This window comes from Cibotium barometz, chromosome 41, assembly GCF_041138505.1.
Source record: "Cibotium barometz isolate CiBa-2024 chromosome 41, ASM4113850v1, whole genome shotgun sequence".
In the NCBI taxonomy this organism is placed as follows: Eukaryota; Viridiplantae; Streptophyta; class Polypodiopsida; order Cyatheales; family Cibotiaceae; genus Cibotium; species Cibotium barometz.
In genome coordinates, this window is record NC_141086.1 from 32,274,330 (window position 1) to 32,418,508 (window position 144,179).

Here is a 144,179-nt window from a genome sequence, read left to right on the forward strand (position 1 = left end):
AGGAGAGTGTGTTGATGGATATGTTTGAAAGATGTGGAGGTGAGATGGTAAGCAAATGTGTGGAGTGTACACATTGCATGTCACCTGTGTGGTTTTGAGGATAGTAAATATTGGAGGCAGGGTGGGTTGGGGTAGTGAAGTGCTTTGGCACACTGCATAAGTATTGGTTAGGGAGAGGCTCCACCACCACCACCTGCACACATGAAAAAATCCTCATCTTGCCACATGGCTAAATGTGGCTAGCTTAGGGGGGAGTGTGCCCCACTTCTGTGGCCTTGGCAAACTCCCTTGTCCATAGATGTTGTATAAGGATAATAAAGTTTAGATGCATCCAATCATTTGAAGAACAAAATAAGGAGTTTAAAAAAGTATCCCCATGCCCACCCAAAAAAAAAAGCATTTTCAAAATGTTGAAATACCATTTTTCTATTTAATGGAGAAATATAAACTATGAGGAGGTACAAAATGATAAATAATGTTAGCAAATTGCAAGCAAAGCATAGTATTATTATCCACATCATCGATAAGGCTACAACAGCAACTCATCACCACCACCTTGATGCAGGCCTAGTCCTAGTCGAAGAGCAAGCACGTTACATAAGAAGCAGCTGCAGAAGGATGCACATCCTAGGCTATGGCGTGGAGCGCGCTTCTGTTGGCCAACATCCATCACTTTCCTGTCAAGCGCTCCATAGAAGCTTGCCTTTCCTTCCTGCAACGGCCAAGCAGACCAGCTTCACAGCTCACCCTCCAACAAGGTGCGCCCCATTTCTCAATTAAATGGCTTAAATGCATTCTTATTTAATTGAAAACATGCAATTGACTTGCTTGATTAATTTGAAGAAAAAACTGAAGAAATTTTTGAAAAAGATTCAGTAAGTAGAGCTTTCATGTTCAATTACACATAGACATGTACCCTACCCTTTGTAGGGTACCTTAAAACTATGTGTAGAGATGCTGTAGCATGAATGTAGGGGCTTTCATTCTCACCCTGTTCTTTCTAGGGCACCTGAAATGCAACTGAAAACTATGTGTAGACATGCTGTAGCATGAATGTGAGTAATTGAAACTAGTGATGAGGGCCATTTATATAAACCCCCGCAGATCACACACTAGATCTCGATTTCAGACTCCTTTTGCATGCCACATACTTTGCATAAACATAGTTTTTTCTCTGAACGTGTACTGTGTATTATGAGACCCCATGAACATCAAAATGTGTACGACACATGCACCTCATGTGTCCTGCCATCTGGGATGAAACCATCCTCTGTCATAGTGAGGAACTGATCTTGATTTGAAGGAGGCGAGTGTGTGAAAATGACATTTTTCCCAGCCCTAAAAAGGGGATTTATTGGATTTATTTGTTTTTTGGGTCTTGCTGCTGGCCGACAGCCCCTTTACTGGGCCGACCAGCAGCACACCACCACTATATATAACATCAGCACCACATCATTGACCACATCAGGTACCACATCATCGTCTGCATGCTGCTGCTGCTGCCGGCACCTGCACCACATCAGATCTTCATCTTCACCATTCAGCAGCAGTACTTCTCTTGCAGCACACCTTGGGACAGAAGCCCTCTCTGCTACAGTAGAGCACATCAACATTTTACATCAGCTCACACCTTGGGGCAGCAGCCCACTCTCTGCTACAGTACAGCACATCAGTGTTTTGTCATCAGTTCATATCTTGGGACAGCAGCCCACTCTCTACCACAGCACATCTGCGTTTTTCTTCTACAGTTCACCTCGGGATAGCAGCCCTCTCTGCTCACCATCTCACATCATCAGGACGTCAGCCCTCTCTGCTTATCTTCATCGACACCACTCGTGATGGCAGCCCTCTCTGTGCTACTCACCACCACTCAGGTATTGTAGCACCCTTGTCACCAGAGCTTGCACCACTACACCACTTGGGACAGCAACCCTCTCTGCTCCTCATCAGAGCCTAGAGGCTACAGCACCCTTGTCACCAGAGCCTAGAGCCTGCACCCCTCATGATGACAATCCTCTCTATTCTTCATCACCCTTCAGAAACTGCAAGAGACTCAGGTATTGCAGCACCCTTGTCACCAAAGCCTAGAGCCTGCACCCCTCATGATGACAATCCTCTCTATTCTTCATCACCCTTCAGGTACTGCAACACCATGTCACCAGAGTCTACATCACTTCACCTTCCACTGCCCACTACCACCTCGGAGTACCTCTGCATCCACCGACGCGAGCCTTCGACACCGACCACCTCACGGAGTGCCTTTGCCTCACATCGACGGGAGCCTTCGTCATCGACTGTGCTTCAGCTCCGACATCATCTTTGCTTCTGCATAGGTCTTCTACTCAGAGTCTCCTCACATCAGAGGGCCTCTTGTACATGTTTTCATTCACCATCATACATTCACACATTCATCCATTTCATGCTATGTTGTTTTGCTCGAATCTGTCGTACATCTGGTCCTTTCGTCCTTTTGCCCTCGCAGCGAGTGTGGTTATATGTCAACTCCCCATAGATCTCCTCGTGGAATGCTCCTGGTACGAGACTCAAAACCTGCAAACAAACAAACAACATTGGGGGGTGCAAGCCTGACTCACCTCCCAACCATGACAGCCGTGGGCAGGCCTACAATCTTGGCTGTCCCCACTGAGCCACGAGCTGAGCTAACTAGGTTGATGTACCGACCAATCTCCTCCTCGCGACGTCCCATACCGCCACGAAGCCATGAACTCTGTCTTTGGATACATATGCTCGAAGCATATCCTCCAAAATCTGATTCACTCTTCAGTTTGGCCATCAAATTGAGGATGATCTGAGGAACTCAAATTCAAAGTTGTTTCCAACTTCTCAAAAACAAGTTTCCAAAAATCACTCGTAAACTTAGAGCCCTCTTACGGTAACCCGTATAGTCTAAACAATTGCTCGATAAATTGCCGTGCTAATTGCGTAGCTGTAATAGTCTTCCGGGTCGGTAAAAATCTAGCTATTTTTGTCAAGCGATCTACCACAACCCAATAAAAACAATTTCTTTTATGCATCATTTTATGCATAAAAATCAATATTGATGAAAGTAACACTTTTATAATAAAAAAAATTCTTTTATGCATCTATTTATGCATAAAAATCAATATTGATGAAAGTAACACTTCTATAAAAAAATTCTTTTATGCATCTATTTATGCATAAAAATCAATATTGATGAAAGTAACACTTTTATAATTAAAAAAATAATCAATATGCATCTTTCTATGCATAGAATTTAAATCTTATGAAAATCACTCTTTTATAATAAAAATAATAATCAATATGCATCTTGCTATGTATAGAGTTTAAATCTAATGAAAATCACTCTTTTATAATAAAAATAATAATCAATAATCATCTTTCTATGCATAGAATTTAAATCTAATGAAAATCACTCTTTTATAATTAAAATTTGCAAAGGATGCAACAACCCAGCCTCTCTAAAGCGTTTAGCGTTATTTGCGTGACAAATTTGACACTTGAGAACATAATCTTCCACATATCCTTTCATCTTTGGCCAATAAAAAGTGTGTTTCACTAACGATAGCGTCCTGTGTACCCCAGGGTGTCCAGCAGAAGGGGCGTCGTGACACTTCTTAAGAATCTTGGACCTAATGTCCGGGATCTGTGGTACACAAATTTTGTCATTACGGAATAGTAAACCATTCGGAATCTTCCATTGGCCTTCTGCAGCCTGAATGGTAGACTGCTCAGTCATTGAGTCTTGGTCAATCAATGAGCTCCCGTCCTGGATCTTCTGCCAAAATGGACCAAAATAGCTATCAATCCTGCAAAGCTCTGTCAATGACTGAAATAAGTCAGTAGAAATCTCGGTGAACGACAAAGTATTCACCTCTTTAATTCGACTAAGCGCATCTGCAACACTATTCATGGACCCTTTCCGATAACGGATCTCAAAATCAAAATCTTGCATTAACTCAGCCCAACGAGCTTTCCTTCCTCTCAAATCATCCGCATCACACACATACTTGATTGACTGATGATCAGTCAATACCACAAACTTGGAGCCATATAAATAATGTCTCCAAACCTTGAGAGCATGAATCACAACATAAAGCTCTTTCTCAAGGGTTGGCCAACGAGATTGAGTGTCGTCTAGCTTTTTACTTTCAAAAGTAACCGGTCTACCATCTTGAAATAGAGCAGCCCCGATGGCATAGTCACTGGCATCAGTTTCAAGAACATAAGGCGAACTAATGCTAAGATAGGTGCTTCCTTGACTTTATCTTTTAAAAGTCTGAAGGCCATATCCAAATCGTTATTCCAAGTGATAGGCTGATTTGAGTTATGTCCACGACCTTTCAATAAGTCGGTCATCGGTATCTTGTGTAGCCGGCAAGCCTTCGCGTTTGACAAGGGGCTCCAACTCCGATTCTTGGGTCGACATCGTAAAGAGGGCAAGTGGAGAGAAAGTTCGATCTTTGCACAATAAAAGTGCGAGGGAATTTGAGAGCTTGAGAGCTTGAAAACTTGAGAGATGTGTGGCAAGAAGCCCACTTAAGGGGTATATATAACTGTCCCCAAAAGCTACTTGAGCTTTTGCTTTTGTGTTTTATATATATATATATATGGATATATATACTCTGCTTTCTTAAAAAAAAAAAACACCTTTAAACCTTGGAGGGGCCTTTAAACCTTTAAAAAAAAAAGTTTAATCTAAAAAAAAACAAAAGCGCCGAACGTAGGCCTAGGCGCCTGCCTGCATAGGCCTGGGCACCTGCCAGCCTGGCTTGGACGTAGGCCTGGCCAGATGCCGTTGGCCGCCTGCGTGGGCATGGCTACCTACACGCCTTTGCCTACACGTTCCGGCAGCCCACGACCACCACGAGCATGCGACCCCGCATAGCCAACCTAACACTTCTTTCTCTTCTTCCGATGACCGGAAGAACACAGTTGTATTATTTTTTTTGTCTCATAGGCCGACTTTGGCCTCTCGTAGACGTTAATATATCTTTCTTTCTTTCTTTCTTTCTTTCTCTCTCTCTCTTTCTCGTTCGACCCAAAAGCACCATGCTTTTTGTTTTCTGTTTTCTCTCTACAGTTCGTGCGACCGCACAAACATCTTCAGCCTTCTTCTAGCAAAGCAAACAACCCTACCATCTACCTACACCCTCATCACGGGTTTCCTATGATGAAAAAACAACATACTGAATCTGAAAAACAGCAGTACGCACAGAAAAAACAGCAAGCTTTTTTAACACATACCTTTCTTCGACCTCATCTTCTCTACCTACCGACTTGCTCGTTCACGAGGCATGCTTTGATACCACTGTCAACTCCCCATAGATCTCCTCGTGGAACGCTCCTGGTACGAGACTCGAAACCTGCAAACAAACAAACAACATGGGGGGGTGCAGGCCTGACTCACCTCCCAACCATGACAGCCGTGGGCAAGCCCACAGTCTTGGCTGTCCCCACCGAGCCACGAGCTGAGCTAACTAGGTTGACATACCGACCAATCTCCTCCTCGCGACGTCCCATACCGCCACGAAGCTGCCCTTGCGGGCCTCGAGATTGCTACCGGCCTCGGCTGCGTAAAGCAAGTGCACGTCTGCACTAGATCCAGGCTCCAAACCATAGAGCTCTCACAAATCACGCGAGACTCTATATGACTAATGACTAACCTTGGCCACCCTTTTATAGGCTCTTGGCCGGTCATCGGGCGTCCACACTTGGGTGCCCGCCCGCCCGTCCATACTTGGGTGCCCGCCCGTTAGTCTATCCCTAACTCAGCTCGCCAATCAGCCTGCCTAGCTCCAAGCTTCCCCAAACCTCGAAGCTAGTCTTGTGTGTGTGTAGCACATGGTAGATATACACTGTGCACATGACACTATATCCATGTCTCTTGAATGTATTTGCCATCATTGCTAGCTAATTTCATGATGCTAATGGTCTCCGCATGCTCACAAGCTCTGTGCAGGAAGAGAGCCCAAGCACCCAAAAAAAAAACCTTCAATCTTCCATGACTCAGGAAAAAGAGCTTTTGGGCATTCGTACTTTTGTAAAAAGTTGTAATCAAGCTGCTAGAACTATTCTAGCAAGCTTACTTATGGACAATGGTTTTTGTGTATATAATCGTGTCCCCAAGTATAAAAAAAGGTGGTAATGCATCCAAGGAGAGCTTGTAAGTGGTCTCCAACTTGTGGGTCATTTATTCTTGTAGTCATTTACTACCTGTAAGGCTAGTGGCATAGAGGAGGTCAGGCCCAGCCATGGTTATTGCTGTCTTCCCTATGGACTATCTTCAATAAGGGGCAAACCGGCAAACCGTGTATATACTGATGAGTGCCTCATATGGAGGAGGCAGGTCGCTAACTCTACCAGTACAATGTGATGTGGGATGGAGGGTTTGCTATGTATGAATTGTTGGGGCTCCACCCTAAGCTTTGCTGCTCAAAGCTGAGCTTCATGCATGGCTTCATGCACACACGTGTACTACTTTTAAAGTCCACAAGAGGCTAGAAAGCCAAAGAAATAAAAAGCAGCTGCTTGGGAAAAAGTAAACAAAGGTAAGACAACTATCTCTGCAAAGTAGCACTCCTCCACAAAGAGTCTGTAAGATTACTGTTTTTGTGAGGCGTTAATAGAGATTGATATGCAGGGGAAGACAAGCAAACACAGATACACACACCAATATTCCTTAGGCTAATCCTTGTATTATGTACAATGAAAGAAGTACAAATGATGATCAAAGTACAAAAGGTGATCAACTCTGCTGATCTCAGAATGCTTGCTGCAAGATTGCATTCTTTCTTTTCAAATCGCCTTGCTCAGATGTGCAAAGAGCTCATGATATGTGGAATATTTGATTGATAAATGCTCGTGGGGCTAGGTGCCTATTTATGAACAAATTCATGTCCAGTTGACCAGCCTTTTGCAAGCCCTACAAAAGTGTCATAAAAGTAACTTAACGAGTTCACACTAGGCTAAAAAGGTGCCCCTTGGTCCTGTGGCCAGGCTGGTCTATACATGTGTAAGCTGCCCCAAACGACGTCAACCATAGCCGTATGACCTACTCTATAGATTTGGCTAGCACTTCACCTACAGAGAACCACTCTATGAAGTCCAACACTAAGACAAGCAATTATGACGATTTCCCAATATATGTATATATATGCATCACTATTGCCGATCAGCCACGTGCCACGTGGCCGACCATTCTACCCCACTTGCATTGCAGTTGCCCTTAGCTGCATGGTGTCCATATAAAGTGCCCTTTCATAAAAGGAAAAGATCCAAGCAAAGCTTATCCAAGGTACCCAAGATCCCGAACACTACGAGACCATTTTGCGTTGAGTGCGAAGGTTCACATTCCAATCTGCAAATAAACCCGCGGATGATTCTTGTTGTTCCAACACTTTCCATTTGTCCAACCGCTTGCAAGCCACTGAGTATCCTCTGGGAGCTCACAGAAAGCACACTCCAAAGAAAGGCTTGGAAAAACTCCTCTATGGATCACAATACCTACTTGCACTAATTCCAATGCACCTTGGAGAAAGAAAGAAGAACCAAGAAAAAGACTCATCGGAAGACCTGCATCAAATCCGTATCCACCCATAGTGCTTGGCTCATGTATGTTCACTGATATAGCGAAGCAAAGATCGTGTTTTTGGCAGTACAGTCTCCAAAAAATCTATGCACTGTGGATATATCAGTGGGTGAATACACACCGTGTCACGTGCACGCCTGTGCCATGGCTAATCTCTAGCATGAACAACATAATCCCTAGTTAATATAGCAGTTACGACAGCATTTAGAGCATCATCAGCATAAGCATCAGTGCCATCATCATTAGTAGCAACATCATCATCATCATCATCATCACCATCACCATCATAATCATCATCATCATCATCATCACCATAGAAGGGCATGGGACCCCTATCGGCAGCCAGGAGGTGGCCCATCGCATGGTTGAAGGGGCCAGCAGTGTGCGCAACATTGAAGGCTAAGCGCAGCATTTTATAGGGATTTAATCCTGGAATTCAGGTCCAATACTGGCCCACAACAATATCTGCTGGCCGACCAGCATCCTCCACATATATAAAAGCATAAGTCATCATTTCAGTCATGACAATCAGTTCATCAAGCATAGAAGTCAATAGAAGTTATGTAGGGGTGAGAGGTCACCCCCTTCGGAGCTAACCAAAAACCCAACCATGTACAGACATAAAGTCACCTTTTTGTACCATATAAAATACAAGAAAGAGGCTTAGGGCTGCAGATATTGGTATTACAGCATTCAGGCTTAGCCACTAAGCATAGTCCCAAGGAGGTGCACAGATTCAACAGAAGAATGTAGCAAGGTAGCATATGGAGTGGTTTGCAATGAGCAAAGCTAGAGGAAAGCATTCCCTGAGGGTATGTACTCAGAACCAGTACATCATTAAGCTCTCAGATCAGTTCCAAAGGCCTAGCAACAGGCATGATCGGTTCCAATAGGTGACCCATTGCTGTGTTAAGGGAAATGGATGGTAGGCATGGGGACAGCAATGGAATAGATGTTCAGAGGACATCGACCATAAAGCCAAAGATGCTATGTATTACCCATGAGAAGAGAGGTGTGAGGATCTTTATACCAATGGCCATTAGTATAAAGCCAACCACTCTGATTGTATAAAGAATAGCATCCTCAATCAATCAGCTCATGCTCTCTGCCACCTTGTAAAGGACTCCCTCTCCTCGCCAGTCCCAAAGGATACAAATCACATCTAAGGGGAAACTTGTGCTTGAGAAGGATGCCTAGTGGTGCTTGAGTAGGAAGCTCCTTAAAGACTCTCCACAATGGAGGTTGGTCCCCTCTCCCACATGGACCATTACATGTATCCTCAGAAGTTATCAACAAAACACTCATTCCGCATGATGGGCTACCCGTCCCTCTTACATCTCAATCAAAGGGGAAATTTATGAGGGATGCTTTCATCGAGACAACCAGGAGGAACACGAACAGAGATCATGTCATTTATCCAAAGTAAATAAGAAAAGTGGAGACCATTTGGATACCATTTGGAGGGAAAACCAATTGAGGAGACAGCTGCTACCTTGCTAAATCAAAAGACACAGTAGTGAGTGGGACTAGGGAGAGACTCACAAGATCAGCCTCACTTATACCCACGAGGAGACTTGGTTTGGTGTGTTGTACGTACTTAAAACCATTTCAATTGAGACTAACACAAGCCCTGTATTGTGATTATTATGTCAATGATTGGGAAATCACAAGACTGCCCCAACACAACTGCCTTACCGCCCTTCAGCAAAACTTGGAAGTGGAGATCAAAAGTGGAAGGTGTTCAGACAAAAATATCAAAGTCAAAGTCAGAGTCAAAGTATAAGGTTAAAGTTAGTAGTCCTCCAGGGAAGAAGGATGACAGAGTGTCCACCCCATCATCAAGTTTAGCAAGAGGGAATGTCGCGTGCACGCCCGTGCCATGGTTGATCTCCAGGATGAACAGTATAATCCCTGATTAATATAGCAGTTAGGACAACATTTAGAGAGCATCATCAGCATAAGGGTCATTACCTTCACTCAATAGCAACATCATCATCAGCATCATCATGAGCAGCATCAACATCATAATCATCATCATCATCATGAGCATCATCAACATCATAATCATCATCATCATCATCATCACCATGGAAGGGCATGGGACCCCTGTTGGCAGCAGCCAGTAGCCAGCAGGAGCCGAAGCAGCAAGTGGCCAACACATGGTTGAAGGGGCCAGTAGTGTGGGCAGCATTGAAGGCGAAGCGCAGCATTTTACAAGGATTTAATTCTTGAATTCAGGTCCAATACTGGCTGATAGCAATATCTACTGGCCAACTACCATCCTCCACGTATATAAAAGAATAAAGTCATCATTTCAGTCATGACAATCAGTTCATCAAGCATAGAGATCAGTAGAAGTTATGTAGGGGCCAGAGGTCATCCCTTCGGGGCTGACCAAGGGCCCAACCAAGTTCTACACCCACTATTGGGCACTGATGATGTTAGTGGGGATGTTGTAGTATCTAGTCCATACTATGCATGATGGAGTTGATGGTTTATTGTCTTGTGCATGACTACCATGAGGTTATAAATTGCACTTTCTTATAAGGTGAATTTGGGCATGTTACTGGATTCATCTAGGTATATATATATATAAAGTCACCTTTTTGTACCATATAAAATACAAGAAAACTTGACACCAACTCTCTCTCTCTTCTTCTCTCTCCTCTGTCTTAATCATGTTTAATTCAACATCTTGTTCTTAATCAGACTTAGGGCTATGGGTCATAACAGCAAGACTTCCGCACATGCAACAGACCCAGTGGTATATCTTCCCAAGGTGAAGACAAATTTGGTGACATGTCCTCTTTGGGTGCCTCCATGACACCAAACTGCACCCAATGCAAACGGAAGGTCAGAAGAGTACTCTTGTACAAGCCTCAAAACTAAAGGCGAAAGATTCTCCACGGAGAGTAGACGGCAACTCTGAAGACTCTCCCTCAGAGACTTGGCCAAAAACTTCCTATGTTCACGAGCGTGTGGCATGATGCAATGAAGCACCCTGGCTAAACCCGAGAAATGAAAAATGTTGAGACATGCACACATGCATCTCCTTCCACTTATCCTCCGGTTCTGAAGAAGCCTCCTCCTCAGAGTGCTCCTCTTGTTCTAAAGAAGCTCCCCCTCGGACTGCTTCCCCAAGGCCAGTCGCGTGGCTCCGAGCTCCTCCTGAGAGAGTCGTGTCTATGACTGTCCCCCACTAGAATTGTTGTCCTCCATGACCCTAACAACTCCTTGTGTAGGAATCTCCTTGCCTTTCTTCTACTGGAGTTTTTGTTGACTTCCAAGATTAGGACTTTCCCACATCTCTAGGGTCATAGCAAGATGAACTACATCCGAAAGATCATGGCGCTAATGTGCACGAATATCTACGTGGAAGGACGGCTTCAAACCATCCACGAAATGCTCAACGTGCTCCGACTACGGACGGTCCTTGGGAGCATGAGCAGAAGCTATGAGGAATGTGCCCGGTAGTCAATTACTTGCTGACCTTGCTTCTGGGTAAAGCACTCCCATTGCCCCCTGAGCTCACGATAATAGTGCATGGGAATAAACTGCCTCAAAACTGCCTTGCCGTAATCATCCCAGCAAGAAACAAAGTGGTGCCTAAGGTGGTCTTCCCACCACAAGAGGGCAGCACCTCCCAAAGCCGTACGCACCAAATGGAGTTGAAAAACATTTGAACCACCTACTGCGGAGCCATCTTGCGGGTCTAATTGGTGGACTTCTACATCAATCTTCAAAAGCTTCAATAACTGAGTTTGTTCCTCACGAGGCATGGAGGAAGAACACATGCACACCCGTACCACCCAGTAACAGTTTAGCAGAGGGGAATGTCACATGCACACTCAGTTGGTGTACAGGTGGCGTGGCATAATTAGCATTCATAAGCATTTAGCATAGCATTCTTAGCATTAAGTGAGCATTAAGCATGGCATTCCAGCATCAAGTCAACATTGTGGGTAGCTGACAGGAGTAGCCGACTGGGCATTGAGGCCAGTTGTGAGAATATTCAGCAGCCGACAGGACATTTCAACCAGCCGACTGGTATTAATCATAGTCGTGGACGCTTTCTGTAGGCCGACAGCAGTAGGTACTACCCGACCAGCATCAAATTCATATATAAAAGGCATAGCACATCATCCAGTTCAGTATCTCTCATCGTTTGGTAGTCTTCAGCCCAAGACCCTAAGAAGGTGTGGAGTTCAGCATTCAGCATTCAGCATCCATGCAGTCAAAGTCAGCATCATCAGCATCATAGATCTTTTTAGATCTCAGTTGTAACCATTGCATTTAATATAGTTGCATTGCATTGCATTGAAACCATTCTATATCTCTTAAGTGTTTCTAAATGCAGTTAAGTTAAGGCTAAGGTTGTTTACTACAATCAATCCTCTCATGTCACAAACTCGGCAAACTGGTAGTCCCCCATTGTCGAGCCGGTGACGGCAAGTGGAAATTGTCTGGAGAATCTGGTGGATAGGGATTTTGCAAAGGAGACCATTGGTGACGTGAAAGGCGTGTCTCCTGACGACTATGTCTTGGCTCAGAATGATGACTACTGAATTGGGATCGAAGCATGCCTGGTGCATCCTTTCCTACATCCAGAGGAGTGAAAAACACTCCTCCAGAAAGTTTTGCTACTTTGTCCTCTGAATCCTCGTGGCTTTGTTGAGAAGTACGAGCATGGGTAGACACCAAACGTAGTGGCAGCAGATGGCTGGGGTACCATATCCATCCGACCAAAAGTGGTTTCCAAGGCCTCAATTCATGCATCCACACGAGGAGCGATTCGCTCCTCCATATGCTTCCATAAGTGCCGGTGAATCCATGACAAAGTGCTAGAACCAGAGACCAATAAGAGAAAGATGGCGAGCGTTGCAGCCTTTCGCACTGAGGAAGGGTGGGTGTGATGATGGGGGCACCAGTACACCAGAAAGAAGACTTTTCCCAAACCCGGCCTTGTGCACTGTTGGAATCAAGGGTTTACACTATCCAAGTAGTCAACGCACATGGGTGCCATGGCCAGCTGCCCTACCTGCCACGTCATCACCTGCCATGTGGCACCTACGCTGGCCAGTTTCCCACACCTGCTGCTGCCCAACTCCTACAGGCCAGCCATGCATACCTAGGGTGAGATGTATCACAGGCTCACAGCTGGCTGCCCATTACTTTAGCGTACACATGGATCTCAAATTGGTTCCCAAATGCCATTCTAGGTGCCACGAGGTCTGCCATCTCGATAAGAACGCTTATGTTCGCACGTCTTCCCACGCGTGCTGGACACGTGGCTCTTTCACATGCCAGGCTAGCCAATGCAACAGTTCATAATTAAAATCCTAGGGCACTTGCCCTCAACCCACATGGACCCATAAGCCCTCTAGATTCCCTAACATAAATCTCTAGGAAAATTCTGTCAATACAGACATGTGACACTTCCTCCTTGTTGTAAGAAACATGTACATCAGAGAATCTCTTCTTTAAGTTGCTTACCTTCTCCCAAGTTGAGCTTTCCTCACACTTTTCCTTCCACTTTAAGACATATTCCAAATGCTCTATATGTCGAGTATGTCTTGCTCTTTAATCAGATTGCTAATGTAACATGACTGCGGAACCTAAGGGTGCTCAATGCTAATTAACTCTGATTAAGAAATGCTAATCTACTTGCATAATCAAACATAGAGAAGTAGATTATCAAATGTAACATTGCGGAAGCTAAGCGTGATTAATGCTAATTAATGTTGATTAAGAAACACCAATCTACTTGCATGATCAAACATAGAGAAGTAGATAGAAAGAGACTCTTGAATATATGTCGCATAAGAGTAGGAAACATCATTGCATAATTTACGGTGCTAGAGCCTCCCTTGTGGGGGAAACAGATCAGGCTATCTGAGGTGGGCCAATGGGACATGATACATCCTGTCATAGATCAACAGCTTATGCATGTCCTCCAAGTCCAAGGAACTCCTTTCATACGTAGTGATGTGCCTAGTGTCTTGTGATGGCCGTTGTAGCCCCAACTCCATGGGGTCCATCTCTGCAACCATAATTGGGTCTGCATGAAAGTCATACATATGCATCTGTATGTCGGCCGTCTGTGCATTGAAGTTGCACACAACAAGAGGATATCTCCCTATTGGACAAACTTCACAATATTTGCAAACAAAGGGACATATGGTAACTGTCAATCTGGCAACAAATCTTGGGCAAAGGCAAAAGTCTCTGATGGAAAGTAACACACTGCAATGTGTATATTTGTAAACTTATCTGGGTAAACGCATTTAGCATCCACATAAAACAGGCCTCCTCATCCTGCCGGGCCATTGTGAGTACTCTATCCAAGTGGGGGCTTGAATAGGCATGCCACTCCTCCTCAGCCATATAACACGCGCCCCCCCCCCCCCCCCCCCCGCCCCCCCCGAGGCCTAGGTGTGGCCCCTATGTGCAGACTCCCATACATATCCAGACACTGTGGGTAGCCCTCTCTTGGGGCTTTGATGTTTCTTTGTGTAAAAGATGGTCCCTCTTTGTCTCTGCAAAAATTCCTGAATTGGACCAGAGTCCCATTGCAATTCCCTCTGGCCATGTGAGGTGCATCCATGGTCCCATAGACCCCGTATTGCTATGCAGTGTGGCACTTGGTAATGATGACGTGGCCATCTTGGAATACTACCCATTTGCCTACCTTGCTTGCCTTCATAGCTTGAAGTTTCCATTGCGCTACTTGCAAAGGAGTGAGATCATTTCTTAGATAAATCTTTGTGGAGCAAAGCATCTATGAATGGGGTTCCAGTGATATCCATTTGTTGGCACAAGGTCTCACCATCTTCTTTCAGTGACTTTCCCACGGGGAGGCTTGTGGCTCGTACATGGAGCGCACGAGAGTGTCTCCGCTTGTCTTCTTCCAAGGTGGCCATCATAATTGTGTTTTGAGCTGGTTTTTGCTTCTTGCATATCTCCGCCCATTTGGAGCTCTTGTCAAGGTTATTCTTAGCCACATCCACTTGGAGGTGGCATTGATCTCCTTCCTCCACCAGGTGTTCCCCATTTGGATCTCTGACTCTGTTGCTTCAACTTTTAGGTAGAGCTCCTTGGTTTCCTTCTTCTTTGCTTGAAGCTCTTGGCAGAGCTTTGTGTTCTCGTCCTTGAGTTGCTTCAACACTGTTTCCCGTGCAGTCTTGCTGGCTTCCTCAGCCTTTCAGGCTTCCTCCTCCACCATGGGTATGGGGTCCCTTGGTCCATGGAGGGCATTCTTGAGGTCGGCAATCTCCTTGTCCTATTAGGCCCTCATTGCCCCCATTTCTTTGTCATATACCTCTTGCATTCCATTCTTCTCTTCTTGTGTTGCTCTTCGTGAAGGGATAGGATTTCTTTGATTCTTGTTGAAGGCATCTCGGAAAATTGCCACCATGCCTCCCAGTTTGCCAGTGCTGGTCCATATTTGTGATGGCTTCGGTCATCCTTCCCAAGTGTCCATTCCATTTTGTGCAACATGTCATTCTTGCTGGGGGCGGGGGGCGGGGTTTGAACTGGCAAGGACACATAAAATGTCACACGCGTAATAGCACAACTTAAATTTCACAATATAAATGGACAACTCAATAAAAACTGAAAACTGAAATGAAATGGAATGTTGATCAATGGACACCAGCACTATGCACATGCCATCAACAAACTTACACGTCAAGCAACTCTTGTGTCCACTTTTACTTCGCTTATGAGCATAAAGCAACTATTGTGTCCACTTTTATTTTGAACTATTACTTGGGCTTTGCAAACGCATATGGAACGCACTGTATGGATAGAAGAATTTCGTACACGTACGGAATGCAAATCTGGTTTGACCTAGAGGAAAGGCTGTTTGACTGATGGGTTAAGACCCAAGACCAATTGGGAGAACCCAAATGATGAGAGAGGAAAAGGCTCTCATTAAGGTAGGCTAGAGACTAGAGAGGAAAAGGCTCTCGTTAAGGTAGGCTAGAGACTAGAGAGGAAAGGCTTGTGACCAGTTGGGGAGAACCCAAGTCATGAGAGGGAAAATGCTCTCCTAGGATAGGCCAGAGACTGTAGGGGTAAAGCCCCTTAGAGAGAGGGAGGGGGGCCAGGGGGGAAGGCTGTCAAGCCGTGATAGGAAAGAATGTCCAACCATGTGGAGAAGGCTGTAATACCAATCGGGGAACCATTCCAATTAGCCACCTTATTGGTTCATTTTTCTTCTCAATATCTTTTTATGTCAGTGGCATGATAATTTAAATCTTATTTTATTATTATTGTCATGTTGACCCTCATGGCCTCTTGTAAGATGCCATTGAATTTCTTACTCATTTGCAATACTGAATCACAAATATGGATGATGTTGAAATTCTTTTTTAGGATGAAGATCATCACTTCCTTTAATTCATGTGTGGTATTGAAATTGCTTTCAAATGTTATGCAAGAGTTGACGAGGTCTCTTTCCTTAACAGGTCTTTGCAATGTCTACAGAGTTCCTCATATCATCACTTCATCACATTTTTTAAGGTGAGGCAAGAATACTCATATATTTCTAATTTCCTAGTAATACCTGATTCAAAGGTTATTTTTGGTCATGGTGAGGTTTTAGGGCTTTTGCATTCGGCTAGTCGTTAACCCTCAGGCTAAATGTGATAAATGGCTGTCTTGCACTTTGCAGGGGTGAAGAGTTGCTTTGCTTGCACTCCCATTGGGGTAAAGCGTGTGGATTAGATCAGATGAAATGGGATACTGTCTCCTCTAGGAAGAGTAGCATCCCCCCTCTTCTCCCCCCCCCCCCCCCCCCCCCACACACACACCCGATGGCCCCTAGCTTTTGGCATGCCAAATGTAGCAAGTTATGAGGCTGCTAATCATGATTTCACCTAGATTTGTTTCGTGTGATGGAGTCCACCAGGGTCAGTGGCATCTAGCAGGCCTCTATGGGAGTAATTCTTCACTGATGTTCATGCAATGCTATATTTTTCTCGCATATTTGGCTGTTGGTTGGTGTTGAATGGTGGCCCTTGAATTTTCCCACGTGCAGGGGAAACTGTGTGGAGGAGGGGCTATTCAAGCCATGAATACATTATACCGTCACTCCCTGCCAAGCCCGATTTTTAGAGGGAGGGGAGGCCAGTGGCTGAGGTGGTGTCTCTGCTGGCTACACTGGTCCTCCTTGCGCTTGCGCAGATGTGGCACCTCCTGGTGGGTGGCCGTCTGGGACCCATTGGGACACATTAGCAAGACTGTTGAGGTGGTCATAGTAGGCACTTCTGACAACACCAAGCACATGCCATCCTTACGGTGAAGAACAAGACCTGTCTCCATAGCCCAACAAGTGTGCCCCCTGAGTGAGAAACTGGGGTTGTCCCCAAGGCAATGTTGCTGCTACTTGCTTTGTGCACGGCACTGCCTGTGCAAATGGCTAATCCGCTCAGCGTAGCCAGTTAGATATGCATGGCACTGCCGTGGGCCTTCAACCACGAAAAAAGGGTGACCTTGTGAAGTGTTAGGTACCCCACAATTGCCTCAGAACACGAAAAGAATGTGCTGTCATACCTTGAGTAGTCCAGTGGGGCTGCTTGGTGGGGGGGGTGATCATGCTGTTGAAGCAGAAGGTAAATGACCCAGCTGTTGGTAAGACATTCAGCCAGCACATGTCCACCACCAGACCACGGCTGGCACCAAGAGGCTTAGCAACATGCACGCATGGGAGGGTGGCGTCACCTGGCAGGGTCCCCACTCCTGACAGCTACTCTCCCCAAAAAGTCAGGTCTATCTGTTGTTTGTTGCTGTTGCACCATGCACCATAATGTCTGGAGTCTCACGTGCCCCATGACATGTGGGATCATTTACTGAGGGGATAGCTGGAGGAAGGTGATCCAGCTGGTTCTGAATGAGGGGTTGCGAGAGTCATTTCTGCATCGGAGCAACACTTAACCTAGAGAAGCTCAGGCCGACATTTGTGCCAGGCACATAGGAGACTGGGTGCATATTGCAAAGCTGAGGGCTATGGCTCTCTTAAGTTTTGCATCACTGAAAATACAGCTTTGCGCTAGTAAAACTTAAAAGAGCACGTGGTTCAACAATAACCACCAAGCTTACCGGCGATTACTGTGCTGCTCTAAATTCTTGTAAAGAAGGGAAGAGTTATTACTCTGATGTTACTCCCAGGCCCAAGTATCAGATCATGGTGTAACGGGGTACCTGGTGAAGTCCCACCTCCTCACCTCAGGCTGATGGGGAATTTGGGCTGAGCCAGTGCTGGAAGTTCTCCTCATTGCTGTTTAAACAGACCTCTGTGTAGTGTTGAGCCTCGTGATCAAGAAAGGCAAGTGGAGATCATACAATCCTCTATCTTGTGACACCAAGAAGTTGTTCAAGGCTTCTGCCACAGAGCTAGTGGGCCATCCTGACAGACCAACTTGGATTGCAAACTAATCTCCCCATGCTCTGGTAATCAAACCCCTGATGTGTGCTGAAGAACAATCTCCTTGTGCTCGGCCAATCAAATGCCTTATGTGTGCTGAAGCGTTGAGAGCTACTGTGCCTCTAACCCACGAAGGGGGAAGAGTAGGGCCCTTGGACCAGTTGGCCATTGTGCATCTGGAACGGGATAAGGATATGTCTTGGATACTAGGATGCTAGTCCAAGATGGGACTTGGCTGTACGTGTGGCAGCCTAGTCAGGCCCGCCTTTGCTCTTCATTTGGTACTCTTTGGACCGAGACTAGCTGGTAGAATTGTGCAGACTTCCGGTTGAATCATGTTTAATTCACTGTTTTCCCACAGTAATTAGGCATATTGATTGCAGAAGGGAATGTTGTAACTCTCATTGGCCCTAGATAGCTTTGGATGGCTCTGGACGTGCCTGTGTTTTGATGGGGCAATTGCGCACTGAGGGGCCATAGCTAGAAGCAAGGGGCTTCAGAGAGCCTTGGTGGGTGATGAGGTTAACATCTTGGTGATTCAGGAACACTTCATCATGATGGCTGTACTGGGTGTGACTGGAAAATTTGTACCTTGGCGTAATCACACATTTGGGTACCCAGCCATTTAACGTTTGTCCGCAAGGGGCTTCAGAGAGCCTTGGTGGGTGATGAGGTTGACATCTAGGTGATTCAGGAACACTACATCATGACGGCTGTACTGTGTGGCTGGAAAAATTGTACCTTGGTGTAATCACACGTTTGGTTATCCAGCCATTGGGCCAGAAGTTAAATGGCTGCACTAAAGACTGTTGACAAGATGGCGAGGAGTGTTAGTTCCGCAATCCTGATGCCCCTAGCCGTTAGACCGAAATTTGCCTGCACGTGAAACAGGGGTTCCTTACATTGATGCTGGTGTATCAGATGTGATTCCAACATGATAAAGTAACCTCAAGATAGACAGAAGAAGTGACGATTTCCACCGCAAGATGCATGGCACTTGCTGGAGTTTTGCCAACTCCGTCAGAGTATGTCTTTCTCTCCCTTGGACCATCTTCTGGACACCACCTTCTCTCACCATGCTTCTGTTCTTCTGAATCTTGATACCTCGTAGCATGGCACTCCACAACATCCCTGGAGGATCGTTGAGAAGTTCATGTACAACCCCGAGGAGCAAAAAGGGGTAGCTGCGGGCATGTCTGCGCAAGCACTAGACCTGACCCTCAGTGGGATAAGTTTCTATTTTCAGGAGGGAGTAGGAGAAATATTGGCTGCCTTTCCTAATCATGAGCATAGATTGGAAACGTAGGAGCCTAGCTTTTTTAAAGTGCTTGCAGGAACACACCCCAGATAGATCATGGTTAGTGTCTTAGATTGAGGCTGCCTGCACCACTTGCTAACTTCTGGAGGTGCCCTGAGATCAGCTTCCATCCTACGTGGGGTCAATGATGGGTAGATTGGGATACTTGTTGGACATGTGAAGCATTGAGAAAGTCCCAATAGCATTGAAACAAAGAAGATTCATTTGGTATGGAAAACCAGTCTGGAAAAGCTAACGGTGGAAGTGCCAGTGAACAAATTTTATGGGCAGTTTTTATAGATTAACATCATCATGGTAGCCGGCTACTACTGTGTCATGCAAACAACAAACATTTTAAGGGAGAATATACAGACGAAAAACCCTACCTGGTGATATGGATGCAGCTAATGCATGTAGATACAGACATGGAGGGAAAAAGAGCGAATGCCGGTGACACGGCGATACATGTAAGAAGAGCTCTGAAGCAAGAGAAGCAATGGAGAAAAAGGAAAAGTGATGGCAAAAAGGAAGTAATTGCCTGGTTAGGCCGGGCAATCCTGACATCTTTTCACAAGGGGGTGGTAGTGTTGGTTGCAAAGACAGGTCCCGCTATACAGTTTGACTGCTAATTTCCATGGTTAAATCATTCATCGTCGTAATAAGCGGCCCCTGATGCTTAAAGATTTTCAACATTTTTGGTTCGTAGATATTGAATGCTTTGTGGAAGATCCCCTATGCTCTACCAACAGGAGTTGTACACTACAAAATGCCTGGAACTAAAAGATTTATTCTTCTACCTTTGATAAAATTACTATATTTTGTAGCTATCGGCCCCAGTTGTGGGGAACACAGCCACTACCTTGCCCATTCTAATATTCCTCAATGAGAGATTCAGATAGAAGCTCTTAATATTTCTGTGTGCGAGAACACCAACTACATGATATGTTAGGTCTCTTGCTGTATTTTCTGCCTATTTGGCAGGGAGAGGAACTAGTGAAGATGTGGCAAGGGGCTGTAGGGGCAGAAAGAATTGAGAAGAGCAGGAAAATGTAGGGGCTACAGAGGCTTTGGTGAGAAGATAAGGAGTGGGTGGCGTAATGTAAGGGAGTGGCACATTACTGTCGGCCTTTTTGAGCTGGGGAGAGGAGGAGACTGGAGTATGGAAGGAACCAAGTAAGGGAGGGCTCGAGTTTTAATCGATTCCAACTTTCATATATTAAAACCTTACGTGCTGAATTGTAACCATTTTCAGAGCTTCACAAAGTTTTTCTTCTTCATTTGGAACTGCAGGAAACATTAAGAAGACAGGAGGGAAGCAGGAGATTACTAGTGCACTTATGTGGTCCAAAGACAAGGTGGCTTAAAGGAAATGAAGGTTGCATGGGAGCTTCGAGGCTCCATAGTTCGAGTGGCCATCACATGACAAATTCTCTTCTCATTCAAGAGAAAGACAACTTATTAAAGGGAACTTCATGGATGAGTCAACACGAAAGGGCTCAGAAGGGTAGACCTAGAAAGGAAAAATTGCAGGGATCAACTCTGAGTTCATGGAACAGAAACTTTGGTGTGGCACTGTGGCTTCGCCTGTGGCCACAATGGTATCTAGATGTTCTTCAAAAGAGTAGTCAGTCTACTCTCCTAGTCATTTGCCTACTATTTCTCATGAGTTCTTCACCTTTGTTTTTAAATGAAGCTCCAGCATTCGCACAAGAGATGGTTGAGGGCTATTTGCCTTCGGAATATAGTAAGGTAAAAGTAACCGAAAATGGATCTAAGATGCTCTCAAGAGAGGCTTCAAGTGAGTCTCTGGTGATGGATACCCCTATAATAGAGGGTAGGGATATGAAGATGGTTGCAGGCACAAGGGGTTTGGCACATGAGCTTGCAGATTCAACTGTTCCAAGAGCTATGGTGCTGTTCACAGTATCCGAAAATATGTCAGTTTGTGAAGAAACATATGGAATATTTCCATGCTCAAACAGTCTCTCAGGAAACTTGTTTCTTATGCTGGTATATGGGTACCTTCTTCTCATGGCTGCCAAGCTGATTTCAGAGGGAAGTGAGCTGTTACTTGAGGTAAGCATTTGAGCTACTGTCAACAACTGTAATAGACCCCCTTAAATCCATGGATACATGGAGTATGTGAGTCATTAGAGGCTTTCCTACTGTTGCACCTTGAACTTGAGGTAAGTGTTTGCCTCTTTTGAATGGAAGCCGGTTGGAAAATTGGGGAATTTTAACCCATTTCATTTTTTTGGGCAGGTGATGAATCCAGGCCTGATTGGTGGCCTTCTTCTCCCGATATTGGGAGCACTTCCAGATGCGGCCCTTATATGTGCATCAGGAGTCGGAGGGACTATAGAAGAGGTTTTTATATGCAGCCATAATCTGAAGCAAGAGAAACATGTAGCTTGTTACAGTATGCTTAGAACACCCATGGCAATGTGGGGTGGTGTCTATGTACTTTTTCCTTTTTCTGACTTTCCTTAGGCCCAAGATCCTCCCATAGTTACCGTTTTTTCACCGCCCATAGGTGTTTTTTTCTGCCTGTAGGTGTGCTGCTGAGGGAGCACCTAGTGGGAGTTGAACCCAGGACCTTCCGGTCCCAAGACACACTTCACCACTTGAGCTACCACCTCATTGGTGATGTAGAATTAATTTTAGAGATCTTATCTTCTTCAATGTTTAGAGCAGGATCTGTCCTTACCTTGGTGATGGAATTTCTTAGTAATTTCTCTAAAAGATTCCAAGTGGGATTACTTTAGAGAGCGAATCTCACACATAGTTGAGATCAGGAACTTCTTCCTTTCCTCGTCCCTCTCAAACATTCTTTTACTATGCTTGTCCCTCTCGAACATTCTTTTAGTATGCTTAAGGCTGGATGCACAACAATCCCTACTTTTCAGCAAGGTTCTTCCAGGCTGCGCATCACGGATGGATGGGCAATCTTGCTCATCAACTTTCCCGCCCTTTGCATGGGCAGCATTGTGTGGGCTAAAGTGCATGTATGACTAGGTTAGGTTTGCACCCAAAAGATAAGTGTGAGATTTCATGGAGGCAAAAAATGTTTTGTTGTGTTTTAATGATTTCAAAAGAGAAGTTATCAGTGTGTTTAGGTCTTATTCACTTATGTATCATTGGCGCAGGCGCAACAAGAGGTTCTTGTAGGGGTAGGGGTACTTGCAGGATCCACAACTTTAATATTAACTTTAGCATGGTCAGGATCCCTTGTTGCGGGGCGCTGCGATTTGTCAGGACCTGGACAGACAGCAGAAGAGCTGACATTAACACGCGGGTTTGACCTCTTTCAGACCGGAGTCACTACAGATGAGCAGACAAGGTGCTTTGATACAATCGATTTAAATCCTTTGCATTGATTCTAAGTGAAAAGAAAGTGAAAGCTTCACCTACCATAGCTTGTGGTGTATATGAATGATGGCAGGTGGGGAGCATTGATAATGATGGTATCAGGGGCACCATATGTGTGTGCACAGTTGCCTCTTCTAGACAGGCATCCAGAAGAGGGTCCCAAATCAGCTCTTGCAGGGTGCATTCTTGCTTTATCTGGCCTAGTTCTTTATTGTGTATATCAAGTAAGAAATCTCACCTGCTTCTTTAACTGTGATTTTAAACAAGGAGCTCTCTATCTACATGCTTTTGAGTTTGTTATGCATGATCTTCATACTAATGCAAGTATCTGTGGCATGATACTAATTAGACGGTTTTTCTTTCTAGATAGCATCGCCGTGGCTACAGAAAAAGAAGATGGAAGAAGCACGTCTTCAGTTATTGAGAACTGCTGCTTTACAGGGCATCACCTCGTTCTCATCAAATTCCATGATGTCGTCTGCATTGTCGTTTCAGGTGAATAGTTCCATCTTGGTTAGGCATCATTATGTGTGCACGTGCACAGTTGTATTTCATATGTGCATGGAACCCGTGATCCATACCATGCTTTGGGTTGTACAAGGTATGGAATGTAAAAGCTCCTATCAAAAAAAAACTTGAGGCACATTTTTTCCTGGACCTTGTTAGGCAGCGATAGGCCTCATCTATACAGATCATATGCATATTTATATTCTTTTGATTGAAAAAAATGCAACACACCTAACAAACATTATGTTGGTCACTACTTTCCTTGTATCATACACACCAGTACTTTCTGTCTGTGTGTGCACACACGCATGCCAAATTATTGCTCCCCTTTCTGATGTGAACTTCCAACAGTTAATCACTCCGATGAGGGGAATGCAAAACCGGATGAAAAGCCTACTCCAAATTTTAAGCCTGCAGAAACCTTCAAGAGTCAATGAACTTGATAGTGCTGTGGACTCTATAATTTATTACCTATAATCAAGGAGTTCTTGGGTGGTGGATGTATCGTGTAGATCCCCGAGGAAACCAAGATAAGTAACCTAGTCAAGAAAGTCCATCGCTCGCTGAAGCTCTCACGCTCCCCCCCTGGCTCGCGCTGCTGCCTGCGCACACTCCCCCCCTTCTCGCCCACGCGTCTACTCCCCCCCGCCTGCCCTCACGCAAGCTCCCCCCCCTCTACCTGGCTTTCTTGCGCACCCCAGCGCGCCCGCCCCCTGCTCCTCGCCTTCGCGCCCCCCCTCCCTTCATCAGCGCCCCGCTCCCCCTCCGCCAGCCGTCGCCCTCTCTTCCCACCACCCCCCCCCTCTGCACGCTGCTTCCGCCCCCCCCCCCCCCCCCCCCCCCCCGGTTTTTTTTTTTCTGTCCTCGCCGCCTTATCCCCCCTCCCCTTCTTTCTGTGTTTTTTCCGTCCCTTGGGGTTTTTTGCCTTCCGCCTTCACCCTTCGCCCTTTGTGTGCAGCTCAGTTCTTGCAGGACTCTCCGCATTCGCTCCGCCTTCGACATAGCTTCAAACTCTGATGGAGGCTCCTCCCGCCCCACCTCAGAGGGACTCTCCCGCAGCCCCCTCGCCTGCCCCTGAGGATACCCCCATCAGGCTTTCTCTTTCGCTAGAAGAGGAAGTGAGCCTCGCCGCAGAGGTGGAACGCCTCCAGGCGCATTCCACCATTTGCCGTATAGTCGGCACTCGCCCCAGCAAAGGGGAGATCTGGGATCTTCTCCAGGCCCGCCTTCTTGTAGATGTTCCTGGACGTTCAGCTACTGGGCCGTAGACACTACTAGATCGAGTTCGAGACAGCCCAGAGCGTGGCCAAGGTCCTTGCCATGAGTCCCCTTGACATCAGGGGCGCTCGGGCATTCTTCAGACCTTGGCAGCATGGCTTTGACCCAGCAGCGGCCGAGCAAGGAGACCGCCTTTTCCATGTTACAGTTTGCTTTCCTGGGCTCCGCCGTGAGTACCTCCCGCTCCTTTCTAGGCTAGGAGCATTGGTGGGTTCGGTGCTTGAGGCTGGCCCACAGCAGCTTCAGTGGTGGCCAGAGCAGCTGGACTACCTTCGGTCAGAGTTTTGGTTCCTGACATCTCCTCCCTTCCGAAGGTCATTCAGCTACCTAGGATAGGGGGGGGGGGGATGGATTGATCAGAGAGTGGAGATTTCGGGGCTCCTGAACCAGTGCTTTATTTGCAGGCAGGTTGGCCACCTGGCCAAGGCCTGCCCTCGCAGGAGACCCAGACCTTCACCGCAGCAGCAGGCCCCCGATGGCCCGCCCACAGATGCGGCTCGGTAGGCACCCTCCGGGACACCTGCTCAGCCTACAGAGACCTCAGAGTTGCAGCCTGGTCAGGGGCGCCGTCGAGGGAGACAGCCCCAGCAGCACGCCCAGAGACCGATGCAGCAGCAGCCACAGTCTCAGCATCAATGGGTTCCCGTGAGGAACAACTTTGTTCCCCTACAGGAGGAGACCCCAGCGCCGACTAAGGACCAGAAGATGCCAGCACCCCCTCCTTCGCCCCCACCCCCCCTTCCCCTTCCCCTCCCCCTTCCCCCCCTCCCGCCTCGCTTCCACCTTCGCCTCCTCCCATCCCCACTGCGGTTTTGGCAGCGGCGGCTCCTCCCCCCCCTTCTCCCCCCCCCCCCCCCCCCCGCTCGCCTCAGCTCCCCGGGAGGCCCTGGCAATTCCCTGGCACTCACTTGCAGTCCAACGGACACTGAGCACCGACCTTGCTCGAGCACCGCAGAGGAGACTTACCATGCCGATTCAGGCTTCACGGATATCCTCTATCCGTAGTCGGCTGAGTCGTCTCGACACTAGACAGCGCTCGGAGGCTTTTGATTATTCCTTCACACGGCTTTTTGGAGCGGAGGGCCCCCATGAGCCAGCACCCATCAGAGTGCATGTAGTGATGCCTCCGGCCCGAGGGGAGGAGGCACTTGATTCAGCGGTGGCCTTCTCATTCCCTCTCTGTGGCCCTAGCGACCGGGAGTGGACTATGGATCTCGCTCTTAGCACTTTGAAGACTCAGGCAGTTGAGTTTTCCCACCATGTGAGCGATTTGGAGGTGACAGATGTGATAGGCCGACTATGGGAGTGGCTCATTTTTTCTTTGATCCCGGGAGTGTTGATGCCTCCGGGATTCGACATTTGGTGGTTCGCATAGTGGCAGACTTAGCATGCGACCTTGGATATGTATGCATACACGAGGTTGCTCTGTCTGAGCGGGAGGCAGTCGCCATGGGACACAGCCACTGGCGCCTGGTCCGAGATTCTTGCAACACACCGGGTGGGCAGATTCGTAGCCGCTCGGATGGGGACTATTCTCCATCCAAGCCGCTTGCGAAGGCCCGCTGTACGGCTGAGACAGCATCCACCTCAGCAGGTCATCTATGACGTGGTTGCTTGAGGCAATAGGAGCTTCAGAGATGCCTGGTTGGGGGCAGTATTGACATTTTGATGATGCAAGAGCGCCATTTGGGTGAGAGCAGGATCCAGAGATACGGTTCGGTGATGCCTGGTAGATGGGACACCTTTTGGTCTGCAGGGTTTGGCTCCTTGGGTGGGCAGGGAGGAGTATGTATGGTCATTGCGGATGTATGGCGGCAGGCCATTGTGGATCGTGGGATCATTGTGCCTAGTAGAGCACAGTATGTCATTTTGAGGATGCATGATGCGCTCTTTGGCGTGCTCAATGTCTATGCGCCCAACCATGCTAGTGCCAGAGCAGAGTTCTGGACCCAGGTTACGGATGCATTGCCAGAGGCCGCACATTGTTGTGTCAGGGGAGACTTCACCATGCTTGAGGACCCGGCCGATAGAGTGGGAGGCAGTCATGTTATAGTGCACGGCACGGAGCTTGCAGCTTGGGAGCGATTTTGCATGACACTGAGGATCACTGATGCATGGCAGCATGAGGCTTTCTCCCGCTCTCAGGACAGTCTTAGTTTCTCTCGGTCGGATCGCTGGCAAGGAGGGACTAATCTATCACGGATTGATCGCTTCTATGTGGGCGACAGGTTAGGGGAGCGAGGGGGCTCCGTTGGCATTCTCGCTGGCACTTCTTTTTCAGACCATGCGCTAGTTATTTTGACACTTGAGGAGAGGATACGGGAGACCAGCTTGCAGTTGAGGATCCCAGAGAGGATACTTACAGATCCTATCTCGCTGAGGACATTGAGAGAATATGGCATGATAGCCAGAACTCTGACCAGGATGCAGCAGGCCAGTGTGCCCAGGGACTCATCGAGCTCAGCTTTTTTTTGCACGCTGCAGCCTTGACACGGCTAGGAGAGACATGCGAGCGGGAGTTGCGGTTGAGACGTAGCCTTGCTTCGCTTCAGCGCCTTCAGGAGCAGCAGCCTACATGTGAGTGGGTGGCGACCCAGCTGAGCCAGGCACGCCAGGAGGTTAGAGAGGCAGAGGAGCAGAGGCATGAGTTTTACTATCACCGCTAGGCCTATCAGTGGATGCAGCTTGGTGATAGAGTGACTGGGGAGTTTTTTGAGATTACTGGACCTCGCCATGCTCGAGCAGGAGTCCGCTAGCTCAGGAGGCAGGACGGATCGGTAGCCACTGAGCCCGAGGAGATCAGAGCCATTGCCACTGAGTTCTATAGAGACCTGCTTTCAGCGGAGCCAACCACTGAGGCTCGGGATGCTTGCATATAGACTGTGTTGGCCCATGTGCAGAGGAGGGTCACAGATCGTAGGCGTACAGTTCTGGGTGAGCCTCTTTCAGAGGTTGAGCTTGCTGAGGCCTTGAGAGTCCTTCCGCACCACAATTGCCTTGGGGAGGACGGATTGACGCCTGCCTTTTTTATGCGCTATTGGGACCTTTTGGGGCCAGGCCTCCACAGGGGCTTTCAGTATGTTTTGGACACTGGGGTGATGCCACAGAGCTTTTCAGAGGGCTTGATCTCCTTGAGTTTGAGGATCCAGCCCTTCCTTGGGGAATTGATTCATGCTACCCAGACAGGATTCGTCAAGGAGCGTAGTATCCTTGACAACATTTTCACCTTCTGGGAGGCGATGGCCCGAGCTAGATTTCTCGGTGAGGACCTCGTCGTGATGCTTCTCGATTTTGAGAAGGCATACGATCGAGTCGATTGGAGTTTCTTAGAGGGCACGATGCTTTGCCTGGGCTTTGAGCCAGTTTGGATTCGAGGAGGGGCGGCTCTATATTCCGCAGCTCGTAGCCAGGTGTGCTGATGGCAGGCGGACGGGGGCTGAGTTTTGAGTTGACCAGATCAGTCCGTCAGGGGTGTCCTCCCACCCCGTTTCTTTTTCTCTTCTTTGCTAAGGCTATGAGCATGTATCTGACAACAGAGGAGGTTGGTTTGAGAGGACTCCAGCTCCCAGTCCGGGGGGAGGACCTGCTCGATGCTGAGTTTGCTGATGACACGGGTTTATTTTTGCATGGCCAGGAGGCCAATCTCCAGAGGGCAAAGCAGTCGCTTCAGGTTTTTAGTGCAGCTTCGGGAGCATTGATCAATTGGCGCAAGACAGTGGCCTTTTGGATCAGTAGCGCTCCCACTCCGGCATGGAGCCCAGACCCGGGCTTTCGATGGACTCCTCCTGGCACAGCAGTGCGGTATTTGGGATGCCAGATTGGACTAGATTTGTCACCTGAGCAGCAAATTGCCCCGCTTCTTCTGAGCATTCGGAGGAAGCTTTTGTATTGGAGTGCAGCTCGGCTATCCTTGGCTGGGAGGGTGGTGGTGGCGAATTAGGTGCTTTTAGCGACCATGTGGTACATCATGTCTTACGGGATCTTCTCGAGCTCTTGCATCAGCCAGGTACAGAGGCTAATCAGGAACTTTCTTTGGTCTGGGCGGGGCGGTCAGTCAGTCAGCCCGGGCCAAGGTCGCTTGGGCAGTTATTACACTTCCGCTGGCCCAGGGGGGCTTGGGCATTATAGATCCAATTGATCAGAGTAGAGCCTTATTGGGAAAGCTTATTGTTCGGGGGTAGGCGCTGAGCCTTGGAAAGAGCTTCTTTTGCAGCGGCTGCAAGCTCGGGCTCCTCCAGCAGGGGGCACTTGGGCACCGGAGATACGATGGATCTTCATAGAGATGAGGAGGACAGGCCTCAGTAGAGGATGGGAGGACATATTTGCCTTGAGCATCCTGCGAGCTTGGGAGTTGCTGAGACCGGGACTCTCTCAGAGACCTCCTTCTTGTGATGATGAGCGGACTCATCTGGAGCCCAGCGGTTCGCACAGAGCAGGGTCATATGCTGGGTTCTCGGCCTCGTCTAGCCTGGGGACCATTGGCGGCAGGCCCAGCACGTAGTTTTGGAGACTGGCAGGCCTTCTGCAGTCTCCCAGAGGAGATCCAGGTTACTTCAGAGGGGGACTGATTATGAGGGATGACATTCAGGAGGCACTCATAGAGGAGTGGTTCACGCCTCTCGAGCCAGTGGCCCCACGGTGGATGGGAGCCTTTACACAGTTGGAGATCCTGATTGCTGTCAGAGCTTGCACTGAGGATGGTAGATGCCTCTACTATGAGATCCAGGATGAGGGCAGACTTCAGAGAGTAGAGGTGGAGTCGCCTTTGGTTGCAGAGTGCATTTTTCAGAGGATACGAGTAGTGGCCGCCGCTTCTCGGAAGTGGCATATTGACCCAGACCTTGCAGATGTGGACTCTGATTGGCGCATATGGGCTTATGCAGCGCGCCCTTTGGCCCGGCTCCAGTGGGACCCTAGCGAGTACAAGTGGCATGATCCTTATGCATCCCTCGAGGCCACAGAGATCACCTTTTCCCAGTATACTATTCGGTTGGGACGACATATTTTGACGGCGAGGAGGATGGTCTCTCCAGCTGCATCGGAGCATTGGCGGCTACAGGGACTCTCACAGGAGTTCCTGGAGGATTTTTGGACCAGGCTCTGGGCTAGTCGACAGGCACGCAGGATCTCGACTTTCCAGTGGGGCTGGTCGCCCACCACAGGGGCTCTGCAGTTGGCACCTGGCTTGTCTACAGCGGTCTTCCGGCGGCCTGCGTCCGATTGCGGCCACCCTATGGAGACACAGAGACATTGCCTATGGGACTGTCCCCAGGCGCAGCAGATTTGGCTGCGGATGCTGCGCATTCTGGCCCCCCTCTCTTCAGAGGGTATGTATACGTGGGGTGCCGCTGCTTGGTCAACTTCGTCAGGGCCTACTATGGGCTATTAGACGTCCACCGCCGGCTGGACACAGGAGAGGGATCTACGATGGGAGCTCCTCAGCAGCCTCACCATATGGTTCACCTGGAGAGCCCAGTGTTTCAGGGCCTTTGAGGGGAGACTAGAGCCACCAGCAGAGACTGTTTGGTGGATTTGGCAGGAGTTGATCCACACTTTGCGAGGACAGTATGACCGCATGCGGGGCGACTCAGATGAGGCGATCTTGCGACGCCAGGCCTTCCACACCACTTGGCGCAGCTGCCCCTTCTATACCCTACACGCGGGCTCCCCCCGCTGGCACTACAGGCCACCTGTTTGGCTTTTCCCCCCTCCTATTGTATGATATAGCCCCTCAGTTTGTGTACTGATATTTGTATTTCTCTGCACCTAGGGAGAGTCTCCCTAGCTGCCTTGCTTGGATCTCTGCTCTGTTTTCTCATGAGCAGGAGGGGATCTTTTGTAGCCTTACGGGCGTTTTTATATAACTAATGAAAGGATCTTTTTTGGGAAAAAAAAAAGAAGATAAGTAACCTAGTCTATAATCCCTCCATATTTTTAGAGTTTTTAAAGGAAGCTGTTGTATTTGTAGCTGCCCTCCAAGATCACTTCTCAGTTTTGTCTGTCTCACACACACAAAGCCATTAGGTGACTGCTGCCTTGTGCACCTGTAGTTCAGAGTTAAACAAGCCCTTGAAACATTTTCGCAGGATGAGGCAGGGGGGCCATCACAAGGAGTTTTACAAGAGATATTTGCCTCTTTTGATAAGAATGCAGATGGAAAAATCGAAGAACATGAGCTTCGAGGTCTTATTCTAGGGTTGAATATCGACAAAGGGTAAGCTATGCCAGCTTGTATCATACTTTCTGAGCTCTGATTTTGGTTGAACTTGAGTTTTTGAAGTGGCTCGAAGTGCTGGTTTTCAGCTCTTTTCAGGATAAAGAGCAGGTGGAGAAGTGGTTCACTGAGTTCGACATTGATACGGACGGAAAGCTTTCTGAGGCTGAGTTTCTTCTTGGTATTAGAAAATGGGCCAATCGAGCCACGAGACAGAAGAAAACATTGAAGTTTCAGCAGATCAAAGATTCAATTTCGAGAACTGATCCAAACTTCTGGGGTGCAAAGCTAGATGAAGCAAAAAAGGTAATTTAATTCTTCTGTGTCAGGTTGCTAGCTGCAAAGATATCTCAGTTCAAACTTGGGGTTGGATACAGAAGCCTCATAGAGCATGCGCTTTCAAGGGGTATTTAAAAAACAAGTTTTCTTTGGAATTTTGTTTTGTTTTTTATGATTTACACACACACCCACACACCCATGAGTAGGCCTTCCCTCTGCTTCCATTTGATCTCACTTCCCAGTTGCACCAAGTGAGGAGGAACCCACGACCACCAGTGCAATGGAGTTTGACGCTCAAACCGCTTGGATACATGGCAGGAGACCAATTTAAAAAATCTGAAGACACCCCTTCTGTAGATATGAGGCTAGTAAAAGTATCCCTTCTATATGTGCTTTTGAACTAAAAAGACCCCTTTATGTACATCATACATGTACTTTCTGTAACTCTTTGAAAAAGAAAATCCCTTCTATTGAACTCTTGTGCTATCTTACATCATTTTAAACCCCCCCGGCCCCCAGTTCTGTCCGTCTGTTCCTCCCTGAAGAGCTGACAAAGCTTATCATACAAACCCTAAAGGAAGTGATTGTCCCATCTTTGGTCCTTAGTACATAACACTCACCTACACAACAAGAAATAAATTGTGCCACATTCTCTTAAGTAAATAAATAAATTATTTAAGGGGCAATTGATTTGTGCTGGTGTTGTGGCAGACCTTGAATCTTCTCGAAGCAGAACTCGATGAGAGTGTGGACATTTCAGCTGACAAAGAAGCTGAAGCTCCATTGATAGACTCCTCAAAAGTCTACCAAAAATCTGTCATATACCTTGTATCCGGAGCGGCACTAGCAGCTATATTTTCCGACCCTTTGATTGACAGCATTCAAGGGTTTTCAAATGCATCAACAATACCTCCGTTTTTCGTGGCTTTTGTTGTGGTTCCATTTGCATCCAATGCCAGTGAGCTTTTCTCAAGCATTGTGTTCGCAAGGAGGAAGAGGAAAAGAAACATTTCTTTGACTTACTCACAAATATATGGCTCAGTGACCATGAATAATACACTGTAAGCCAGTATGGTTGAGATTTCCTCCCCGCTTGATCTGAAATCTCCCTTTTTGTAAAATTTTTTATACTTAATAGAAACCTTTTTTCCGAAAAACAAAAACACTATAAGCATCACCATGGAGATAATTCTCTAGAATTAAAAAAACCTAAGAAAATCTATTAATTTAATAACATTATGTTTGTTTCGTTACTTTTGCATAGATTTACATTGTTTCATCCATGCAACTTATACTCTTAACCTTTTTTGTCTCAGGTGCCTTGGAATATTTTTGGGTATAGTTCATGCAAGGGGACTAAGTTGGGACTTCTCAAGTGAGGTTTGCTTTCTGTCCATCCATCCCCCCCCCCCCCCCCCCCCCCCCCCCCCCCCCCAAAAAAAAAAAAACAAACAAACAAAACAGCAAGGAAAGAGAATTATAGGTCTTTCCTTTTTTTGAGTTTTCAGCTTTCCACGGTTATGTCATGGCAAGTAGTTAGGGTAGAATCCCTTTCAGGAAGAAAAAAAGGGAGCATATCAACTCCATTTTTTTTACAATAACCAAAAAGCTGAGGTGATGTAATCAAGTATGCGCTCAACTGTTATTTGTTTGTAAGGTGTGTTCAATGTTGTATTCTTAGTTTTGAAGGATTGACATTCAAAACTATCAATACAACATTGAATGCACTTTAGAAACAAATAGAGAAAGAGGTGGAGTATGCCTCATCCTCTCTCCTGTGGTACATACTTTGCATATCTGAGAGAGAGAGAGAGAACCAAACCCCTTATGGAAGAGGCAGTAGAATCTCCCCCTGTATATCTCATAGTAGGCCGGGCAGCTAATCATGTAGTGCACCTCATCCTCCACCTGTCATGTGCTGCATACTTTGCATATCCAATCCTCATGTGGGGTATCATTAGCTCTGTCACTCTCGACTCTGAGGCAGTGAGAAGATGCTCTGAGCTGGCTGATCACGATACACATGCCATGTGACATATGGATCTAGGTGTATCTCTGGATCACAATGAAACCATCCTCGGAGACTCTCAAGAAGTGGTCCCTGTAGACTTGGGTTTTCGTGCCAAGCCTCTGCCTCCAAAGATGTCCACAAAGGCCTCTATCTCATCAATGTATAGCCCAAAGAGTCTAGGAGAGAGTGGGCAGCCCTGTTTGACACCAATAGTACTGCATATATCCCCATGCATATGTCCCCAAAGGGTCCACCTGGTGCACAAACTTGGCTAGTTGCTGCCTCGTATAGGGCCATCACACCTCAAATCATGTCATGTGGGAGCTCCAGCTCTTGCAAACGCCCTAATAAGCAGGATCGGGGGACGGAATCAAAAGCTTTGCGAAAATCCACAAAGCAACAGTATACATGTTGCTTCCGTGACCTCGCCTCCTTAACGATGATCCATAGAGGGAAGGTATGATCGAGGGCAGAGAAATTCCTCCTAAAGCCTGCCTAACTTGATGCTCCATACCCCAGCCTCTTAGCCATAAAGCTGATCTTAACATTTCTCCTTAGATCTTGGCCATTGTGTGGCCAATCATGATAGTCCTGTAGTTTTTTGGATCCATGGGGTCTCCTGCCTTGTGAGCAAGCACGTGTTGCCTTCACGCAAAGTCTTCCGCTCGAAAATCTTCAAGATCTTTTGCTCTCCCATTATGCAACCTTTTTTAGTTCTTGAGTGACATTGGTGGATTAAAGAGGAAAGATGATGTGGGCCGCTGAATGTGTGTCATGTGGGGTATGGGCTGATCCGGCACATCATAAAGTTGTCATGCATAGGCCTTCCAAAGGCTAGGATCTGCGATGAGTGTGGGAGTGTTGGTCCTTTTTTCCTCAACAATGCGCCTCACATTTGAGTTATCCCCGCTCAAGAAGAACTGGTATAACTCTTGTTCTCATCTAGCAAGAAACACACGCTTTTTCTGGAGAGACAACAGTTATGCCATCTTTCTTTACTGAAGGCCTCATTTGTATTTTCTCAAAAAGTAGGTGACAAAACATGGATTAGAATTACAGGTGTTAGCCTTGCTGGATGAGGATGAGGATGAAGAGGGAGATCACATTTTTTATTCTTTTGAGCCAGGATGGAGATTGTTTGAAATGTGACATGCAGGAGCCCAGTGAGAGTAGTTAGTTGCTCCGGAAAGCAGTGGCATGTTGACCCTCCGCCTGATATTGTGACCCATGGATCTTGGTGCTTATGGTTGTATGGTGGATGTCCTATCAGATATCTTCATTGAAATCCCAGTAAGTGGGAGTGGATTGATGCAGCCAATCCTATGAAGAGTCAGCCTTTTTAGCTACATTGTCCGTAATTCTAGGCTCCTTCTACTTGGACAAATTCAGAGGACTCTTACACTCAGGCCGCATTGGGAGAGCTATGACATCACTCCATTGATTCAAAAGAGATTTTGGCATAGACTTTGGCGCTCACACAGGAGGAGTCAGATCTCCCACTTCTTTTGGTTATTCTTACATGGTGGCCTTCCCAGTGGAGAGCTATTTTTGGAGTAGACCCCGCCTGCCCTAAATGCCCAGAAGCTTCTAAGACAGTGCAACATTGCATATGGGGGTGTAGATCTGCTGAGAGGATTTGGGGATCTGTAGCTCAGCTTATGTGCAAATTGAGGAGAGAGACCATTTATGTTACGTGGGGTGCTATTGCTTGACTCACTCAGCCTGGTCCACAAATATTTGAGAGCAGGGATCTGGACACCGCCATAATGATATGTAGAGGTGTAACCCAACGCTGCATGTTACAGGATATTCCTCGTACACAATATTGACCACCTCTGCAGAGGATTGATACTTCTTGGGAGCTTATTGCCAGTATCACAGCTTGGCAGATTTGGAGGGCAAGTTGCACATAGGCTATTGAGGGTACTCAGATATACGACACTCAGTTCATTTGTACTATATGGGGTGGTATTATTCACACTCTAATGGCCATATGGGCTCATATACAAGCACCAGTGCGTGCAAAGCGCACTGTCTTCATGAGGGTGTGGGATCACGGGATCTTTTTCTGAAAGACCCCAACAGAACTCCCTTGGCACCTTTGTGCCCCATATTGGTTGAGATCACCCTACATTTTGGGATGAGGTCTTGCTTTGTTCTGACTTCTAGCCGTGATTTTGTATGGTCTATTCATACTTAGTAGAAGTCTCCTTTTGCTCCCCCCCCCCCCCCCCCTCCCTAAAAAAAAAACACGGATCAGTTTATCTGATTCTCTGGTCAATTTTTGGATGAGGTCTTGCTTTGTTCTGACTTCTAGCCGTGATTTTGTATGGTCTATTCATACTTAGTAGAAGTCTCCTTTTGCTCCCCCCCCCCCCCCCCCCTCCCTAAAAAAAAAACACGGATCAGTTTATCTGATTCTCTGGTCAATTTTGGAGCAAGCCTTTCCATCATTGAATGACTCAAAAGATGACATATCCAAAGTGGTGCACCCTCCCCTGAATATTTCAACAACTCATAGCACATTTGCGTATCTCTGTTGCCTTTCCATTGGCAAGTTTAGCTTCACCAAGTACAATGCTTTTATAGACATTCAAGGATTGGAATCAAGGTGCAAGAAAAGTCATGTACTGGGCTTTTAATTAGTGTCACAGACACTATGATATCTAGATATTTATTCTAACCACTCTAAGAGTAGGTTCTCACACACTTACTCGCTCACTTTTTTTTTTTTTTTTTTTTGTCAAAGCATTGCTGTCTTTACTATATTAAAAATGAATCCCTCAAGGCAAGGGAAAACTTCCTAGGATGATACAAGATAAAAACAGTGAAAAAACAAAACCACTGGCCATCATTGATCTGATGCAAATGGTGTTGAGATATCAAGCTCGTCTAGTGAGGCGGTGGCCACTGATGACCCGCCTGGGGGATAGGCCCCACACTTACACCACTGGCATGGTTGGTGAGATCTTGGGTGATATGCGGCCAATGGGATGACAGGCTGTGTGACAGCCATTCTAGAGACTGGCATAGTTATAGCGCCAGCTCATTTAGTCGGATTCACACTATAGAGAACCCGTGTATGTATTTGGTTGAGTACCTTTCATATTGTGTGTACTCTCATTCTTGTATATGGTGTGTTGAGTGTTGAGTGAAGAAGAAGAAGATTTCAGCCTCTCACCTTGTGTGTTCTCTATTAGGGTTTTGTGAGTGTGTGTGTGTGCGCTTGCAAGAGCTCAAGCTCTCTTCCCCCCTGCATCTTTTCATGGTATCAGAGCCTGGTTCGTGCTAAGGGCTGAGCTGCAACAAGCAAGAGAACCACAGGAAGCGGTACGAGGGTAAGAGCTTCAACTACTCTTCCCTATTTGTGTTGGTGACTACACCCTTGTCGGGAGCTCTACGGGAGGCACCGGCAACGATCTCTGATTGAGGAGCTTTCTTCGCGGGAGTAAAGCTATAGGGCAACTATACTGTTCTATCGGATGTCCTATCGGACAGATTTTCTAGGCCGAAAACGCGTTTCGGGTGCGTCTGGACCTCCGTTTTTCAGAAAGCAGGCGATTTCGAGCACTGCGGGTAAGTCATCGATTCTCTGCAGAACTCTGTTTTAAGAACTGCAGGAAGACAGATTGACTGTGCAGACACTTGGGGTGCTGCAAAGAGGTCTACAGTTGCCATTGGGTGTATGTATGCACATTGAAGTCACTGGTTGTGACATTTGAGAGTACTACAGTACCGCTGTACAAAAATACAGCAGTTTGTGCAGAAAAACCAGAGTGCAGTTTCTGGTAAAATTGTGTGTTTGGCAAGATGTCAAATGATGGGATAACTCAGATTGTGGCTAAGAAGCTTGATAAGAATAACTTCCATGCTTGGAGGTTCAGGTTGACGAATTTCCTGATGGGAAAAGGCTATTGGGACTACATAGAAGGTGAGCATGAAGAGGCACCGGAGATACCGGATATAAATCCGACTGCTACAGATGTGAAAGAGTTTAAAGACTGGAACCAAGGAGCCAGGAAGGTTATGTATTGGCTCTCCATTAGTATACATGACACCATGATTGGGCACATTCAGGATGCCAAGTCTCCCAAGGAGGCGTAGGACACCTTGGTAAAGCTTTATGAAACAAATACCAAGGCACGTAAGATACAGTTGAAGAATGAACTTCATACTGTGGAGATGTCTGTGAATGACTATGCGTTGAAGATAAAGGGTATTGTGGAATCCCTTGCATCTATTGGTGTGTCAGTAGATGATGATGATAAGGTGGAGGTCTGTCTACGTTCAAGACGTCTATTCAGACTCGGGAAAACATTCCCAACTTTACAGATTTGGTGTCTATGCTGATTATGGAAGAGAAGAGCTTGGGTGAAGACCAACAGTCTTCACAAAGCAAAAACAGTTCAGAGCAACAGGCGTTCTACACGAGTTCAGGAAGAGGACGAGGTAGAGGAGGCCGTGGACGCGGTCAAGGAGGTGGCCGAACAGGTAATCAGAATTATGGCCAGCAGCAGCAGCAACAACAACAGTCCCAGAATCAACAACAACAACAACAACACACAGGTGGAAGAGGCAAATTTAGAGGCAGGGGGAGTCAAAGAGGCCGTGGAAATTGGCAAAGGCAATATAATGATGCACGTGAATGCTATTATTGTGGTAAGCCTGGACATGTGCAGGCAGAATGTTATAAGAAGCAGGCTGACATGCAAAATGGGAAAATGCAGCAAAACAACTATGCATCCTCAAGCAGAAATAATGAGGATAATGAAAGGTTGTTTGTTATGCAGCATGTCGTGAATGCCATGTCTGAAAATGTTGATGTAGCACAAAAAGATAATGTATGGTATGTGGATTCAGGCGCTTCGAACCACATGAGTCATGGGGAGTGGTTCAAGGAGATGAAAAACCCGGAAAGACCAGGTTTTGTGGAAACAGGGGATGACACTGCTCATCCAATTGCCCACGTTGGAGATGTGCCATTGTCTATGCAGGATGACAAAGTGAAGTACCTTGCAGATGTACTTCATGTACCGAACATAACAAAGAATCTGGTTTCAGTTGGCCAGATGATTGAGCAGGGTTTGCAGGTTCGGTTTAACCCTGGTGGGTGTTATGTTGAAGATTTCAAAGACAAGTGCAGGTTGGTTGCAAAAGGCAACAGAGTGGGCAGAATGTTTACTTTGAATGTAGACATGCCTGAAATGAGTGCTGCGATGTTTGCAAATGGTTCAGGAATTGTTGCAGACACAGACATCTGGCATAAAAGGATTGGACATGTAAATGTGCAGAGATTGAAGTCTATGCAGACAAAAGGAATTGTGACAGGACTGCCAAAATTTAAAGTGGAAGGTATGCAGAAAATATGTGAAGCATGCCAATTTGGGAAGCAAACAAAGCATGTGTTTCCACGTAACAGATATGTGAGCAGAAATGCACTAGATGTTGTGCATTCAGATGTATGGGGTCCTACGAAGACCATATCTATGGGAGACTGCAGGTATTATGTGACTTTCATTGATGACCACACAAGGAAAGTGTGGGTATATTTCATGAAAGAGAAGAGTGAGGTGTTCACTCACTTTCAGAATTTTAGAGTTTTGGTTGAAAAGCAAACAGGGAAATATGTAAAGTGCCTAAGGTCAGATGGAGGGGGAGAGTACTTCTCCAATGAGTTCTCTGAATTTTTGAAGAAGAATGGTATTCGAAGACAGTTTACATGCAGATACACTCCGCAGCAAAATGGAGTTGCTGAGCGGAAAAACAGACACATTGCTGAGATTGCGCGAGCATTGATGGAAGAGAAGAATATGCCGCATTGCTATTGGGCTGAGGCTGTTTCTACAGCAATATACATCATGAACAGGACTCCAACTGCAGCCATACATGATGTAACTCCAGAGAAGAGGTTTACTGGCAGAAAACCAGATTTGTCTCATCTGAAAGTCTTTGGATGCATTGCATATGTACATGTGCCAGATGAGCTGAGAACTAAGCTAGATCCAAAAGCTGAAAAATGTGTGTTTATTGGATACTCCCTTGAGCAAAAGGGATACAGGTGTTATAACCCTGCTACACATGAGTTGAGGGTAAGCAGGGATGTTGTCTTTGATGAGATGAGCAGCTGGTATGCTGCTGAAAAAGAAGCTGTTGGGGCTGATGTGAGTGGAAGTGTGGTTGCACAGAATGCAGGTCAGCAATCACAGTCTTTGAGTGGACCAGGAGAGTCCTCATCTAGTGGGTCTATTGATAGACCATGGAGTGGCAGGCTGCGTCATAATACCAACCCTGCAAATGTGATTAGTGCATCACGTGAAGGAAAAGAGAAAGTGGTTGAGCCCCTTGGTATGCCTGACATTTCTGCAGGGCATTCTCATGTTGATGGAGAGTCTAGTGGCTCAGATATGAGCCTTGATGAGGAGCTTGGGATCCCAGCTATGAGAACACCTGGTATAAAGAAGGCTATGGAGGCCATGAATGAAAAGCTGCGAAGATCAGGGAGAGTGAAGAACCCTGTGCAGAGATTTACATATGATGGTTATGTGGTATGCATATATGGCAAAGGTTGTGCAGGTTGTTGAGCCCACATGCATTGATGAGGCTATTGGAAATGTGTGTTGGGAGAAAGCTATGGACGAGGAGATGGATGCACTATATGGAAATGAGACTTGGGATTTAGTGCAATTGCCTGAAGGCAAGAAAGCCATTGGATGCAAGTGGGTGTACAAAGTTAAACATAACAGTGATGGAAGCATAAACAGGTACAAGGCTAGATTGGTAGCCAAAGGATATGCGCAGACATATGGGATTGATTATGAGGAAACTTTCAGCCCAGTTGCCAAGATGGCAACGGTGAGATTTGTGATAGCAGTGGCTGCGTCAAAGCAATGGTCTTGGTCACATTGGTCCTACAAGGAATAAGCATAACAAATTTGCTAAACCTATCAACAATAGTTAAGCACTGCGTATTACGCTTACTCGGACTTGGAGGCAGATTCGTGACAAAGTCCATGGAAATGTCTTGGAAAGGACCCTCAGGAATTGGCAAGGGTTGTAACAACCCTATCTTCTTTCCACGAGGAGCTTTCACCTTTTGACAAATGTCACAGCGTTGTACATATGTAAACACATCACGCCTCATCTTTATCCAATAGTATTGCCGTTCTAATTTCTCCAGAGTCGAATTCATGCCCCTATGACCACCTGTAATGGCATCATGGGCATCATGGAGAAGAGCTGCCCTGAACGACTTCATGACACACAGTCGGCCTTTGTAGGAAAGAAGTCAGAATTTTATCTGTTCCAGGTGCATTACTTGGGATATATAATTAGTGCTAAAGGCATTCGACTTGATCCGGCTAAAGTGGCCAAGATTGTCAATTGGGAAGTACCTCAGACAGCCTATGACATCAGATCATTTGTGGGTATATGCCAGGCATATTCCACCCACATCGACAAGTTTTTTGACCTCTCGGCAGATCTCACCGATTCCATTGCCTTGGAAAGGCGATACGGAAACTTGCTCGGGGGTTCCGAGCCTGGCAGGAGGTTAATCCTGTGATCCTCCGGTCTGGACGGGGGCAGCTGGGGAGGAAGGCTGTCCCGAAGAAAAATCTTCTGGAACTTTTCGTGGAGAACCGAGTACTTCTTGGAAGCACCGGCCACCATCTGGGCTGTCTGGATGTAAATCATCGCACACTGTGCGCCTTTCTTGACTGCTCGCTTAGCCTGCAAGTGGCTTAGGAGCGGAAAGTTCGGAATTCCTAGCTCACACTTAATGGTCACCGGGGCGTTTGACACATTTCGATTGATCTGGAATGTGTGCATGTCCCACTTGACATCAGGGAGAAACTTGTGAAACCACTGAATACCCAAAATTATGTCTGCTCCTATAAGAGGGGCAACCATAAAGTCACGCACAAACTCTATGCCCTGAATCACTAACTTAGCACCTAGAGCTTCATACTTGACGCTCGTTGTCATACCTATGCTAAAACCCTCAACCTGTTTGTCCACCGAAGTCAGCTCGAAACGGGCACGCCTAGTGGCCTATTCCGTGACCACATCCTCCGTGCTGCCGCTATCAAACAAAACAACGACTCTCTGGCCACCTAGACCACATAGGCCATTGCAAAAGCCTTAGAATATTATTCAGTATTTTATCATATTTTCTTCAGCATTATTGCCATTATTTTCATCATAAACAAGTCGTGTAGCATGATATGCTATAGTCGGCCAGCTTTACACCGAGCCGACCAGCCAATTGCTCATATAAATATCATAGGATTTGATATTGTCGTACGCCATGACCCCATTGTAATCCTTAGTCCCAAGATATGTCCGGCATGAGGTACGTAGGTCATTCCTCAGCCTTAAGAGTGTCAGTCAGTTATCAGTCAGTCAAGTCCCTTAACCCACTTGGAGAGAATCATTCATTAATGTAGAGTCAGTAGAAGCCTTCGGCTTTGCATCAAATCATGGCTGCATTTGCATATCATTCATCCCATATGCACATAGACCACATAAACCATTGCAAAAGCCTTAGAATATTATTCACATTTTATCGTATTTTCTAGCATTTTCCCACATTATTTCAGCTTTATTACCATTATTTTCATCATAAACAAGTCATGTAGCATGATATGCTACAGTCGGCCAGCTTTACAGCCAGCCGACCAGCCACTTGCTCATATAAATAGCATAGCTTGCATCTCATATCTCATGATCCTCATCTAAGCGATTCAGTCCACAGCATCTTGGAGCATAATCGGTTGATCATATAGAGCATACATCATCAAAACGCAGCCAGAAATCAGCCAAGGAAAGAAACGCATCAGCCCTTGCGTTTTCAGCACTTTTGCAGTTTTCAGCATTCACATATCACATCGTTTGCTACAGCCATCTCAGTGAAGGTAAACGCAGCATTGTTCATTCATTCATAGTGCATAAACTCAGCCTAGAACAGTCCCAAAGCAGCCCCTTTTCTCAGCCTTAGTTTGCAGCCTTCCTACATTCCATTGGAAAAGTGCATTGGCATTGAGATCGATCATCCTTGGTGCTTCTACAGCCGGGTACAGTTGAGCTCGACTCTTGGTCTTTCAAAGGTCTTGTGTTTGGTTTATCTACAGTCCCAAGTCAGTCATACATTCATTCTCTTCAAAGATAATAAAGCAAATACTCCTAGCAATAGGAGAGGTCCCTTCAGTGGGTAATTTGGGACCCAATAAGGTGTACGGATCTATCTCTCTCTCATCTCTTAAAGTTTGAGGTGATGAAGTGGATTGCTAAAGACTCGCGAAACTCATGATAAAGACGGCGGTGTGAGACTGTGTGATGGGATCCTTCATCTACGCATAATTCCACTGCATGTTACATTGGTATCAAATTCAGCTTGTGCACACACACCGCATCCTAGCGTGAGAGCATCCTTGGATGGTCATACTTCGCTCCGGCACGACCACCGACTTCAGTAACATGTCTACAGAGGAGAGTACACATCAGCAGGAAGACGTCTCCCTCTTAGGAGACCATGCTCTTCCTCCTACTACAGATACCATAGCTCTACTCCGAGCACAAAACCAGCTTCTTATGGAGCGTCTCTAACTCTTGGAGGCAACAATAGCACAACCCACTCCTCCAGTTACCCCTGACTTCGTCACCGTCTTCTTTCAGATGGAACAACAAAGACGAGACGATGAGGCCAGACGGCGGAAAGAAAAAGAAGACAGACGAGACTATGTGGAAGCCCAACGCAGGCTTGAAGAAGATTGGTGTCAGGCTGAACTCGCCGCTCGGGAGCACCAACAAGAGCTCGATCGAGAGAGAATGTTACTCGAACACCAACGGGAAAAGGAGGCCTTGCATCTAAAATTTCAGCACACCCTCTCTTTATCCATAGGTGCTACCAGCCAGAATTCGCGCCATCAACAACCGTCATCCGAACTCAATCGAATTTTAGTAAGTATGATCGTAAGTGTGATCATTTAGCTAATTTATTCATCAATTTAATGCTTATTTTCAATTGGCAAAGTTAATAGATGCTCAAGACAAAGTCCACATAGCAGCTCCCTACCTCACTAGTGAGGCAGTCACTTGGTGGCAGCATTGTAGTATTCATACATACCATATCACAGGTATCACAGCTTTTCGCTGGGATACCTTTGTCCATGACCTAAAGACCAGATTTCTCTCCCCCCAGTATTTGACCAACCTGGCAGATGAGTTCTACGGACTCGAATAGAACGGGTCACGGCTGCTTCAGTTTTCTGGTAAGGTTATAACTTTAGCACAACAGTTAGGGTTATTTGAGCAGGCCAAGATGGATCAATTCATTCGTGGATTAGATCCTAACATCCGGTTCACAGTTTGTAACTTTGAACCCAACACATATAACCGGGCTTTGACTCTGGCTCAAAATGAGGAAATGAAGATGAACGGAGGCAAGCCTAAGCAACCGCAGTCTAGTACCAAACCCCAATAGCAGCCATTTGCTTCGTAATGAGGGAAAGGTAATGTGTCTTCTAAAGATGCTAAGAAGGACGACAGCTCTAGTTTAGGGGGTAAGAAGGATAACCAATCCAAATAAGAAAACCCCTGGGGAAAAGACTAAAGCAGGCATCACTGGAGGCTATCTTCCTCCAAAGGAGCAAAGGAAGTACCATTCAGAGAACATATGTTTTTTCTGTCATACCATTGGGCATGGTAAGAAGGATTATCAGAAATGGCAAACGGAGCAAGCCTCCAAACCACCTTCTTCCACAGTTGCCACAGCATCTCCTGCTCCTCCAGCCCCACCTACTACCACCAACGCAGTCTAGCTTTTACCTTATATGCATCCTATGCCATCCATGGTATTTGATGCTAAGCAAGAGGGTGAAAGTGAGGCTGCATAGAAAAGCCTCATCCGAGCTTATGGCTCTGCCAAGGGCCGCCAGTTTGTAGTCCTATTTGACATGGGTAGTTCTGAGGATGCCATCTCTCCCCAGTTGGCTACCAAAATGAGTTGTACATTAGTTCCTATCATTTGGATGTGGACGGGTTTACACGTGGTCTTTGCACCCATATTTCTCAAAAGGCACAACAGTTTCCCTTTGTAGTTCAAAAGATCTCATTCCAACGAGATTTCATTGTCTCGCCTCTTTTGGGGTGTGACATGATCTTAGGAATCCAGTGGTTTCGTCAGCATGAGCCTATTCCTGATTAGGGGCAGTCACATAAAGCAAGCTTTTTAGCATCCTTGGATATACGCACGCTTTAGGACGTTGTGGAAGATGCAGGGAATGTGTTTATAGTTATTCCGCTGTGTATTCATGCTCTGTCTAGTATTTGAAGTGTTGATCTATGTTCCGGGTCCCCCGACTTGTGACAACACCAATGAAGGATCACACCCTATCACATGGGTCATGACTCATCACCAAAGGACACATCTCTTCAAAGGGACACAGGATTACATTTGGATAAGATAACTATAGCTAGCATGTATAATCATCTACTACCACCACCTTGGATTCATGCACATGGTAACACTATATGGGGTATGCAAAAGAGTGGAAGATGGTGGAAAAAACAAGTTCGGGTATATGGAATAACAAGCTGCCTCTAAAGCAAAGATTATTTCTTTGGCGCTGTTTGGTGGGTGTCCTCGTTGCGGAGATGCTTACTAAAAGACGGATAGCTGGAGCCACTTGCTGTAGATGTGGAGCTCGGTCTGAAACTGTTCCACATCTGTTATGGCATTGTTTAAAGACAAGAGAGTTTCTTCGAAGATTGCCTAATGATATCTCAGGTCGCTTCCCTAGCAAGCGATATGGCAAGCATTTCTAGAAAATGGGGAGCTTAAAAGCCCATTATCATTTTAGCTTTTAGTTGTTATTTATCATTGCTTCTAGTCTTGCTTAATCTTTTCTTTAATAGGGAAATGATTTATTTTTGCTAGTCTAGTTGTAAGTGCTAGCCTTCATCATGGCTGAGTCTGCTCTTCACCTCCGGAGAAGTGATAGAAACTCAGCTTGTTGGCCGCTGTATAAAAATTGTGTCCTCTTGGTTGGGACAAATGTTTTTATACGTAAACCTGCACCTACTCTGGGGCATTGATGACGTGAGTAGGGATGTCGTAGCACCTAGTCCATGCTATGCATGATGAAGTTGGTGATCTTATACTTCATGATTGGACAATCTTTGAGGTAAAGCTCGCACTTTTTGTATTCTTGTCTTTACTTCTTTTGTTTTAGTGAATTAGTCATTTAAAATTTGTTTTTGCTAATTAGTTATTAAATTGTTAGAAATTCTTTTGTTGTGGTTCAATAAAGAATTTGTTTGTATGTATGTGGGCGTGTGTGATTTAGTTATGTGTTTGTCTATTTTTGCAAGTTATTATTACTTTTTTTTTCTCGTGTCTCTATTAAGTTATTTTTAAAAAATTTATTTAATTTTTTTAAATTTTGTTTGTTTTTGGTGATTCTCTTTTGTCTTTTTAAAATTTTTCGTAAGTTCAGATTCATCTAGCTTTATGATGGTATATACATATTTCTAGATATTTGGGAATGGTGTGCCCAACTCTCTCGATTTTGATTTCTTCTTCCTATGGACTAGATATTGGGCTTTATGGACAATATAGAAGATGAGAAACAATGCTATGTTTGGGCACATGCCTCTACGGGCATATGCTTAGATGAATTTGCGACAATCCCTCCATGACTGCTTACAGTTGGAGGACATGGTTTTTAGTTAGTTCGAGGTGTTTTTCCACTGCTTCTGAAGTTCTTTGAACATGGACTTGCCTTGAGTTCATCTCCTATATTGTACATAAGTCATTGTTAATAGAAGCATGGTTTTCACGAAAAGGAAAGAAAAAAGTGTGTGTGTGTGTGTGTGTGTGTGTGTGTGTGTGTGAGAGAGAGAGAGAGAGAGAGAGAGAGAGAGAACGATATATTAACGTCTACGAGAGGCCAAAGTTGGCCTATGAGACAAAAAATAATACAACTGTGTTCTTCCGGTCATCGGAAGAAAAGAAACAAAAGAAAAAGTGTGCATGTGTCTGGATACAACTGTGAATCATCATGGATCGGTGGAGCCCATATACAAACAATATAAGGGGGGTGGGGATGTGGATGGAGTGCTAAGGCAAGATGCATCTCTATATGCTGAAGGGGTAGTACAAGCATGCTATGCAGATCTATGTCTAACTCCATCCAGTACCATAAGAGGGATATTGCTGAGGCTGTGAATGGCATGAACATGTACCCTGAGTCTGAATGAAAGAGAGCAAGCTCCATTAGCGTATGCGGAAGGCCAAAATGGCCTTTGAGACCGAATACATAAGATAAAGACCATAGCGGTCTAAGCCAGTTTTGCAATCCAGAACATTAAACCAAACTAAAAAGAATAATCCTAGAGATTATCATCTATTACACCACTACAAGATGGTGTAGTTGTAGTAGGTGGCAGGTGTGCTACTGGTAAGGTTTTGTCAGTAGCTGTTAGCAGTTGAGAGAGAGAGAGTTTTGTTCACGTCTACGAAAGACCCAAGGGTCGGTCTATGAGACCAAAAGTAATGTACATGCAAACTGTGCATAATGGTATGCCAACAAACCATATGAGAGAGAGCGAGAGAGAGAGACATCATTTAACAAAAAAGAATTTTAAAACAGACAATTCCATACTAATTGATTGGAAGAAAAAAACTGTAATGCAAAGGCGTGTGTCAAGGATAAGGGGTGGAAACATACTTACATGTGCACATAGCACCACTAGAGAGTCAAGACCTACAGTGTGTGCACAAGGGTTACCTACCAGATATAGCCAAAATGTCATGTTGTCATGAGCCTGCACAGTAAGTAGCATGGCCAATAGCAGGGTCGCTAAAAGTTGTTCAAGGAGGTAGATTGCCCCTGGTTGTATGCTTCTTTTGTAACCAGTATGCGAATTGGAAAAAAAAACTCCTTTTCATGAAGTTTTCTTGGGGGGCTGTAGAGTGGAGGTTGGGGGGGGAGGTGGGGGTGTGCTGCAAAGTGATACAGGTCAGTTCGAAGTGTAGCGGATGAGCAAAACTTACCATGTTTCTCTCAACTTCTGTTATATTTTGGCAGGTCACAGTTGTTCTGTTGAACATATTGTGTATTGGTTTGATTGGAGTTTCAAGAGTCACCTATCCACTTTGGTATGCAATCCCCGTCTTCTCCCTGTATTTTGCCAGCCTAGGAGGGGTAGCACTCCTTGATAATCTTTTGGGCTGGCAGTGATTAATAATGGGAGAGTTTTATCACTCCCTCACAGGGTGTACCCACTGAAAAATTTGTAAGCTATCCTTCTCCTTCTCCTTCTCCACTTAGTCCCTCTTAAAATTCACCATCCAGATGATGACACGAGTTTTGATCCTCAGACAGACATGTGTGTGTGCGTGCACACGTGCGTGCATGTGCATGCATACCTCCCAACAAAAAAAGGAGATTGTACGCGCGATTCTCCCTAAAAAGACAACGAATAAAATGCGCTTTTTCCTACTGCTGCATGCAATTGCATCATTGAACCATTGGATGGTGCTCCCACTCCATCTCTGATCCTGTGTTTGGATGGGACCCCAATTTGGCTTCATTGGCCCCCGGTTGTAATCTTGTGTGGGATGATGTGCTTGGCTGACACGAGATCTGCCTCCTGTGGCAAAGCATTGGTTTATGGACAGGTTTATCATTAATTCATTGACATCAATAATTTCCTTTGTGGGAGTGATAAAACTCTGTATCAATGCATTTAATGTATATAAAAAAATACCTTAATAAAATGTTTTTTGTTTTGATCATGGAAACTGGTGAGAGTTGGCATGCCAGCTCTTGGGAACAAGCATGCACCACACTTCGTTTCTTATTCATGACACTCGGAATTTTAATTTTATGTTTTTAGTGAAGAGCTCCTTTTTTTTTTAACAATATGGGTTTAAATAAACCTAACGAGCCCACTACAAACTTGAAATGTGAATAGCCTCCTTTTCTTCTTGCTTAAAAAGGCTTTCCTTTTTGGCGTATGAGGTGCACTCCAGACTTAGGATCCCTCTAGTTTTATTTACTCTTTTTTTTCTAGGATCCCTCTGTAGTCCATGCAAGGCTTTACAATCAACTTGTTTTTGTGTGCCTTCGTAAAAAGCAAGCTGTACAGATGTGTTCCTTTTCAGCCTAATGGCCTATAGAAGAAATAGGTTGAAAATCTCTCTCTCTCTCTCTCTACAAAGACTAGGTTATCTCGATGTCTTCATGTTCCATGCTAAGAGGATAGCCTTTGGCGAGTTTAAAGAGTATCATCCCATAGACTGAGGATAGAGACTAGCAGAACTGAGCAGATACCCAGAGAGGACATGACATGTAGAGTCTGTCAGACAGGGGTTGAGTTGGAGGAGCACTATGTTTGCTTGTGCCTAGTCTACTATGAGATCAAAGGAAGATTTCACTGCAATTCCGAGAGGGCTTTGAACCCTTATCCTAGACCATGGAGTACCTAGGTCAAATGTGCCTGGACTCTTCCTACTAGAGCTCAGCCGACACAAAGAGTCACTACTCAGAGATCCTTGCCCCCAACACTCCTCTTAGCTTACCATCACTAGTTTTTTCTAGCATAGAGGAGTGGATAGGGAGGCATGAGAACCCACCACAATGGATACGGGAGCCTATATCACAGTGCCCCCCCACATGTTGCACTGTTATAAGTTAAAATTTCTAAATATGTAATGACTACAAATTACTCTAGGTTTGATATTTTAAAAATATGATGTAGGCTAGAAAGATTTTAAAAAATATTTTTTAAAAAGATAATATGCAAGGAAGCTATCAATTTGTTGGGTTTTAAAGAAAAATCTTTATGAGTCCTATACACGTAATTATGATTAAGCTTTCTTTTTAATGGGCATTAGCAATGTTTTCTAAATGTGTAATCATGATATGTTAACATGAGTTTAAGGTTTCCTTTAAAAATTTGTGATGGTGATGTGGGCCATGAAGAGAAAATCTCAAGGATGATGTCTTAAGAGGAAGACTTTTGTAGGTTTTATAAACCTTAAGCATTGTAGAATGTTGCATTGAGAGACGATACCAATTCAAGTTCTATGAATCTTAGCAAACTACTGTGCTTAGGTAGTAGCTTTTTGAAAGACAAAAATTGAAGCCAAGTTAACCTATATAGAGAGTGTTTATTGCCTATTGTTGTAGGGTCTTTGGCATCTTGGCTCAGTGAAATCATACAACTTTTTCATTGATAGTGTACAACTTCACACTCTTTGCATCACAAAAACGGATCAACATACAAACTTTAATTGTATGATACATTTAAAAACATAAAAATTCTAACATGTAGACATAAAGCATACATGTAAAGGCCAAACCACATAACCTACACACAAGAGTATGCAAATATATATGATAGCAAGATGCTTCAAAGTAGGCAGTACTCGCATCAAAATCATTCTTAAGCGTTCCCATTCGCGTACCATGTGAGAAATTTCTAGGGGTTTCTAGGCTACATCCTCTGGAAGGGGTCTTTCGAAAAAAAAAGGCATGAGATATCATTATCAGTGCATGTTTTTTTAATGATCATATGTTTAGTTGATTTTCTACTAGTGTTTTGTATTCTCTCTCTCTCTCTCTCTCTCTCACACACACACACACACACACACACACACACAGAGCACAGTCTTTTGTTTAAATTAAAAAAACCTCTCTCTCTCTCTCTCTCTCTCTCTCTCTCTCTCTCTCACGCACGCGCACACACACACAACACGATCTTTTGCTTAAATTAAACTCCCCCCCTCTCTCTCTCTCTCATTACTAGTGCAAAATTTTTTAATGATCATATGTTTAGTTGATTTCTACTAGTGTTTTGTATTCTCACTCTCTCTCACTCTCTCTCTCTCTCTCTCTCTCTCACACACACACACACACACACACACACACACACACATATATCACAATCTTTTGTTTAAATTTAAAAAACCTCTCTCTCTCTCTCTCTCTCTCTCTCTCTCTCACATTATCAGTGCATATTTTTTTAATGATCATATGTTTAGTTGATTTTCTACAGGAGTTTTGTATTCTCTCTCTCTCTCTCTCTCTCTCTCTCTCTCTCTCTCACACACACACACACACACACACACACATAGAGCACAATCTTTTGTTTAAATTAAAAAACCTTCTCTCTCTCTCTCTCTCTCTCTCTCTCTCTCTCTCTCTCTCTCTCTCTCTCTCTAACACACACACACACACACACATACACACACATGCACACACACAGATTGCTTAAATTAAAAAATCCTCTCTCTCTCTCTCTCTCTCTCTCTCTCTCTCTCTCTCTCTCTCTCTCTCTCTCTCTCTCTCACATTATAATTTTTTTATTTTCATCGTATGTATTTCAAATTTTCTCTTTTAGTTTTCTAAAATTTTAGCTTTCAACTTTGAATTATGGCATCGTAAGATACGAGAAGAACAAGTTCGTGCTTAACAATGTAAGTCCAATGCTTCATCTTATGCAATGCTGTAATAGACGATACGCTCTCTACACTTTCAATATTGAAGGCATTTAACGAGAAAAGGGCATGTTTTCCTATGATTATAAATTTTGGAGATAATTTTACCACCTCTTCACTAATACACTTTGTATGGTCTTTTTTTTCCCCACTCACATTACAAAGAGCGCGCATCTTTTTTGTTGTTGACACACACACACACACACACACACACACACATATGTATATATACATATATACATATATACATATACATATACATACACACACACACACACACACACACACACACACACACACACACACACACATATAGTTTTTTTATTTAAAAAAATTAGATGATTTTTATTACATGAGGGTTTATATATATAAATTTCCTCATATATATATCAATTTCTCAACCTGCATTTTAATTTCAACATTATTACGATTTCTTGCAGGCACATCACTTTGCCAAAACGTAGTAGTATCCAATTTGAGGTAGATTTGCAAAACCATATCTTTTGAGACTTAGTTATTCTTAAAATGTTACATTCTCATTTTCACTTTTGCACAATATTGCTATTAATCTTTCTTAACTAAGACAACCATATCTTTTGAGACTTATTTATTCTTAAAATCTTATATACTCTTTTGCACAATACTACTATTAATCTTTCTTAACTAAGACAACCGCTACCCTCAAAGAACTGATTAGTTGTTTCCTGTCATTTTGTAGCCATTTATATAGAACTCATTAGTTGTTTCCTCTCATTTTGTAGTGATGTGTGGACATAGGCTAATAATGACTCTTTCAAGTGTGTGTAGGTGACCTTATCATGTCACTTTACTTGTGCTTCACTCATTCTCATCATCAATCTACTTTGAGTATTATGCTTCTCTCTATATCTACTTTCTTATTGTATCTATGTGTGTTGCTACTTTGTCTTCACTCTAACAATTGATATCAAAGTAGGTTCTCTTGGCTCTCACTCCCTCATCATCACCTCCCTCGAGCTACTCTTCTAATTGTCTTAGATTGGGCTATTCTCTTAGGTGGAGAAGGTATACTCTATAGTGTGTTATTAACTTGTTAATCAAATTTTACGCGTTCCGAGGCATTCTGTGCATGTTTCGAGGCTCATTCGCATGTTGTAAGGTTTCTACAAATATCCCGAGGGAGTGTCAGTTCAAACTGTCTTTGTTTGATTTTAGGTTTTCTGCACTGTAACATTTGGTGTGCAAACTAGGCTATCATTATCATTTCATCGACTTCACATCTTCACGCTCATCAATATCTTCATCAGCATCATCAACCTTTGTATCCCTAGTAGTAACATTTCTACACTCTACATTGTGCCATTCAATATCTTCATCAGCATCATCAACCTTTGTATCCCTAGTAGTAACATTTCTACACTCTACATTGTGCCATTTTTCATACACTATGCACATTTCTTTATCATCTCAGTGATCTACTGGTAGCCATCTCGGTTGCATTCAATGGGAATTGACAACACATACAAGTACTTGGGATATTTGCATTGCATTAGAGATTCGTTGTTTACAGGTTGAAATAGTAGGTAGTGATATATTTGGGCACTAAGGATAAGCTTGATAGCACTAACTACCCATTGTGGTCCTATATGATGCGTCATCTATTGGTTGCCAAAGGGCTTTGGAATGTTGCTATTAGCATTAAGGCGTGCCATGTCTTTGGATGGTGTTACTAGTTCAGATGTAACTACAATGTAACCACAACATCTGCCTCCACACCTCCCACCACAGCGGAATAAGCTAGGTGGGATGACAAGGATACACATGCATATACATTAGTGGGCATTATTCCTCATTTTTGCTCACGCAAAAGTTCCAAAGCAGGCTTGAAATCTGCTTGCTATGCTTTACTAGGTTTGTAGTAATGAGGAACGAGTGGCCTTAGAGACCAAGTAGATGAATGAGGAAGACTTAATGGATGAGTTTCTCACAAGGATCAAAGGTCTCAGAGAGCAGCTTGTATGCATTAATAAGGCCTATCCGAAAAGTTCATTGGTGTTTAATATTTACATACAAGGGGATGGTCATCGAGGGAGCTTGGTGGAGGGAGCTTTTCTTGGTTGCCCTCTCTCTCTACTTGAACGATCTCTCTCTAACTATTGCCACCACCACCGCCCAACCGAGCCCTCTCCACCACCAACCTTGCTCCTTCCTTTCCCTCTCTATTTATTACCATTGTCCCTTCCTCTCCTCTTCTCTCCAGCCAACATTCAAGTCCTTTTTTTTACGCTCTTCTCTCTCTATATTTGTCTCTTTGCTCACTCTCTCTATCTACCATCCCTCCCTCTCTCTATCTACCATCCCTCCCTCCCTCCCTCTCTCTCTCTCTCTCTCTCTCTCTCTCTCTCTCTCTCTCTCTCTATATATATATATATATATATATATATATATATATATATATATATATATATATATATATATATATATATATATATATATATATATATATATATATATCCTTCTCGTACCTCTTATCCTCCTCTCTCTCTCTCGCTATATCCTCCTCTCTCTCTCTCTCTCTATATCCTCCTCTCTCTATCCATCTCTTTGCTCACTCTCTATTTCTTCCTCTCTCTCTCTATCCTTTGCTCACTCTCTCTATCCTCTCTCTCTCTCTCTCTCTCTCTCTCTATCCATCTTCTCACTCACTGTACATTGCCTCCTCTCTCTCTTTATGTCCTTCTCTTTGCTTACTCTATCCTTCTCTCTGCTAACTCTCTCTGTCCTCCCCCTATCCCACTCTCTCTATCCTTTGCTTACTCTCTCTATCCTCCCTATCTCACTCTCTCTGTTGTTCTCTCTCTTTGTTAACTCTCTTTATCCTCCCTATCCCACTCTCTCTATCCTTCTCTTTCCTCACTCTCTATCCTTCTCTTTCCTCACTCTCTCTATCCTTCCTATCTCACTCTCTATGTCCTTCTCTCTCTTTGCTGACTCTCTATGGGACCCTATCTCACTCTCTCTATCCTTTTATTTACTCACTCTCTCTATCCTCCCCCCTCTCTCTCTATCCTTATCTTTGCTCTCTCTCTCTCTCTCTCTCTCTCTCTCTCTCTCTCTCTCTCTCTCTCTCTCTCTTTGTCCTTCTCTCTTTGTTAACTCTCTCTGTCCTCCCTATCTCACTCTCTCTATCATTCTCTTTACTCACTCTCTCTCTATCCTCCCCACCTCTCTCTCTCTCTCTCTCTCTCTCTCTCTCTCACACACACACACACACACACACACTCTTTTTGTCCTTCTCTTTGCTCAATCTCTCTATCCTCCCTCTTTCTCTCTCTACCCTTCTCTTTGCTCTTGCTCCCCCCCCCCCTCTCTCTCTCTCTCTCTCTCTCTCTCTCTCTCTCTCTCTCTCTCTCTCTCTCACACACACACACACACACACACACACACACACACACACTCTTTTTTGTCCTTCTCTTTGCTCAATCTCTCTATCCTCCCTCTCTTTCTCTCTACCCTTCTCTTTGCTCTCTCTCTCTCTCTCTCTCTCTCTCTCTCTCTCTCTCTCTCTCTCTCTCTCTCTCTGCCCTTCTCTTTTCTCTCTATCCTCCCTCTCTCTATATATTTTCTTCTCATTTCTCAACACAGTACACTTAAGTCATGTTTTGAGAACATATCCTCGAGTCTACAAACTTAACACTACCTTATTCATCCACACAATACAAAAAATGTGGATTCTTAATTGCTCTGTCAATGATATCTTATTGCAAAACCCCAACATGCATTGCTCTCGTCTTCTTTCTCTCTTTTTTCATATGAAAAATAAGATCATGACATAATCATAAACAATGTTTATGTTGCGCATAAACATTGTTGCAACTGTCAATGATATCTTATTATGCTCTCATCCTCTTTCTCTCTTTTTTCATATGAAAAATAAGATCATGACATAATCATAAAAATTTACTAAACCCAGTCACTTGAATATTCACAAACAAATAGGTTTATTGCACTACAATGAAATCTTCATCCAAGACACCCTCCACTACATCCTCTTGGGGATCAATACAAACAATGTTCATGCGTAATTTTTGTGCTACCATAGCACAATCTCCACATCCTGCATAAAGCTCTACTATCACTTGCTCTTTTTTTACATGACGTTTCACCAATAAAACCAATGAACCACAAGTAAAAGAGTGCCCTGCTCGTGTTCTGCATGACCCACTTCTTCAACTTTTGGGGTTGCCTCGATCTTGCGAGTGCTATCATTAGAATCTCTTTTATCATATTTTGATGCATAGATATTAGAGTCGTCCTCTTCCTCTAGTGCCTTTCCTTTTTTCTTTTCCTTCGTTGCATCCTTCTTTGACACTTTTTTCCCTTCATCATCATCATCCTCTTCATCTTCATCATCCCCTTCATCTTTCATAAGACCTTTGCCCTTGTCTTGAACATGTGATTGGTCACGTAGAATTCTGGGCTTCACAAAAGAAATCACGATTTGAAAAGATATAAGAAACGATATTTAAAAAAATTGAAATATTTAATTATATAGTTCATACCATGGTTGATTGCTTCGATTTACATGCCCTAGTATACATCTTCTTCTCGCTCTTGGGAAATTTCCACTTGGAAAATCAAGGAACAATGGGCATCTCTTGTATATACTTGCATCCCAAAGGTCTCAAAGTTGATGCTGTGTATATAGAGTGCTCTCATGTTGTGGATCGCACTAATCTTTTAAGATTGTAGGCACATCTGCAATATATCTCTCCACTGGCACTTACAAATCCATCTATACATTATTGTTTCTGTTCAGTTTATGAATAGAAGAGCACAATTAAGTAGTAAGTAAGCTTTGTAGAATGTTACGCACATGAACACAACATGTTTGGTAGCCTTGACGACAATAGGATTTGAAGCTACCATGTCTTTTTTCTTCAAGGATCCCACTGTTTCCTGGAACAACTTCCCAAAATACAGTCTCTTAAGATCGGTGAGGTCCTCCTGAAATAAATCTGGAAAAATTATCTTGTAATTTTTTGATATTTCTATAAGGACGACCACACCTTGTGCTCCAATGTCATGCCATATGACTTCTCTTTGAAGACAATCCCTGAAGAGACTTGCATTTGTTACGTTGCCCTTGAAATTGTTATTCAAACAAAATACATTGCTTTGTATATATTAAGAAGAAAGGGAAAGGAATTATTACTTACTTTTAGGGATTTGTGAATCCTTCAACCTCTGCGAAAATTTGTGTTCTCTGGTCATTTTGGCAATGAGCTGTGGATGCCAAGCTGTACAGCCTATCCTTTGTCAAACAATCTAGTTTCTTGTCCCAATTAACTTGCACTAGTTGTCTGCAATAACACAACACCAAAATTAAACCGTAATAGTAAAACCATAAAATGTCATTGCCTTACTACCAAATAGACAAAGGGAAGAGTGTAGGCTTTCTTACTCAAAGAAACCTTCCCCTTTTGTGCAGGGTTTGTAATCATCGCCAGCAGAGCCACCTTGTAACATGCCTCCACTTTCTTTCATCTTTATAAAATGCAGTTCTCCATTTCTCTTTAAACTCATTTGTAGGCAAGCTATCTACTAGGGGGTCAATATCTCGGGTGGCTGCGAGGTAGTCATCCTATTATTCACATGTTACAACATTAGTTGATAATATGTAAATGTTAATCATATATTGCAAGTGTGAGAAGATTGAAGGTTTACCTAGAATACTATTTAAGAAAGTTCTGAAAGCTTACAATTGTAACCAGGATGGGCGACCCTTGGTTTTTTCTACGTCGAGGCGTGCTTCTCCATCCATGCCTTGTTCTCATCGCTCTAGTGTACCTCATAATTGTTTCTTTATTTTCTAATCCAAGAACCCTAATGAGGCACACTTTGTCCACAAGAGACAAAGAAACATAGCCCACTTCATTCATCCTATGGAAAAAAAGAGAGTTATGATGAAAGATAAAACGTACTACACTTGGACCATCCCATGTTAGAGACTTTAGACATATATTCTCGTAATGTGTACGTTCTGTCACCAGTTTAAGCGAGCTATGATTGTGAGGATCTCCCCCCCTCACTATCCTCATTGAAGTCAATAAGGATAGCATCAACCCACGGATGTCTTGATACAACATTCTTGAATGCTACAATTAGTGTAAATCTAATTAGTCCCAAATTTATTTTAAAAAAATTAACACTGCGTAGAAAAAGTAAGCAATTTAAGATAACTAACATTTACTAATCTCTTCCATCCATGCCACAACGTGATGATTGCCGTCCCACATATAAAACATCTTGTTGCTCCACTCCGTGCTTTGATCACATTCTCGAACTCCTTCGCCATGCCATCCCATGCACTTACATCATGTTGCGTCACTTCTCTAACAGGATTATTGGATGTAGAGATAGAACAAATGAACCTGCATTGATCGACAACATAGCCATTTGTATATAACAACACTTACACAATTTCTTGTCATACAATGATGTAGCCTATGGTTTGATTTAACATGTTGATATCACCATCTTCGAGAGAAAAAGGAAGAGGTACTTCTCCCACTTTGACATCCTCAATCGACATGCCAACATGACCAACAATCAAAAAATTCCATGGATGGTATCCACAACAGGGTTTATGTGCAAAATGGTCCCAGTAGCTACTTTGGTACCATTGAACATTAAAAACACTTGTGTCCCTCATTCAAGTTGAGAAGGCACCATGTAAAAAAGAGGAGCTTGAAAGGAGATTGGAAGAGGAGAGAAAGAGACCGAACAAATAGAATAAACAAAAAAGAAAGAAACTAAGAAGATATAAATAAAAGAAGAAGAGATCTAAATAGAAAAAAGCTATAAGTAGAGAGAAAGCTTAAATAGAGAGAGAAAATATTAAGAAAACAAATTTTAAGATTTGAAAAATTTAGGGTTTGAGAGAAAGAAGGAACAAAAAGAAAGAGAGGTGTTGGAGAGAGAGAGAAAAGAGATAAGAGGAAGAAAGAATTAAGAGAGAGAGAGAGAGGGAGAGAGAGAGAGAGGGAGAGAGAGGGGTGACCTTAAGTGAGGGGAGGGCTCCCTCACTAAGAGTGACGTCGCCCTTAGTGAGCGGGCCCTCCCCTCACTTAAGGTCACCCCTCTCTCTCTCTCTCTCTCTCTCTCTCTCTCTCTCTCTCTCTCTCGCCCACCTCCGCTCACTCTCTCTTTCTCTCTCACACTATCGTGACAACACACACACATACAGAGAGAGAGAGAGAGAGAGAGAGAGTTAAAAGAGAGAGAGAGAGAGAGAGAGAGAGAGAGAGTTAAAAGAGAGGAAGAAAGAATTAAGAGGGATTTGGGAGAGCATGTCCATAGTAGCACTTCAACTTACTATCATTGAAGTATCCTCCTTCCCCACATCTAGGGTCTCCATCTTTACTATGCCTTGAGGATAAATTTTTGTGCCTCGATAAAGACGTTGGCCTCTGTACTTAAGTTTCCATTGGGTGTTCTCAACACTATACATCATTATTACTATGTCTCTTACCTTCATGCACTTGTCCTTGAGTTGGTCTCATCAAACCACTTCTTATGCTATAGTTTTTCAACATCAATCTAAAAGAGGATTTCATAAGTAAATTACAATATTTACAATTGGATCTCTGAGTTACTCTAAGGAAACTAACCTCTCTCTATGAGAGGGCTTCCCTTAAAGTTATGTCTAGGTGTAATTTGAAGACTTAAAACCAAGGTTTTCTTGGCGTGATTACGCTAAGCCTGCATGCAAAGCTGTAAAGGTCTATTGTTGATAGCCACCTTATGCCTTGTGGTAGGCCCATAGAGCAGAGTACTTCTTGTGCTCCCAATCACTCCTCAATGCTTCTACCATATTTGTGAGAATAGTTCACAACACCTTGTTTGTTCTTTTAGCTTGGCCATTCACTTGTTGTGGATTTTAAGGTGTTGACTTTCTATACACCACAAGGAATGCTGAGGAAGATCTTCACCCCCTCGATAATAAAAAGTAACTTTGAGAAAGAACTCTAGTGTGTATTGTGATCACTAGAGTTCCGCTTAGAGTTTCTTTTTATTATCAAAGCGGTGGAGTTTTTTCTCAGAGTTCCTTGTGTTGTATAGAACATCGACACCTTACAATACATAAGTGAATGGATTCTAAGGTGATCCTGCTCAAAGTTCCTTGTCGTGTATAGAACGTCAATACCTTACAATTCATAAGTGAATGGACAAGCCAAAAGAACAAACAAGGTGTTGTGCACTACTCTCACAAAGATGGTAGAAGCCAAGCAGTGATTGGGAACACAAGTTATACTCTACTCTATTGACCTACCACAAGGCATACAAGGTGGCTATCAACAACACACATTTCCAAGTTACATTCGGGCTTGGCATGATCATGCCAAGAGAACAAGTTAGTTCCAAGTCTTCAAATTATGTGGCCAGGCATAACCCCAAGCGAAACCCTCTTACAAAGAGGTTAGTTTCCTTAGAGGAACTTAGCAAGCCAATCTCGCAATGATTGCAATTGTATTACGCACAATCCATTTGTGGATTCTGTAAGTAGATTGTAAATATTACAATCCACTTACGGAATCTATTTACATATTGATGGTTGAAAAACTATAGCACAAGAAATGGTTTGACGAGACCAGCTCAAGGACAAGTGTATGGAGATAGGAGACACGGTGATGATGTATAGTGTTAAGAACACCCAATGGAAACTTAAGTATAGAAGCCAAGGTCTTAAACAAGTCACAAAAATTTCACCTAAGGGCATATTAAAGATAGAGACCTTAGATGGGGGTAAGGAGGATACTTTAATGATAAGAAGCTAAAGTGCTACTATGGACCTCTCACCTAGGACATGCTCTTCCAAATCCATAAGAAAAAACAGGAGAAATGAGAAGATAATAACAAAAAATAGAGGACATGCCTTGAGACAAATACCCTATAAAAGAAGAAACAAAGAGGCAGTAGACTCCCAAGCGTACATATCTTAGTACATGCTAAGTACTTGTAGCCAATCTCCATGATGAGATTGCCAAAATAGAAACACCCACGGAACGTACTTGCCTTAAGCTAAAGATCCCCCAAAAAGACCATCTAGCTATGCCACCAACCTTGGTAAACACCGGTGGGGCTAGCCACAATGTTTTATCTTGGAAAACATGAACCTCCTTAAGCCATTGTTGAGATATCGAGCGTAACTAGTGCGGATATGGATGATAGCTCCGCACTTATGCCATAAGGTGGTGAGATTATGGTGATATGCCACCTAGTGGTTTACAGGCTATGTAACAACAAACACTTTACAATAATTCTATCTCTTTCCCTTTGATTTGGAAGCAAATCTTTGTAGGCTTCTAGTCTCAAGGAGCAACATGCATGCATAACAATAAGCTATATTGCAATTCATATCTTGAGCCGCCCTTTTCACAATGAAGAAGAGGGGCATTATATACAATCGCAAAAACCTACAAATCCCAAATTCTCTGCACATAATGTTCTGTAAACCAAATTTCTAGTACAACTATGCACCAAACCAAAAATTAAGCGTACACTCTCAAAATTGACACTTCCATATAGAGTGCATGTAAAAAACATGCAAAGCCAAAACGGGGCCCAAAATGGCCTTGAATTTAAATTGTTTATAATGTGGGTATTTCTTTGGAAGGTTTTCATAATCCTTCAATTTCTTTGGGGAAGGTTTTCATAATCTGAAGGTTTCTTTTCTTTAGGAAGGATAGGTGCGGGAGATCGTTGGCTATCTAAAGATAGCCTCAAAAGCTCTCATCCTAACCACTTTCAATCGTTACAATGTCGTTTGTTAGTGTATTATGTTTTCACATGCTCTTCAAGGTCTTCTTCTTTTTTACCTTTGGTTCTCGGACATTTGGCTTTTTAGGGGCTACTACAATCTTTTGGGGCTTGTGCCTCAAGCTCTTTGGTTGCTTGCTTTGAAGTGGAAGCCTGGGCTTTGTGCTTATCGATAGCCTTAGATGTTCCTTTGGTTGTTAACCTCATCTTGGCTTGGAGCTTTGTGGTGGCATTAAGGAGGACTATATGAATAATTCCTCCTTGTATGCTTTTAACAAGTTAAGGCTCATCAAAGTGGTTGCAGATACTTCTGTCCATGGAAGCAATTGTCACTCTGTGTTGGGATAATCCTCATAAGCATGTCAAATCCACTTTATAATATGTGCCTTTTCTTATAAGGAATTATGATGGGATTTGGCATGGGATTTGAAGTGCTTAGAGCACTTGGGGATTTGGTGCAAGGTCTTTGTGAGAACACTTCGCAATACAATATGGGTCTTTGTTACAAACTTGGATCAAGCTCTCCAAATGACAAAATCACTTTCTAACTAGACACTAATCTAAACTAATTAAACATGATTAATCTAAGGTGGATGGAGCCTAAGAGTTCTCATGATGAGTGAGTAGTTCTAATGAACTCAAGTACAATTAGGTTACAAGATTAAAACTTGTACTCATAGAGAGCCTTGAGATTTGTGCAAGTGATATGATTCATTGCTTGAAATAGCCCCCTTTTATATGAGGAGGTACACCCTTGGGCTTATACATTAATGTGGGATAATCCTTTGCTTATGCAACTGCATGCTATGCTTTGCACATTCTTTGCTACTCTTTCTCACTCCTTACCTCTTCCTTGTGTGCTCTTTGGCACCACATTTCTCAACACCCTCCCTTGGTGCCAAATATTTGGACTACTCAAGGTGGTCAGATGCAAGGATTTAGAACATATTTTCACCCCCCTTGGTGGTGACTTGACCTATCTTTGAGGCCCAGAGGTCATCTCTAAGAGTGAGGTCCCCCCCTTGATAAATACTTGACCTATCTTTGAGGTCTAGAGGTCTCTTCTAAGAGTAGGGTATAAATTTTGGCTATTTCTTCTACCTTGGCTACATCATTGGTGCCAGAGGATAGGACAAGCACTTTTTTATGGGAAGTAGGATTTTTTACCAAAAAAATAATAATTGTTTAAGAATTGGGTAATGAGAGGATTTTTTATTATGTACTCATTTGACCGCTTACATCCTGTTTTTGACTCCTAGTCGAACATGAAAGATTTAGTGAATTTTTTGTTTGATGGAAGAGTTTTGTCGATGATGATCCAACTGTTAAATATGGCATTGATGCCTATTGGTGTGGATTTTTCCCTTGATGTCGATAAAATAATCGATGCCACTGTACTCGAAGACTTTGTTTGCAAAAGCATTTTTGCGAATGGAGATGTTGGCCATGCGAACTAGCTTTTCTTTTGAATACCTTTTAAGGACCATGTGAATAGGCTCTTAAGGAAGGCTCTTTTACACCAAGGAAAAGAGACAACCTTATCTTTTCTTCTTCTTTTTTTTAACTTTTTTTTTTAAAAAAAACTTATCTCATTGTCGTCTGCAAGGTCGATGGAAGCTGCCCATGCTATCACGTCTGCCTTTGTTTCTTCCTGTCGTCGAGATGCAGAGATGGTTTGGACGGAGGCTCTGCAAGTGGGTCTTGGACTACAGGAGCATGTGCCCTCACACTATGCGCTTATGCTAGCCACCTTTGCTGCTATGTTGGCTAGCACTATGCAAAACACATACAAAAAGCTTTGCAAAACAAATTAATTTCCTTGCACCTAGTCATTAGCCGCAGCTTCTTGATACACTTGAGTAATGGGCTAACAGAATAACCAATGCCAAGCTCAAAATTCTTTGGTCCACTCATTGATGCCGTGGATAAGGTGTTTAATGAGAGTTGACAAGTTATTAGTGACTAATGGAGTGGATAGTGAGCTAACAGGAGTTGAGAGAGTGATGTGGGCTTGAATGAAGAGCATAACCTGGCTCTGATACCATGTTACAAACTTGCATCGAGCTCTCCAAATGACAAAATCACTTTATTATTAGACACTCATCTAAACTAATTAAACATGATTAACCTAAGGTGGATGGAGCCTAAGAGTACTCATGAGATGAGTGAGTAGTGCTAATGAACTCAAGTACATTCAGGTTACAAGATTGAAACTTGTACTCATAGAGAGACTTGAGATTTGTGCAAGTGATATGATTTATTGCTTGAAATGGCCCCCTTTTATATGAGGAGGTACACCCTTGGTCTTGTACATCAATGTGGGATAAATCCCTTTGCTCATGTGGTTGCATGCTATGCTTTGCACTTTCTTGGGTACTCTTTCTCACTCCCTACCTCTTCCTTGTACTCTTTGGCACCATATTTCTCAACAGTCTTTACATTGAAATCATTACATTGGTTGCCTATGCACCATATTGTCGAGCTCTCTCACTCTTTTTTACACCATGTCCTTGAACAAAGAGGCATAGTCTATGGGTGAAGCATGTTCAGGAGGATACCCATAGGGGTCATGTTGTTGCTACTCATATGCATCCTGTTGGTCATAAGCCTCATAGGTCTCTTATTCTTGGTAAGTATCAGAGGTGGATATGGTAATTAGGCCAGCTTATACATGGTAAGAGGTTTTGATAGTAGGTATAATCTAGATCTTATGCCTGTTGAGGAGGACTGGTGGGGCTAGTAGGGCCAATGGTTGCCTTAATGCAGGGCCAATGGTTGCCTTAATGCAGGGAGCATCTATCATGGTGCCAAAGTCCACCCTGCTAGGTTTCCTTGGTATACCAACAATGAGTTGTGTCATGGTTCGTGTGGTGCTAGCAATGAACACAAAATTGTTGTTTTCTAGACCTCAACATTGGACACTCTCTATACTTGTATGATGTTGATGGCAAATTGTGGACCAAACCATATCTCTTCATGGGAATAGGTGTGGGTGTCCTAGTTGAGGTGCTGATTAGGGATAGCTTTGATGTTTCCCTTAGGACTGGCGTTGAGGCTTCCCTTAGGGCTAGTCGTGCCACTGCTGATTAATGATTTAGCAGATTTTTACCATCTCATCCATGCTTATGTCCTGGACTAGGAATCTAGCTTGTGCTAGTTGAGTACCCTTGGCTATTGAGGGTTTGGATGGTGCATTCCCTATCTCTTGATTCAAATGGCTGAGTTTTAACATCCATGTCTTGTAGATTATCTACTAGTTCTATTGCCTCACAAGATGGCAACACTAATCAAAGATATAGTATCTAGATCGGTAGAGATGTTTGTGAAACCTCTTGCTCTTGAGACCTATCATGAATTGATTAATGGCCAATAAATCATTATTTCATGGGTGTTGCATCTCATATGGAGATACTTAGTTGTATAATCCTACATTATTCCTCCCTCCGCTTGCTTGAGATTATATATTTGTACAATGGGCCTCATCTATCTCCACTGGTGGGCGATGAAAGTGTGTCTCAAGACCTCGTAGTAACTAGCCTTTTCAAGTAGGTTTAGAGATCTAAACCACTGGCCTTCTTTGCCTTTAAGATAGATTTTAAATAAGCAATTCTTAGTGGGATCACCAATTCATCTCATGGCCTCGTAAATTTGATCAAACTTCTCTAGGTATACTAAATAGGATCTCCTATTCCAACAAATTTGGTTATCATCCTTGAGATATGGATTTTACCCAACTCTAAGCCTCTAAGTGTGCTATGTTTGTCGTAACCCTCCCCTTTTGTATTTTAAATGCCATCCTTAACATGTTTTCTAGGTGTGCACGTGGTAGGGAATGTAAGGAGGTGGTGCACGTGGTAGGGAATGTAAGATGATGGTTATGTAAAACCCTCTATTTCAGGGTATGGGATCTTTTGCCCTATGAGGTTGGGCCATGCAGATTTCAATGGCACTTGTCCTATGCTGGCCTAGCTTTGAGGTTGTAGGCTTAATGTGTGACACAGCTATCGATAACACATTATGAGGATGCTCTCATAGATCCCTTTGTGTTGAGGTAGTCCCAGACATTGGCTCTTTACCCTTCTCTATGTTCCCTATTCCTCATCTAAAAGGAAGAAGAACTCAAGCTTGGTTTCAAGGGGTGAAGGTGCTTTTATAATGAGCTTTTGTGGAGAGTGGGACTCCTTCTTGCACTATGTGTGCTTGCTATTGTGGATGTATTAAGGAACACTTATCCCTAATGGTGTAATATAAAAGACATGACCTAAAATTGCTATCTTGGGTTGCTTGTTGGTCATGGTGAGCTTTGGATAAACCTAGCTCATGTTCTATACCAAATGTTTAAAAGATTGTGGTGTTGACCACTTCTTGAGGGAGAGAATCTTGAGGTTTCTAGTCCTACTCCTGCTTCTTTGCTGGACTTTGTACAAAAATAGGGTTATTTAGTACCATTATCATAAAGTTTATGGTGTTGTTTACAAAGCTTATTAGTGAATCTAGAGCTTGATGGACCATGGTAGCTCATGTTTACACGTTATCCCTCATGTATGTGTTTTGTTAGCTCATTTCTTCCCAAAGCTCCTCACTTGAGGTAGTTTAGCCTTTTTAACAAGGGGTACTTTGCTGAGTACTGGTGGTTTAGTGGGATTCAACATTTGAAGGGTTTGAAAAAGTGTGGTTTGATACACTACAAAATTAACTCTATTGTTATTTTTAGTAGCAATTAGTCGAGAGCGGGTTCACATCAAAGATCTAAAGTGCTTCTAGAGTATTAACTCTATTGTTGTTTTTAGCAATTAGTCCAGATCGAGTTCACATCAAAGATCTAAAGTGCTTCTAGAGTAGGTCTAAAAGTGATTTTTCACATGTTTTTTTTTCGAATTTGCTAAGCTCATGTCTCTAGACTCATGTATGTAGGTTCATGTGTCCAAGCTCACGCCTCTAGACTTACTCTGTAGGCTATGTGTAGATTCACGTCTGTGAGCCCGTGTCCAAGTTTATGCATACAAGTTCACGCCTCTAAACTCATGGTTATAGGCTCATGTGTCTAAGTTCACGTTTGTAGGCTCATGTGTTCAGCCTTACTAAGTTCACATCTTTTTTGTATGAACTAGGCTCACATACTTTCTTGTTATAAAGAAATGATCCCACTTGGGGCACGAACTTTTAGGAACTGGGCCTTTGACAAGATTGGTGTGCACTTATTGGTGGGTAATAATTATACTTTAATTTTCTAATAATTTTAAGGATAAGAATTTTCGTAAAATTTGTAGATTGTATAGATTGTATGACAGGAAAATCCCCAAGGGACATGAGTAGATGTGTCCTTACAAGTCTTCAAGGTAGTAATAATTGGTATGTATAAAATGTTAAGTACACCTATCTCTAAACTCACATCTCCAAGCTCATGTTCGCATGATCCTGTGTCTAAACTCACGGCTCTATGTGTAGGCTCACATCTCATGTCTCACATGTCCAGACTCACGTCTCACGTGTCTAGACTCACATCTGCTCGAGACTCGTGTCTTTTTATATGGGATACTCGTGTCTTTTTATGTGGGATTATGGGTTCACATCCCTAACTCGAGAGCTAGTTTGGCCTGGCTTTTTGAGGTTTTTAAGATTTTGTAGACTTGATGGGAGGTGATTAAAGGTCCTCATCTTAACTAATAGTGGTTATACAAGTAATTAAGTTAGGGATGATTAAGGGTCCTAATCTTAGCTAATGGTGGTTATACAAGTAATTAAGTATTTTTTATTAGATTTGCATGTTTTTAAGCTTTTTAGGCTTGATGGGAGGTGATTGAGGGTCCTAATTCTAGCTAATGGTTGTTAGACAAGTAATTAAGTGTTTTTCATTGGATTTGCATGCTTCTAAGATACCAATGTAAACAATGCATGAAAACTTTATGAAATGCATGAGCATAGTTAACTATCCCATTCTAATCCACATCTAATGAAGCTTAATGCTCATGTTATTCCACTCCTAGTCATGATTATTAAGATATTCCTCGATGCAATAAAATCTAAGCCTTGTGAGCTCCAAAATCATACAAATCACTAATGGCATCAGGGTTTCCAAGTGATAAAAATAGAATGTCCTAATGAAAATAAACTTTAAATCAAATAAAAAACCACAATTTAACACATCTAAGGCTCCAAAAGCATATGTTTTTCAAAGTGTGATCTTAAAAAATCACGGGTAATATTGGGTGATTCCAATATCTTGGAATGGATAGATGAACAAAGCTAATCCATAGGCTAGTCTCCATCTCGAGGTGGTGCTAAATATGTTTAAATCAAGATCTTACCTTAGCTTTGTCGAAGCATGTGTCATTGGGTCTTGCCTTAGAGATACAATTGCAACTTCCCTATATGTGGATGCACTAGCTTATCCATTGTGTGCCATTGTCACATTGGAATGCTCCTTTTGAGCTAGTTAAGGGAGAGATCTCCTTGCCTAGATGGAGGCAAATGAAGATGGTCCTTCGTGATACTAGCTCATACATTGTGTCCTCGTACTATTGTAATGCGCCGAACACTCCTTTTTGACCTAGTGAAGGGAGAGATCTCCTTGCCTAGATGGAAGCAAATGGATATGGTCCTTCACAATTGTTTTGTCTCACAAAAGGAGGGAAAAGAAGAGAAAGCTATTATTAGCAAAAGACCTACAACTAATCCTATCTCTCAAGCATACAAGAGATGGTCTTTCACAATTGTTCTCTCTCACAAAAGGTAGGGGAAGAAGAGGAAGCTATTATAATCATCCATCAACAAGCATACAAGATTTAATAGAGTACAATCAAGCAAGAGTAGAGAAGAGGAAGCTATTATAATCATCCATCAACAAGCATACAAGATTTAATAGAGTACAATCAAGCAAGAGTAGAGAAGAGGAAGCTATTATAATCATCCATCAACAAGCATACAAGATTTAATAGAGTACAATCAAGCAAGAGTAGAAGAAGAGGAAGCTATTATAATCATCCATCAACAAGCATACAAGATTTAATAGAGTACAATCAAGCAAGAGTAGAGAAGAAGGGGAGCTTAGAAGTATTCTATTACAATAGAATGATTGTGTGTTGCTTATTGTCAAAAATGACTTATATACAAGTGACTAGTTTTCACACTAGGTTGAAAATGGCCCACCTCTATTACTAGTCTTAAGCAAGTATATATACACGGAGTCCATAGAATTTCCCTATTTGAAATTAAGCACAAGGTAATGCTACTTTATATGTTCCAACATCATCTTACAAATATTAAGTGCTTGTTCGAGTGAGTAAGATGGCAAAGCACCTTTTTGAATATGCAACCACAATCGTGTGGGCTTAACTTTACACTCAGGGGTGTACTTTTAGGAAGACCTACACTGTAAGGGTCTTAGTATCTCTCTTGTATTTCAAGGGAAGATTCAAATCAAACTTTTTTTAATTTAGTGTTTATTTATTTCAAGTAATGGACATACGTCTCTTTTAAATTAAGAAGTTCATATTAAACATGATAACAATTCATAGAGTACATTTTTTAATTGGTTTTTATATATATTTTTATCTTGTAGATGTTTATTAAGAGAAACAATAGATCTCACAATATAGAAAGGATATTATAAACACTCTATAGACATGATATCCATATGATCGCATATCCAGATAATATCTATAGAAGATGGATGGATGTATTAATCAAGTATACAAAATATGAATTGCCAAGATTGGAAGGAGACATTGTGGGGAGATCGATGAAATGGGAAAGTCACATGGAGAATGATGAAGTGGGAGTCATAAAGCGAGCACGAGGAACAACAACATTGACCTCCTAATTATTTTGGTGTTTAAAGGGCCTTGAAACTGATGATGTATTTATGATATAGAAAGATATACTAGAACACCATATTTTTTTAAAGATGGCTTTAAAGATGGCTAAATAGTTTGATCAAAAGTTAAACATGAAAGATGTGGTAAAGAAGCTAAATATCAAAAGGGATCTACAAAAAGAAATTATTATTTATCTCAGGCAATTCGACTTAAGCTTGAGAGATTATGCACATACATAGGAAAAGTATACCAGATCTCAAATGTTGACTTTAAGAAAATGTTTAATGTGTGTGATGCATGGGCAAAGTCTAAGCTCAACAAGGCAAAGAATTTAATTTCCTTGCCTCAAAGAGTAGTTTTTGAGCTTATAAAGAAATTTTAGGAGATACATAATATACCTCTACATGTAAGAGAAATGGCATGGGAAGTATGTGAAGTGAGTGAGAAGTTCCAATTATTAATATAAGCTAGGTCTAAAATTGGGACCAGATTGCCATTAGGTGTTAGGTTCTTGGACACTATGCGGAAGGAGGAAAGAGCTCCTCATGGGGTGTCTAAGATTTTATTACTCTTTTTAAAAAAATTATAAGTTAATATAATATGTTGCTTGTTGTTTTCTTAAAAGATTTGGTACTGTTAGGGCATCTTCTCAACATGTCGCAAGGTGCCTTGCAAAGTTGTAAGTAAACCTACACATTAGAATGGGAAAGCTATAAGAAAGATAATAAAAAGGATAAACAAAAACACATCACAAAATCCCCACCATGACATCATGATTCTTGGTGTTTTATGTATAATATGGAAGATAATCAAGCTTTGAATAGAGAGAAAGATCGGGATAGAAGCTTAATTTGGAATGAGGTTGATAGGAAAGATGAAGAGACATGTGAAGAGGATTTAAGAAGTCTAATAGAAAAATGGGAAGAATCCTTTTATATCATGGATGTTTTTTATGGTGAGGATGTTTCAAGATGTTTGTTAAGCTTAAAAAGGTGACGGTATGCACTTTGAACTACATCAATTAAAAGCTGAATGCTCAAATTTGGTGGTGGTTAAAGGTAACACCAACATTGTATAGTAGTAGGGTTACAAATTAAGGAGAAAGAAACATCAAGCATGAAGTAGCAAGGTTGCAATTAAGGAGAAAGAAGTGCCAAGCATGAAGTAGAAGGGTTGCAAAATTAAGGAGAAAGAATCATCAAGCATGAAGTAGCAGGGTTGCAAATTAAGGAGAGAGAAGCATCAAGCATGAAGTTAGCAAGGTTGCAAATTAAGGAGAAAGAAGATTCAACCATGAAGCACTCTCTAAGAGAAAAGGGAATATGTGATTAGGAATTACTAGCAGAATAGAAATTGTGACCTGAAAGGATGTGGTGGAGCAAGAGGTTTTCCACCGACATGAATCCTAACAACAACTCTCAACAACATGTTGACAAAACCATCTATCCTATGTCATCTCACATTGACCACCATTATCATTGGTGATTTTGTCAAGACTTTTCAAGTTTCCAAAGTCTTACAAGTCCATGGCTTACATGTATAGCTTGGAAATGACTTGCAACTGCCTAAATGTGTAAATTTTTATCCACCAAGTTTTATAAACATTTATAGTCAACCATATGATTTAATTCACCAAGTTTTGTTCAAAGATTGAACATTGTTTGATTTCGATTCATATGTTGATGAAATTCACTAATTTTTAATGAAATTTAGTGGTTTTTAGTAGCTGTTTGAATAATGTTCCAATTGATATGTGGTTATTAGCTTAGTTATAGAAGCTATTGTATATATGGGTGAGCCTATGGATAGGAAGTTATTGTGATAGCATGAGCAGAACAATTGGCTAGTAACCCCGTGTACCATGCTAGGATGAAGCGCTTTGAGGTGCATTATCATTTTATGAGGGAGAATGTTCTAACAGGTGATGTGGATATGGTTTATGTCAGCATAGAGGATCACATAGATGACACATTAACAAAGGCATTGGGTACAAAGAAACTTCACATGTTTAAAATCTCACTTGAACACTGCAAGGTACGGAGTTGAACTCAAGGGGGAGTGTTGAGATATTGAGCTTAGCTAGTGCACATACATGGATGACTAGGGGGGACTATTGAGATATTGAGATTGATATGGATGACATGCTAAGATGACACCTCTACACTTATGCTACTAGCATAGCTGTGGTAATGGTTTATTGGATGTATGATAGCCACTTTGGTTTACTAGAGTTATGACATAGTTATAGCATTAGCTCATATAGTCGGTCGGGTTCACGCTATGGACCTTGTATGTTTTAGTAGTATAGTACTTTCTCTCATATACTTGGGTTCTTGTATGTTTTAGTATTATAGTATGTACTCTTATCTTTATGTTATGATTATAGAGAAGTGAAGAAAAAATAAGAAATTTAGCCATCCATATCTCTCTTGTGTGCTTATCTACTCTTGTGTGTGTATGTGTGCTTGTCTACTCTTGTGTATGTATGAAGAAGTTTTCTTGCAAGAGGTCAAGCTCACACTCTCCCCCACATTCTTCTTGGGCTTGTGTGGAGAGTAACTCCCCACTTCTTTGAGTCTTCTCTCAACTTCTCTTTGCCCTTCCTTGACCTTAGCTCTGGTTTTTCATGATGTAAAAAACTCTTTTTCACACCGCGAATTGGTCATCGTAGTGTAAAAAACTCTCTTTCACAGCATGAAGATCTTTGCTTTTTCACGACATGAAAAACTCTGACTTTTGGATAAGGTTATTGTAAGAGAATACAACATGCAATGTATACAAGAGAACACTCACAAGAAATATGATCTTTCAAAGCACAAAACTTTAAATCTCAAATTTCACAATAATAGAGATAGAGAAGAATATTATATTATTGAAGTGATACAACAGATAGCAAATTCCCAGACCCATATGCTCCTATGAAGGGAGCTTCTGAATTGCTAAGATGGAGATTGTATGCTAATAAAAGCTAGGGAGTGAGCAAGCCACACCCAACACTCAACGCCCTAAAGGCTCCACTCTTAAGAGAAAAAGGAGGAGATACATTCATTCAACTTACAAAAGGATGGACTCCACAACTTGGGCTAGAGCGGAATCCAATCTCCCTCAACCATGCTCTCTATATATATAAAAAAAGGTAGGTCCATCCTATATACACAATGCCACATGGCAAGCATAGTGAATGGGTCCTCAAAAACATGCACACTGCCAAATAGGCTACTTGCTACACTGGACTGTTATCTTATAAGAGTTCACACAAGGAGCAGGTAGACATTCCTCTTGGACACCCTATCTTTGAATTATGGGCCTAAGATAAGCCCAAATGGTCATGCAAGGTGGGGTAACCGCTAGTACATCTTTATGGGTTGAGTCTACACTATGAACGGTGGCACCAACTATGACTACAAACCTACATGGTCATAGTTACCCCGCGAGGCTTGTAAAGATACACAGCCATCCCCTTCTCTATACAATTTATCAGTCACTCATTACTGTGAATTTACACTTTTGAGCACTCCCCATGTGTGAGAGGCTTGTGGCGATTAAGAGCTTGTGTGGGCTTGCGCTCATCTCATTGCCATGTCCTTTTTATTTTCACTTGAGCTTAGGCTTGTGAGTGAGAGGTGAGTGTGGTGTGGAGCTGAGTTTGGTGTGGAGGTGAGTGTAATGGTGTTATGTTGTATTTCCTTTTCCTCATAGATTAGGTTCATTTCCCTCTTGTTATCCTCTTCTTCTCTTCTCACATTTCCCTTAGATTAGCATATTTGTTATCCTTTATTCATCACTCTGCTCAAGGGATTGGGTTAGAGACAATCTCTTGATATTATGATTTTAAACTCAAAGAGACCCAATTAACAACATATGCATCTTGACTCTATTAACCATGAAAACTAGTGAATTAGTGAAAATTAATTTGAAAAACCAAACTTTTATGTTTTTTTGCTTGATTAGCCTTTTCTAATGCCTTGTTGACCTACCTGTCTACTCCATTACAAGAAAAACAATACAAATCAAATGAAAATCTAGATCTAAGCTCTAGGCTCATCCTAAACCTTTTCTACAAAAATGCAAAAGACTCTTAAATTTGTGACTATTATATGCAGCTATGCATTCTAAATGGATCTATCTAGTTCCTAACATGTAAGAATTTAAAAAAATAAAACTGATTCATAATAGATCTAAGTAAAAAGACTTTAAAATATTTTTTCTCTTCTTCTTCCCCACCTTTCCAACCGTTTGTAAGAAGTAAACACATCACTCACCACACTGAGCTATGGAATGCTCCAGAGCAAGAACAAATAAAGAATCAAGACTATAGAAGCACAATGGCACCTCTCATCCAATAAGAGACACCAAAAATGTTATGGCTTTCTCCAACTCTCTCCATAAGTTTCTACTTTCTCTCATTTATAGAGAAAACAAGAACAAGACTCAGCATGCCGTAGGGAGCTTACCAATGTACCGCAAAAGATGCACCCCTCTCTTTTTCCAGAGAGCTCTACGTCATCGTACCCCTCTCTTTTTTTAGAGAACTTTATGTCATCGTACTCCTCTCACTGTGTTGTCACACTGCCTTGGTTATCAATGGGTAGCCACACATCCCTCTCTCACACATTATGGCAGCTACACAAGCATAATGATAGAGCAGAGAAGCAAGAGTAAGACTCAATTGTATAATGGGAGTGTGTTGTATTATAAGAGAAACTGATTTATAGAAAAGTCCATAAGTGTTCACACACACACTCTTAAATTGTGCTTGGTCGTGTTCCCAAGTCTCCTAAGTGGCCTATTGAGTACATTCACCATTCACAAGGGGTTCATCCTACTAGGTTGCTACCACCATAAGTATTCTCTCAAACCATTACACGCACCCGTCCAAGTTGCAGATTTGAACACCATTACTTTATAGCTTGACTGTACATCCTTTTGGTGTGTCCATCTTTGCTCTTTGATGTAGAATTTAGTGGCGGCACAATTAATTCCAAAATGGGTTAACAGTTATCGTAGTCAATATGAATAACTTCACCAATGATTGATCAATGTTTACATATTTATGTGCAAGGATTATATGAGAGGATTCTTTAATATTCAAGCATCTACCTCATTCCTGATCAATGTTTACATATTTATGTGCAAGGAGTCTATTGTTACCATATTATAGTAGTGATGTGTGTGAACACACTTAGGACCGCCGGGGCACTTTTTCCCTCACTAGGAGGTTTTTTCCCCCGTGCATTGTATATACGCCCATTATCTTCTAGGGCTCGTTATCTTTCATTTTTGGCACTCATAATACACTACTGTGTTGTGCTCAAGCTTCCTCATCTTCTTGAAGTTGTGTGTGCATTCCTGCAACCCTAATTCCAACAATTGGTATCAGAGCAGGCTTCCTCCTCCCGGGCAGCATCACCGGCACCTGCCGCTTCATCTCCTCCGATTGCGACGAGGTTTCACGAGCGTCTGCAGGTTAGTATATGCCATGGGAGAGCCCGTAGGGCATGTTCGTTTCAGAATTTTGATCTGAAGTCATTTCGCCCTCCGTTTTTTGCATTCCAAGTACTGCGCAGGCAAAATCGTCCTACTGTGCAGATTTTCTGTCAAGATTAAAATCTGCAGGACAAATGTGTGGCAAGCAACCCGGATCTTTTTTGTTGTGTTCAGATGTGATTCGGACTCATTTCGGATCTGAAACCCTGTTATGGCGATTTTGCACTATCTTTATCGAGAAGTGATTGCGATACCCAAATCCATGCACGGAGTGATGTGGACATAGAGTAATTTCCCTAGCACAAGTCCATGTGTTCCGTTCTTTGATGGGGTTATAGATCCTACTCTTCTAACTATTTGAATCCGGGTTCTCGAAAAAGATGCATGAGCGTGCCAAATGGCAGAATTTCCAACCGTGGCCCAAACGGTGCCGAAGAGGCATGAAATTCGAATCATGCCTGGACAAATGTGTGGGAAAGCAACCCGAATCTAGCGGTGTAAGGTTGGACCCTTCTCTAGTCATCCATGCAAATCTGGAATGGAGTAGGCTGCATGTCAGTGATCCCTGGCTTTTTAGCTAGGCTATCTGATATTATGTTTACCCTTGACCCTCCGTCCAGAATGACTCTTGTCACTGTCTCACCTTTGATCCTGATGGTGGTTACTTCTTGAATAGAGGTATCACAGTCCTGAATAGTTTCCACATTTTTGCATTCTGCCACCACCGGTGTGAATTAATTAGTAGTTAATTAGAGTCCTTGATTAGTGTAAAAGAGAAAAAGATTAGTGATAATCACCTTTTTACATAACTCAATAAGACTAATGAGCATTCAATGAGAAGATGCTCATGAGTTGTCAATTTGTCCATTTTGGGGGTCATTTATGAAGGGTGTAAAGTGTGTCATTAAAGGGTTGACTTTACCTTTTTGGGAAAATGCCTATATAAATATTTTCCTTGAGAAGGAATTTGTTGTCATTGTGTAAGAGAAGATGAGGTTCCTATTAAACTTAAATCTTTACATGACAAACTATGTGGGGGACATTTTGCAAGTGAGACAAGAGCATGGAAGCTACTCCTTGTGGGGTATCGGTGGTGTGGCTGACCTTGTATACGGATAGTTATTATTATAATTGTAAGAAATATAATAAATGTGAGTGAGTTAGTTGACCAATGAAACAATTTGCTACTTCATTGACACATTCCTGATTTCAATCAAACCGATATATATTAGTTAGATTATGTGACCAAATGGGTAGAGGCAAAGCAATAGATTGCCTAAATTTATCTATGAGAATATAATTACACGTTTTGGATGCCCATTAGAGTTAGTAATAAGTGATTACGATTCTCATTTTTTGAATGAGACGATCAATGAATTAATGAATATTTATAAGATTAAACATAGGAGATCTACATCGTAATATCCAAGAGCGAATGTTCAAGTGGAAGTTCCTATTAAAATCTTATGTGGGATCTTAACTAAAATGGTAGGAGAGAATAGATGAGATTGGGGCAAGCGATTATATGCAGCATTATGCAAGGATACCAAGAAGGTGGGTGATAAGTCTAAGAAGAAAGGCAAATGTAACTATTGTCTTGTTTATACTCTTATGCCTGAGCAACAATATGAAACAACATAATATCAAGTCACTTCACTTGTACTTCATTCATTCTCATCAATCTACTTTAAGTGTTATGCTTCTCTCTATCTCTACTTGCTTGCATCTATGTGTGTGTTTCTACCTTTGTCTCCACTTCAACACGATAATGATTGTGGATAGTTGTCACACCTTCCTTTTGAGTGTGTGTAAGTGACCTTATCAAGTCACTTCACTTGTAATCGCTCATTCTCATCAATCTACTTTCAGTGTTGTGCTTCTCTCTATCACTTCTTGCTTGATTACATATCTATGTGTGTGTTTCTACCTTTGTCTCCACTCTAATATGATAGTGATTATGGATAGTTGTCGCATTTACTTTTTGAGCTTAATAAACACTCTTAGTTTACCTTTATTTTTTAGAATGATGACAATTGATGATGCTCATTTTATATGCTTAATCCCAAAAAAAATACCACCTTGAGCTTTTGAAACTCATCTTTCACCATTTTTCCATGCTTGGGATTTATCACGTAGAGTACCACTTTGGGAGGAATTTCCTTCATGTCAGTGTATTCTATGTGAAGACATCTTAGAACTCCCTTAACAATGCTATCAAGTTGTTCTCTTGTTTTATGGGTGGAGATATGTTTGGTTGGCTGAGAGAGAGAGAGAGAGAGAGAGAGAGAGAGTACACATAAAAATACTTTCTACCTCTCTTTCTCTCTCATTGATTAATGTTTTATAATTGATAATTGCTATGGTAAGTGTGAATGTAATAATGATTTTTTCATGTTTAATACTTTAGTGTGTGCACATAAATAGATTTTATTATAGTGATATGCAAGGCTCGCTAGCAAGTTTCATTTGTTAGACTATTTTCATTTGACTGCAGAGAGAGTTCTAAAGAGATAATATCATGGGCTTAAGAGAATATATATACGTTAAATTATTTAAGTAATTTTAATTAGACTATATTAGCCTTAAAACAAAAAAAAATGTGTTTAAAGAGTAAGGAACTTTTTTTTTCTCGGGAAAAAGATCCTTCAATTCGTTAAAGAAAAAATAGCCACAAAGGCTAAGTCCCATGACACGCTATATACAAACTCGCTTCATATAAGGGTGGGAAACAAATGATCAAAGGGGAAGAGAAGCTTTTCCTCTGGCTAGACACTCTGTGAGGAGAAGGCTATCTCATATCAGGGGGAGGGGGGGAACAGCCATATAGGCGGTCTATAATGCCAAACGGGGTCACCGCCTCTATCTATGAGGAAAGGGCGAGGCCTCCAAAGTCTCAAGAAGGCTTCTTGCCACTTCCGCATCATGCGGTTAGAACCTCCCTGCAGCTTCCCCCACTGACCGCGAAGGGTGTGAATGATATCGAGCCATATGCTCCTGATGATCTCAGCCGACGGAGTGTGGGTACCCTCGATGGCCTCACTACATCTAGCATGCTAGATGTGCTAGGCTGCTATGCTACTACAAATCTCCCATCTCTGGCATGAGCCTGGTCACCAGTCACCTATCGGTGGTGCTATGACTGGTACTGCTGCAATACGATGGTGGGAGACCTAAAGGGCTAGTCCTCCCCCATCCTCCTCTCATAAGTCTTGACCACTCTAGCCTCGGTGGCCCAAGCTACAATACCCCAAGTGATAATCCAAGTCAATGCCCTATCCATAGCAAAGATGCAGAGAATCTACTGCCAAATCTATTGAGCCTTTAGGCAATCCCAAAGGCAGTGTTGCTGAGACTCATGGGAGTGGCTGCACCTCAAACCTCCGACTGCCAGAGCCAAGAGCGACCACCAAACTCCTATGTGCCATTAGCCAAAGAAAGAGAGTGATCTTCCTTGGCCAAAAGCTATCCCAAAGCCTCTTCCAAAAATCCGAGAGGAAGCATTATGATAGGCCCTAAGACTGCCAATGTGCTTCTGCTACAACTGACAGTGTGCCATCTATCTCAGGCATCTGGATCCTACGGCCAAGCCGCGCTGTATATGCAAATAAGGGGGCATCCAAAGTCTCCTCCCAATCTACGGGATCATGCCAAGTCCACTCTCCAAGGTCCCACTACAACCGCGTGAGAGGTCGCATCGGCTCTCCCAAATCCATAGCCACCATAGTCTCTCCCTGGCCACCTTGGCCAATGCTGGATTTATGTGCCATTCTCGTGCCTAAAAACCAATCACCCTCACCCTCTGCAAGGTGCAGCCTCTGAAATCCTCCAAGGGGTGCTCTGATCTCTCTAGTTTTCCATGGGATCCAATAGAAAAAGTGAGTAGACCACTGTCCTCATCTGCTCCATGGACCGCCACGTCCTAGCCATCTGGAATAGAAGTCAGCCACTCTTGAGGAATAGCTTAGTCAATGTCAATATGCTGAGCCTGTCTCTACCCCGGATCCCTATCAAAGCATCTCTCCTGCTCCTCTTGAGGTAATTGCCTAGGTGCAATCCAATCTCCAAGAGACCTGGTTAGTCCCTAGCATGATATATGCGTTCAAGCCCCTAGCATGTGACCACTGGGTAAATAGATCAGGGGGTTCCAGACCAAAGGCTACTAAAGCTGCTCCTATGAGGCCACTAGAACAATTTGTCTAAGGGCTGGCATAAGATGGTCCCAAGCATGAAGTAGACTAGCTGTGAATTTGTCCTCAAAGGTACGGCTAAAACCATGAGCTTGCATCTCTGTGAGGATCCATCTAGTACTATGTGGCCATGGGTCTCCAAGATTCAGAGTGCGGGCTGAAATCTGGGCCAAGAGGAAATCCTTCCAAGGCTCACCACCGGGTAGGAGTCCTCTGACAATCAACTTGACCACCAGCAAGGCATGGATATGTATAGCAGGATTGATGAGGCCAAGCCCCCCTCTGCTACATGGCTAAATGATCACTCTCCATGCCACTTTGGCCCTGGTTGTCCTCCCATCACTTTCGGCCCACAAGAAGTTCTGGATCAAATGTTGTACCTGGCCAATACATGCCCGAGAAAAATCCCAGCACGAAGTGATGTACCACATGGTGGCAAGCAGTACCTTGTTAGCCACCACCACCACTCTGTCTACTAGGGATAGCCTCGCATGCCAAGCTCCAGTATAAACGCTTCTTTCTAATACTTAGAAGAAGAGAAGCGAGCTACTGCTGCTCAGGAGAGATATCAATGCCAACGTGGAAATCAAGGTAACGGAGAGGAGTGCCCCTTAGGATCCACTGGAAAGCCTCAACTAGTCACCAAGTCTGGTGAGCCTACCCAAAAACCACACAACTTGTGCCATTTGATTTGCGCTCCTAATGCATGATAGAAAATTTCAATCGCCTCCATGTTATGGACTGCCACACCTCCAAGAAGGAACTCAATGTATTCACCTTTGGAAAGAGCAATAGAATGTAGGGCACTTACCAATGCTTTGAGCTCGTGTCCCTTGAGGTCTCCAAGCTCACTTGAGAAGCTCACACCACCACACAAGGCAATCACTCTCTCTCACACCACCACACAAGGCAATCACTCTCTCTCACTCCTCCATACAAGCATACAAACAGACAAGTATAGAGAAGGCACATGTGCTTAAGTACTCTCTCTCAATCTCTCTCTCAAGAAGACACAAGAAAGAACTCTCATAGCACAAAGGGGGATTGTGTCCATTCATTATGAGAAAATGCTTTATATATAATTGGCCCTAATTCACACGGGCACCCAAAATGTACTTAACTAAGGCCTTGGGTGGCCAATATCTCATAATGTAAAACTTTTATAGTGCCTTTGCATGACACTTATTAATGTCCTCAAATGGAGGATCATATTTGTTAATCCAAAATGGAGGATCATATTTGTTAATCCAAAATGGGATTAACATCCCCCCCTACCTAATGTAGGTTCTATCCTCAGAACCTATTACCAAGGTCTAAAGACCTGATCAGAACTCGTGAGTGATGATAGAAGTTCCAGCATGATTGAATCTTTTTTAGGGTTCTTCTAAATATTGTGCGTGATCTTCAGAACCCAATGTCAACCATATCTTTGAATGTTACATGCATGTATGCGGGTAGACACCTTAGATGATGATAATATAACATCATGCCTCTATGACTAGGTCCTTGATTCATGTTGAATTGTAGCTGATCAGCACCATATCCATCATATCTTTCTTTAGGTTGATCTATGAGGACCACCATTAGTTTCAGGAATCGGACACTGGCGACAATTACCACGTTTTTGGAATGCGGCGCCATGCATGTATCCAAGTCAGCAATTGCTTTCTTTGCTCTCCTATATATGTAAATGTTGCTAGCAAGAATATAGGGAAGTTATAGCAAACATGTGAATCTCTTTGCTTGGCCTCTTGAAACTCCAATGGTGTCCTTCTTAGTGGCATGGACAAAGGGTCCACTCTCTGTGTTGGTGGGTGCACACATATATTGATGGCTATATTCTAGAATGGTAAGGTACTCTTTCCTCCAATCCGGTTGTATCATCCTGAAATCTTCCACAGTTTGGGGTTGGCATCATGTGTGACAATGGTTGTACATCCCCCTGGTGTGTGGACTGGATTAGCCTTTCTCCACCTGTGAAAACAATAACTGATCATGAATATAACAATTCTAATTTCCAGTAGATCTGCCAAGTGTGGATTTGCTAGCTTTGTATACGTGCCACATTTGACCACCATAACGTGCCCTCTCTAGCCAAAGGCAATAACTCTTCTAATTCTGGATTTGGTGCTCGGAGAGGGTATGGTACATATGGTTGTTTCGTTGGAGTAACATCCAAATAGGCTTCTGGGGCAAAATCTGTTGAGTAGGTTCAAAAGGTGTTATTTGCATTAACACTTTGAACATTAACTTTAGCTTGAGTTGAGGATTCCCTACTCTTATTAAACCCCCATACTTTACAGCAGACAAGGACTCAAGAATAGAATCATCAGTAAATGGCTCAAGAGTATCTTGTGGTAGAGTGTGACTAACCTCTTGAGTTGGCTATGGTGGAGAGACGGGTCGGCGGGTGCCGGGGGCGATGAGAGTGTTAGTGGGAAAATCTAAAGGTTGAGAAAGAAGTCTAGAAAATATACAGTTGGCCTAAGATTTATCAGTTAGGTGGAGCACTTGGGTATGGATGAAGTAATTTACTTACAACATTTGAATATGCAGGGTAAGTAGGATTAGGTGATGAACTTGATGCTTCTCTTGACCCTCTCTGAAACTAGGGGTGGGTGGCTTGGTTTGCGGAGCTTCATAAATTCTTGCAGCAGCTAAGTGATATCCTCCAGAGATATGTTAGGATACTCAATATGTATTTTATCAAAATTGTAAAGTATGGTGGTCAACATGGCTTTTAGATGTTTGTGGATATTCTGTAAAGTATGGTGGTCAACATGGCTTTTAGATGTTTGTGGATATTCTGATATAGTTTAAGAATGCCAAAAGGATGATATAATGTAGACTCACAAAGATTTAAATGTTTGTGAGTATTATATACTTCTAACCACCCATGGCTTATGATCCACTGGTAACTGCGAGCTACAACCTCATAATTGGCCGGTGTTTCAGGAATATCATCTGGAACAAACAGGTCTAATTTATCGACACTATTGTCCAGGATGTCTGAGTTTTGTAGCACCCGACACAAACTATGAAGGTTGAGCACAATGGGGTGCAATGGATAGAAGAAAATATCCTTAGGATCAGTCAGTACTAGTAGGGTCAGCATCATGCTATGTATTTTTTTTAATAAGTGCTAGTTCTCCTAGGCTCAGATCATCAGACAAATTGATATCATATTGTAGTAAAGAGAGTGTTAGTGTAGACAAAAAGAGAGTCAAAGTTTGAGGAGGGGCCCGAGGAGTTATTAGCAACAATGAACCTATCTTCGAGACTCGCTCAAGGAGTAGTCGCATCTCGTCGGTTGGCTCTTGTCTTTGGTTGCGTTCCTGGGTTGCCACAGCGGGCACTCCAATTCCTATATGTGTGAGTCCTTGGTGGTGAGAAGATCTAATATACTTTTTTCTCACACCATTCTCGTGGCATCCAATTCTTCAAATCGCCTTGTTTTACTGCCTCCTGTGCTCATCTGGCTGCAGCTTCCATTCCTTGAGCTTCTGTAATCTTTTGAAGTCTTTCTGCGGGCCAAGGCTTGTTGACTTGCTTAGAGCTGCTGTGTAATTTGCAACATTGCCTCTTTATGTGTATCCATCATCTTTTGCATTTCCAAGTTTTGGGTGCTGATGGTCTCATTGAGTGCTCGTATTTTTTCTGCATTTGCTCTATTGCTTTGTTCTCTTTCTTGTTGGAGTTGGAGCACTCTTTGTTTTGCCTCCTTAAGGGTTGTGGATAGTGAATACAAGTTGCCTTGTAGTTCTTCTTCCTTAGCTTGGGAGGTATGCTAGAGCTCCTGTAGTTGTTTAGCTTGGATAGTTGCTTGCTCCTTGTTATATGCTGCTTCCCTTTGAATTTGCTCCTTTGCATGTTCCAGCTGTGCTTTCAAGTCCATATTTTCCTTGATTTTTTGCATTAAGGTTTGACTAAGAACAAGATTATTATTTGTTTGGTATCTCACTTCCTGCTCCTCTCGCGGTAGCCTTTAAGCTTTTTAGGATTACATCTCTATGTGTTGCTTCTACTGCTCTGTAAGATGCTTTTGAAGTGTTTGAACTTGATTGGTAGCATCTTGGACTTGCTTCCATAGTGTTGCATTTCTATCATGAAGCATATGAGTTGTAAAAAGATGGCATCGTCATGCACTGTGTTCTTGTTCCCAAAGAGAAGCAATTGTTGCCACTGCTCCTTCTAGTCCAGAGTGTGGCAATTGCAAGAGACCTTCCAGGCCTTCCACAGTCTCATGAAAGAATTTGTTATAATCCATGTTATGGAGTAAAGACATCTCTAGAATCCCCTCTGCATCATCTAGATGTTGCCTTTTGCTGGGGCTCGGTATCTCTTCAGTCCTTTGTCGTTTCCTTGTATCCACCAATGGCTCTTCAGGGAGTCCTTCTTGGAGTTATGTGGCTTCTTTGTGGCCTTGGTGCTCTACTTCTGGCAACTCTTCCTATTGAGTCTCTTTATGTAGCTTAGTAGAAGCAGGTGTATTTGACATTGTTGAATTTTTAAGAGGGGAAAGGTTCTTGAAAATCAATTGTGCCGGACTTGGAGGGGGGTTTGATGATGTGTATGTGCTGTCGTCCCCTCTAGAGGTGCTGACAAGCTGAGACTTGCTGCTTCTTCCTACTACCCCAGTACTTCCTCGTATGATGCTATTTCCTGGGCTAGCTCGGCCTCTATTCTTTGTGTCTCCTCATCAGCAACATCAGGCATAATTCCTCTCATCTTCTTTTCATTTTTCTTCTTTCTTCCTTTCTTGAGCTCCTTCATGATTTCCTTTGTTTCCATAAATATGGCTTGTCCTTCCTGCATTTCTTCAAAGGTAAGTGGTGGTGGTGCTATCTGTATTGCCAGCTGCATCCATTCTTCTGGTTCTGGATCTAGAAGAGGCACTAAGCTATGTGATTCAACACTTGCATCATCAAATATGGGTTGCATATCTTTGACTAGTGTTCCTTTAGATAATTCTCCATTTCTCTATGGATGTAATAAGCCAAGTTGTCACATAAATTTTTCTTCATGTACTTTGGCTATCGTGCTAAGGGGGACCCTGTTGCACCTGTCTACTAGCTTTACGTGTATTATGAGTGACATTGCTCTGCAAGCCTTTTCTGTCATGTCATCCCTGATGTTGTCATACTTGCCAGGTTTATGAGATGATGAGAATGTATGTATTTGAAGATACGGGGAGCAATCAACCACGCCTATGCAATTAATTAAACTTTTGCCATTATTAGTGAACTTTCGATCATGCATTTTATGCTCAAGAAGGAAAAAACTAAAAACACGAAAAGAAAACACAAAGGCAAGGTACAAGCTCCCACCTTCTTGAGCATTTTATGCTCAAGAAGAAAAAAACTAAAAACACGAAAAGAAAACACAAAGGCAAGGTACAAGCTCCCACCTCAACCCGGATATGTCAATTTCGCAGGCAAATGCTCATATGGGAATCGAAATCGTGGAGATGCAAGCTTGTGGATCGCACACACAATGAAGACGACAAACGCAAAATGCACGAAAAGGGAAAGAAATTTGATTTTATGGCATGGCTATCAGACTGGGTGGTTGCCTTAATGAAGAATGCCACATGGCTTCCATGATTGGTTGAAGAAAATGTGATTGTTTCACGACGTAAACCTTTAAGAACCGGTTCACGACATGAATTGTTTGGACTGTTTCACGATGTGAACCATTTTGAACTAGTTCACGACATGAACTATTTTGTGTTGAGTGTGTGCAAGGTTGATACCCTATGTTCCTTTCATGCTCAGACACTCAATCATGCATTCAAAGGTTAGATGAAGTGAATGATCCCCGTTTTTACCTTGTATCCATTTTTGAGTAATGGATACCTTTATTTTGTTTATTGCCATGGAAACCAAGGTGGTACTTTGGCACTTCTGGGCATTTGTTGTTTGCAATCGTTCTAACTCCGTGTGAGAGTGCTTGATCTTTCCCTCCATCCAAACTGAATCCTATTGATTGGGGTTTGTATCTATGTCCATTTGTTGCATTGCCCAGCTTCTCTATTGTGGTGGGTACAAGTATTGGGTTTGTTATCTTTAGTTCATCCTATTGGATTGGCTTCTTCCTCCACACCAATGTTTGTGCATTCCTAGCATTTGTTTTAGTTAGTATTTGTCTCTAAATGCCCTTACTATCCTTTTCTTTATATCTGTTAGGTATTTGCAACAATGGACTTTGGGTGGAATTTGGGCACCCATATTGTTGTATTGCCCTAGGGTAATAGGGTTATGCCACTCACATTTGAAGACCATTTCTATCCCTTGTCTGATCTTTGAATTTTTTTCTCTAATTCCTTATTTACACCCTTCTCATCATTGTATAGCTGGTTTCCAAGTTGACCCTTAGGCACCCCCACTGCTGAGTACCTAGTGACTTTGGCTGTTTTTTACTTATGGATTATGGGGTTGATGCCTTTTTTGGTACATGAGTTGCTGTTATCGTGCTTGGTGTTTCCATATCCTCAATCATGGCTTGCTTCCCTTTATTTATTGCGCTCCAAAAGGGCACAGAAATGACATTGTTGCCCTCGCTTAGTTGTGATGTTCTCTTTTTCCAAGATCGACTCTTAGGATCAATTCCTCCTCCATCAATCCTGCAGGCATAACAGACACCTTCCCAAAACCAAGGGATTATTTCTGATGGAAACATTAACACTTAGAAATCCCTAAGCTTTCGTAGTTGTCAAGTACACACTTCGTACTTGTGCATTGTTGACCTCAAGGTGTGGTTTTGTCTAGAGCTACCCATGTCTCATATGAGATCAGATTATGACTTGGTGTTGCTTACCTCCGAAAACAGTTGGAGAGTGAGCATATGAACGAAGGTGATTCTATGGATAGCTTTTTGACAAAGATCAAGGATTTCAAAGAGCAGCTCATTTCTGCAGATGAAATCCTGTCAGACAGTTCACTTGTGCAGACTGTTTTGAATGGTCTACCAGATTCTTATCAGGGTTTTGCTTCCACTCTTCGCTTGATGATGAAAGGCAATCCCAATGCCTTATCATTTGAGGAGTTAGTTTCTGTTTTGCTGCAAGAAGACCAGTCAAGGCAAAACAAGAATATTATGCGTGTCGCAGATCAAGCTTTCGTTGCTAGTCAGAGAAGCGGGAAAGGTAAAGCTGGCTTTTCTTCTAGTAAGCAGAAATCTGCAAATGCTGCGCAACCAAAGAAGGAAGACAAAGATGAGAAGAAGGGTGACAAACAGAAGACATTTTGCAAGTACTGTAAGGGAAATGATCATGTCATCAAAGCGTGTCCTAAGCTGGCTGCGAAAGAGGCTAAGAAGAAAGAGGCTGGTATGGCTGTTGCAGATGCCTCTCCTTCTAACAATGAATCTGCTAATGTTGTTCAAGATACAGAATGGGCATTCAATGCGCAGTGCAGTTATGACCCATCTTTGCATGACACATGTATGTCTGCAGTAGATTCAGATGTATGGTACTTTGACAGTGGTGCCACTAAGCATATCACCTCGCAGCGCAGTTTATTCACTTTCCTTGAGTCTGCTCCCACAGGGAATACTGTCACTTGTGCCAATAACTCCTCTTATCCCGTTAAAGGAGTTGGACAGATTGTGCTGAATGTTGCAAATTGCAACACCTTTACACTTTTTGATGCATTGTATGTGCCAGGGATCAAAAAGAATCTGCTGTCAGTCTCCGCATTTGCCAAAACAGGTTTGGTTGTAAAATTTGTGGATGACAGATGTACTGTTCATGATCTCTCTTGTGGTGACATCATTGTAGCATCTGGTTCACTATGTCGAGGGCTGTATAAGCTCAATATGGATGGCAAATGTGTAGAGGATTCAGCATGTGCTATTATGGATACGCAGGCTATTTCAAATGCAAAACTGTGGCATGCACGTTTTGGTCATCTGAATTTTGCAAGTTTGCTGCGCCTGCAGAAATCTGAAATGGTGTCTTCTTTGCCTAAGCTTGAGGCACCTGTCAAGCATGTTTGTGAGGGCTGCATATTGGGTAAAATGCAGCGTGCTTCCTTTCCCAAAGATGGATCAGTGAGAGCTGAACGCAGATTGCAGCTTGTTCACAGTGATGTTTGTGGTCCCATGCAAACTCCATCATTTGGAAACTACCTTTACTTCGTGACTTTCATTGATGATTTTACCAGGCATGCATGGGTATATCCTTTGAAGGCAAAGTCCGAAGTGTTTTTGTGCTTCAAACAGTTTTTGGTTATGGCTGAAAATGTGTCAGAAAGTAAGATGGGCACCCTCCGTTCAGATCGAGGGGGGGAGTATATGTCTTCAGAATTTAATGCATTTCTGGCTGAGCGTGGGATAAAACACCAATGTACAGTGCCGTATACACCACAGCAAAATGGTGTGGCTGAGAGAAAAAACAGGTCTCTCATGGAAATGGCAAGATGTATGGTTAAGAGTCAAAGTCTACCACATGGTTTTTGGCTTGAGGCTGTCATGTGTGCCACTTATGTACTAAACAGGTGTCCCACCAAAGCATTACAGGTTGTCACTCCATATGAGGCTTGGCATAGCCGCAAGCCATCTGTTGGCCATTTACGTGTTTTTGGTTGCCTGGCATATGCATTAGTGCCTGTGCAACATCGCAGAAAATTGGATGACAAAGCTGTCAAATGTATTTTTGTTGGATATAGTGCTGAGAGCAAAGGCTATCGTTTGTATCATCCACAGACAAAGCGCATTTTGGTTAGCCGTGATGTTGTATTTGTGGAAGATGCAGTTCAGCCCTTGGTTTCATGTACTAAGGAGACAGATATCAGCTCACGTGATGTCTATGATACATTGTTGCCTCTTTTCAGTGGTGCACAGTCAAGTGCAATACCTCATGAGGCAGTTTTTCAGCCTATGCAGGTTTTAAATGATGGCACAGATCAGCCTATATCTGATGCAGATGTGCATGATGCACTTGAGGATGAGAGACAAGAGATTGAGGGCTCTAGGAACATGCCTAGATGGCTGGTGCAGACTTTGCGTGACAGCAAGTTGGATGCCCCTTTGTCTAGTCGCACTCGTTCTGGCTCTCATGGTGCCTCTTATGCGTCAGATTGTTATGCATTGGCTGTTTCTAGTATGTGCGATGAAAGTGAGCCTGTTTCATTTGATGAGGCACAAAGTTCAGAAAATTGGATGGCTGCTATGCAAGCAGAATACGATGCTATTATGAAGAATAGTACATGGTCTTTATGTGACTTGCCCCCTGGCAAGAAGGCCATTGGCACTAAGTGGGTATACAAATTGAAGCGTAAGCCTGATGGCACAGTGGATCGCCATAAGGCTAGGCTTGTTGCAAAAGGTTATGCTCAAGAGAAGGGCATTGATTTTGATGAGACTTTTGCTCCCACATGTCGTATGACCACTGTTCGTAGCATATGTGCATTAGCAGCTCATAATGGTTGGAATGTACATCAGCTGGACATAAAGACTGCGTTCTTAAATGGAGATTTGCATGAGGAGGTGTATGTATCGCAGCCTCGTGGTTTTGTTCAAAGAGGGCAGGAAAACAAAGTGTGCAGGTTAAAAAAGGCTTTATATGGTTTAAAGCAAGCTCCACGAGCTTGGTATGAAAAAATACATGCATATTTGACTGCACATGGGTTTCAGAATAGTCCAACAGAAAGCACTTTGTATGTTAAACGTGTGGATGGTGTACATCTAATCATTGCTCTCTATGTCGATGACATGCTGCTCACAGGACCAAATGAGAGTCATATTGCTGATTTTAAGGCTGATTTAAATGCCTCTTTTGAGATGTCAGATTTGGGGCATTTGCATCATTATTTGGGGATACAATTTAAGCAGTGTGATGGAGGTATTGCTTTGTGTCAGACAAAGTATATTGAAACATTGTTGCGGAGATTTGGCCTTGAAGACTGCAAGCCTATTGCTACTCCAATGGAGACAGGTTTGAAGTTGAGTCTTCATGATGCTGGAGATCACTTTGATGTCACACTCTATCAGACAGCTGTTGGTTGCCTCATTTATGTATGCATTACGAGGCCAGACATTCAGTTTGCAGTCTCACAGGTGAGCAGATTTATGCATAGCCCAGGCATTAAGCATTGCAGGCAGTGAAGCGTATCTTTCGCTATTTGAGTGGTACTCGGCATCTTGGGTTGTTTTATCCCAAGGGGGGATCATTGCCGCCAGATTTACATGTTTTTTCAGATTCTGACTGGGCTGGTTGTTATGACACACGCATGTCCACGAGTGGTTTTTGCTTCATGCTTGGAAGCTCATGCATATCATGGTTGAGCAAGAAGCAGCCTACTGTGGCCACTTCTAGTTGTGAAGCTGAGTACAGGGCAGCTTTCACAGCTACGGTTGAGTGTGTGTGGCTCAGACGCCTTATGGCTGATTTGGGTGTTGGGCAGCCATCTGCCACCACCATCTTCACTGACAGTCAGAGCGCATTGGCAGTTGCGCGGAACCCAGTGTTCCATGCTCGTACGAAGCACATTGAGGTGCACTACCATTATGTCAGGGAGAGACTCTCTGCAGGAGAGATCAGTTTGGCTTATGTGCCAACACAGGATAACCTTGCAGACCTTTTCACAAAGGCTCTGCCTCGTGAGAAGTTCGAAGCTTTTCGCAAAGCTTTGGGCTTACTCCCTTTTGTGGATTCATCCACATAGCTAGACACTTCCCTATACATGAGTGCTAGCTCTTGTTCACCGCATCACTCCAGGGGGGATTTGTTACCATATTATAGTAGTGATGTGTGTGAACACACTTAGGACCGCCGGGGCACTTTTTCCCTCACTAGGAGGTTTTTTCCCCCGTGCATTGTATATACGCCCATTATCTTCTAGGGCTCGTTATCTTTCATTTTTGGCACTCATAATACACTACTGTGTTGTGCTCAAGCTTCCTCATCTTCTTGAAGTTGTGTGTGCATTCCTGCAACCCTAATTCCAACATCTATGAGAGGATTCTTTAATATTCAACAAATGGAGCATCTACCCTCAATCATGACAACTACTTTCATAAAATCAAATAAATGCATTTATGTTGGGAAGGTGGATATATACCATCGGCTCAACAAGCGTGCCATCATCGTGTAGATCCTAGGCATCAAACCCTGGGTCCCATTGTGGAACCCCACCGTTCTACCAGCTGAACTACACACGCGTGAGAATAGCATCCTTGTTTTCACCATGTTGATGTGAGAAATCGGAATTAATTTTGCTTTACTACACGTGATATTATGTCATTCCTTTGATAGGTTGGTATATGGGTACTTTCTTTATGTGGACAGACGTATTATTCCTTTGATAGGTACTCTTCTATGTGTATGTGTTCTTTTGGGGGAGATGAACTATTCCTTCGATAATTTTTCAAAGAGACGATACGTCAAAAAAAATGATGCAAATGTACTAATTCAAAAATCATCACATGCACATAACATTTTGGGCAGATAATTAATTATCCATATTTATAAGATTTAGGTGGCCTATTTTTAAGCAATGGAATTTACATCCAATTTTGGAGTGCAAGTGGCATTCTTGGTGTAGTTGTGTAAGACATGCATGAATACTAACAAGTGAAAAAAGCAAGTTTTTTTTTTAGAATTAGTATATGAATTTGGCATCATTCATATATTCATATGGACTCCTATAGTTTGAGCTCTTAGAATAATAAGGGCTAGTGATCAAGAGTGTTTTGGTGTGATGGTGCATATGCAAGAAAATACCCAAAAAAAATATTATTATTATACTTATGTGAAAGGGGCTATTGGAATTAGGGATTATTTACATGCTAATAGTAGTAGGGCTTTTCATAAAATTAGGGGTAACTATAGAGAGATGGATGGGGAAGACTCCCCATCCATGTCTTGAGGAAGATATGATCTTTTGTGTGTTTCTCGATTCCAGAAATGGTATGTAACCCCCCTAAGTTGGATCTATGGGATGTGGTACAACAATCTGCATCCTATCCACCACCCTAATATAGCTATCTCCAACAACTCACATGAAGATAGATGCCTTGGGTGTATTTAAACCTAGGTTCTCACTTTGAGAAGCTAGTGAGTGTTACCAAAAGAAAATAGTTTTTAAAGGAATAGAGGTAGCATATAAGAGTTTAGTCAAAACCCTATGTTTATTATTAGTAGATTTTGTAAGACCTTTGAAAATGGTCCCTAATGCCCCTAGGAAAATAATTGACCTTGATGATTTCTTTTTTGCAAAGAATGGGTACTAAAGGATATTAAGTTCAAGGGCACGGTTTGATCTAGGCTTCCACTTCATAGCCAATATGCTACACCAACTCACCCCAACTCACACACATAACTTTGATTATTTACAGCTGCTAGCTAAACAAACCATTACATATCTCCATAGGAAAGGTTTGTGGTAATCCTTTGATTTGAACAATAACAGAAAATGATAGTGAACTTACTACTAGTTTGGGTTTGATTGGGGGTGTTTACATTTTATGACTCCACCTCACATTTGAGAACTAAGTGTGATGTTTGATTTCATTGAACCTTTCTTTCAAGCGGCCAATCTCACTTTTAATAATTCATTTTATAATTTTGGATCTAGAAATGTTTGTGTTTTGACACAAGGGGATGCAATGCACCTCTTGGTTTAGTTGTTAACCATTTGATTAAAGGCGTTCTTCCATGCAGTTTAATACATCAATGTTAATCTCCTTTCATTAAAAGGGTTGTTTTTCTACAATGCATGCATCTTTATGTTTCAAAGCATACTTTGAACTTGTTCACGTATCAACTATGTAAGTGCAATCAAATATGAGCATGCTTGAGTGCATTTAATGGTTCTGAACATATGGGAGCACCCATATACTCATGCTTGAATGTAAGAACATGTCCATCCAAGGATGAACAAAAACCAAAAATAATACATCTAAGCATGCATGTGTTTACTACTAAACACAAGGATAGCAACCTCACCCTTGAATGCATGTGTGCAAACAGTAAATCAATTGTACATGTGATCAGTGTCACATGCATGTATCTATGGGAGGCAGATGTGGCAGTGGCTCTGTGTGTAGGTGCATGCATGCATGTGCCCACACAATCATTTTACTTCCCCACACCAATGGTGACTGGACCGATGTGATCTTACTTTGACATTTGGTCTTGGCATTCTACCTTAATCTCGCTAACCAAGGTCTACAAATAGACCCATTACTTGAGGGCTCCTACTGTTTCACTAGTCACAGGTGATTACTGCTTTCCATTCGTAGCCATATTATTATTTACATCAGGCTTTATGGAATCTTTTCCTTGGTGTGTACTAGCTACTCATCTCATTAAACACAACATTCTTACTTACATCTCATGCATAGTGGGGTTATAGCATCTATGAACTTTTTGCTCAAGGGAATAGCTGATAAAGATACATTTTTCTACCTTGATATCCAATTTTCTTCTCCCCTCATCTAGTACATGTACATATGCAGTGTATCCAAGCACTTTTAAGTGTGCCAAATCTAGTTTTCTTCCACCAAATTTTTGTTCAAGTGTCATGCCATAAATTGCTCCAATGGGGGTTCTATTCATAATGTAAACTATAATTATTATTGAGGCGTTCTTTTCTCATTCATCAATGCATGTACAAAATCTGCAATATCTTTCTTTCTGCAACCCCATTTTGTTGCGGGGTGTATTTGCATGTAACTGTGTCTTTATCCCATGCTCTCTTAAAAAATCACTGAATTCATTGGAGAAATATTTTTTGCCAACATCTCATCTTAGGCATTTTAAGTGTGTTCCTTTGCCTTTCTCAACTATACTCTGAAAATGCATAAACACTTCAATTTTCTCTTTCATGAAGTATACCCACACCTTCCTAGTGTGATCATCAATAAAAGATGTAGAATAGTGGCATCTTTTGATTAATGACGTCTTTGTCTTACATTCTTATCATGTGGAAATGCATGCTTAGACTGTTTTCCCAATTGGCATGCTTTCACATACTTTATGCATTCCCTTCACTTTAAACTTTGACAAACCTGTAACAATACTTTAGTCTTACATATTTTTAGTCCCGCCCTAGATATTAACATGACCAATGCGTTTATGCCAAATGTCGATGTTTACAATTATACATGTACCATGTGCAAACATTGTAGCCTTCACTTCGGGCCTGTTTGCATCCAATATAAACGTTCTGCTAATTATGTTCCCCTTTGTAACCTTGCAGCACTCGTTATATTGAAATCTTCCATATAATATACATGAGGGTTAAACCTCACTTTGCAAAACCTACTGCTCAACTATTTATCCAATAGAAACTAGAATCTTTGTAATGTTTATGACATGAAATACATCAGCCAAGTACTTCATCTACATAAACAGTGGCACCTTACCAACATGCACAATAGGATACACAATATAATCACATGTTTTCGTATACCCTAGTTTTTTTATTTTTTGCATATCTCTAAACCACTTGTCATGTGACTAAATCAACATAACATACATCTCCAAGATTCCATCTGTAGTCGTGAAACTAAGCATATGCTACATCACAAAAAGCTGCTCACTTATATCTTTGGCTTGCTTGCTTGCTTAAAGATGCATAGTTCCATGTCATTCTTCTTTTTATAGCAATCCTTTGCTATATGACCTAGTTTTCCATAATAATAACGCTTCATGCTATTTCTACCTTTGATTTTTTTGTCATCCACCTCGGCCTCTCTAACTCCCCCTACCTCTAGAGTGGCCTCTTCCACTTGTTTGTGCATTAGATTCTTGTTGTTTTTATTGATTATGATTTCTATTTTCAAAACGGCTTACACCTTGACCTTTAGATGAAGATCTATCTCTACCTCTACATGTGTTCATATAGAAGACATGCTCCTACATATTTTCGGAAGATGATTTACTCCCACCATTCATCTCTTCAATGATCAAAAGGCTACAAGGTTTTCGAAGTTTGGGAAGTTCAGATAGATGTCCGAAACTAATCGTAGTCCTTTACCAAGCCCATTTAATGTGACCGACACCAAGTTGTTGTCATCAACAAGTGTTCCAATAGAGGTGTAAGCCCTTTCACTTTTAGTGAGTTATCATTGATATTCATCTTATTCCTCTTCACATTATTCAGCTCTTGCTTTAACTACATCTTTCTTGCCTTAGTACTTGTGCTACACATGTGCTACACAAGTTAACCAAGGTATCCCATGCATCCTTAGGTATCAGTGCTACGCAAGTTAACCAAGGTATCCCATGCATCCTTAGGTATCATTGCATTCAGTATATGACGATCATAGCATCCAATACATCACTTTACAAGCTTTCTCATGCCAAGCATTAAAGGCATGTGCGACATGTTGAGGAGTGGCATTTTCTTCTCTAAGCTCCCGCCCCTTCCTGAAACAAACTCTTAATACCATTTTTCCATGAGGAAGTTTCTCATCCTGAACTTCCATGCTTGGAAGTTGTCCTTATCCAATATCTCGCTCATGATCTAGGATAGACTAACATGGTTACTTGCACGCAACTTGTACTTGTAGAAACTTTTATACTTAGCAAACCTGCAATCTCCAACAAAATCACCTCTTGCGATACTATAAATTTGTTATACTAAAATTATATATGAACCAAACACATCACCTATTATAATGCAATTGTATACGAACCAATCACATCGCCTATTATAGTGCAACTGTATATAAACCAGTCACATCACCTATTATAATGCAACTGTATATGAACCAGTCACATCACCTATTATAATGCAACTGTATATAAACCAGTCACATAACCTATTATAATCCAACTATATATGAACCAGTCACATAACCTATTATAATCCAACTATATATGAACCAGTGATATAACCTATTATTATAATGCAACTATATATGAACCAGTCACATAACCTATTATAGTACAAATGTATGTGAACCAGTCACATAACCTGTTATACTATAGCTATATGTGCACCAGTCACATAAACATACATCTCGCAATAAACTGTAAATCTCATATTCTCTGCACATGATATCCTACAACTAAATTTATGCCGCAACTATGCACCAAACCAAATATTGGACATCCACAATTAAAATCGACACTTCCATAGAGTGCCTGCCTCACGGAAAACTTGCAAAGCCAAAGTGGACTCAAAACGGCCTCAAATCTGAATTCTGAAATCACTAAGGTCATACGACCCGTCACACACAATATAATGCCCCTCTGCCTCACCATCCTTGTGAAGGGCGGCTCAAGGTATGATAGTGCACCCTACCGTTGTGCCTACCTACTACTCTTAACTAGCAGCTACTTGAATCAAAGGGAAAGAGATGGTGTTACCCTTATCCATGTACCGCCTTCTTTGTTTGCCTCTTGCGCTCTTTACAATATGCAAACCAATACTGAGATACTATGAGAAGAATGCAAGAGAGAGGATGAGCTTGAGCTCCTTGTTGCAAGCAAATACACACACACGCACGCACACACGAGTAGACAAGCACACAAGAGAAATGGATAGCTAAATTTTCTTCTATTCTCTTCTCTTCTCTTCTCTATAACCATAACATAAAGATAAGAGTACATATTATAAAGGATAGTACTCTCTTACTAAAACATAGAAGGTCAGTCTATAGTGTGAACCCGACTACATGAGCTAACATTATAACTATGTCATAATTTTAGTGAACCAAAATGGATGGCACATAGCTTGTAAAACACTAGCGGTACATTCTCACCAACCATGCAAGTGGCATAAGTGTGGAGCTATCATTTTGGAATGCCATCCATATTTGCACTAGTTGAGCTTGATAGCTCAACAAGGTGTGCGCACTCCCACCTGGTTACCCCCACACGAGTGATCTTACGCTTCCTCTTCGTATACTTAAATATATCTCTTAGAATAACTTTTGAGACTCAAAAAAGTGTTTATGGCCTATTATGAAGAGTGAAGCAACTTCTATATATTATGAAGACTGAAACAACTCCTATGTATCGATCATATATAACCTAGTAGATCACCTAAAACTCTGATTAAAAACTTTATCACCAAATAAATAATCAAAACTTCATTAAGAAGTTAATGTGACAAAACATAAGAATTAACTTAGAAAGGGCTTATCCAAAACCATGGTATTGCGTTTGAATCTACCCTAGTAGCATCTTTCAGTACCAATTCACATTTAAAAAAGAAAGTAACAATAGTATCAAGCTACTCAATTAATGTGTGAGGGTTTTTTTAAGGTCAAAAATTTTCAAAACTATAAAACAATTCAAAGCTCAAAATAATTAATAATCATAAAGACGCCAGTGCACAACGGGATTATATGGTCGCAATGCAACCATCACATGTGCAAGAAAAAAACCTTTATAAACAATTTTATAAGGAATTGAGCATGCAAATAAGTGTTCACCTTCTATAAAAAACTATCCCTATTGTAAAATTTACATTTTAAAACTACCAAATTTACAAGAGATTCTAATTACAAGGTTAGGAAATGCATCAAATGGATGTGAAAAATGCATTTCTAAATGGTGATCTACAAGAGGAAGTTTATATGGCAAAACCAGCCAACTATCAATGTCCTCTGGGTGTCCAGAAAAAAAAAGGACAAAATGAACATGAAATAAACTATGAAAGTACTGAGCTAGTGGTGGGGGGGGGGGGGGGGGGGGGGGAGTGATGGATGGAGCACTATTGCTAGAGGCTCAGTATGCAACCTATATGCGAAGGGTATACAATAATACAATGCAGATCTGTCTAGCTCAAACCAGTACCATAATGTGTGTGTGTGTGTGTGTGTGAGAGAGAGAGAGAGAGAGAGTAATTGTAACACCATCAGTGGCTTGTACCCACAATCTCTTGATTACAAAGCATGTGCTTGTGCGCACACACAATATATATATATATATATATATATATATATATAGAGAGAGAGAGAGAGAGAGAGAGAGATGCAGCTGTGAAAACTCCACGTTATTAAGAAGCAAAGCTCTAAGAACGCATAGTAATTGTTCAGACCTGAAGGATCTCAACATTATAAACATGGAATCGTAGTCCTTGTCAACTGTTTAGTAAAAGATAGCATGCCAAATATACAGAACCGCTGAACAAGCTTCTAACTGAAGTTTGAACACCTTCCCAACAAACCCCAACAGAAACAATGCGGTTGGGTCAAAATGCATCTCCCATCTCTTTGACACTAGAGAGTGTGAACTAAAAACTCGGCTGCTACGGAAGAGCTTTGAAGACAAATGAGCTTAGTCAAAACTTTTCACCCATCCACACAGGAGGAGAACAATAGGCAAAATGGAGATCATCCTTACAAAAGGCAAGACTTGTAAAAATAGCACCTACAACTCTGCAAAGAAAGCCTGGTCTTCTTCCGACAAAACGAAGGGGTGCTCCATGGGTGGAAAAGCTGAATAGTCATCAAAATTTGTTGTATCGCTTGGTGAACCCTGCATTTGGAGTGCAGTGAACAATGTTAATGATCAAGTCAAGATAGAGCTCAGTTTTTACAGTGTTTACATAAACATTACAGAAATGCAATAAGCGAGCATCCATGTAGTCTCAAGTGCATTACACATGTACCCATCCGACATTGTCAGAACATTTGACGATTGGCAGGAGGTTGAGCTCATGGGTAGGAAATCCACCCCATCTAGGGCCCACCATCCTTCCAGAAAATGCAGGGTATATACGAAATGCACCTAGAGCTGGGATCAATTTAGAAAAAAGGAAACACATCTCCATTTATGGAATGGGTTTTTGTGTAAGTTAAACCATCAAAAACATCTTTATGTATCTCCACAGGAAAGGTTTGTGGTAACCTAGCTGCTGTATAGACATATAAAGCCCTTTGATTTGAGCAATAACAGAAAATGATAGTGAACTTACTAATGGTTTGGGTTTGATTGGGGGTGTTTCCATTTTATGACGTACATTATCCCACTTCACATTTGAGAACCAAGTGTGATGCTTGATTTCATTGACCCCTTCTTTCAAGCAGCCAATCCTGCTTTTAATAATTCATTTAATAATTTTGGATCTAGAAATGTTTGTGTTTTGACACAAGGGGACGCCATGCACATCTCCGTTTACTTGTTAACATTTTGATTAAAGGCATTCTTCCAGGCAGTTTATTTCATCAATGTTATTATTTTTGGTTCTGTCCATCCAAGGATGAACAGAACCAAAAATAATACATATGCACATGCATGTGTTTACTGCTAAACACAAGGACAGCAAGCTCACCCTTGAATGCACGTGTGCAAACAGTAAATCAACTGTGCATGTGAGCACTATCACATGCATGCATCTGTGGAAGCAGATGTGGCAGAGGCTCTGTGTGCAGGTGCATGCATGCGTGCACCCACCCAGCCATTCTACTCCCCACACCAATGGTGACTGGACCAATGGGATCTCACTTTCACATTTGTACTCCAGCCTATGGAGAAAGAACGTGGGTGGCTGGGTGGATACATCTCACACTTCCACTGGGCCAACAGGGCCTGAAACAGTGTAATCTCACATTGACTTGTTGGTAAGTTTATGGAGGAGACCACTGTTTGTGTGCACGCATGTGTAATTATTGCACTGATTTTGCAGTAATGTACTCATTCTCAGTCTCATTATAACATATTTCTGCAGTACTGCACTCTCTTTGTGGTGAAGTGTTCTCATGGTAGGGATCTAGTTTACTATATTTTTGCAGTGATGCCCTGGTTTTGCAATAATACACTCGTGCTAAAAGTCTAATCACACTATTTTTGCACCCAAATGTAATGCAAAATGTATCCTTTCAAGAAAATAGACGTCCCAACTTAGTACAAATCTCTAAATTGTGTACTTTGTTTGACTAGACTGCAATATTCTTCCAAGAAAAAGAACAGACCTTTTTGTCAAGTCAGATGTCAAAAGTTTCCGTACGAGATCCTTGGCACTGGAATGTCAAAGATGCAAAATTCTAGGTACTAAATGAAATAGTTTTGATAAATGAAAAATCTGGTGAAACTACGACAATTTGTATTTCAAGGCCATACATACCTTCTAGAAAAATGTCTTGGAAACGTCAATTTACCGTCCAAGATCTTTTGATAAGTTCCACTGGCATCTAAATTAAGCAAAAAACGAAAAGCTTATAAGAAAGATCGATTTACAACAAAAATCAGATGAAATCAAGACATGGTGGATGTTAAAATGGCTCACCATCATCGATAAATGGAGCGACACCAGCCAACATCTCATAGATTAACACCCCCAATGTCCACCTGTTGTTGAAAGTAGGTATTTTATTAAGACAAACTAAAAGAGACCACCGCTTTTAGTGCCCTTTTATGTGAAATGTATCTCATGCTAGTTTAAAGTTAATGATTTAGACGCACAATTTCAAAGTTGAAATATAAATATGCTTCATTGCACTCAATGTAATGAAAACGAAACCCACTGCAGCCAATTTCTTCTCTCTAAGCATTATCTATTATATAGTGAGTAAATGAGTTCTCCTCCCAGCAAGAACAGCCACTATTTCCCCATGTACCACATGCATCCACGGGCACGAGAAAGAGAGAGAGAGAATAGCAGTAACTGAATCAAACTACTTTGAAGCACGAAACTAAAAATGTAGACAGAAAAGGAAGAGAGGAAAGAGAATGACAATGCAAGACTAACTCAACCTTTTGTATATTACAAAGATAAAATATTTACGATGAATCCAGATATAGAATAAGGGGAGAGGTTCTATTTATAGAAAAGTAGGCCAACTAAGTCGCCCAACGCTAGTCGGCTAACTTTGCATCAATTTGTATTTTGCATTAACCACATTCACACATGGCCTCTTTTGTCCTTTTTTACATTAGGACTGACAACATGGGCTGGTTCTCTCCAAAACCCTAACCCTACCTAGTGGCGTAACCTTAAGCCTTAATGGTAGCTGCATGGCACATGCATCCAATGATTGAGGGTAACGCCTCTCTCTCTCTCTCTCTCTCTCTCTCTCTCTCTCTCGGTTGGGGAAGGAGAGAGTTGCACAACACAAGCCCACCACTACTTTTGTTTAAAGATCTTACCAATCTACAGCTTTTCCATGCCCTTTAGCAAGTATGATTTCTGGCGCTAGATAATCGGGTGTCCCTGCAAAAACATGCTAATCATGTGCTCAGGTTAAGAACTTATTATTATTTCCGAAAATAAACTTTGGATGATCAAAATCATCACGGTTGGCAGCATACCACACAATGTGAAAGTTCGATGCTCAATTTTTTTAGCAAAACCGAAATCAGCAATCTTTATGTTTCCTTTCTCATCGAGCAAGAGATTCTCGGGCTGTAGTTCGTTCAAAAGCAACCAAAAAAAAGGATTTGATCAGTCCAAAATTGACAATCTGTAAAAGTCATTAAACACCCCCGAAGCCCCCAGCCCCCAAGGCTCCCTTTCACCCTTGACCACCATGATGACCACTTTATCCATTGGAGTATGGTGACAAGAAATGCCGTTCCCTATGGTGGGGAATTAAGAAAGGATGTTTCTTCGTATCAGCACCTGTGCAATATGGGCTCATAACAGTGTTCAGTTTTACTAAGGCTTAATTTTGGGCGCCGCCCAACTTGAGTAAAAAGGTCTCAATTCAAAAATAGGGCCTGACCCCAAAAAAAAACCCAATTTTTCCCCCCCTCTATCGCAAAATCTATCTTCGTCTAAATCTCTTTGTTAGTTCTAATGCACTTTATCTATGTAAGCCACAATGGTGTATGCTGGCTATCTAATTGATTATGTTTCGACACGCAATGTTGATTGATAATGATTGTATATGGACGTGCCGTTAAATTTTCCCGTCCCCCCGTTTCCATTCACCACATGTTCGAGACCATCCAAGGCTAACCAACACCTCCTGTCACCAGCCTGGACATTTCCCCATTTCCATATTTGAACAGGCTCTGGAGGGTGCCAAGACCATAGTCACCAGAATTGAGAAACGGGAACGGAAACGTTTGAGGAATGGGAACGGGAAACAAGTTTCTAGGGGCGGAAATGGCTGTTTCCTGTGATAATATCACTTGGGAAAAGAGAATGGAAACAAATGGGGTCATGAAACAGAGAAACGTGTTTCTAGGGACTGAAACGGCCATTTCCTGTGACCATGGCCAGGACACCCAAGAGCTGGAAGATGTGCAAGCTTTGAGAATGGCGGATTATCCTGTGGTATTACGTATGTGGATAATTGTTATATACTATGATAATGTGGCAAGAGCCCGAGTAATTGGGTGAGCACAACCATCAACAGTCCACAAATATCCCTAACTCCCTCATTTATAACCCGAAGATCAGCCAACACATTGAGGATTTCTAGAAGGCCTTTTCATTCCCCCCAAGTGCTGCCCCCTCAGCCCTCGATGGGGGACTGTTCAGGAGATCAGGCTCTTCTTGCAGGTGGCTGCTAGCCATTTGAGCTTAGGCTCGGAGCAGTCCATCGGATCATGGATTTGCTTCAGGTGGGGATCTTTCCCGCCTTGACGTCCCCCTTCGCGATCTTCAGCAACAAGGCGAACCACTCCCCTCTTGTTTTGGTGGTGGGTGGCTATGGCCGCTTCAGTTTACTAGGACCCTTGCTGAGGAAGAATACCCCCATCCAAACAGCACGTGCAGATAGTCGGCTTTCATGACCATTGATGGCACCTTGACCCCTCACTCTCTCAAAGTTGCATACTGGTGCCTATGACTTTGAAAGAACTGCCTGCTAGCCTGGCTTCAATGGAACCCAAGAGTGGAAGTCGAGGAACCCCCATCTCATCTAGAGCAACCCAAATCTTGAGTATTCCACTCAGGTAGGCCAATGCATCCAACTAATTGCAGTTGACAACATGCCCACACCTACAGCTCATTGGCGTTTTAATGATATTTCTAACCCCTTCTTACCGTCTTATGTATGAGGAAGGTCACTCTCTTCATGTGGTTGATAGCTCACAAGAGTCTGGTGGTGGGTAAGTGGCTTGCAATCACTAGCAGTTCGACTTCTTGTAACTAGTGTGGTGAAACCCAAGAGACACCACCATTGCCTTTGGGACTATCCAAAGTCTGGCGATTTTTGTCGCTCTTCACATACAATCTTGGCACCTTCCAAGTTGTCATGTGTTATCAACCACGGACGCGGGCCCAACACTTCTCTACAAGGAGGATGATAAGGGTCGCACATTGCAGCTCACTCATTTTTGGATCACCGCCACGGTCCTTTTTTTTTTTTTCCCGAGAAAAGATCCTTTCATTAGTTATGTAAAAAACGCCCGTAGGGCTACAAAAGAGATCTCTCCTGCTCCTAACAGAGAGAAGAGCAGTGAAACATCATGGCAGCCCGGGAGACTCTCCCTGGGTGCTGCAAAATACAAGCATCAGTCTAAAGGACTGAGCGGCTAAATCATACAATGGGGGGGGGAAAGAGCCAAACAGGTGGCCTGTAGTGCCAACGGGGGGATCCAGTGTGTAGGGTATAGAACGGGCCGCAGCGCCAAGTGGTATGAAAGGCCTGGCGCCGTAAGATCGCCTCATCCGAGTCTCCCCGGATGCGGTCGTACTGTCCTCGCACGGTGTGGATCAACTCCTGCCAAATCCCCCGAACAGTCTCTGTTGGTGGCTCCAATCTCCCCTCAAAGGCCGTGAAGCACCGGGCCCTCCAGGTGAACCAGATGGTGAGGCTGCTGAGGAGCTCCCATCGTAAATCCCTCTCCTGTGTCCAGCTGGCGGATGAGAAATCCGGTGCCGGAACCAGGCGAGGCTGGCCCCTAATAAATCTGATGGCCTGACTGCCCTGCTCCATCTCATAGCCCATAGCAGGCCCTGACGAAGTCGACCAAGCAGCGGCACCCCACGTAAACATACCCTCTGGAGAGAGGGGGGCCAGAATACGCAGCATCCGCAGCCAAATCTGCTGTGCCTGAGGGCAGTCCCACAGAAAATGTCTCTGTGTCTCCATAGGGTGGCCGCATCGGACGCAGGCCGCCGGAAGACCGCTGTAAACAAGCCAAGTGCCAACTGCTGAGCCCCTGTGGGCGACCAGCCACTGAAAAGCCGAGATCCTGCGGGCCTGTCGACTAGCCCAGAGCCGAGCCCAGAAATCCTCCAGGAACTCCTGTGATAGTCCCTGCAATCGCCAATGCCCCGCTGCCGCTGGAGAAACCGTCCTCCTCGCCGTCAAGATATGCCGTCCCAGCCTAACAGTATACTGGAAAAATGTGATCTCTGTGGCCTCAAGGGATGCATAAGGATCATGCCACTCGTACTCTCCGGGGTCCCACTGCAGCCGGGCCAAGGGGCGCGCTGCATATGCCCAGATGCGCCAATCCGGGAGCACGTCAGCAGGGTCGGGGTCAATATGCCACTTCCGAGAAGCGGCAGCCACTACCCGAATCCTCTGAAAGGTGCACTCTGCAACCAAAGGCGACTCCACCTCCACTCTCTGGAGTCTGCCCTCATCCTGAATCTCATAATAGAGGCATCTGCCATCCTCAGTGCTAGCTCTGACAGCAATCAGGATCTCCAACTGTGTAAAGGCTCCCATCCACCGTGGGGCCACTGGCTCGAGAGGTGTGAACCACTCCTCTGAAAGTGCCTCCTGAATATCATCCCTCATAATCAATCCCCCTCTGAAGTGACTCAGCCTCTCCACCTGGGTCTCCTCTGGTAGACTGCAGAAAGCCTGCCAGTCTCCAAAACTACGAGCTGGGCCTGCCGCTAAAGGTCCCCAGGCTAGACGAGGCCGAGAACCCAGCATATGACCCTGCTCTGTACGAACCGCTGGGCTCCAGATGAGCGGCTGCCTGGCCCGCTCCTCAACACAAGAAGGAGGCCGCTGAGAGAGCCCCGGTCTCAGCAGCTCCCAAGCTCTCAGGATACTCAAAGCAAATCTGTCCTCCCATCCTCTACTGAGGCCTGTCCTCCTCATCTCTATGAAGATCCAGCGAATCTCTGGTGCCCAAGTACCCCCTGCAGGAGGCGCCCGGGCCTGCAGTCGCTGCAAGAGGAGCTCTTTCCAAGGCTCAGCGCCTGGAAGCAACCCCCGAACAATAAGCTTCCCCAATAAGGCTCTACTCTGATCGACTGGATCTATAATGCCCAAACCGCCCTGAGCCAGCGGAAGTGTAATAACTGCCTATGCAACCTTTGCCCGAGCTGGCTGACCGTCCCGCCCAGACCACAGAAAGTTCCTGATCAGCCTCTGTACCTGGCTGATGCAAGAGCTCGAGAAAATCCAGCAAGACGTAATGTACCACATAGTCGCTAACAGCACCTGATTTGCCACCACCACCCTACCAGCCAAGGATAGTCGAGCTGTACTCCAATACAATAGCTTCTTCCGAATGCTCAGAAGAAGCGGGGCAATCTGCTGCTCAGGTGACAAATCAAGGCCAATCTGGCATCCCAAATACCGCACTGCTGTGCCGGGAGGAATCCATCTAAAACCGGGGTCCGGACTCCATGCCGGAGTGGGAGCACTACTGATCCAAAAGGCCACTGTCTTGCGCCAATTGATCAATGCTCCCGAAGCTGCACTAAAAACCTGGAGCGACTGCTCTGCCCGAATAAGATTGGCCTCTTGGCCATGCAAAAATAAGCCCGTGTCGTCTGCAAACTCAGCATCAAGCAAATCCTCCCCCCGGACTGGGAGCTGAAGTCCTCTCAAACCAACCTCCTCTGCCGACAAATACATACTCATAGCCTCCGCAAAGAAGAGAAAAAGGAAAGGGGCGAGAGGACACCCCTGACGGACTGATCTGGTCGGCTCAAAACTCGGCCCCCGACCTCCTGCAATCAGCACCTGGCTGCAAGCTGTGGAATACAAAGCTGCCACCCCTCTGATCCATCCTGGCTCAAAGCCCAGGCGTAGCATAGTGCCCTCTAAGAATCCCCAATCGACTCTATCGTATGCCTTCTCAAAATCGAGAAGCATCACGACCAAGTCCTCGCCAAGAAACCTGGCTCGGGCCGTCGCCTCCCAGAAAGTAAAGATGTTGTCAAGGATACTGCGCTCCTTGACAAATCCTGTCTGAGTAGCATGAATCAACTCCCCCAGGAAGGGCTGGATCCTCAAACTCAAGGCCTTTGCCAAGACCTTGTAGACAGTATTGAGGATCGTAATAGGCCTCCAATGCCGAATATCATCTGATACTCCCTCCCCCTTGGGAATAAGATAGATCAAGCCCTCTGAAAAGCTCTGCGGCATCACCCCAGTGTCCAAAACATGCTGAAAGCCCCTGCGGAGGCCTGGCCCCAAAAGGTCCCAATAGCGCATAAAAAAGGCCGACGTCAGTCCGTCCTCCCCTGGGCAACTATGTCGCGGCAGGACCCTCAAGGCCTCGGCAAGCTCAGTCTCTGACAGAGGCGCACCTAAAACTGTGCGCATATGGTCTGTGACCCTCCTCTGCACATGGGCCCACACAGTCTGTCTGCATACATCCCGATCCTCAGTGGCTGGCTCCGCTGAAAGCAAGTCACTATAAAAAGCAGTGGCAATGTCTCTGATCTCCCCGAGCTCAGTAGCTATCGATCCATCCGGTCTACCAAGCTGGCGAACCCCTGCTCGCGCATGACGGGGTCCAGTGATCTCAAAAAACTCCCCAGTCACTCTATCACCAAGCTGTGTCCACTGAGAGGCCTGACGACGATAGTAAAACTCATGTCTCTGCTCCTCTGCCTCTCTAACCTCCTGGCGGGCCTGGCTCAGCTGGGACGCCACCCACTCACATGCTGGCTGCTGCTCCTGAAGGCGCTGTAGCGAAGCAAGGCTACGTCTCAGCCGTTGCTCCCGCTCTCGAATCTCTCCCAGTCGTGTCAAAGCTACAGCGTGCAGAAAAGAGCTAAGATCAATGAGTCCCTGGGCACACTGGCCCGCTGCATCCTGGTCAGAGCACTGACTATCATGCCAGATCCTCTCAATGTCCTCAGCGAGACTGGGGTCTGCAAGTACCCGCTCTGGGATCCTCAACTGCAAGCTGGGCTCCCGAGTCCCCTCCTCCAAAGTCAATATAACTGGCGCATGATCTGAAAATGAGGTGCCAGCAAGAATGCCGACGGAGCCCCCTCGCTCCCCCAACCAATCGCCCACATAAAAGCGATCAATCCAAGATAGATTAGTCCCTCCCTGCCGGCGATCCGACCGAGAGAAACTAAGACTGTCCTGAGACCGGGAGAAAGCCCCATGCTGCCATGCATCAGTGATCCTCAGTGACATGCAAAATCGGTCCCAAGCTGCAAGCTCCGTGCCGTGCACTGTAACATGACTGCCTCCCACCCTATCTGCCGGGTCCTCAAGCATGTTGAAGTCTCCCCCAACACACCAATGTGCGGCCTCTGGCAATGCATCTGTAACCTGAGTCCAAAACTCTGCTCTGGCACTAGCATGATTGGGCGCATAGATGTTGAGCACACCCAATAGCTCATCATGCATCCTTAGAATGACATACTGTGCTCTACCAGGCACAATGATCCCTCGATCCACAATGGCCTGCCGCCATGCATCTGCAATAACCATGCATACTCCTCCCTGTCCACCCAAAGGACCAAACCCTGCAGACCAGAAAGTGTCCCATCTACCAGGCATCACCGAACCATATCTCCGGATCCTGCTCTCACCCAAGTGGTGCTCCTGCATCATCAGAATGTCAATGCTGCCACCAACCAGGCATCTCTGTAGCTCCTGCCTCAAGCAGCCTCGATAGCGTATAAAGTGTGCTCCGCCAAGGCCCTGTACATTCCATGAGATGATCCTCATGGATGTCCTACTGAGGTGGATGCTGTCTCAGCCGTGCGGCGAGCCTTCGCAAGCGGCTTGGATGGAGAGTAGTCGCCATCCGAACGGCTGCGAGTCTGCCCACCCGGTGTACTGCAAGAATCCCGGATCAGGCGCCAGTGGCTGTGACCCATGGCGACTGCCTCCTGCTCTGACATAGTAACCTCGTGTATACTCACATATCCTGGGTCGCGTGCCAAATCTGCAACTATGCGCACGACCAAATGCCGAATCCCGGATGTATCCACACTCCCGGGATCCAAGAAAAAATGAGCCAACTCCCAAAGTCGGCCTATCACATCTGTAACCTCCAAATCGCTCATGTGATGAGAAAACTCAACTGCCTGAGTCTTCAACGTGCTGAGAGCGAGCTCTAGAGTCCACTCCCGGTCACAAGGTCCACAAAGAGGGAATGAGAAGGCCACCGCTGAGTCTAGTGCCTCCTCCCCGCGGGCCGGAGGTATCACTACATGCACTCGGATGGGTGCTGGCTCATGGGGGCCCTCGGCTCCAAAAAGCCGTGTAAAGGTATAATCAAACGCCTCCGAGCGCTGACGAATGCCGAGGCGACTCAGCCGACTGCGGATAGATGAAATCCGTGAGGCCCTAATCGGCATAGGTCTCCTCTGTGATGCTCGAGCGAGGTCAGTGCTCAGCGCCCTCCGGACTGCAGGTGAGTGCCAGGGAACTGCCAGGACCTCCCGGGAAGGCGAGGCGGGCGGAGGGGGAGGAGGGGGAGGCGAGGGAGGAGGAGAGGGAGCCGCTGCCGAGACCGGAGCGGGGGCGGGAGGAGGCGATGGTGGACGCGAGGCGGTGGGAGGGGGTGGGTGTGGGGGAGGTGAAGGAGGGGGAGCTGGCATCTCCTGGTCCTCGGTCGCTGCAGGGGTCTCCTCCTGAAGGGGAGCAAATCTGTTCCTCACAGGAACCCAGTGAGGCTGAGACTGTGGCTGCTGCTGCAGCGGTATCTGGGCGCGCTGCTGAGGCTGTCTCCCTCGACGGCGTCCCTGTCCTGGCTGCCACTCCGAGGTCTCTGTGGCCTGAGCAGGTGTCCCTGAGGCTGCCTGCCGGGCCGAATCTGTGGGCGGGCCATCCGTGGCCTGCTGCTGTGGTGAGGGCCGAGGTCTCCTGCGAGGGCAGGACTTGGCCAAATGACCGACCTGCCTGCAAATGAAGCACTGGTTCGGGAGCCCCGAGAACTCCACTCTCTGATCTATCCACCCCCCCCCTATCCTAGGTAGCTGAATGACCTTAGGAAGGGAGGAGATGTCAGATACCAACACTCTGACCGAAGGTAACCCAGCTGCTCTGGCCACCACTGAAGCTGCTGAGGGGCCCGTCTCAAGAACCGAGCCCACCAATGCTCCGAGCCTGGAGAGGAGCGGAAGATACTCCCGGCGGAGACCAGGGAAACAAACTGTAATATGGAAGAGGCGCTCTCCCTGCTCCGCCGCTGCTGGGTCAAATCCATGCTGCCAAGGCCTGAAGAAAGCCCGAGCACCCCTGATATCCAGAGGACTCATGGCAAGGACCTTGGCAACGCTCTGGGCGGCCTCGAACTCGATCTGATAATGTCCCCGGCCCAAGAGCTGTACATCCAGGATCTTGCCCACATCTGCAAGAAGGCGGGCCTGAAGAAGATCCCTGATCTCCCCTCTGCTGGGGCGAGTGCCGACTATACGGCAGATGGTGGAGTGAGCCTGAAGGCGCTCCACCTCTGCGGTGAGGCTCGCTTCCTCTTCCGGCGAAAGAGAAAGCCTGATGGGGATGACCTCGGGGGCGGGCGAGGGGGCTGCAGAAGAGTCCCTCTGAGGCGAGGCGGGAGGAGTCTCCATCAGAGTCTGAAGCTCAAGCGAAGGCGAGGCGAAAGCGGAAAACCTGCAAGAAGCGGGCTGCACACCAAGAGGCGGAAGGGCGGGTGACGATAAGGAAAAAAACAAAAAAAAACCCCTAAGGGGAGAAAGCAGCACGACAGAGGAGGGAGGGGGGGGGCGAAAATCGGAGGAGAGGCCCAGAGGGGGGGGGGCGGCGACAACGCGAGAAGGAAGGGGGGGGGGGCGCTGCTGAAGGGCGGCGGGAGTGAAGAAGCGAAGAGGCGGGGGGGGGGGGGGCGAACAGGCGGCAGCGGGGAGGGAGGGCGAAAGGCGGCAGCGGGGAGGGGGGCGACCTGGCGAAGAGGGGGGGTGGAGGCGCAGAAGCGATGAAGGAGGGGGGGGCGGCGCAGCAGCGAGGAAGGAGGGGGGGGCGCAGCGGCGAGCAGAGGGGACAAGCGGGGGGCGGAAGGAGAGAAGGGGCGCGAGGAGGGGGGGGGGGGGGAGCGAAGGAGCGCAGAGCAGGGGGGGCGGGAGCTTCAGCGAGCGAGAACCCTGGTCCACCGCCACGGTCCTGGCAACACCATGGACCCCATAGGCCCACACTCACGAGAGATGGGAGCTTGTTAGCAGCCTTGCAGCCTAGCATATCTGGCAGGTGCAATGCACCTAGTTTATTGACGCTTCAGTCACCCTACCAGCCCTCTGTCTGGAGGGATCTCATCCACACCCTCCAATTACGCTTGCAACACTTGACGAACCATTCCAAGCACATGCATTAGCACAAAGACGCCCTCCTTCGCACTTGTAGCCTAGGTGCCTTCCTCTCAGGAGGAGACATCAACACAGGGGGCATTATAGACCCCCCACACCCATGGAGGGAGTCCCCCCTCTCTTTGTGCTTTGTACATGTTACCTCTCCCAGGGTTGTTCTGAGAGGATGCTTTTCACTACCAATGGAAGGTTTTTTCTTGGGAACAAGCTATTTCCCAAACTTAACAACACCATGAGAGTCTACTCACAAAGCTTCAAATCATTAACCGTATCACACACAGCATAGATTGTGTGCTATGAAATCCCCAACCTCATCACTTTCTGCTAGGACATTCCCACTCATCAGCACCTAACAGTAGGTGCAAGTTCATACATATAGAAGTGTCACTTTAGTAGACAAATCACCAACAACTTATGGGCGCCCAAGTTTGGGCCAACCACCGGACAGCCATGTGCAAACCGGAGTGTGGGAACCTGGGAAATACCAGTCGTGTGGGGCTGGCCAACCTGCCCTCCTACCCCTACATGAACAGCGTTTAGGGTTCATTGTTCATATCCCGTGCAATCTGGAGCTCACAATTGGAAACGCACATTGCAAGCTGATTGGAGGAGCTGGAAGTTGATCTGCAGCACCGTTGGGAATGCGTACTTGTTCCTCACACCAACATTTGGGGCTGAGATCAGGGAGATCTATTTGAGTATCATTTTGTACTAGGGGAACATTCAGGTGTAGCCTTTTCTTGTGACTATGATATACGGTAGGTTTAGGTCTACTTGTGTGCTTGTGTTTTGTGTTACACTTCTCTTGCTCTCTCATAAACTTTTGCACATAGCACAGATTTACCACAATTGGTATCAAAGCCTAACCTTGCTTCAGCAAGATTTGCACCCAGGTGATTCATAGTGCAAATAGGGTATATACACAGATGGCTGGGTCACCACAAAAGTATACGTGGACACTCTACAGTTGGGCACCACTGCCAATTTATATTACAAGCTTCTCCGAGATACAGAATGGCCCTAGAGAGGCACTTCAGCCCACGGCGCCCCCCTTGAGGACCAGACACCATAACACGCCGATCCACAGCCCAATTGGAACCCATGGAGTAACCCTAAACCACAGCCACCAGCTGCTATTCTTTACAGGTGACCACCTTGGCAAATCTTGTACAGGAGGCGGCCAGGAGGAGGCTCTATAAGAGTCAGCACTTCTTCAAGAGGTGTTCGTTCAAGGGATGCTTCATCAAGGAATCCAATGAGAAGTTTCTTTGCAAGATACAGTGCTGACAAGCCACCGCTTAGATGTTAGCCTTGGCAGTCTTGCCAGATCTTGTACAAGAGGATGCTTTACAGGAGTCAGCACTTCTTCAAGAGGTGTTGGTTCAGGGGGTGCTTCATCAAGAGATCCAGCAAGAAGAGATATATGGAGCTGGCAAGCCACAGCCGGAATGTTAGCCTTGGGAACGGTCAGAAAGTGATTTCCTATGTCTCGGGTTGGTTCTTTGGCAGAGATTTGACTAATGTTTTTGCACTCATACGAAGTAGCTGAAGACAATTGTGATTTTAGTGGGGAATAACGTGATACACCTACCTTTACCCATCTGGCCAACCAACTTGGCAGTAGGCAATTGTGATTTTAGTGGGGGAGAATATGATACACCTACCTTACCTTTACCCATCTGGCCGACCACCTTGGGCTGCAGTTTGATTATGGGCATCCAAGTTTGAGCGGTTTATGGGCCCTGGGCAGCAATGTGTGAACCCGAAACACCATTTGTGTGGAACTTACCGACCTGCCCTCCTACCACTCTGTACACAGATTTTAGCTCACAATCAATAACACAGTTGCAAACTGATTAGAGGAGCTGGAAAATGATCTGCAGCATCACTGGGCTCAGTAGTTGTTGCTAAAGGCAGCATTCGGGGCTGGGATTGAGGAGATCTATTTAAGTATCATTTTGTACTTGGGGAACATTCAGTTGTAACCTTTTCTTGTACATACACATACATTAGGTTTAGGTCTAATTGTTGTGTACTTGTGTTTTGTGTTTTGGTGCTCTCTCTCTCTCTCTCTCTCCCTCTCTCTCTCTCTCTCTCTCTCATAAACTCTTCTAGTATAAGTAGAGTTGGTGGTAGTTTTGGTGGGGAGCTAGATCACCTACCTTAAGATCCCGGTAAATTATGTCCATGCTATGAAGGTACTCGAAGGATAGAAGAACTTGTGCTGCATAAAAACGCTGGAAATCTCAAGTGTTACTCCAACATAGTTTAGTAATGATTCAAATGAACAAAATCCACCACCAGCTTGTGCTGCATAAAATGCTGGAAATTTCAGGTGTTACTCCAACATAGCATTGTAGTAGTTCCAAAAAAATATACTGTTGTAAAAGTTGATATAGATAACAAAACAATAGACATGGTCATGCATCATTGTTATACTCCAGACCCACCAAAAATATTCACTTACAGCAGTGCTCTCATCAAGCTTTACTCTGCTTCTGAGATGGCCAAAGAAGTCCCCTCTGCACAAGAAGACATGAACACAAGAACCCCACATCGCTGTAGTGTCCATCTTAGAAAGCAAGTGCTTGCAAGCAGAAATGCCTCAATATACTTACCCACTAATGTACTCCAATATCAAATACACACACTTTTCGTCTTGGCAGAAACCGAGCAGATTCACAATGAAAGGGAAATCAATCTTCTGAAGGATATCCTTCTCAGCTTTGACATGAGCTATCTGCAAAAAGGAACATTAGAAACAAGAAACTAAGAACAAGTTGATACATGCATTCTTGATTGTGCCCGTCAGCCAGATTTTTGCTCATTGAAAAACCTTAGCTTTAATTTTCTTTTGGTCCCAACTTAACCTATTTACCTAGTTGTATAGCCTTTAGCTACACATTCAAATGTGGAAAACAACCTCCCTACATAGCCCCTTACAGCATCTAGAAACTAGAGTAACACCAAGTGCCACGTAGGCCATGATTGTCCCCTTTTACATAACTTAAAATGTAAACAATTTGTGCCACATTCACATAGTACATAGTACCTACAAACATATACCTAGATGAATCCAAGAACATGTCCAAATTCACCTTATAAAAAAGTGCAATTTATAACCTCATGGTAGTCATCCACAAGAAAATAAACCATCAACTCCATCATGCATAGTATAGACTAGATACTACAACATCCCCACTAACGTCATCAATGCCCAATAGTGGATGTAGAACTTGGTATTAATATATGCTCCCACACACACACACTCCACGCGCGCGCGCGCGCGCGCACACACACACACACACACACATAAGAGCATACATTTATACAAAGGTTTGTGTACTGAGTTTCTGTCAAAGCTCCGAAGATACAGGGCAAACTCATAATGAAGCCTAGCACTAAGGATCATAACAAATAGAAAGAATTATTACAACAAAAGGTAGTCGATAGGGCATATGCACTACTAAAGATAGAAAGAATTCACACAATATCAACTGGTTGCAACTTGGACAAAAACTTCACAATGTGAAATTTGCATATGTCCGCTCCTATAGCATAAAGATATACCTAGATGAATCTAGGAACATGCCCAAATTCACCTTATAAGAAAGTGCAATTTATAACCTCATGGTAGTCATCCACAAGAAAATAAACCATCAACTCCATCATGCATAGTATAGACTAGATACTACGACATCCCCACTAACGTCATCAATGCCCAATAGTACCTATGTAGGTGTACATACAAACATAAGCTACTTGCCTACCTAGGTAAACCTACCTACCTAAGTCAAAAGGCATTTAACTATTGAGCATACAATCTCAAGGTAAAAACAAACAAGAGATTAAGTTTCAACAGTTAGCACACTTCTCCACCACTTTTCTTGCTTGAATGCATTAATTGTGTTTTATGCTTTGATGATGAATGGCATTCTTATCTTATCATTGTGTAGATTGCAAGATGCATCCCAGCTCGCAAAGCTATGAAACAATCATGCTCAAGCTCAATCAAAGGTGACAAATAATGCTTACTTGCTTTGATTTCAAAATGGCAGCCTTTGACAAGCACTTGATTGCGCATACAACATTTGTCTTGATATGCCTGGCGATAAACACTTGTCCAAAGTTTCCAGCTCCAAGGATCTGTCCGAGCTCAAAATCGTCAATCTCACAATTCTCAAACCAGACCTGCAAGTGGTGTAGCCAGGGTTAGACCAGAAGGTTGATCCTCTCATAAACTTTTTGTGTGATGCCATGAGGGCACCTGCATGTGTACTTGATCAATGAGGCTAGAATTAAGTCCCTCTGTGCTGTTTGGTCAGGGTTAACACTCTATGTGGATTCAATCTATGTGGTTCTCTATGCATATATTCAATGTGGTTCTCTATGCATATATTCAATGTGGTTAGGGTTAAGCCTCTCTGTATCTTCATTCACTGTGCTTAGGGTGAAGTCCCTCTGCTTTCCTGCCACTATCAGTATTCTGGCATGCAATGTGGAAGCCTCTCAATGTGGTTGAAGCCTCTATGTGCACACACTCCTTACGCATTAATCAATAAAAACGTAATTAAAATTAATCCTCTCCGTGCATTCATTCAATATGACTATGGTTGAGCTCTCTGTGTGAAATTCCATGTGATAGGGTTAAGGGTTGAAACTCTTTTGGCAAAAAGTTTCTCTCTCTGCAATAATTCTGTCTTTACAATGAGAGTGGGGTTGATCTTGTGCATGCGTTGATTCAATGTAATTATGGTTAAGCCTCTTTGTGGCATAAGGGTTGTGCATTCAGAGGGTTCTCTCTCTCTCTCTCTCTCTCTCTCTCTCTCTCTCTCTCTCTCAAATTGGTGTATGCATCAACATCCTAGTCAAGAGATATGAGTTCAAGTCCAAATTCTTGCACATTGGTGCCCTCATTCTTGGCTATGATGTTAAAAGACTCACCTCATCATCACCATCATCTCTCTCTCTCTCTCTCTCTCTCTCTCTCTCTCTCTCTCACACACACACACACACACACACATACGAGGCTCTCCGTCCATGATCTGATTAGGATTAAACCACTGGTTAAGGTACAATCAATCAAAACAGAGGCAAGAAGCGAAAAAAAGAAAAAAACGCACACACAAGAGGACTAGTCTGCAGAGTAGCTTACCTTGGGAGAAGAGGGGTTTGGGATAGGGGGTAGGGATGTGGGTGTGATAGCCCTTTTGGTGAACATGCGCACCAGCATCGCCATGGAGAAAGAGCACAGGAGCAACACCAGGAACAGGAAAAACATGAAGCATTTGCAGCGAGCAAAATGGTCGCCATGGCTTCTTTCCTGCTTTGCACTCTCTCTGGTTAACTAACATCTAGCAACGAAGGGGTGTGTCCCTTCTATCCCCGCATCATTTGCACTTGCCTCTAAATCCCATATTTATTTTTCCCCCTTTAAAAAAATTTGTGTGTGTGTGTACTTAATGAGTGTGTGTGTTTATTTAGGGCGTTTACACATCTTTTTTTTTTATGAGAGTATATTTATTTAGGACATTTACACTCTTTTTTTATGAGTGTGTTTATCTAGGACGTTTCCACATGGGAACAGATTGGGTGGAGAAGACCTTTTTTTCCCGAGGATGTTATATTAAACCGCACCCCTTGAGGGATGGCTAGGTTGAGTTGATTCGAACTCCCTTCACGTACGACACAAACATCTTATCATTGGGCTATCTCCCCCACCCTAGGGCAGATGAGACTAGTGATGAACACAGAAGACTCACCGCCATCCATGAAGAATAATCAGGAGAAATTCCTTGTCCTTTCTTGAGATTCCGACTGTAAACGCTAGTTTCCACGTAATGTGTAAATGCCCTAAGTAGTGATAGTAGGCAACATTGCAATGGTAGCAAGTTCAAAACTTAGGCACAATCTAGGCTACACAATCAGAAACTACTCCCACCAAATTCGGCCCATGAAGGAGATAATTTTGCGTGTCTTGGCATTCAAAGCCTTACACACTGCCACTAAACAAAGGCTTTCATTTATAACAAGGCATCCACTTAAGGACATGAAGTTCCAATCACACTTGCACTCATAATTGGGCTACTCAACCAAGCCAAACTTGCTAATACACATACACACTACTTTTAAAAAAAATTGGGTATGAAAATAATAATGGGTCTAATAGTTTAAAGAAGAGGATCGATTGCCCTAAACTACTCTCTCCTTTATCGGTCATGGGTGGTTGGTAATGGTAAGGCTACACATCTTAAAAAAGAGGATTGACCGCCCTAAGCTACTCTCTCCTTTATCGGACGTGGGTGTACCATACATTGTGTAAGCCCTTCATTTCCTTGGGTGTAATTAAACAACCAAGATTCCATCTTGTCAACCATTGCCTTTTTTAAGTGGGCAGTGTGTAACCTGCCCCAACCAACTAGAAGCAAAGTGTATTAAACTATACTTCTTATGTGAATTGTCCTCTTGTGCTTTTTCCCCACCTTCCTGAGTGTAACAAAGTACTAAGCATCATCTTCCAATCACTAGATGCATAAAATCAACAACTAGGGCATGTGTAGCACACCTACCAAAAAAAAACATGTTTTCCTTTTAGGCCTTTCTTAGTAGGGCTAACTATTTGCTTAAGTTTTCTCATTCATCAAAAGATGGCATTGGTTTCACTTATACCATATGTCCTTTTATAAGGCTAGTGGATTATGGCATATGATAGCTTTCACTACAAGAGGGGGAGGGGAACTAAAAACACAAATTGGGTTAAATTATGAATATTGAGGCTAAAAGTCACACATCACTTAACGCTAACATCACAATTGTGATGCAAAGCAAAACACCTACGAGTGTCATAGCATACTTACATTCCTATTTTTTTCAAACACAAAAAAAGGAACATGTTCTCTCTCTCTCTCTCTCTCTCTCTCTCTCTCTCTCTCTCTCTCTCTCTCTCTCTCTCTCTCTCTCATTTTGCATGGATCCTTAGAAATAGTTTTTGTTAATATTTCTCAATAGCATCTTATGTGATGCCAACTTTATTGGTCATACATTGAAGAATGTTGTATGTGTGAGGCCACTATGAAGCAAATTTAGACCACAAACAATATGATGAGCCCAAGGTAGATCATGAGACATCCAAAGGTTCTCCTTACAATCTACAAGCCGGAAACTAATATTACTTCTAGTCTAATTCATGATTATATTATGCCTCTCTACAGTTGTGGATTACTTTTTACTTGACCAAGCTACAAAACTATTTCCAACTATCTAGTTAGAAGTATATCCAATAAACATATAATAGACTTAGGATCTAATCGCCTCCTATTTTCCTCATGCACATGAATAAAAGAAATGCATCCAAATATCTTCAAGTGTAAAATATCCAACTTTTCACCTATGTGTGCCTTCTCTCAAGTAATATGTGTGTTCTATTTCAATGAATAAACAATTATGTTCATAGCTAGCTTCTCCCTAATAAGCATTAGGCCTTTCATATAAATAACCGTATCAAGGTTTCTAAGGTTTATACATATCAAAACCTTTACCCACTCATAAATACTAATGGGCCTTTACACATAAAATAACTTTGTGCACATTCCCATATAAAATAATCTAGCCACATGATAGGCTATAAATGATTGATGAAATTCAAATACATGATCAGCACATGATCTCTCCACACCACCGCTCAATCCACCATCCATACGACATCTCAATCGGTAACCTCGTATAGTGCGACACCGCAATTGGTACCCTCGCACATCTATGTACCTATACTCATAGACATAATCCACGTTATTTAAACAATCAACTGAACACATGAATTAGTCCCAACGCCGTCATGAGATATAAGCAACCATAATATCAAATTACACGTACCAACATGCACGGTATACATGGGCGTCCCCGATATAAAATAAGAAATATAATTCCCAAAATAATCAAGAGTAATTCTCATAACATTCCCTCTTGCATGGGTTGCAAACTGTCCTCAGTTGCGTAAATCCATGAGAGGATAGCTTAGTGATTGGTGTGGAAAACTTGATCAACATATAATGTAGATATGCAATGAACCAATTAAATGAACATATGTGGAACGAGTCCGAGTGTCCCATACCACAAAGGCGCATTCCACATACACACATAAGATGGTAAAAGATAGAAGGCATAAATGTGTTTGGTGTAAGTACATGAAATGAATCTAATGTCCCATACCACCAGATTAGCTCCACATATCACTCCTTAATATAGAAGTTTGAGACGGAGTGGCCAGTTCCCTGTGAAACTTAAATTCAGACACAAATTTTCTTTATCTTAAAATTCTTCTTGAGTTTCGGAATTTAAACTAATCTTAGTGTTGAATTTATGGTTTACTAAGGTTTACTAATTAAGTCATCAGGTTGTAGAAATATTGTTGTAGAAATATTGTAAAAATGTTTAAACAAATGGAGAATGTTTGTGAATACATACCTTCATCGTTTGATAGTGTATTGATAGTGATACCCTCTTGCTTGAGATGTTTGTCATTAGTTGTGGATGTAGACAAGAGTTTGTTCTTGTTTTTCGTCAGACTGTCTTTAGCATAATGTCCTTCTTGAAGACATATGTAACATGTAAAGACATACTTCTTAGACTTCTGGTTATTAATGGAGCTATAAGTGTTCGTTTTCTTATTTTCGTTAACTTTTCTTATTTCTTTTTTATTGCTCCTACTTAGTCGTCTTAGAAAATTTTTCTAGAATTTTTCTCAAAGTTCTCATTCTTTATATATGAATGCGTGAAAAGAGCCAATCTGTTCTTATATTGTGGGACGTTTGGTAAATCTGCCATAGCTCAAACTAAAGAAATAACAAATATTCTTGATGAGAAAAATGGTAGAGAATACATATCACATTGTTGTAGTGTCGTTGAAAATGTCTGGCAAAAACAAATTTAACACTCCAAGAACATGTGAATCTTTATACTTTCTATACATACGAAATATAAAGTTCTTAAAACGAAATATGGAAAAAAAACTAAGGTTAGATTTTAAAAATTTTATTGCAATAGTACTAGAAACAACAATTCAAGAGAAACTTAGCATCATAAATTAAAATTTAAACTTTTTATTAATATCAAGATAGGAAAAAGTTACCTTGAGTTGATAAGTTGTTTGCTATTAGAAATGAAATTAGAAAAGAATAAGAATGTTAAGTATAATAAGTTCAATAATAAACTTTACAATCCTCTAATAATATGGATGTGATTAGGTACAATTACTTTCTTGGATGTAAACTTAGTTTTATTGTAATGAAGTCGAGTAATAAATTCCTCATTAGATATTGTTGAGTCATCCTCTATGCTATCTCCCCGAATGATGTTTATGTGTTCCATGATCTGACAAAAACGGATGTTCATAGCAAAATTATGGTGCTGACAAACGGGCACCAACCATGACGAAAAATTCTTCATGTTCACGTGTCCAAATCTTCGATCATTCACCATCTTGTTGATTATTGAATATTCGTAGTAATTTTTGAAATAGAGCACCATTCCATTTGAATAAATATGCTAGACGACTACACTTTGCCACCATAAGTCATAGAAGTTCCAAAGCTGGATAAGGGTCATGAGGAGATGCCCGGGTCATAATGCTATATACACAAAAAATTTAGCAATCAGAACTTCCCAATTTTTAGAATAGAGAATCCATGGGGATCTAGAATTTTTGTTGATGTAGTGTCTTAAAACTATTTTTGGTCTCATTTGGGAGGTTTTTGAGTGGATGTTAGATTGTAATTAAACAATAGACTGACTGACTTCTCAATACATCCAAAGTTTAAGCATAATATAAACATGAATATAATGAATGACTAGTAGCAATTCTAACAACCTTGATTAATAAAATGAGAACATGAGTTTAACTATTTCACAATAACTCTCTCTTAGGAAATTGAAACTAAAAATAGTTCAAGTCGTAGGTGAGTTAATGTCAAAAGACATTACTGGAGAAAGGTCATATGTGATTGCTTAAGGTCAAAGAGAAGGTCTCTAAACTAAGTAGGACTTAGGGCTTGTACAATCTTTCAAAGAAATAATTGTGATCATGTACTTGAGTTAATGGAGTTCCATGAAAACTCACGTGAACACAAAGAGGACAGGATAAAATTTCTAACACATCTTCTAGTGTCTCTAATTCAAACTAGGCTAAACGAAATAAACTTATAGATGTTTTTCTTTCTAGCAATGGACAAAATCTATAGCATAGATTTCACTGAATCTTGTATAAGTACCTTCATAAGGTATATAGAGCATGTGTCCCTCAAACGTGAAGAAGACAAGCTTTTGGTCATAATTTCCCAATTAACATACAAGTGTAAAGGGCAGTCTCTAAATAGGTTTGCTCTTAGTGTCACATGGTGGAAAATTTTGCTGATTGTTCCACCATCTCTTGGTTTTAGAAAGGTCTTAACTTATGATTTTGTAAAAGATTAACAAAAACAAATCCCACTACCCTCCCAAATAATGCTTTTTTCACCAATAAGTGCATCGTATCCTTATGCTTCTCATAGAAGACCTGTGTTGTCAAGTCAGGTCAGCCTGACTTGGTAGTAAAGCATTGCCTATTTCATCCCGCTTAGGATTGCAAGTAAAGGTAATAAGAGGTTTACCCATCTTCATAACAATTGCCAATTGAATCTTGATACAATTGATGTATATATCGAGGTCTCCCACAGTATATGTAGATGGTAGAACTATCCTACATCCAACGATGCCACCAGAGACTCTATTGACTCCATCGCTTATATTAACCATATTGCAAGCCCTTACTATACTTCAGCATGCAATGCTTTCTGGTTATTACGTGTCCATAATAATCTTGATTCTTCCATGCTGCTATATGCATCAACAATGTACTATTGCAAAAGTCGACCATGACGTAGAAGGGATGCGTTTGTATCTTCCCTTTTTTGTAATCTATATGCATGATATTGCCGTTGAGTTATAGTCTTTGTCTCCTCATTTTAACCTTGTCTATTTTTACCATGGAGAGGAATTCCAACATGCCAACCATCCTCTCCTTGAGGAAACAAAAGAACATATAATAGAGGTATATATGAACGATGCAAGTTAGATATTCTTTTTATAGTACCTATGCAAGATATTATTTGAATATCACTATGGCCTACATAAAAATCATCCCCTTGACCTGGCATAATAGACACTAACTCACTACTCGTCTCGTGGCACCAAGTATTGCCTTGAGGCTGACCAAGCTTCAGTGATTCTCAAATCTGCATTTGGACTAGACTATAACATTTCTCTCATTGTACGAAATGCACATGCATACAGATTGTGTTCATCATTGTTTGTAACCTTTCAAGCACGTTGTGATTTAAAGAAGGCATCCCATGAAGTCTATTCTCCAATTCATGCTACATATCATACACACATAATTGAAAAAATTGAGAACTCGTATCTCGTGTTCCATTAGGTATTACAGAGCCAATGCGATGATATGTAGTACCATGTATTTGAAAATTAAATACACCTCCCCCTAGTGAACTGATTATCCAAATGAGCACCTAGTGAAATGAATGCTAAAGCATTGTTATAAGAGCGTATATTCTTCCCCTGTATTCCGTACTTGCATTATCATCATCACCAAGTAATAGATCAACCAATGTAGGAGGATGATTTTCCAAAGGCAGTAAAAAGAGATTTTCCCACTTATACAACAGTGTTTGCTTACATATTGTAGAAGCTTTCTTAACGCCTCACATTTCCAAATTAGTGCAACACAAAAATAGCACTTACAAGCAAGGGTTTCTAAAGAGTGAAGATTACAATCTCCAGAATATAACACCATGGTGGTTGTTGGGTGCTTAACATTGTGAGGAAATGAAAACACACGCCTTATAGAATGACATTCAGATTTAATACCTTTCACATTGCTGACAACATAGGAAATAGGTTGGAAATTATCAATATGGCCAATCTCATCTATAGGTAGCTCTTTAAAATAAATTAAAAGACAATTCTTAACTTCAAATTGACGAGACAAAAAAATATTAGCTTATCACATTTATTCTACTTCAAGTGCCTTTTTTAGCAAAGAAAGTTTATGCAAAAATTGAGAAGATGTTTTAGACCCACCATTGATTTTATAAGCACCCAAAACTACTATTATGTGCCACGTTATCCTCACACGGATGATCCCGGAGGCCTATATCGTGACATGTGACCCTACTCTTAGGAAGAGACTCCGCATAATAAATATTCTTGGATGAGAAAAATGGTAGAGTATACATATCTCATTGTTGTAGTGTCGTTGAAATTGTCTGGCAAAAACAAATTTAACACTCCAAGAACATGTGAATCTTTATACTTTCTATACATACAAAATATAAAGTTCTTAAAACGAAATATGGGGGAAAAAAACAACTAAGGTTAGATTTTAAAGTTTTTATTGCAATAGTACTAGAAACAACAATTCAAGAGAAACTTAGCATCATAAAGTAAAATTTAAACTTTTTATTAATATCAAGATAGAAAAAAGTTACCTTGAGTTGATGAGTTGTTTGCTATTAGAAATGAAATTAGAAAAGAATAAGAATGTTAAGTATAATAAGTTCAATAATAAACTTTACAATCCTCTAATAATATGGATGTGATTAGGTACAATTACTTTCTTGGATGTTAACTTAGTTTTAAGGTAATGAAGTCGAGTAATAAATTCCTCATTAGATATTGTTGAGTCATCCTCTATGCTATCTCCCCGAATGATGTTTATGTGTTCCATGATCTGACAAAAATGGATGTTCAGAGAAAAATTATGGTGCTGCCAAACGAGCACCAACCACGACGAAACATTCTTCATGTTCACATGTCCAAATCTTCGATCATTCTTCATGTTCACATGTCCAAATCTTCGATCATTCGCCATCTTGTTGATTATTGAATATTCATAGTAATTTTTGAAATAGAGAACCATTCCATTTGGATAAATATGCTAGACGACTACACTTTGCCACCATAAATATGCTAGATGACTACACTTTGCCACCATAAGTCATAGAAGTTCCAAAGGTGGATAAGGGTCATGAGGAGATGCCCGGGTCATAATGCTATAGACACAAAAAATTTGGCAATCAGAACTTCCCAATTTTTAGAATAGAGAATCCATGGGGATCTAGAATTTTTGTTGATGTAGTGTCTTAAAACTATTTTTGGTCTCATTTGGGAGGTTTTTGAGTGGATGTTAGATTAAAATTAAACAATAGACTCACTGACTTCTCAATACATCCAAAGTTTAAGCATAATATAAACATGAATATAATGAATGACTAGTAGCAATTCTAACAACCTTGATTGATAAAATGAGAACATGAGTTTAACTATTTCACAATAACTCTCTCTTAGGAAATTGAAACTAAAAATAGTTCAAGTCGTAGGTGAGTTAATGTCAAAAGACATTACTGGAGAAAGGTCATAAGTGATTGCTTAAGGTCATAAAGAAGGTCTCTAAACTAAGTAGGACTTAGGGCTTGTACAATCTTTCAAAGATATAATTGTGATCATGTACTTGAGTTAATGGAGTTCCATGAAAACTCACGTGAACACAAAGAGGACAGGATAAAATTTCTAACACATCTTCTAGTGTCTCTAATTCAAACTAGGCTAAACGAAATAAACTTATAGATGTTTTTCTTTCTAGCAATGGACAAAATCTATGGCATAGATTTCACTGAATCTTGTATAAGTACCTTCATAAGGTATATAGAGCATGTGTCCCTCAAACGTGAAGAAGACAACCTTTTGGTCATAATTTCCCAATTAACATACAAGTGTAAAGGGCAGTCTCTAAATAGGTTTGCTCTTAGCGTCACATGGTGGAAAATTTTGCTGATTGTTCCATCATCTCTTGGTTTTAGAAAGGTCTTAACTTATGATTTTGTAAAAGATTAACAAAAACAAATCCCACTACCCTCCCAAATAATGCTTTTTTAACCAATAAGTGCATCCTATCCTTATGCTTCTCATAGAAGACCTTGTCACTTGTCAGGTTAGCCTGACCTGGTAGTAAAGCATTGTCTATTTCATCCCGCTTAGGATTGCAAGTAAAGGTAATAAAGAGGTTTACCCATCTCCATAATTGAATCTTGATACAATTGATGTATATATCGAGGCCCCCCCAGTATATGTAGATGGTAGAACTATCCTACGTCCAATGATGCCACCAGAGACTCTATTGACTCTATCGTTTATATTAACCATATTGCAAGTTGTTACTATACTTCAGCACGCAATGCTTTTTGGTTATTACGTGTCCATAATAATCTTGATTCTTCCATGCTGCTATATGCATCAATAATGTACTGTTGCAAAAGTCGACCACCACGTAGTCTAAGGGGCGCATATGTATCTTCCCTTATTTGTAATCTATATGCATAATATTGCCGTTGAGTTATAGTATTTGTCTCCTCATTTTAACCTTGTCTATTTTTACCACATGGAGAGGAATCCTAACATGCCAACCATCCTCTCCTTGAGGAAACCAAAGAACATATAATAGAGGTATATATGAACGATGCAAGTTAGATATTCTTTTTATAGTACCTATGCGAGATATTATTCGAATATCTCTATGGCCTGCATAAAAATCATCCCCTTGACGACCTGGCATAATAGACACTAACTCACTACTCGTCTCGTGGAACCAAGTATTGCCTTGAGGTTGACCAAGCTTCAGTTATTCTCAAATCTACATTTGGACTATAACATTTCTCCCATTGTACAAAATGCACATGCATACAGATTGTGTTCATACATCATTGTTTGTAACCTTTCAAGCACGTCGTGATTTAAAGAAGGCATCCCATGAAGTCTATTCTCCAATTCATGCTTCATATCATACACATATAATTGGGAAAATTGAGAACTCATATCTCGTGTTCCATTAGGTATTATAGAGCCAATGCGATGATATGTAGTACCATGTATTCGAAAATTAAATACACCTCCCCCTAGTGAACTGATTATCCAAATGAGCACCTAGTGAAATAAATGCTAAAGCATTGTTATAAGAGCGTATATTCTTCCCATGTATTTCGTACTTGCATTATCATCACCAAGTAATAGATCAACCAATGTAGGAGGATGATTTTCCAAAGGCAGTAAAGAGATTTTCCCACTTGTACGACAGTGTTTGCCCACATATTGTAGAAGCTTTCTTAACGCCTCACATTTCCAAATTAGTGCAGCACAAAAATAGCACTTACAAGCAAGGGCTCCTGAAGAGTGAAGAGTACAATCTCCCGAATATAACACCATGGTTGTTGGGTGCTTAGCATTGTGAGGAAATGAAAACACACGCCTTTTTAAAATGACATTCAGATTTAATACCTTTCACATTGCCGACAACATAGGAAATAGGTTGGAAATTATCAATATGGCCAATCTCATCTATAGGTAGCTTATTAATACCTTTCACATTGCCGACAACATAGGAAATAGGTTGGAAATTATCAATATGGCCAATCTCATCTATAGGTAGCTTATTAAAATAAATTAAAAAACAATTCTTAACTACAAATTGACGAGACGAAAAAATATTAGCTTATCACATTTATTCTACTTCAAGTGCCTTTTTTAGCAAAGAAAGTTTATGCAAAAATTGAGAAGATGTTTTAGACCCACCATTGATTATAAGCACCCAAAACTACTATTATATGCCACGTTATCCTCACGGATGATCCCGGAGGCCTATATCACGACATGTGACCCTACTCTTAGGGAGAGACTCCGCATAATAAATATTCTTGAAGAAAAAAATGGTAGAGAATACATATCTCATTGTTGTAGTGTTGTTGAAATTGTTTGGCAAAAATAAATTTACACTTCAAGAACATGTGAATCTTTATACTTTCTATACATACAAAATATAAAGTTCTTAAAATGAAATATGGGAAAAAAAAACAACTAAGGTTAGATTTTAAAGTTTTTATTGCAATAGTTCTAGAAACAAAAATTCAAAAGAAACTTAGCATCATAAAGTAAAATTTAAACTTTTTATTAATATCAAGATAGGAATAAGTTACCTTGAGTTGATGAGTTGTTTGCTATTAGAAATGAAATTAGAAAAGAATAAGAATGTTAAGCATAATAAGTTCAATAATAAACTTTACAATCCTCTAATAATATGGATGTGATTAGGTACAATTACTTTCTTGGATGTCAACTTAGTTTTAAGGTAATGAAGTCGAGTAATAAATTCCTCATTAGATATTGTTGAGTCATCCTCTATGCTATCTCCCCGAATGATGTTTATGTGTTCCATGATCTGACAAAAACGGATGTTCAGAGCAAAATTATTGTGCATCCATCGGGCACCAACCACGACGAAACATTCTTCATGTTTACATGTCCAAATCTTCGATCATTAGCCATCTTGTTGATTATTGAATATTCATAGTAATTTTTGAAATAGAGCACCATTCCATTTGGATAAATATGCTACACGACTACACTTTGCCACCATAAATATGCTAGATGACTACACTTTGCCACCATAAGTCATAGAAGTTCCAAAGGTGGATAAGGGTCATGAGGAGATGCCCAGGTCATAATGCTATAGACACAAAAAATTTGGCAATCAGAACTTCCCAATTTTTAGATTAGAGAATCCATGGGAATCTAAAATTTTGGTTGATGTAGTGTCTTAAAACTATTTTTGTTCTCATTTGGGAGGTTTTTGAGTGGATGTTAGATTGTAATTAAACTATAGACTGATTGACTTCTCAATACAACCAAAAGCATAATATAAACATGAATATAATGAGCAATTCTAACAACCTTGATTGATAAAATGAGAACATGAGTTTAACTATTTCACAATAACTCTCTCTTAGGAAATTGAAACTAAAAACAGTTCAAGTCATAGGCGAGTTAATGTCAGAAGACATTACTGAGAAAGGTCATATGTGATTGCTTAAGGTCATAAAGAAGGTCTCTAAACTAAGTAGGACTTAGGGCTTGTACAATCTTTCAAAGAAATAATTGTGATCATGTACTTGAGTTAATGGAGTTCCATGAAAACTCACGTGAACACAAAGAGGACAAGATAAAATTTCTAACACATCTTCTAGTGTCTCTAATTCAAACTAGGCTAAACGAAATAAACTTATAGATGTTTTTCTTTCTAGCAATGGAAAAAATCTATGGCATAGATTTCACTGAATCTTGTATAAGTACCTTCATAAGGTATATAGAGCATGTGTCCCTCAAACGTGAAGAAGACAGCCTTTTGGACATAATTTCCCAATTAACATACAAGTGTAAAGGGCAGTCTCTAAATAGGTTTGCTCTTAGCGTCACATGATGAAAAATTTTGCTAGTTGTTCCACCATCTCTTGGTTTTAGAAAGGTCTTAACTTATGATTTTGTAAAAGACTAACAAAAACAAATTCCACTACCCTCCCAAATAATGCTTTTTTCACCAATAAGTGCATCATATCCTTATGATTCTCATAGAAGACCCGTGTTGTCAAGTCAAGTTAGCCTGACCTGGTAGTAAAGCATTGCCTATTTCATCCCGCTTAGGATTGCAAGTAAGGTAATAAAGAGGTTTACCCATCTTCATAACAATTGCCAATTGAATGTTGAAAAAATTGATGTGTATATATCGAGGCCCCCCCCAGTATATGTAGATGGTAAAACTATCCTACATCCAACGATGCCACCAGAGACTCTATTGACCCCATTGCTTATATTAACCATATTGCAAGCCCTTACTATACTTCAACACATGCAATGCTTTCTGGTTATTACGTGTCCATACTAATCTTGAATCTTACATGCTGCGAAATGCATCAACAATGTACTGTTGCAAAAGTCGACCACCACGTAGAAGGCATGCATTTGTATCTTCCCTTATTTGTGATCTATATGCATAATATTGCCGTTGAGTTATAGTCTTTGTCTCCTCGTTTTAACCTTGTCTATTTTTACCATGGAGACGAATTCCAACATGCCAACCATCCTCTCCTTGAGGAAACAAAAGAACATATAATAGAGGTATATATGAACGATGCAAGTTAGATATTCTTTTTATAGTACCTATGCGAGATATTATTTGAATATCTCTATGGCCTACATAAAAATCATCCCCTTGACCTGGCATAATAGACACTAACTCACTACTTGTCTCGTGGAACCAAGTATTGCCTTGAGGTTGACCAAGCTTCAGTGATTCTCAAATCTACATTTGGACTAGACTATAACATTTCTCTCATTGTACGAAATGCACATGCATACAGATTGTGTTCATACATCATTGTTTGTAACCTTTCAAGCACGTTGCGATTTAAAGAAGGCATCCCATGAAGTCTATTCTCCAATTCATGCTTCATATCATACACATATAATTGGGAAAATTGAGAACTCATATCTCATGTTCCATTAGGTATTATAGAGCCAATGCGATGATATGTAGTACCATGTATTCGAAAACTAAATACACCTCCCACCTAGTGAACTGATTATCCAAATGAGCACCTAGTGAAATGAATGCTAAAGCATTGTTATAAGAGCGTATTTTCTTCCCTGTATTCTATACTTGCATTATCATCACCAAGTAATAGATAAACCAATGTAGGAGGATGATTTTCCAAAGGCAATAAAGAGATTTTCCCACTTGTACAACAGTGTTTGCCCACATATTGTAGAAGCTTTCTTAACGCCTCACATTTCCAAATTAGTGCAGCACAAAAATAGCACTTACAAGCAAGGGCTGTGAAGAGTACAATCTCCAGAATATAACACCATGGTTGTTGGGTGCTTAACATTGTGAGGAAATGAAAACACACGCCTTATAGAATGACATTCATATTTAATACCTTTCGCATTGTCGACAACATAGGAAATAGGTTGGAAATTATCAATATGGCCAATCTCATCTATAGGCAGCTCATTAAAATAAATTAAAAAACAATTCTTAACTTCAAATTGATGACGAAAAAAAATAAGCTTATCACATTTATTCTACTTTAAGTGCCTTTTTTAGCAAAGAAAGTTTATGCAAAAATTAAGAAGATGTTTTAGACCGACCATTGATTATATTATATGCCCACATTATCCTCACGGATGATCCCGGAGGCCTATATCGCGACATGTGACCCTACTCTTAGGGAGAGACTCCGCATAATAAATATTCTTGATGAGAAAAATGGTAGGGAATACATATGTCATTGTTGTAGTGTCGTTGAAATTGTCTGGCAAAAACAAATTTAACACTCCAAGAACATGTGAATCTTTATACTTTCTATACATACGAAATATAAAGTTCTTAAAACGAAATATGGGGGAGAAAAAACAACTAAGGTTAGATTTTAAAGTTTTTATTGCAATAGTACTAGAAACAACAATTCAGGAGAAACTTAGCATCATAAAGTAAAATTTAAACTTTTTATTAATATCAAGATAGGAAAAAGTTACCTTGAGTTGATGAGTTGTTTGCTAGTAGAAATGAAATTAGAAAAGAATAAGAATGTTAAGTATAATAAGTTCAATAATAAACTTTACAATCCTCTAATAATATGGATGTGATTAGGTACAATTACTTTCTTGGATGTTAACCTAGTTTTAAGGTAATGAAGTCAAGTAATAAATTCCTCATTGGATATTGTTGAGTCATCCTCTATGCTATCTCCCCGAATGATGTTTATGTGTTCCATGATCTGACAAAAACGGATATTCAGATCAAAATTATGGTGCATCCACCAATGGGCACCAACCACGACAAAACATTCTTGATGTTTACATGTCCAAATCTTCGATCATTAGCCATCTTGTTGACTATTGAATATTCATAGTAATTTTTGAAATAGAGCACCATTCCATTTGGATAAATATGCTACACGACTACACTTTGCCACCATAAATATGCTAGATGACTACACTTTGCCACCATAAGTCATAGAAGTTTCAAAGGTGGATAAGGGTCATGAGGAGATGCCCAGGTCATAATGCTATAGACACAAAAAATTTGGCAATCGGAACTTCCCAATTTTTAGATTAGAGAATCCATGGGGATCTAGAATTTTTGTTGATGTAGTGTCTTAAAACTATTTTTGGTCTCATTTGGGAGGTTTTTGAGTGGATGTTTGATTGTAATTCTACAATAGACTGACTGACTTCTCAATACATCCAAAGTTTAAGCATAATATAAACATGAAGATAATGAATGACTAGTAGCAATTCTAACAACCTTGATTGATAAAATGAGAACATGAGTTTAACTATTTCACAATAACTCTCTTAGGAAATTGAAACTAAAAATAGTTCAAGCCATAGGTGAGTTAATGTCAAAAGACATTACTGTGGAGAAAGGTCATATGTGATTGCTTAAGGTCAGAGAAAAATTATGGTGCTGCCAACGAGCACCAACCACATGACGAAACATTCTTCATGTTCACATGTCTTCGATCATTCGCCATCTTGTTGATTATTGAATATTTATAGTAATTTTTGAAATAGAGCACCATTCCATTTGGATAAATATGCTAGAGAGACGACTATACTTTGCCACCATAAGTCATAGAAGTTCCAAAGGTGGATAAGGGTCATGAGGAGATGCCCGGGTCATAATGCTATAGACACAAAAAATTTGGCAATCCGAACTTCCCAATTTTTAGAATAGAGAATCCATGGGGATCTAGAACTTTTGTTGATGTAGTGTCTTAAAACTATTTTTGGTCTCATTTGGGAGGTTTTTGAGTGGATGTTAGATTGTAATTAAACAATAGACTGACTGACTTCTCAATACATCCAAAGTTTAATCATAATATAAACATGAATATAATGAATGACTAGTAGCAATTCTAACAACCTTGATTGATAAAATGAGAACATGAGTTTAACTATTTCATAATAACTCTCTCTTAGGAAATTGAAACTAAAAACAGTTCAAGTCATAGGCGAGTTAATGTCAAAAGACATTACTGGAGAAAGGTCATATGTGATTGCTTAAGGTCATAAAGAAGGTCTCTAAACTAAGTAGGACTTAGGGCTTGTACAATCTTTCAAAGAAATAATTGTGATCATGTACTTGAGTTTATGGAGTTCCATGAAAACTCATGTGAACACAAAGAGGACAGGATAAAATTTCTAACACATCTTCTCGTGTCTCTAATTCAAACTAGGCTAAACAAAATAAACTTATAGATGCTTTTCTTTCTAGCAATGGACAAAATCTATGGCCTAGATTTCACTGAATCTTGTATAAGTACCTTCATAAGGCATATAGAGCATGTGTCCCTCAAACGTGAAGAAGACAACCTTTTGGTCATAATTTCCCAATTAACATACAAGTGTAAAGGGCAGTCTCTAAATAGGTTTGCTCTTAGCATCACATGATGGAAAATTTTGCTAATTGTTCCACCATCGCTTGGTTTGAGAAAGGTCTTAACTTATGATTTTGTAAAAGATTAACAAAAACAAATCCCACTACCCTCCCAAATAATGTTTTTTTCACCAATAAGTGCATGATATCCTTATGCTTCTCATAGAAGACCTTGTCAAGTCAGGTCAGCCTGACCTGGTAGTAAAGCATTGCCTATTTCATCGCGCTTAGGATTGCAAGTAAAGGTGATAAAGAGGTTTACCCATCTTCAACAATTTCCAATTGAATCTTGATACAATTGATGTATATATCGAGGTCCCCCACAGTATATGTAGATGGTAGAACTATCCTACATCCAACGATGCAACTAGAGACTCTATTGACTCCATCGCTTATATTAACCATATTGCAAGCCCTTACTATACTTCAGCATGCAATGCTTTCTGGTTATTATGTGTCCATAATAATCTTGATTCTTCCATGCTGCTATATGCATCAATAATGTACTATTGCAAAAGTCGACCATGACGTAGAAGAGATGCGTTTGTATCTTCCCTTTTTTGTAATCTATATGCATGATATTGCCGTTGAGTTATAGTCTTTATCTCCTCGTTTTAACCTTGTCTATTTTTACCATGGAGAGGAATTCCAACATGCCAACCATCCTCTCCTTGAGGAAACAAAAGAACATATAATAGAGGTATATATGAACGATGCAAGTTAGATATTCTTTTTATAGTACCTATGCAAGATATTATTTGAATATCACTATGGCCTACATAAAAATCATCCCCTTGACCTGGCATAATAGACACTAACTCACTACTCGTCTCGTGGAACCAAGTATTGCCTTGAGGTTGACCAAGCTTCAGTTATTCTCAAATCTGCATTTGGACTAGACTATAACATTTCTCTCATTGTACGAAATGCACATGCATACAAATTGTGTTCATACATCATTGTTTGTAACCTTTCAGTTATTCTCAAATCTGCATTTGGACTAGACTATAACATTTGGACTAGACTATAACATTTCTCTCATTGTATGAAATGCACATGCATACAAATTGTGTTCATACATCATTGTTTGTAACCTTTCAAGCACGTTGCAATTTAAAGAAGGCATCCCATGAAGCCTATTCTCCAATTCATGCTTCATATCATACACATATAATTGGGAAAATTGAGAACTCACATCTCGTGTTCCATTAGGTATTACATAGCCAATGCGATGATATGTAGTACCATGTATTCGAAAATTAAATACACCTCCCCCTTAGTGAACTGATTATCCAAATGAGCACCAAGTGAAATGAATGCTAAAGCATTGTTATAAGAGCGTATATTCTTCCCCTGTATTCCGTACTTGCATTATCATCACCAAGTAATAGATCAACCAATGTAGGAGGATGATTTTCCAAAGGCAATAAAGAGATTTTCCCACTTGTACAACAGTGTTTGCTCACATATTGTAGAAGTTTTCTTAACGCCTCACATTTCCAAATTAGTGCAGCACAAAAATAGCACTTCAAAGCAAGGGCTCCTAAATAAAGAGTGAAGAGTACAATCTCCAGAATATAACACCATGGTTGTTGGGTGCTTAACATTGTGAGGAAATGAAAACACACGCCTTATAGAAAGACATTCACATTTAATACCTTTTACATTGCTGACAACATAGGAAATAGGTTGGAAATTATCAATATGGCCAATCTCATCTATTGGTAGCTCATTAAAATAAAATAAAAAATAATTCTTAACTTCAAATTGACGACGAAAGAATATTAGCTTATCACATTTATTCTACATCAAGTGCCTTTTTTAGCAAAGAAAGTTTATGCAAAAATTGAGAAGATGTTTTAGACCCACCATTGATTATAAGCACCCAAAACTACTATTATATGCCACGTTATCCTCACGGATGACTCCTCACGGATGACCCGGAGGCCTATATCGCGACATGTGACCCTACTCTTAGGGAGAGACTCCGCATAATAAATATTCTTGATGAGAAAAATGGTAGAGAATACATATCTCATTCTTGCTCTCTTTGCATTGTTCCTATGATGTTATAAGGGATATAGCATGTAGTATGTTTGTTGTATTAAGAGACAATGTACTTATTGTACCACAAGACACTCCTACAAAGCATACATTTTGTAAGTACATTCACTTCACATATACATTACATTGTCATTACTATTTAGTAAAATCGAACTTGGAAAATTCATTTGGATTGGTGTTAAAACACCTAGGGTAGGTGGATTATTGTGTCATAATGGTGCATTTGGCGCTTCACCTCTAGCCAAGCTTATATGCACCCATAACCAAATCATGTAAGTTAGTAGTTCAACTATTTATTAATAAAAGTATTTAATTATGATTAAAAGAGTGGCCTGCCTATGTTGCAACATGATCCACTTCCTCATTTTTTGGTGTTGTCTCAATGGGCCCGAATGTCATCCTCGGAATTGCTATTGTTGTACTCTGATGCAATGTCATCTTCTTCCTCTCCTGGATTTGCTTCTTCCTTCTCATTCATGGCATCCTCCTTTGGCACTTCTCCCACTTCATCATCATCATCATCATCCCCTTCATCCTCTTCATCTTCATCATCCTCTTCATCTTCATCATCCTCTTAATCTTCTATAAGCTTTTTGCATGTGATTGGTTACATAGAATTCAAGTCTTCACAATATAAAATCACAAATCAATACTAGGATATAATATTAGATATTACTCCAAGAACATGTGAATCTTTATACTTTCTACACCTATGAAATATAAAGTTCTTAAAATGAAATATGGGACAAAAAAAACAACTAAGGTTAGATTTTAAAGTTTTTATTGCAATAGTACTAGAAACAACAATTCAAGAGAAACTTAGCATCATAAAGCAAAATTTAAACTTTTTATTAATATCAAGATAGGAAAAAGTTACCTTGAGTTGATGAGTTGTTTGCTATTAGAAATGAAATTAGAAAAGAATAAGAATGTTAAGTATAATAAGTTTAATCATAAACTTTACAATCCTCTAATAATATGGATGTGATTAGGTACAATTACTTTCTTGGATGTTAACTTAGCTTTTAAGGTAATGAAGTCGAGTAATAAATTCCTCATTAGATATTGTTGAGTCATCCTCTATGCTATCTTCCCGAATGATGTTTATGTGTTCCATGATCTGACAAAAATAAATGTTCAGAGCAAAATTATGGTGCTGCCAATGGGCACCAACAACGACGAAACATTCTTCATGTTCACATGTCCAAATCTTCGATCATTTGCCATCTTGTTGATTATTGAATATTCATAGTAATTTTTGAAATAGAGCACCATTCCATTTGGATAAATATGCTAGACGACTTCACTTTGCCACCATAAATATGCTAGACAACTACACTTTGCCACCATAAGTCATAGAAGTTCCAAAGGTGGATAAGGGTCATGAGGAGATGCCCGGGTCATAATGCTATAGACACAAAAAATTTGGCAATCAAAACTTCCCAATTTTTAGAATAGAGAATCCATGGGGATCTAGAATTTTTGTTGATGTAGTGTCTTAAAACTATTTTTGGTCTCATTTGGGAGGTTTTTGAGTGGATGTTAGATTAAAATTAAACAATAGACTCACTGACTTCTCAATACATCCAAAGTTTAAGCATAATACAAACATGAATATAATGAATGACTAGTAGCAATTCTAACAACCTTGATTGATAAAATGAGAACATGAGTTTAACTATTTCACAATAACTCTCTCTTAGGAAATTGAAACTAAAAACAGTTCAAGTCGTAGGCGAGTTAATGTCAAAAGACATTACTGGAGAAAGGTCATATGTGATTGCTTAAGGTCAAAGAGAAGGTCTCTAAACTAAGTAGGACTTAGGGCTTGTACAATCTTTCAAAGAAATAATTGTTTAAGGTCATATGTGATTGCTTAAGGTCATAGAGAAGCCCTAAGTAGGACTTAGGGCTTGTACAATCTTTCAAAGAAATAATTGTGATCATGTACTTGAGTTAATGGAGTTCCATGAAAACTCACGTGAACACAAAGAGGACAGGATAAAATTTCTAACACATCTTCTACTATCTCTAAGTCAAACTAGGCTAAAAGAAATAAACTTATAGATGTTTTTCTTTCTAGCAATGGACAAAATCTATGGCATAGATTTCACTGAATCTTGTATAAGTACCTTCATAAGGTATATAGAGCATGTGTCCCTCAAACGTGAAGAAGACAACCTTTTGGTCATAATTTCCCAATTAACATACAAGTGTAAAGGGCAGTCTCTAAATAGGTTTGCTCTTAGCGTCACATGATGGAAAATTTTGCTGATTGTTCCACCATCTCTTGGTTTTAGAAAGGTCTTAACTTATGATTTTGTAAAAGATAAAAAAAAACAAATCCCACTACCCTCCCAAATAATGGTTTTTTCACGAATAAGTGCATCATATCCTTATGCTTCTCATAGAAGACCCGTGTTGTCAAGTCAGGTCAGCCTGACTTGGTAGTAAAGCATTGCCTATTTCATCCCGCTCAGGATTGCAAGTAAAGGTAATAAGAGGTTTACCCATCTTCATAACAATTGCCAATTGAATCTTGATACAATTGATGTATATATCGAGGCCCCCCCAGTATATATAGATGGTAGAACTATCCTACATCCAACGATGTCACCAGAGACTCTATTGAACCCATCGCTTATATTAACCATATTGCAAGCCCTTACTATACTTCAGCACGCAATGCTTTCTGGTTAATACGTGTCCATATTAATCTTGAATCTTACATGCTGCTATATGCATCAACAATGTACTATTGCAAAAGTCGACCACCACGTAGAAGGCATGCATTTGTATCTGAGGTTGACCAAGCTTCAATGATACTCAAATCTAAATTTGGACTAGACTATAACATTTCTCTCATTGTACAAAATGCACATACATACAGATTGTGTTCATACATCATTGTTTGTAACCTTTCAAGCACGTTGTGATTTAAAGAAGGCATCCAATGAAGTCTATTCTCCAATTCATGCTTCACATCATACATATATAATTGGAAAAATTGAGAACTCATATCTCGTGTTCCATTAGGTATTACAGAGCCAATGCGATGATATGTAGTACCATGTATTGGAAAATTAAATACACCTCCCCCCTAGTGAACTGATTATCCAAATGAGCACCTAGTGAAATGAATGCTAAAGCATTGTTATAAGAGCATATATTCTTCCCATGTATTCCATACTTGCATTATCATCACCAAGTAATAGATCAACCAATGTAGGAGGATGATTTTCCAAAGGCAGTAAAGAGATTTTCCCACTTGTACAACAGTGTTTGCCCACATATTGTAGAAGCTTTCTTAACGCCTCACATTTCCAAATTAGTGCAGCACAAAAATAGCACTTACAAGCAAGGGCTGTGAAGAGTACGATCTCCAGAATATAACACCATGGTTGTTGGGTGCTTAACATTGTGAGGAAATGAAAACACACGCCTTATAGAATGACATTCAGATTTAATACCTTTCACATTGCCGATAACATAGGAAATAGGTTGGAAATTATCAATATGGCCAATCTCATCTATAGGTAGCTCATTAAAATAAATTAAAAACAATTTTTAACTTCAAATTGAAGACAAAAAAATATTAGCTTATCACATTTATTCTACTTCAAGTGCCTTTTTTAGCAAAGAAAGTTTATGCAAAAATATAGCAGATGTTTTAGACCCACCATTGATTATAAGCACGCAAAACTACTATTATATGCCACGTTATCCTCACAGATGATCTCGGAGGCCTATATCGCGACATGTGACCCTAATCTTAGGGAGAGACTCTGCATAATAAATATTCTTGAGGAGAAAAATGGTAGAGAATACATATCTCATTGTGTTGTAGTGTCGTTGAAATTGTCCGGCAAAAACAAATTTAAACTCCAAGAATATGTGAATCTTTATACTTTCTATACATACGAAATATAAAGTTCTTAAAATGAAATATGGGAAAAAAAAACAACTAAGGTTAGATTTTAAAGTTTTTATTGCAATAGTACTAGAAACAACAATTCAAGAGAAACTTAGCATCATAAAGTAAAATTTAAACTTTTTATTAATATCAAGATAGGAAAAAGTTACCTTGAGTTGATGAGTTGTTTGCTGAAATTAGAAAAGAATAAGAATGTTAAGTATAATAAGTTCAATAATAAACTTTACAATCCTCTAATAATATGGATGTGATTAGGTACAATTACTTTCTTGGATGTTAACTTAGTTTTAAGGTAATGAAGTCGAGTAATAAATTCCTCATTAGATATTGTTGAGTCATCCTCTATGCTATCTCCCCGAATGATGTTTATGTGTTCCATGATCTTACAAAGATCGATGTTCAGAGAAAAGTTGTGGTGCTTCCAACGAGCACCAACCCCATGACGAAGCATTCTTCATGTTCACATGTCCAAATCTTGGATCATTCGCCATCTTGTTGATTATTGAATATTCATAGTAATTTTTGAAATAGAGCACCATTTCATTTGGATAAATATGCTAGACGACTACACTTTGCCACCATAAGTCATAGAAGTTCCAAAGGTGGATAAGGGCCATGAGGAGATGCCCAGGTCATAATGCTATAGACACAAAAAAATTGGCAATCAGAACTTCCCAATTTTTAGAATAGAGAATCCATGGGGATCTATAACTTTTGTTGATGTAGTGTCGTAGAACTATTTTTGGTCTCATTTGGGAGGTTTTTGAGTGGATGTTAGATTGTAATTAAAGAATAGACCGACTGACTTCTCAATACATCCAGAGTTTAAGCATAATATAAACATGAATATAATGAATGACTAGTAGCAATTCTAACAACCTTGATTGATAAAATCAGAACATGAGTTTAACTATTTCACAATAACTCTCTTTTAGGAAATTGAAACTAAAAACAGTTCAAGTCGAGGCAAGTTAATGTCAAAAGACATTACTGGAGAAAGGTCATATGTGATTGCTTAAGGTCATAAAGAAGGTCTCTAAACTAAGTAGGACTTAGGGCTTGTACAATCTTTCAAAGAAATAATTGTGATCATGTACTTGAGTTAATGGAGTTCCATGAAAACTCATGTGAACACAAAGAGGATAGGATAAAATTTCTAACACATCTTCTAGTGTCTCTAATTCAAAGTAGGCTAAACGAAATAAACTTATAGATGTTTTTCTTTCTAGCAATGGACAAAATCTATGGCATAGATTTCACTGAATCTTGTATAAGTACCTTCATAAGGTATATAGAGCATGTGTCCCTCAAACGTGAAGAAGACAACCTTTTGGTCATAATTTCCCAATTAACATACAAGTGTAAAGGGCAGTCTCTAAATAGGTTTGCTCTTAGCGTCACATGATGGAAAATTTTGTTGATTGTTCCACCATCTCTTGGTTTTAGAAAGGTCTTAACTTATGATTTTGTAAAAGATTAACAAAAACAAATCCCACTACCCTCCCAAATAATGACTTTTTCACCAATAAGTGCATCATATCCTTATGCTTCTCATAGAAGACCTTGTCAAGTCAGGTTAGCCTTACCTGGTAGTAAAGCATTGCCTATTTCATCCCGCTTAGGATTGCAAGTAAAGGTAATAAAGAGGTTTACCCATCTTCATAATAATTGCTAATTGAATCTTGATACAATTGATGTATATATCGAGGCCCCCCCCCAGTATATGTAGATGGTAGAACTATCCTACGTCCAACGATGCCACTAGAGACTCTATTGACTCTATCGCTTATATTAACCATATTGCAAGCCCTTACTATACTTCAGCATGCAATGCTTTCTGGTTATTACGTGTCCATAATAATCTTGATTCTTCCATGCTGAAGTCGACCACGTAGAAGGGGTGCATATGTATCTTCCCTTATTTGTAATCTATATGCATAATATTGCCGTTAAGTTATAATCTTTGTCTCCTCGTTTTAACCTTGTCTATTTTTACCATATGGAGAGGACTTCTAACATGCCAACCATCCTCTCCTTGAGGAAACAAAAGAACATATAATAGAGGTATATATGAACGATGCAAGTAGATATTCTTTTTATAGTACCTATGCAAGATATTATTTGAATATCTCTATGGCCTACATAAAAATCATCCCCTTGATGACCTGGCATAATAGACACTAACTCACTACTCGTCTCATGGAACCAAATATTTCCTTGAGGTTGACCAAGCTTCAGTTATTCTCAAATCTACATTTGGACTATAACATTTCTCTCATTGTACAAAATGCACATGCATACAGATTGTGTTCATACATCATTGTTTGTAACCTTTCAAGCATGTTGTGATTTAAAGAAGGCATCCCATGAAGTCTATTCTCCAATTCATGCTTCATATCATACACATATAATTTGGAAAATTCAGAACTTATATCTCGTGTTCCATTAGGTATTATAGAGCCAATGCGATGATATGTAGTACCATGTATTCGAAAATTAAATACACCTCCCCCCTAGTGAACTGATTATCCAAATGAGCACCTAGTGAAATGAATGCTAAAGCATTGTTATAAGAGCGTATATTCTTCCCCTATATTTCGTACTTGCATTATCATCACCAAGTAATAGATCAACCAATGTAGGAGGATGATTTTCCAAAGGTAGTAAAGAGATTTTCCCACTTGTATGACAGTGTTTGCCCACATATTGTAGAAGCTTTCTTAACGCCTCACATTTCCAAATTAGTGCAGCACAAAAATAGCACATACAAGCAAGGGCTCCTGAAGAGTGGCGATTACAATCTCCAGAATATAACACCATGGTTGTTGGGTGCTTAGCATTGTAAGGAAATGAAAACACACGCCTTATAAAATGACATTCAGATTTAATACCTTTCACATTGCCGACAACATAGGAAATAATTTAGAAATTATCAATATGGCCAATCTCATCTATAGGTAGCTCATTAAAATAAATTAAAAAATAATTCTTAACTTTAAATTGACGAGACGAAAAAATATTAGCTTATCACATTTATTCTACTTCAAGTGCCTTTTTTAGCAAAGAAAGTTTATGCAAAAATTGAGAAGATGTTTTAGACCCACCATTGATTATAAGCACCCAAAACTACTATTATATGCCACGTTATCCTCATAATAAATATTCTTGATGAGAAAAATGGTAGAGAATACATATCTCATTGTTGTAGTGTCGTTGAAATTATCTGGAAAAAACAAATTTAACACTCCAAGAACATGTGAATCTTTATACTCTCTATACATACAAAATATAAAGTTCTTAAAACAAAATATGGGAAAAAAAAACAACTAAGGTTAGATTTTAAAGTTTTTATTGCAATAGTACTAGAAACAACAATTCAAGAGAAACTTAGCATCATAAAGTAAAATTTAAACTTTTTATTAATATCAAGATAGGAAAAAGTTACCTTGAGTTGATGAGTTGTTTGCTATTTGAAATGAAATTAGAAAAGAATAAGAATGTTAAGTATAATAAGTTCAATAATAAACTTTACAATCCTCTAATAATATGGATGTGATTAGGTACAATTACTTTCTTGGATGTCAACTTAGTTTTAAGTTAATGAAGTCGAGTAATAAATTCCTCATTAGATATTGTTGAGTCATCCTCTATGCTATCTCCCCGAATGATGTTTATGTGTTCCATGATCTGACAAAAATGGATGTTCAGAGCAAAATTATGGTGCATCCAACGGGCACCAACCACGACGAAACATTCTTCATGTTTACATGTCCAAATCTTCGATCATTAGCCATCTTATTGATTATTGAATATTCATAGTAATTTTTGAAATAGAGCACCATTCCATTTGGATAAATATGCTACACGACTACACTTTGCCACCATAAATATGCTAGATGACTACACTTTGCCACCATAAGTCATAGAAGTTCCAAAGGCGGATAAGGGTCATGAGGAGATGCCCAGGTCATAATGCTATAGACACAAAAAATTTGGCAATTAGAACTTCCCAATTTTTAGATTAGAGAATCCATGGGGATCTAGATTTTTTGTTGATGTAGTGTCCTAAAACTAATTTTGGTCTCATTTGGGAGGTTTTTGAATGGATGTTAGATTGTAATTAAACAATAGACTCACTGACTTCTCAATACATCCAAAGTTTAAGCATAATATAAACATGAAGATAATGAATGACTAGTAGCAATTCTAACAACCTTGATTGATAAAATCAGAACATGAGTTTAACTATTTCACAATAACTCTCTCTTAGGAAATTGAAACTAAAAACAGTTTAAGTCATAAGCGAGTTAATGTCAGACGACATTACTGGAGAAAGGTCATATGTGATTGCTTAAGGTCATAAAGAAGACATTACTGGAGAAAGGTCATATGTGATTGCTTAAGGTCATAAAGAAGGTCTCTAAACTAAGTAGGACTTAGGGCTTGTACAATCTTTCAAAGAAATAATTGTGATCATGTACTTGAGTTAATGGAGTTCCATGAAAACTCACGTGAACACAAAGAGGACAGGATAAAATTTCTAACACATCTTCTAGTGTCTCTAATTCAAACTAGGCTAAACGAAATAAACTTGTAGATGTTTTTCTTTCTAGCAATGGAAAAAATCTATGGCATAGATTTCACTGAATCTTGTATAAGTACCTTCATAAGGTATATAGAGCATGTGTCCCTCAAGCGTGAAGAAGACAACCTTTTGGTCATAATTTCCCAATTAACATACAAGTGTAAAGGGCAGTCTCTAAATAGGTTTGCTCTTAGCGTCACATGATGGCAAATTTTGCTAATTGTTCCACCATCTCTTGGTTTTAAAAAGGTCTTAAACTATGATTTTGTAAAAAATTAACAAAAACAAATCCCACTACCCTCCCAAATAATGCTTTTTTCACCAATAAGTACATCATATCCTTATGCTTCTCATAGAAGACCCGTGTTGTCAAGTCAGGTCAGCTTGATGACCTGGTAGTAAAGCATTGCCTATTTCATCCCGCTTAGGATTGCAAGTAAAGGTAATAAAGAGGTTTACCCATCTTCATAACAATTGCAAATTGAATGTTGATATAGTTGATGTGTATATATCGAGGCCCCCCCTAGTATATGTACATGGTAGAACTATCCTACATCCAACGATGCCACCAGAGACTCTATTGACCCCATCGCTTATATTAACCATATTGCACGCCCTTACTATACTTCAGCACCACGCAATGCTTTCTGGTTATTACGTGTCCATACTAATCTTGAATCTTACATGCTGCTAAATGCATCAACAATGTATTGTTGCAAAAGTCGACCACCACGTAGAAGGCACGCACAATGGAGAAAAATTCCAACATGCCAACCATCCTCTCCTTGAGGAAATAAAAGAACATATAATAGAGGTATATATGAACGATGCAAGTTAGAGATTCTTTTTATAGTACCTATGCGAGATATTATTTGAATATCTCTATGGCCTACATAAAAATCATCTCCTTGACCTGGCATAATAGAGACTAACTCACTACTCAAGTATTGCCTTGAGGTTGATAAAGCTTCAGTGATTCTCAAATCTACATTTGGACTAGACTATAACATTTCTCTCATTGTACGAAATGCACATGCATACAGATTGTGTTCATACATCATTGTTTGTAACCTTTCAAGCACGTTGTGATTTAAAGAAGGCATCCCATGAAGTCTATTCTCTAATTCATGCTTCATATCATACACATATAACTGGAAAAATTGAGAACTCATATCTCATGTTCCATTAGGTATTACAGAGCCAATGCAATGATATGTAGTACCATGTATTCGAAAATTAAATACACCTCCCCCCCCTAGTGAACTGATTATCCAAATGAGCACCTAGTGGAATGAATGCTAAAGCATTGTTGTAAGAGTGTATATTCTTCCCCTGTATTCTATACTTCCATTATCATCACCAAGTAATAGATCAACCAATGTAGGAGGATGATTTTCCAAAGGCAGTAAAGAGATTTTCCCACTTGTACAACAGTGTTTGCCCACATATTGTAGAAGCTTTCTTAACGCCTCACATTTCCAAATTAGTGCAGCACAAAAATAGCACTTACAAGCAAGGGCTGTGAAGAGTACAATCTCCAGAATATAACACCATGGTTGTTGGGTGCTTAACATTGTGAGGAAATGAAAACACACGCCTTATAGAATGACATTCAGATTTAATACCTTTCGCATTGCCGATAACATAGGAAATAGGTTGGAAATTATCAATATGGCCAATCTCATCTATAGGTAGCTCATTAAAATAAATTAAAAAATAATTCTTAACTTCAAATTGATGACGAAAGAATATAAGCTTATCACATTTATTCTACTTCAAGTGCCTTTTTTAGCGAAGAAAGTTTATGCAAAAATTGAGAAGATGTTTTAGACCCACCATTGATTATAAGCACCCAAAACTACTATTATATGCCCACGTTATCCTCACGGATGATCCCGGAGGCCTGTATCGCGACATGTGACCCTACTCTTAGGGAGAGACTCTGCATAATAAAAATTCTTGATGAGAAAAATGGTAGAGAATACATCTCATTGTTGTAGTGTTGTTGAAATTGTCTGGCAAAAATAAATTTAACACTCCAAGAACATGTGAATCTTTATACTTTCTATACATACGAAATATAAAGTTCTTAAAATGAAATATGGGGGAGAAAAAACAACTAAGGTTAGATTTTAAAGTTTTTATTGCAATAGTACTAGAACCATCAATTCAAGAGAAACTTAACATCACAAAGTAAAATTTAAACTTTTTATTAATATCAAGATAGGAAAAAGTTACCTTGAGTTGATGAGTTGTTTGCTAGTAGAAATGAAATTAGAAAAGAATAAGAATGTTAAGTATAATAAGTTCAATAATAAACTTTACAATCCTCTAATAATATGGATGTGATTAGGTACAATTACTTTCTTGGATGTTAACTTAGTTTTAAGGTAATGAAGTCGAGTAATAAATTCCTCATTAGATATTGTTGAGTCATCCTCTATGCTATCTCCCCGAATGATGTTTATGTGTTCCATGATCTGACAAAAACGGATGTTCAGAGCAAAATTATGATGCATCCAACAATTACAAACCACAACGAAACATTCTTCATGTTTACATGTCCAAATCTTCGATCATTAGCCATCTTGTTGATTATTGGATATTCATAGTAATTTTTGAAATAGAGCACCATTCCATTTGGATAAATATGCTAGACGACTACACTTTGCCACCATAAATATGCTAGACGACTACACTTTGCCACCATAAGTCATAGAAGTTCCAAAGGTGGATAAGGGTCATGAGGAGATGCCCAGGTCATAATGCTATAGACACAAAAAATTTGGCAATCTGAACTTCCCAATTTTTAGATTAGAGAATCCATGGGGATCTAGAATTTTTGTTGATGTAGTGTCTTAAAACTATATTTGGTCTCATTTGGGAGGTTTTTGAGTGGATGTTAGATTGTAATTAAATAATAGACTCACTGACTTCTCAATACATCCAAAGTTTAAGCATAATATAAACATGAATATAATGAATGACTAGTAGCAATTCTAACAACCTTGATTGATAAAATAAGAACATGAGTTTAACTATTTCACAATATCTCTCTCTTAGGAAATTGAAACTAAAAACAGTTCAAGTCGTAGGCGAGTTAATGTCAAAAGACATTACTGGATAAAGGTCATATGTGATTGCTTAACGTCATAAAGAAGGTCTCTAAACTAAGTAGGACTTAGGGCTTGTACAATCTTTCAAAGAAATAATTGTGATCATGTACTTGAGTTAATGGAGTTCAATGAAAACTCACGTGAACACAAAGAGGACAGGATAAAATTTCTAACACATCTTCTAGTGTCTCTCATTCAAACTAGGCTAAACGAATTAAACTTGTAGATGTTTTTCTTTCTAGCAATGGACAAAATCTATGGCATGGATTTCACTGAATCTTGTATAAGTACCTTCATAAGGTATATAGAACATGTGTCCCTCAAACGTGAAGAAGACAACCTTTTGATCATAATTTCCCAATTAACATACAAGTGTAAAGGGCAGTCTCTAAATAGGTTTGCTCTTAGTGTCACATGATGGAAAATTTTACTAATTGTTCCACCATCTCTTGGTTTTAGAAAGGACTTAACTTATGATTTTGTAAAAGATTAACAAAAACAAATCCCACTACCCTCCCAAATAATGCTTTTTTCACCAATAAGTGCATCATATCCTTATGCTTCTCATAGAAGACTCGTGTTGTCAAGTCAGGTCAGCCTGACCTGGTAGTAAAGCATTGCCTATTTCATCCCGCTTAGGATTGCAAGTAAAGGTAATAAAGAGGTTTACCCATCTTCATAACAATTTCCAATTGAATGTTGATATAATTGATGTGTATATATCGAGGCCCCCCAGTATATGTAGATGGTAGAACTATCCTACGTCCAACGATGCCACCAGAGACTCTATTTACCCCATCGCTTATATTAACCATATCGCAAGCCCTTACTACACTTCAGCATGCAATGCTTTCTGGTTATTACGTGTCCATACTAATCTTGAATCTTACATGCTGCTAAATGCATCAACAATGTACTGTTGCAAAAGTCGACCACCACATAGAAGGCACACATTTGTATCTTCCCTTATTTGTAATCTATATGCATAATATTGCCGTTGAG

At 41.7% G+C, this 144,179-nt stretch overlaps 2 protein-coding genes across 6 annotated transcripts; one reads left to right on the forward strand and one right to left on the reverse strand.

Moving 5' to 3' along the window:
• Positions 1–412: 412 nt before the first annotated feature.
• On the forward strand, positions 413–47,751 carry LOC147614873 (sodium/calcium exchanger NCL1-like). 4 transcript variants are annotated; one of them, XM_086780200.1, is made up of 12 exons: positions 413–758; positions 16,060–16,114; positions 20,605–21,390; positions 21,577–21,681; positions 22,461–22,654; positions 22,757–22,907; positions 23,050–23,178; positions 30,555–30,682; positions 30,772–30,988; positions 31,673–32,022; positions 32,278–32,341; positions 45,564–45,734. In XM_086780200.1, exons 1-12 carry the CDS (start codon positions 451–453, stop codon positions 45,666–45,668), a joined length of 2,592 nt encoding a protein of 863 aa, XP_086636326.1. In that variant the 5' UTR covers positions 413–450; the 3' UTR covers positions 45,669–45,734. The 4 variants fall into 4 exon arrangements, with proteins under 4 accessions (XP_086636326.1, XP_086636328.1, XP_086636327.1 ...); XM_086780202.1 differs by having other exon boundaries at positions 415–758; positions 31,673–31,810; positions 45,564–45,667; XM_086780201.1 differs by lacking the exon at positions 45,564–45,734 and adding an exon at positions 47,060–47,197 and having other exon boundaries at positions 417–758; positions 31,673–31,810.
• A 47,995-nt stretch (positions 47,752–95,746) lies between these two features.
• Positions 95,747–113,529, reverse strand: LOC147614874 (uncharacterized). Of its 2 annotated transcripts, XM_086780203.1 has the most exons (11): positions 113,261–113,522; positions 112,141–112,296; positions 110,724–110,845; positions 110,573–110,627; positions 110,268–110,342; positions 98,976–99,069; positions 98,814–98,877; positions 97,954–98,015; positions 97,792–97,858; positions 97,640–97,687; positions 95,747–96,203 (listed from the first exon to the last, which is right to left on the reverse strand). In XM_086780203.1, exons 1-11 carry the CDS (start codon positions 113,384–113,386, stop codon positions 96,065–96,067), a joined length of 1,008 nt encoding a protein of 335 aa, XP_086636329.1. In that variant the 5' UTR covers positions 113,387–113,522; the 3' UTR covers positions 95,747–96,064. The 2 variants fall into 2 exon arrangements, with proteins under 2 accessions (XP_086636329.1, XP_086636330.1); XM_086780204.1 differs by lacking the exon at positions 97,640–97,687 and having other exon boundaries at positions 113,261–113,529.
• Between the last annotated feature and the right edge of the window lie 30,650 nt (positions 113,530–144,179).

Bases quoted from the DNA above. Each gene is read 5' to 3' on its own strand.
- LOC147614873 (XM_086780199.1), top strand. From the start codon at position 451: ATGAGGAGGTACAAAATGATAAATAATGTTAGCAAATTGCAAGCAAAG. The intron at 21,391-21,576 runs GTAAGCATTTGA...TTTTTTGGGCAG, and splicing joins GAAGTGAGCTGTTACTTGAG to GTGATGAATCCAGGCCTGAT. The intron at 22,908-23,049 runs GTAAGAAATCTC...TTTTCTTTCTAG, and splicing joins TTCTTTATTGTGTATATCAA to ATAGCATCGCCGTGGCTACA.
- LOC147614874 (XM_086780203.1), bottom strand. From the start codon at position 113,386: ATGTTTTTCCTGTTCCTGGTGTTGCTCCTGTGCTCTTTCTCCATGGCG. The intron at 99,070-110,267 runs GTAGGTGATCTA...AACGAACTACAG, and splicing joins TAATTTACCGGGATCTTAAG to CCCGAGAATCTCTTGCTCGA. The intron at 98,016-98,813 runs GTAAGATCTTTA...TTTCAACAACAG, and splicing joins CATGGAAAAGCTGTAGATTG to GTGGACATTGGGGGTGTTAA.